Source organism: Hippichthys cyanospilos, chromosome 8, assembly GCF_059441005.1.
Source record: "Hippichthys cyanospilos isolate Australia breed blue-spotted pipefish chromosome 8, RoL_Hcya_1.0, whole genome shotgun sequence".
In the NCBI taxonomy this organism is placed as follows: Eukaryota; Metazoa; Chordata; class Actinopteri; order Syngnathiformes; family Syngnathidae; genus Hippichthys; species Hippichthys cyanospilos.
Genome location: NC_142376.1, coordinates 15,508,291 through 15,652,469, shown reverse-complemented (window position 1 = coordinate 15,652,469; position 144,179 = coordinate 15,508,291). Strand labels below are relative to the sequence as shown.

General features: G+C 39.7%; 6 protein-coding genes and 1 long non-coding RNA gene across 11 annotated transcripts in view; 5 read left to right on the top strand and 2 right to left on the bottom strand.

Annotated features, from left to right (window-relative positions):
* The window catches only part of micu1 (mitochondrial calcium uptake 1), a 32,051-nt gene extending 9,218 nt beyond the window's left edge, over positions 1-22,833 (top strand). The window contains exons 5-13 of one of the 3 annotated variants that reach the window (XM_088421778.1): positions 683-726; positions 9,317-9,409; positions 10,137-10,251; positions 10,982-11,064; positions 13,582-13,782; positions 15,218-15,355; positions 18,682-18,790; positions 21,776-21,865; positions 21,945-22,833. In XM_088421778.1, coding sequence (XP_088277904.1) covers positions 683-726; positions 9,317-9,409; positions 10,137-10,251; positions 10,982-11,064; positions 13,582-13,782; positions 15,218-15,355; positions 18,682-18,790; positions 21,776-21,865; positions 21,945-22,105 — 1,034 coding nt within the window. In that variant the 3' untranslated portion in view covers positions 22,106-22,833. Of the gene's footprint in view, positions 1-682; positions 727-9,316; positions 9,410-10,133; positions 10,252-10,981; positions 11,065-13,581; positions 13,783-15,217; positions 15,356-18,681; positions 18,791-21,775; positions 21,866-21,944 lie in introns of all 3 variants that reach the window. The other 2 variants (XM_088421777.1, XM_088421776.1) reach the window with 2 other exon arrangements.
* Positions 22,834-25,257: 2,424 nt separating this feature from the next.
* nolc1 (nucleolar and coiled-body phosphoprotein 1) lies at positions 25,258-31,931 on the bottom strand. Its single transcript, XM_088421993.1, has 14 exons — positions 31,805-31,931; positions 31,514-31,569; positions 30,876-31,009; positions 30,691-30,800; positions 30,510-30,618; positions 30,304-30,413; positions 30,020-30,128; positions 29,067-29,201; positions 28,896-28,985; positions 28,679-28,819; positions 26,912-28,537; positions 26,693-26,826; positions 26,383-26,463; positions 25,258-26,311 (listed from the first exon to the last, which is right to left on the bottom strand). Exons 1-14 carry the CDS (start codon positions 31,913-31,915, stop codon positions 26,153-26,155), a joined length of 3,105 nt encoding a protein of 1,034 aa, XP_088278119.1. The 5' UTR covers positions 31,916-31,931; the 3' UTR covers positions 25,258-26,152.
* A 403-nt stretch (positions 31,932-32,334) lies between these two features.
* Positions 32,335-33,240, top strand: mrps6 (mitochondrial ribosomal protein S6). The gene is made up of 2 exons (XM_088421994.1): positions 32,335-32,809; positions 33,142-33,240. The coding sequence occupies exon 1, from the start codon at positions 32,471-32,473 to the stop codon at positions 32,801-32,803; it is 333 nt and encodes a 110-aa protein (XP_088278120.1). The 5' UTR covers positions 32,335-32,470; the 3' UTR covers positions 32,804-32,809; positions 33,142-33,240.
* A 3,992-nt stretch (positions 33,241-37,232) lies between these two features.
* psap (prosaposin) lies at positions 37,233-46,117 on the top strand. Of its 3 annotated transcripts, none has more exons than XM_088421767.1 (15): positions 37,233-37,376; positions 39,709-39,842; positions 40,007-40,081; positions 40,166-40,291; positions 40,551-40,745; positions 40,817-40,960; positions 42,038-42,094; positions 42,249-42,263; positions 42,812-42,973; positions 43,062-43,154; positions 43,242-43,425; positions 44,327-44,490; positions 44,571-44,651; positions 44,754-44,861; positions 45,454-46,117. In XM_088421767.1, the coding sequence occupies exons 1-15, from the start codon at positions 37,304-37,306 to the stop codon at positions 45,487-45,489; spliced, it is 1,647 nt and encodes a 548-aa protein (XP_088277893.1). In that variant the 5' UTR covers positions 37,233-37,303; the 3' UTR covers positions 45,490-46,117. The 3 variants fall into 3 exon arrangements, with proteins under 3 accessions (XP_088277893.1, XP_088277894.1, XP_088277892.1); XM_088421766.1 differs by having other exon boundaries at positions 37,328-37,376; positions 42,249-42,254; XM_088421768.1 differs by lacking the exon at positions 42,249-42,263.
* A 2,104-nt stretch (positions 46,118-48,221) lies between these two features.
* On the top strand, positions 48,222-59,068 carry slc29a3 (solute carrier family 29 member 3). Its single transcript, XM_088422252.1, has 7 exons — positions 48,222-48,305; positions 51,782-51,858; positions 52,404-52,722; positions 53,517-53,599; positions 53,712-53,938; positions 54,851-55,013; positions 56,036-59,068. Exons 3-7 carry the CDS (start codon positions 52,438-52,440, stop codon positions 56,652-56,654), a joined length of 1,377 nt encoding a protein of 458 aa, XP_088278378.1. The 5' UTR covers positions 48,222-48,305; positions 51,782-51,858; positions 52,404-52,437; the 3' UTR covers positions 56,655-59,068.
* A 1,046-nt stretch (positions 59,069-60,114) lies between these two features.
* unc5b (unc-5 netrin receptor B) lies at positions 60,115-120,025 on the bottom strand. The gene is made up of 17 exons (XM_088421781.1): positions 119,493-120,025; positions 80,716-80,946; positions 80,369-80,512; positions 80,026-80,129; positions 79,373-79,553; positions 78,980-79,147; positions 78,257-78,421; positions 75,393-75,425; positions 71,139-71,333; positions 70,403-70,771; positions 69,242-69,329; positions 68,867-69,041; positions 68,552-68,791; positions 66,038-66,187; positions 65,755-65,919; positions 65,492-65,670; positions 60,115-64,127 (listed from the first exon to the last, which is right to left on the bottom strand). The coding sequence occupies exons 1-17, from the start codon at positions 119,581-119,583 to the stop codon at positions 63,962-63,964; spliced, it is 2,844 nt and encodes a 947-aa protein (XP_088277907.1). The 5' UTR covers positions 119,584-120,025; the 3' UTR covers positions 60,115-63,961.
* Positions 110,565-115,713, top strand: LOC148420302 (uncharacterized). The gene is made up of 2 exons (XR_015866455.1): positions 110,565-110,703; positions 115,581-115,713. It is a non-coding gene; the product is annotated as an uncharacterized LOC148420302 (long non-coding RNA).
* Positions 120,026-144,179: the final 24,154 nt, after the last annotated feature.

Sequence of the window (144,179 nt, the reverse complement as noted above, 5' to 3'; positions counted from 1 at the left end):
TTGCTTTTTATGCATCAGGCAGTCTACGCTTTGTTACAAAATGTCAGATGCGCTGCCTCTCTATGTACCGCTATGCCCAGAAATGCGCACTGCGGTCTACCAAATTCCCAAAACGCAGCAAACTAGATTTGCTCCTGCACGGAATTGAAGATGTGTCGATATGACACGTGCCAGTCTACCAAATCACAGGCCATGACAGTGTCAGTTGTATTCATATATCACATTTATCTTTTCAAGCAAATGCTCTGCTTCTCTGTGATGGAATTATGATTTACCACTCCAAGCCTTATATAATAGCAAAGTGAAATGGAAGTGTTCTATGTGGTGGAAACGTGGCTTGAGTGACATGACAATTAAAAAAAAAAAACTTTCTTTTGATTACATTTTTTAACTTTCCATATGATTACCGGTATATATTTATGTTATTTTACAGTCCTTGCGGTCTAGAAATGTTTTCAGAGAGAAGTGTTGATGATTAATCACAGGTCTTAAATTAAAAATAATTACTCTTGTGGAAATGGTTTGTTGATGAACATTATTATTCCCTTGCGCATGTCAGGGATCTCTCGAGCTAAAATAATGTTATTGCCATTTGCTGTATGTCACAGTGTAATGCATCATGTTTTGTAACTAGAGTGTCTCTTCTCATGTGGCAGTGTATTTGTTTTCTTTTTTCTTTTAGATCTTGGGCTCGACCAGTTTATTGTGAAACGCTATGATGGAAAGGTAAGATTGGGGTTCATTAGTCATAAAGAGACGGGTTAAATGTAGCTTTGAAAGTTGTAGGGGTTGTTTTTTTTTTTTTGGTCATGGTATGGGTCTTTCATTTTTGTTTTAATATAAATCTTTAGTAGCAGTGGTGCCTTCACTTCAGGGTTTAATAAAAAAAAAATATATTTTAAAATTTAATTTGGCACTAAGTTGGCTATCTCTACAAACAGCAATTTTTTTTTGCTATGTTTTTCATCATCCAACCATCCATTTTCGACAGCCACTTATCCTCACAAGGGTTGCAGGCTTGCTGGTGCCTATCAAAGCTGGTTTCGGGCTGTAGGTAGGAGCCCTGAACCCGTTTCCAGCCAATTGCCGGGCACACAGATACAAAAAATCATTCGCACACCCAATCACACTTAGTATTGGGTATTATGGGGTGGCATGACTTGATGGTAGAGTGGTCGTCTCCCAGCTGAGAGGCTGTGGGTTAAATCCTCCGACCAACAAGACCATGTCGAAGTGTCTTTGAGCAAGACACTGAACCCCCAATTGCTCCTGATGCTGCATACTTGAGTACCCAAGATAGAAAAGTGCTATATAAGTGAAAGTCCATTTACTATTTAGTATGTACAATTTAGTTTGTCCAATACCTACGCCATGCATGTTTTTGGAGTGTGGGTGGAAGCCGAAGTGCCCAGAGAGAACCCATCCGGGCGCGGGTAAAACATGCAAATTGCACACAGGAAGGCCGGTGGATTTGAACTCAGGTCCCTTTAACTCTGAGGCGGATGTGCAATACACCGCTCCACCGAGCCGCCCTTTGCTATGTTTTAAATGAAGAAAAATAGCGTTGTTGTAAAATGTAAAAACAGCAGGAAAACACGTAAGCAAATTTCTAAAAAAAAAGTTTTTTTTTTTCTTGAAGGTTTAATTAGCCGAAAGCCACAAACATTACTTGATTTGTGTCTTGTGCCATAAAGGAGCATTATCTTTCTACTTTAGTACCTCCCTCTGTCCTCTGCACCACAAACGTTGGCAGCAGGGAATTAAGAGGGCTTTTCTAACCTGCAGGAGCTGATCACACACTTTCAAGGGTCTCATAATATGTCAAACAAACTCGCCTGTGAAGGACTGTTTTACAGAAAGAAAAAAAAAAAAAAAAATATATATATATATATATATATATATATATATATATATATATATATACACACACACACACACACACACACACACACACACACACACCTTAAATTTGCTCCCTTTTTTCCACTGGAGCTTTAGAAAGTCTTGTCAGTTGGTCAGTCAATGGCTCAAAAATGTAAGCACTTATAAGTCAATGTACCACTGTTCTTAAAGTTAAAAATTCAACATCTTTAAATCCCTACCTGTTATTTTCTTGTTTCATGTGTTTTTAAGTCAATCTTTTTTTCCTGGTAAATACCTAAAAGAGTCAGTGATATTCTTAACTGTAAAGGAAAGTTCTGTAGTTTGTGCAACACTCAGCATATACACTATGCTCATTGTTTTGCCTCTTTTGTTCCTTTTTGCAGGCCATGCGTTGCTTGTATTTGCTAGACAAATTTCTGTCCACATGGATTTGTTTGATACAGCATTTAGCTTTTGTCTCCCCCTCCAGTGTGGCCAAAGAGCTGGCAGAGCCAACAGCCAAATTAAGCGTAGATGAAACGGCCATGGCCTTGAGTCCTGAAGCATTGTAACTCAAGGGTATAGGGAAATTTTTAGCTGGGATTTGGCTGTTTTGATGGAAGCTTTTGTCATTGGCAGAGGAGTGAATTTGGAAATGTTGCTCCTTATCAATTTCCATTAGATATAAAATATAATAAAAACAAGTACAAGATTTGCCGTAGTAAGCATGGGTGTAATGTGCACCTCAAAAGGTCCCTCCGTTTATTGCTCATTTGCTTTAGCCCACATTCAAGCCAAACACAACACACCCAGTGTGACTGCGACTGAACAATTAATGTGTATACTGACTCACTGTTTGTTTTTTTTCCTGCTCGAAGAGAGGTGCTATTCTAAAAGTATTAACAGGATTTTATGTATTTGCGTAACAGTCACGCTTCGTCATTGTGTCCATCGTCTTCTCCACCCAGCGTGTTGATGTGGGTGACTTTGCCACCAGTTTAAAATTGTAATCTGCTGCTACCGTTTTTATTACTGTTGTTGACTTGATCATGCTTTTGTCTACGTCTCGTTCTCATAACAAGTAATCCGTCCATTTTCTCTCTTCCCCTCTTTGTGAATAATTATCTTCCTCAAACCCCTCCACCTTGTCTGTCTTGCCCTCCACCCCGCCCCCCCCCAATAAATCCATCTGCTGCTCCTCATTTTCCACTCAAAACCTCCCCGTCCTTTTCACCTTGCTTCTTTTGTCGCCCTTGCCCCAACCCTGCTTCTGCTCCTCCCCCACTTCAGGACTTCTGGCAGGTATGGGGTGTGTGCTCAGTGGCATGCGTGCACCTGAATGAATCGCTGCACTTAGTATTTATTAGCTAATCCTCTTGGTTTTGTTAGTCCACATATGCCTCTCCTTTTTTTTTTTTTTTTGAGAATACTTTCTTTCCTCCTAATGTGGACAGCCTATATAGTCACTGTTGTTAGTGCAGGGGAATAGCTAACCTATTTGTTCTTATTCAATATTTCCATATCATCAGCATGAATAGAAGATCTATTAAAATCTTTTTTTAAGAAAGATCTTCAAATCAGGGAAAAACAGTATAACTTCAATATTGCAGAATTCCATTTTGATTTTTTTTTTTTTTTTTTACAAATATGCTCATTTTAAAGGAAGTTATCACATTATAACAAGACACATACTGTAACATTTTCAAAATTATGGAACAATTCAGAATGTTGAATTATGCAATTTTAATAATAATAATTTCTAAAGAGCTTACCCCAGTCAGCAATGAATGTTCGAGTGTCGGAGAAGGTGACGGCTCTTGTTCTTGATCTTGTTAGGTTTTGTTCACGGTTGCAATTGGTCTTAATGTGCTCTTAAGATATTCTGAAACAAACGTAGTTGTTCTGAAATAGTCCTGTTTTTCACGTCAAGAATTTTTTTTAACATGTTTAAAATTTACTCGTGACATGAAACAATCCTTCAAATCAAAAATCAATCATTAAAAAGACTGTTTCAGAATGTCTTAACATCATCAAGAACAGTTGCAACCTTGGACAAACCCTGTCAAATAACTGATGTGAACATTCATTTGTTACAATCATCAACACTTGCAAATGCTCACATCTCAGTGGGATAGGGGCTTAAGGAACTACTCAATATATTTGGAAGAAATTTAAAATCCAACTATCTATAATGTTATTGTGTGCAAGTTTGGAGGTAAATAGTTAATTTTACTTGATGCTTGTGATGGTTGAAGTTGTGAGACTGCACTACTGTGAGTCTTCTGTAACCTCAACAATAATAGCAATAGAAATTGGCATGACAAATGATAGGAGATTCTTGTCTCTTTGAAGGTACATTGGTACAATATGCATTACTCAAAAATACACAGTTTTTACTGTAACAACTAATCTAGCACATTATTTTTTGTTCAAATAATCTGACTGCAGTTGCGTAACAAAGTCACTATTCATTCGTGCATGTGTAATATAATTTGTCCATTACCAAATGTTGCATCTGTTCATTTAAGGTGGCGGGTGCACGGTTGCTTATCGGAACAGGAATAGGATATAATGTACTTCCAAATGCCTTTGGAAAACATGACTAGATAATGCAGTGTTAGCATATACAAGTACTGTAAAAGATCTGGATAAACTCTGTCATGCCTGGGGCATGTCAGTTAGGTTAAAATCTCTTTTATTAATGAAGTCGATGTGTATCACTCACTGATGAGGACACACAATGGCTGTCACTATCTCGTGTTTCAACATTATACTAACTGAAAGTGTTTGAGTTTGCCATTTATAATCTCCCCAGTGCTTTTTGTGTCAGTTGTCTGCTATACCAACCTCGATAAATTGTTTAAATCTAAAATTTTCACTTTATTTCTCTTAGAATTACTAAACTCTTTTGCTGCAGAATTGAGTGAGAAAAAATTGACCCTCACAAAAATCTGAATTTAAATCCTGTAGATAGATGCTGTAATGAATGACAAATGTTTACATTTTAACACTCATTTATAAATCCTAGCGTTGCAGCTGTTCCTCTGCACTCAATCTCCGTTTCTTGTTCTTTATCGATAAGTTTCTACTGCATCTCTTTTTATTTTAAGTTTTGAAGAGTTATGAGCACACGCTTTCTACGTGCTTTGGTTTCGCACCCATGCTCGTTTCCTCAGCATGCTCTGTTACCAGAAAGTAGTTGGTGGTGGCGCCCTCTTTCTGCGCATGGGGACAACACAGGTGCTTTCGGACCCAGGAAATGGCTCTGTTGGCTATCACTGAGGCTGAATTGATGTGCTTGGTAGCCTCCACCAGTTCACCTTTTGGATTGGTCAGATGTCACTACTGCATGTTGCCTGAAGAGCATGGTTTAAGTCACTAAAGTCAGGAATTACAATATGTACAATTACTTTTCAAAGTGTTCCATATGTAGCCCTCTGAATGAAAATACACATCCTCTGGTAGTGGACACTTGTTACTCGAAGTATGTATGTACAGTATCTGTGTGTGCTGTTCTTGTGTTCACTTGTTCTGATTTTGCAGGAAGTTCCAGCGGGCCTCCACTTGGGCTTAATTTAAACAGCTATTCCTATCTCCATGTTTTCACTGTTTTCCACTCCTTGTTTGTCTATGAATATCACTTAAAAATGGTTACATTTCTAATTTTTTCATCCTCTATGTATGCCCTTCCTGATGTATATAAGGTTTTTGGTCACTTGATCATTTGAGGGCTTTCCTTTGTCTTGTGAGGCAGCTGCTATTTCTCAGCAACCGACATTTGTTGGCTGAACAGTCTGCATCAGGAGCAATTCTTCAATTGTGTTCCAAAAATAATCAAGAGCTATTAACAGTACGCCTGTTCTGTAAGTTCTCTGAGGACATGATTCAGACAGTTAATGTTCTCTAGCTACACATACACCTTCATGGAGTCCGTCCCATGCAACCATTTATTCTGGATAATTGTCAAGGTCAGCGAAGAGATAGATTCTACTTGTATAGGTTTGAGGTCAAAGCTTATCTTTTCAGATATAATCATGTCATGTTAGCGTGTTCTTGAGTGCTTGGATGGAGAGCTTTGTTTAGGTGGACACACACCTTAGTATAGCTTCTACTCACATTAATAACACTCGAAGTTCTACAGAAAAAAAACGTAAACCCTTATTTACTACACTATAATAGATAAAGAGAGTTGGTTTGTCAAATTGTCCCCATCAAACCTTTTACGATACAGGCAAATGGAACGTGTCAATATCTACAAATGTAAATTTAAGAAAACAAAGCTAATTTAAATATAAATAAAATCAAACTACTTATTCCTAAAGGGCCCATGTCATGGAAATTCATCTTTTTGATGCCTTTAACTATATTACAGTTTCTCACCCTAAACACCCCCAAATTGTTATTTTAATTCTGGTGCATTTCTAAGAATTTCTTGCTTATTCTGCTCTCTCAGCGTCGCCCCACCCAAGCAGATAAACATAACTTGCAAGAGGCATTATGACAATAGCAGTCCCTCGTACCGCCTCTACACCACCTGCACAAGATTAAATACATGCCCCCCTTATTCAAGGAGCACTTTGTTTTTACGTTTGTTTTAATTCCAGGGTTGGAGGAGGAAACATTTTTGGATCGAGTTGGCCAAAATAAACAGCATCCCTTCAGTTACAAAGGTTTTAGTGTAGAAAAATTGAAGTGGCGAAAATGTGTGTTTGGGAGCATACAGCCAGACAATCAACGTTTGTAGTAAAGAAGTAACCCGTGAGCTGAACTGTTGTTTTGAGTAGTGGTTTCCCGATGCACCTGATTTAATTTTGTTATCAGTAAAACACCTATTTTTGGCTTCTTCATTCACTCCGCCTCTGACTCCTATTACTGATCCCTACAAGATTAGCTTTTTTTTGTTGTTGTTTTGTCATGGAAGTCTGCTTTAGAACAACTTCATGGAGTGGGCGCAACAATTACACAGTGAGAGGCTGGGTTTCAATGAATAAGCCATTTTACTCCCTGGTTAGAAATCCAGCCGCCCAAAAATTCATCTTTCATAAGAAATTGAATTTCCAATGCATCTAGGTAAGATTCTATCTTTTATTTGCACATATTTAACAGTGGGAAGCTTAAAATACCATGATATAGGCCCTTTAAAAGATACAGTAAAAATAGTACATATAGCTTTGTTAACTTGTTAAGATGGTTAAGATGTTAAGATTAAGACGTGTATTAAGATGGTACATATGAATTATTAGGGCTGCAATAACTGCTTCTCAATAAATATTTAAAAAAAGAAATGACATAAATATCCACCCCTCATTTCACTGTCATCAGTCTATTTTGTAAGATTAGCTCAAATGTTTTTAAATATGTCAGCAGACTTCAGAACATACACATTGACTATCCATGTTAACGGAATGCCAAAATGTCATTTCAAAAGAGTGTTCTTAGAAAGCATTCGAGTGGACTTGTGTAATGAGGGGAAAGAGACAATCGGCGTGAAAGCTACTGGCTATACAAGCGCTCCATGAATGATGAGTCAAATTTGTTGGACTTCTGAATTCAGTTCAAATATGTGCAGCACAGTGCTCAGGCTGCTAGGAAACAAGAAGAGATTAGCCTTGGCCAAGCTCTCGACCTTCTCTCAGAGTTGTATGGTTATATATAACTGTGATTCATTTGACAGCATCGTCAGCAGCTCTGCCACAGCTGTATTTGTGCCTTGACTAGTCGGTTGCTCTCATCATATTCTTGAAGCCATAATCTTAGTTTGATGCATAGAGATTGGTATGAACACACGACTGGCTTAGCACTGATATTTATTTGGAAAGCATGCTGAGTTTTACTCTGACAGCTGTGATGTTGACACCCATGAGTAGGCATGCTCTGTCAAATGAGGCGCTATCTGTTCATTACTGAGAATACTAGAATGAGGGTTTCATTTGCGAATCAGTAATTTGAGATTATGCTACAACTGCAGCTAACTATAGACCCTGCAATTTCTAAGTTACCGGAACTTTTAAAAAACTGGATTCAATTTTAAAACATTTTGGAGTTGTGAAAACATTATATGACTAAAGTTGTATTGTATTGTACTTCCAAAAAAAAAAAAATCAGTCATACCGAAAACCTTTCTTTAATCAGTGGAGCAGCATCAGCGTATCTCCTTCAACAATGTGCAATCTTGTAGACATGTGACCCAAAATCATCATCTCTATTTATTTTCTCAACTGACAGTAATGGTTAGGATTTTTTCTGACTGCATTTCCTTCTCTCTATCCTCTATCTCCACCTTAAATGTTGGTCAACCAATCTTAAAGATTGTTGTAGTCTGCATGTATGAAAGACAGAGATTTACATTATTTTTAGAAAGGCCTAGGTACAATAAATGCAGTGTGATCAACAGTCCTGCAGATCAAGTCTCGTCCATTTCCAGATCAAACCGTCGATTTCCATATATGAATTCAAGCCGCAGGCCTGCTGTATTGTAATGTGTTCATTGTGTCATGTCATACTGTTTTTTAAATTGTAAAAATTAGTTGGGAGTCAGTAATGTGAGAGATGGATCTGGTCGTGTTTTCTCACCCAAAGGAGAGCCCTAAAAATATGAATGTGTGTCTGTAAATTTGATACCATTTTTAAAATGTACAGTGGAATCTCAAAGACCCAACCTGTGATGTCGAGTTTTTTTTGTGTCAAAATTGATTTCTTATTGAAAATAATTATATTTTATAAAATCAGTTATTCAGTAAACTATCACATTTTCAAATGTTTTAAATAACATTTTGTGAACCCTTCAAAATGCATTCTAAACTCTTGCGGTACTTAACATGATGCAATCTTTTCATTGTCTTCCAAAATTTTGAAATGTTTTGTAATACCTTTTAATCACAAACGGAATAATATTGTCAGGAGTTTGTTGGCAGCTATGGTGAGATGCATATATATATATCAGTCTACCTCGTTAATCTCTTTGAGAAATAGTTTAAACAGATGCTCAGTCACAGAAGTTTGAAAGTCCACCCAGTCACAAATCAGAAAGTAAGACTCAACATTTGCAACTTGTCTAACGCTGAAGCTTTTTCTAATGCATAGTGATGTCTGGAAGATACTCTTTTTCTCTCATCACATTCTTCTTCTATTACCAGCTTGTCCTGCTGTCATTGCAAAAATGCTGCCACACATTCTCATCAAAGCATGTATGTCAAACTTCCAAGTTTTAGTAGATATAAATCATTTGATTTGAGGTTCCACTGTACATTGGACAATTTGATATTCGTGTCATGCAATAAGATTTGTGACTTTCCGTATGCCATGACCAAATGATAAACTTGTTGTATTTTGTGGCTCTAATTCTTATCGTTTTTATTCTATTTTTGCACCAAATGTTTTGTTTTTATTAGGTGTGTGTGCGTTCGTGTCTGTGTGTGTGTGTGTGTGTGTGTGTGTGTCTTTATCATTCAAGACCCTACTTAAGATAGCGGAGGCTGTGTCCTGTTTTCTAACAGTTCTTTCTCATCCTTCCTCTTCCTCTGAAATGGACCTCTTACAGACGGAGGTAACTCCACCAGGGCTTAGTGTGCAACCCCTGACCTCCCTCTTCCCGAGGCATGCGGTGTCTTTATGTCCACTCTTGTATCGTGGAGCCGTAAACTTAGTGGGGTTCCGGCTATTTAGCCTTTTATTCACCCGAGTGTGCATGTGATTAGTTCACACTCTCATGCAAGGCTGTAATTATACACATGCTAACAGAAAAAACATGAATTACCTTCTGTGTGTTTGTGTACGTGTGTTTGCGTGTGTGTGCGTGTGTGTGCGCGCCCTTGTATAAATATCTGTGTGCGCGAAACCAAAATCCCTTTGTTTGTGTAATAATACCCTTTTGATTTGTTTTCCAGATGTTTTTTTTTTTTTTTTTATCAATAGTTTTTATGTTTGTGCTGCGCTCTTGTGATGCTTCCTCTCTTGTTATGTCAATTTCACACTGTGAGTATGACCTGGTTTACAGTATAAAGTTTGTACACCCACTAATTATTTGCCACCACCAACCTCACCTGCCTGTCTAGCCTCATGTGTATGCAGCACTTGCATGACTTGATCACCATATCGTATTCAGTCCAGTGCACACTGATTCTCCTCTGTTCTGTAAAAAAAAAAGGATTCAGTTTCTTTTGAGGGTTGTTATGGGGGTAAATCTCATAGACACGCCAGTGAAAGCTGTCCCCTTCTGAATAAAATACACTTTTAATATGTTTTTCTTTGTTTGCCTGGCGTTACATAAGCAGAAGATCGCCCAGGAGAGGGAAAAGTTTGCAGATGAAGACAGCATATTTTACAGTCTGGGAGAATGTGGACTCATCTCCTTCTCTGATTACATCTTTCTTACCACCGTGCTGTCCAGTAAGTACACATTTGTTCATTTGACACAAGGTTCCTCAAAGCCTCCATACAGTTCACAGTTTAAACGCTATTTCTTTGATATCATAACTGTGAAATAATGGTTACTTGAAAGAACATTATTTTGCCCTCTCTCCCACCCACTTTCGAATAGGACTGAATTATATTGTACTACTCCTTATGATGTGCATACTCATTTACTCTAATAAATGTATTTCATTGTTAGTACTCTGTTTTTATCAAATAAAATCTGGACCATGTCTCATTTTAAAAAACATTTTAAGGTTCTGAAACATTTTAATGGCACTCATCCTTTTCAATAGGGAAAGATGATTTCAAAAATGATTGTTATGAATTTTCAGCAAGGTCACAACAAAAAAGTTCATATCTCATAACACCACTGTACTAACTAATGATGTGAAATAAGATAGAATGGGAAATATTTCTGTTGCTTGTGTACTTTAATGTAGGACACGACATGCAGTATTCATTTACTTTTTTAAATTATTGCACATAGATGATAGTTGACTCAAGAGGCTAGGGATTATCTGTTAAAGAATCATTGAGGTAATTTGAAGGATGATTTAAATATGAAGCAGTTGATGTGTACCGCGATGCAAGTCTGTATTGGACTATTTTGTCATCTTCTGGGTTGCTTAAGTGTGATGTCACTTGTTTATTACTTTATCAGTTTCAGAACACATTTCCTTTTGTGTGTGTTTGTGGTCTCCAGCTCCCCAGAGGAACTTTGAGATCGCTTTTAAGATGTTTGATCTCAACGGTGATGGAGAGGTAGACCTGGAGGAGTTTGAACAGGTTGGTCCGGGATCAGCATCAGCAACATTCATTGTATAAGCTTGTCTCACACTAACACATAAAAGATAAGAGCAGTCTGCAAGCTCACAAGTTTGTCCCAAGAAAACATAATGAGGTCATTTTCGATCTTTACAGCTTGAAGGAAATAACATTTTATTTAGAGGATATTCTAAATTCAAATGAACAAAAAAATATAAAATTCATATTTGAAATATGTCAACCCGTTTTGATGCATTTTACAGCAATGCTAAAAGGGCTTCTGACTATAGAGGAGCAGAGGACAGATGGATGCAGTGGTCTTTTTTTGTACAATAAATTGTGTGTATACAAATAAGGTGAATTTGTAAAGTATTTACAGCGTTTCACTTGGTGACGTTTTGTCAACTGCAAGGGCACTCAAATTTTTTAATGGGGTTATCCCCGAGACCTGCCTTTCCATCAGCCAATGGTCTGCAATCTCTTGGGGGATGGGAGTCGATGAGACACCTGCATATCTGTAAGGAGCCGTTGTTGATATCCTAACAACCAGTGATGGGTGGCAAATATAGCTCAGCACCAATATGATAAATTAGTAGTTCCTCTTTTGCAGGGATATCTGTTTAGTAAACACCAGATGGATTAAAATACACATCTGGGCTTTGCCACGAATCTTGTTCAACTGCAGTGAGAGAGTCTGACTCTCTTAGCTTTATAAGGGCTTTCAGTCCTCATCGCTTTTCATTTCAGACAGTGAAGATAAAAATGACCCAGGCTGAATAGAAGACACGTTTACCGGGCAGTAACTATGGGACAAGATCTGCTTTTCATTTTTATTTTATTTTGTTTTGAGCCAAATATGTAATAAGACATAAATGTGAATGCACTGCCTGTCAAGCCACTGTATTATAATAAAGCAGCCAAACGTTGTGAAAGCTTCAAAATACTGTTAAACTAACCCATAACAGGTAATGTATGACATGAATGGCCTTCATGCACTATTATTATGAAGTGTCTCTTGGTAGCATGGTCATGACGATTATCTACTTTATAATCTTTTGCTCCTATAGAGTGTGAGCAGCTCTCAATGTAAAACAACATAGTGAGGTTATTTTTTAAGTTCTTTTATTTTATTACCAGCTAAATACCAAAAAACATAAGGCGGTTGATTCAGGTCAACACATTGAGCACTCTTTCTTATAGCCTCATTCCAAATTGTTTTAAATTAATCCCTTGCTTCCCTTCCATGTAAATTACCCCTATATGACAATGAAAAAAGTTAGTTTTTTTTTTCCCTTCCCCAAATTTGGTATTAACAGCTTTTACCATAAAGCTCAACATTGAACTCATGTGCATCATATGTATTTCCTTGAGATGTTTCTACAATTTAATTGGAGTCCACCTGCAGTAAATTCAGTGGATAGGAGAAGATTTGGAAAGGCACACGCCTGCCTTAAGTCCCACAGTTGACCTTTTCCTGTCAGTGTACTAACACCAAGTATGAAGTCAAAGGACTTGACTATAGACCTGCAAGACAAGATTTTCTTGAGGCGCTCATCTGGGGAAGGATACAGAAAATTTTCCGCTGCTTTGAAGGTCCCGATGAGCACAATGGCCTCCCATCCTTTGTAAATTGAAGACGTTTGGAACCAGCAGAGCTATTCCTAGAGCTGACAAGCTGTCAAAACTGAGCTATCAGGGCACAAGGGCCTTAGACAGGGAGGTCTTCAAGAACCTGATTTTCACTTTGTCAGAGCTCCAACATACCTCTGTGGGGAGAAGAGACCCTTCCAGAAGAACAAAAATCTTTGCAGCAATCCACCAGTCAGGTCCAAATGGTAAGGTTGCCAAATAAAAGCCACTTCTTAATTAAAGGAACTTGGCAGACCATCAGGAATTTGCTTAAAGGCACCTACCTGAATGACTATCAGATACGGCGATATCCTGGATGAAAATCTCCTCCAGAGTGCTCTTGACCTTTTACTTGAGCAGAGGTTGATTTTTTTCAGTAGGACAATGGCCCGAAATGGCCAAAATCTCAAAAGATTGGCTTTGGAACCACTCTGTGAAGGGCCCAGCCCAATTGAACATCTCTGGCGAGACCTAAAAATGGCTGTGCACAAATGTCTTCCATCCAACATGATAAAGCTTGAGAATTACTGCAAAGAAAAATGGCCAGAACTTTCGAAAGATAGGTGTGCCAAATTTGGGGCATCTTATTCAAAAAGACTTGAGGACTGCAGCCAAAGGTGGATCAACAAAGTATTAACCAAAGTCTGTGAATACTTATGTACAGTAAATGTAAAAAAAAAGGCCATTATGAGGTATTGTGTGTAGAATTTAAGAATTTAATTTAATACAGTGTGGAATAAGACTCTAACAAGACAAAATGTGAAAAAAGTGAAAAATTTTATGTGTATTTCTGTTTTTGCTAACTCCAGACACTGACGGTTAGACTAATTGCATGGCAGAAAGCGACTTCAGTGTTCTCATTTGTCCTTCAGTGTTATCATTTGGCCTCATCCATTCACAATCTTCTAGGTCCAGAGCATTATTCGCTCTCAAACAAGCATGGGCATGAGACATCGCGATCGCTCCACCACAGGAAACACTCTAAAGACAGCTGGCTGCAGCTCAGCACTCACCACTTATTTCTTTGGAGAAGACCTGAAGGGAAAACTTACCATCGGCAGCTTCCTGGAGTTTCAGAGAAAGCTGCAGCATGACGTGCTTAAGCTGGAGGTAACATGATTACTCTGAGGCAGTTTATTAGATGGCTTAAGAGGGAAAAATGGAGATGTCTATCCAAACAATCTAAAGCTGGCTGCTCCTTTCATAGTCGCTGCCACAACTTGATGTTGTCAACATGATTTTATCAGCATGGGTTGTGCCTAAGTAACAAGTAGACCTGTCAATATGAAACTGACCACTTCAGAATCTGTTATTATATATTGAGTAATTGGATGCATGTATTACGAAATGTTTTTTATTACTGTTTGTAAACCTATCATTGTGTATTTGGTATTTAGAGACCCTCCCCAGAAAACAATTTTTTTCCTGCACTTTTGCAGGAAATCAGTCAACAAGATATTGTGAAGTGTTATTTAGCTGACAGCCGCTCTCAACTTTCAAGGTTTTTGTGGCACTTGTCATGGGTTTTCCTTTTTATTGTGTGTATGTATGTATGTATTTATTTATTATATATTTATTTAGTTGTTTGTTTATTTATTTTAAGCCTTCCAGTGAGTAACTGTGGGTATCCGGGGAGATCTCTTCTGAGATAATGTAGAATTCATGACAGCAAAAATACAGTACCAGCTCCTGGTCGAGGCTGTGTGACTGAGCTAACACCAGCACATTTATGACGTCCTATCCGCCGACAGGTCGGGAAATTCTAACCAAAATCCAGTCTAGGCTATTTGCCAGAAGCTAGCAGGACTACCCATTGTGAACAGCCAAAGTCTGCTAGGTCTGAGATGTTTGAGTCAAAAATGGTCAAATACGGCTTTTATGAAGATATTTTGATCAAAATCCTGCATAGTGCAGCATTAATCAATATCATACACAAGGGGTTGACTGACTCACCATCCTTTTTTGAACCTCGTTCAGTTATTGGTTTCGGAATTGTTTTCCCTAGTAAAAGTCGGTGTGCATTATGGAATTTCTAATTCCTATGTTGAGTCTTTTTAGTCTTGTATAAATGATCCTAAATTATATTTTCCTGTCAAGAGAGGCTACTTTTGGACTCTAGCCTAACAAAAAGCAGATGCTCCATTTAGGTTTGAATGATCAGCCCTTCCAGTATTGCTGTCTGTCTTATCGTTTGCGTAATAACAAGCTGCCCCTTATGTAGTGAATTAGCATTTTGAGAGGTCGGCACATTCTGAGGCAAAGAAAGAAGGCTGCCGTGTGGCTGTCAACCTGCCACAGATATAAATCGCCAGGATTGACCTGACAGAGCCAAGGTCCACTATTGCTAAGACACGCTTCGCTGGAACTTTGTGAAAAACGCGCACCGAGATTTAATGTCACCGTTCCATATCCGGGCCTGATTCAACTTGAAGTCTGACACCAGAATTTACAGTTTACCATCATTCTGTGCCAGCCTGTTAATTTGTTTGTTCTCGTGCACCGCACACTCGGTTCTCATCAGTCTCTCTTGCGCTCCCCCCTCCAGTTTGAGCGAAATGATCCAGTGGATGGACGGATCTCTGAGAGACAGTTTGGTGGTATGCTGCTAGCTTACAGCGGCGTTCAGTCTCGTAAACTCAAGCAGATGCAGAAGGGATTGAAGAAGATGTTTAAGGATGCACAGGTAGCGTTCATGTGTGAGTGTGTGTGTGTGTTTTTTAATTGATGTCTTCATCTTAAGTGAATAGCCCTTAAGCTTGTGTTTTCAATAATTGCCCCACATGGAAGCTAATGTGACAGCCTATGGGGCATTCTTATATATATATACACCGTATATATATATATATATATATATATATATATATATATATATATATATATATATATATATATATATATATATATATATATATATACAGTCGGCCCCCGGCTTATTTACGAACAATTCGCCTTACGAGCGTGGATCAGGGAGATTTTTGTCCTCCGCTTACGAACGAACCTCTCGCCTTACGAGCAATTCGACATGCCGGCCATTGAGTATGTGGAAATGTTCTCGTTTAATTGTGTCAATAAAATCAATAGTAGCGACATCATCAATCATCAGTAGATACTTGTGGCAGTAACGTGAACGCTATTGGTCTTACAACGTCACACTGACTGTCTCACTCACGGTGTCTAAATATATTACCATTTAAGTGTAGTGTTTGTACAGCTAAAGGGAAAAACAGCTGACATGAAATTAAATGTGCCGATTGCAGGACAAAGAATTGTCATTGGTTTAAATGTGTGTTTTTTTTTAAATTAATTGTCAATACATTCCAACCGTTTAAAAAAAAGTGCGAATAATTATCAGCCAGTCAAGGAGACGCCAATATGCTATTGGTCGATTAAGGTCACCCGGTCTCACTCACGGAGATGCTATTGGCCGGCGTCACACGTCAATCACAGAAATGCCGATATGCTATTGGCCGAACGCCTTTATCTAGCTTGATGGGACAGGATGGAAGGAAGTAGAGAAAATGTGTGAAAAACGGAATGTTTTGAAGACTTTGCAAACTTTATCTGTTAGACATAGCTTCTAAAATTACTAGCAGCGGTAAAGGAAGAAATAAGAGGATGATGTTTTAGTATCTCCGTGATTTGCACCATGACTGAAAAAGTTACTGTAACACTGTAAGACCAATAGCCTAATTGCGTTGCCGTGTTGGCATTGAGCGTTAATCACTGCATCCTTTTACGGGTGGAATTTCAGTGCTGTTTAATGGTCGTTCTACATAACTGCATGTCATGTTAGACGGCAACCTCCCGACATGCTTTGGGACAGCGCCCTTGTTGCAATACTGTGAGTTGAAACCAACATTGAGCTAATGTTCGAATAAGCTATAAGTATGGTGCCTAGTTAATACAACACACACACCCTCCCCTCCGCCTCCACTCAGCTCAATTCACGTCGGGAAAAACAGCTGACATGAAATTAAGTGTGCCGATTGCAGGACAAATAATCGTCACAGGTTTAAATGTGTTTTAATCAATTAGATGTCAATACATTCCAACCGTTTAAAAAAAACGTGCCAATAAGTATCAGTCAGTATCAGTCAGACGCCAATATGCTATTGGTCGATTAAGGTCACCTGGTCTCACTCACGGAGATGCTATTGGCCGGCATCACACGTCAATCACAGAAGTGCCGATATGCTATTGGCCGAACGCCTTTATCTAGCTTGATGGCACAGCTGGTTGGGATGGAAGGAAGTAGAGAAAACCCTGACTGAAAAAGTTACTGTGACACTGTAAGACCAATAGCATGTCTGGTTTATAGTGTTGACTTCTGCTTATCTCAGCTCAAGTCACATCTTTCCAAAGGTAAAAGTAGTTATTCCTTTGTATTTGTTATTTAATGAAACTGTACAGTAGATTATGTGATTCAATATTAATATATGTATACAGCGTGATGTTCTTACCTAAGGCTTCTGCGCGCGTTGCACGCATTCACGAATTAACATGGGTTTGGATTGCCCGCTATACGAGCAATCCGAGATACGAGCGTAGCCGCTGAACGGATTAAGTTCGTAACCCGGGGGCCCACTGTATATATATATATATATATATATATATATATATATATATATATATATATATATATATATATATATATATATATATATATATATATATATATATATATATATATAATGTATATATATATGTAATGTATATATATATGTATATATATATATAATGTATATATGTATATATATATGTATATATATATATATATATGTATATATATATATATATATATGTATATATATATATATATGTATATATATATATATATATATGTATATATATATATATGTATATATATATATGTATATATATATATATGTATATATATATATATATATATATATGTATATATATATATGTATATATATATATATATGTATATATGTATATATATATATGTATATGTATATATATATATATATATATATATATATATATATATATATATGTATATATATGTATATATATATATATATATATATATATATATATATATATATATATATGAGCATAGGAAATCATAGCAAGTGCTAATAAACATCAAGGTTTTCTACCTGGCCTTCCACTAGTTTCTTATCGTTGTCATCCTGTTTCTCAATTTCTTAGGACCATCAACAAAACATTAGTACTCAGCACAGGCTCAAGCTTGTTCTCCCACCATAATTTATTTAACGGTCTTTATTCTGTTCCACGCAACTACCAAACTGACTTGATGAGAGTAATTGCGTAAGGGGCAATTTACCTACTTCTGTGAGCCATTCTCGCACGGAGATAATCTTAAAGTTTAAAGTGCATGAATCGACTTTGCTGAGAGAAAAGGGAGAAGATAAAATGATTCTAAATGTTTCAGGACAATTCTGAATGTGCACATTGCCTCAACATTGCCAACTTGTTCCATGTAGTACAATAATTTCATGTTGGCTGTACCTGACTGTAAATCGGGATATGGAGTGCTGTGCTTAAGGATTTGATATCCCCACCGGTGTTGCAATAAAAAATATCCCATCACTTCCTATTTAAATATGTCATACATCACATGATAACAGCATTTAGGATTCTATGCTATTGTGCAACAGATAATAAGATGAGTGGGATTGGTAAACGCACCAAAGATCTTGACCTAACCTATAGTAGGTTCATTAAAAAAAAGTTTTTCTTTCCTTTGTCAATGAGCACTTGAGCAATGTGGCAGTCGCATTGTATTATGCATGTGGGCCTGTTCTGCTGACACTCCTCAGCACACTGCTCATCCATGCATGCCCAATGCCTCTGCCCATTTGTGTCAAACAGCTCAACGGCATCATCCTCACAGCTTTCGGCAATATTTGGATGACCTTTGTGTTATTTTGCTGTGACCTGGTCATGCCTGGTTACATGTTGTGTTAGTTTTCAGTTATTTTACCTTTATTTCAGCCTTGTTTTTTTTTCCTTTTGCTACAGGGCATCACATTTGAGGAGGTGGAGAATTTCTTCACGTTCCTGAAGAATGTCAACGATGTGGACACTGCGCTGAGTTTCTACCACATGGCCGGAGCGTCCATAGATAAAGGTAAAGCCGCTTTCAATTTGCCCTTGTCCCCACAACACTTGAGCTGCTTTCACTTCCTTCGTCTCTTAAAGCTGTAAACTCTCAAGCACAATGTAGTGGGAGTCAACGTAAGATAAGACAAAATCTGCTCTTAGCAAGTTTTGATTATACTGTGAAAAGGTATTACAGTGATTCCTCTTCTTAAGAACGCCTCTTGTTATGAAAAAATCAGTTGTTGGTATTTCATATGAGACACGAGACACCAGCGCTTGCGCCAATATGACTGTAAGGTAATATGTTATCACAACTCGTGATGGCTACCATATTTTTTACGGTTTGTGATGCATTTTTATCATTTATGAATATGCCTGCTCGCCCACAAACGAGACGGTAGTTTTTGCATTGATGTTCATTATGATCTTACACTTTTCATCTTTCCTCATTTCATCCACACTTCCACCAACAATTTACACCTTAGAACTAACAAACATAATATTGGCATGAACGGCTAACATTGTACATTTTCACATAAAAGCACGCATGTAACATACAACTTTGGGCTATCATGTCTGACGTTAGCGTTGTTAGCACAGTTAGAACTTTAGCAATGACATCACACATGGAGCACTTTGCATGACCCCTAATTGAATCTACGTAAACTTACATGCTCAAATAATCCAAAAACGAAATATTATTTCCCCTGTGGACTTGTAAATGAGTGAATGAAATGCAAAATAGTAACGTACTAATTAAATGTCCTCAAAAGGTGTCTCTCTCTGCACTCATCACACCAGCACAACACACCAGCACCATCGAGGCAAACGTGAACTGCATTCATACAGTCAACTGCTACAATGAATATGATTAATTTCAAGAGTTTAGGGGCAATTTATTCTTTACATGATATTTTTTGATTATTATGCACTAATGAAATTTATTATGGGTTTGTTACCGTTTTTGATGCATTTTTATCATTTAATATCCATTTCAAGGGATTAGGGAGCATTTTGGGGGGCTGGGAACAGATTAGGCTATTTCCATGTAAAAAGCAGCTCTACTTATGAAAGATTCACTTTACAAAATTGCTTCCGGAATGAATCAATGTTGCCACAACCATCAATAAACTTGTTTGAATTTATAGCTGATAATTAATTATTTTTTTATTATCATTATTTTTGTAATATAGCCCTTAAACTTACTTACTGTAGAGTTCATTAGATTGTCCTGGTTATTTTTGTGGTCAGTGTACATGCACACAGTTTTTTTTTTCGACTCACAAGCAAAGTGTATGTTCCAAAGTACCTTAAAGGGGATCTGAATTTTTTTGTTTTATGTATTTGAAACTGCTGTCCCACCTAATTTCAATCAATAAAAGATATGTGCTCATAGGCAGCCTTTCGGCTGTTTATGTACACGTAAACTGATTTGGGAAACCCATCACACCAACTTTTGAAAATGAATGTGTGCAAAATTAATACATGTGTTTTTTCTATGAGACATTCAAGAACACGTGTCATAGGAGTTAGGGTGTTCCTTCTTGAGGAAAAGAAATGAATGTGCTTCTGCATTTTTTTAATAGAATTTTATTACCAGCTTTTGCCTCAGCTGGGTTATTAAAGTTTCAATAGTTTTTTAGTGTATCAACAAAGAAATGTAGTGCTTATATCATCTTCTCAATGAGTCAGCATTTCCACCATTAAGTACAGTGATTCAGCTTTTTAGTTCTATTTGCATGTTTATTGGCTGTTATTCACTTTGAGAACAGCTACTAATCGAATACTTTTAGTAATATTAGATCTCAAATTGATTATTCAAATATGAATAGAAATGATGTATTCCACTTAAACTGAAAAAGCAGAAAATCAGTTTCTTTTTAATGAATGCAATGCACCATGTAATATATTGCTTTTCTGCCTGGGACATGAGCGCACACGTTTACGAACTAGAACATGGAGAAAGAAAGTAACGTTGTGTGTCGGACAAAGGCAGACGCTATTCCCTCTTTTTCCGTCAACGATTGCCTAAAGCCTTGAAAAGACCATCCAGTGAAGCAATAGCTAAAAGGTAAAGTTAGGTTGTGTTAGCTCAGTCCTTCGCAATCATCTTTTGCAAAGGAAAAAGAATCCCCCACAGACACACTCATTGCAGTTTCTAGAAATCAGATCCTTATCTATGAAAATTGTATACATACATTTGTAACTTTTTTTAAATTCTCAAAAGAGAAAAGTCATTTAAATCATTGTTTATCAAATGTTAACTTTACTATGTACTGGGGTTTATACAGGTTAAAGTGCTTATCCTGGGTGAGAAAAGCAGAGACTTTTGTCATACTAACATATGGGAAACAAATGCTTCTGGTGATAGAATGACAAAGTGCTTGATTTGACATATATAGCCAACTTTTTAAATGTTAATATCACAGAGGATCGCTCAATTAATTGTGGCAGCCAATCGTGATTGCGATTAAAATTTGATTAGCGTAATTGTGCAGCCCTACCCCTTTGTTAGATTCAGCAAAAATGAAAAGCACTCATTACCGCTGAAAGAGAGTATTAACGGTGATTGAAACCTTGACTTTAACACCTCTGCAAACCATCAAAACGGTTATGGGCCCATACCTAATTGCAACAGTGCTACAAAACGCGTAACTCGTCTATGTTGGATTCTTGAAATCATTTTCATTCATTTCATGGCAAACTTTTATACTCCTCCATCTTTTCTGCTATCCCATTTGATGCGCTTTTTGAGGTGTTCCCATCAATATCATGGATGAGATGAAATAGATTTTCAACATTTTATCATCTGCCTGAGGCTTTCCTCCCCCCCACCTCCTTGGTTTGTGTCTTCATATCCCCCTCAATCATCCTCTCAGTCAGTGGATCTCACTTGCACACGCCAACGTTTGTCAGCCTTTCTTTCTCATTACCATATCTATCGGACTGTGTTCACTCAATGGTAGCCTTCTCCGCTAATGAGTTTTCCTCATCTGTGGTCTCCTTTTCCCAGTTACCATGAAACAGGTGGCCCGCACCGTAGCCAAGGTTGAACTGTCAGATCACGTGTGCGATGTGGTCTTCGCCCTGTTCGACTGTGACGGTAGGTAACTTTTGTGTAAGGAGTCATCTTGTTATTTTTCGTCTTCTCGAGCTCCCCCCTCCCTCCCACTTCTCTTCAGGGAACGGCGAGCTCAGTAATAAGGAGTTCATCGCCATTATGAAGCAACGGCTCATGCGTGGGCTGGAGAAACCCAAAGACATGGGCTTCACTCGCTTGGTGCGCGCCATGTGGAAGTGCGCTCAGGATACCGCCTGGGACTTTGCCATGCCAAAGACTTAATGGAGACCAAAGGTGACGCGGGAGTGGGAATAACGACGCCATTAAGAGACATTTTTGTTTAACACTTTGAAGGACATTCTGGTGTCACGAAGCATGCAGAGTGTGCCTGTAAGGATTGCCATGAATGCATTACACACATTTGTATAATGGGAAATATATAGGCATATATTTATTGCTGCCATACTCAGTGCAGCATGTGACCATTTGTTAAAAACCTTGTCCAATTTGACCCATCTGAAATATTTTGCTGCGGATTAATAGCCAAGGCTGTTAGCATCCCTATAGTTAGCCCCGAGCTTCTTTTGACATTTTTTTAGGCTGACATTTGTCACCCTAATATGTATTTTTGTGTAACCTTACGAAAAATATATTGCTCACTGAAACACTTTAAGATGTTATGCAAATCAAACATTTGTTTTGATAACTTGGTATTCTTTTGCATGTGCTTTTTCACTGTGTTTTCTATAAAGCACTGAGAATTAGTGAGGGTGTGAGAGTCCACTTCTCATGACCATTTGCCGCTGCTGTTTTTCTTTTAAAAAGCTTGTCACCAATTTGAGTTGATAATCGGATTCTCTTTCCTGGCTGCAATTGTGCACTGTATGTATTTTGTCTCTGTGCATGCATGGCTGCCAGCACTTATTTTCAACCAGGGGTTTCCTAACTTCCATCAAGGGCCAAAAAATAGGTATGTGTGGGTATAAATAAAGATGTATTGTTTTATATTATTTGGTATTCTATCCCTTTTATTAAATATTAAAAAAAAAACTGAACTGTTAATTGTTTACCTTCTTTGTTGTAAAGGGAACATGCAGAAATGAGGCAGTTTCCAAATGCAGGAGTTTTATCATTGATGATATACTGAATGCACGAGAGAACAATGGCAAATGATGGCTCTGGAGAGGAAACAAAATGACCCGGATTTTCATTTAGACTGCAGTTGGAATATACAGTTCCGTGCTAGACTTAGGCCACAATTATATTTTGCTGTTTTAGCAATGCCATATAGTATGTAATTACAAACCCAATTTTAATTTAATTTGGACGGTGTGTAAATCATGAATACATTTTAAAAAAATACAATGAATTGAAAGTTCTTTTTCAACCTATATTCAATTAAATACACTACAACGGCGATGCGTAATGTACAAGCTGGGAACCTTTGTTAGTTTTTGCAATTATCAGCTCACATGGAATTTGATGCCTGTAAAATGTCCCCCAAAATCTGTGACAGTTGGCAAAACAGAAGTTGCTCATCGCCTGTTTGCTGCCATGATAGGATATAAAAGGCAGTTGTGGGCCATCAGGGCCAACAAGGCCTTCTCTACTGGCCTAACATAACCTGACCTCATTATCATAATAAACTATAATAATTATAATAACTATAATGAAAGTCAATTTCATTTCAAATTCATTTTTACTAAATATATATAAATATACATTTTTTTTATTTATAAAATTAATCTCCATTTTCTGTTCTTTTCGTGTCATATCCATTTGGTTACGCTCCTTCTAGTGTTGTAGTTTTAAGTTGGAGTTTTTAGCCAATTACAATTCAGCTAACTTGTGCCGCTATGCTGTGTAAAATCTGCCTTTGCCAGAAGCCAGGGCGTTCGCATCAACACGGCGCGGGCTTCTGTGCAAGCGCAGATGGATATGTGAGCGGCCAGTATTACTGGATAGACAGCTGTAATAGCCAACCGAGTCATAAGATCGCCATCTAGAGGCCTCACGTTGAATGTGACGAGAGTGGATGCTCACTGCAGGAAAGCGGTGCAATGCTCAACAAGCAAGCTACACGGTGTTGGCTTTGCCTGATTGCTTTAGGGGCGTAGCGTAGCTATTAGCTGACCTGTCCCGACTTGGTGTTTTTTCTGACTGGGCTACCAGGGGCATAAGCTAACCCTGGCAGATAGTTCTGCTGGGAAATCCTTTTGTTTGCAAAGGATCTATTTGGTGTTTGTAGTGGATTTGCAAAGTTCAATTGTTTAACCAAGGCAGCAACGAGACACCAAAGCACGTCTTGACACAGCCCCTACGGTGCTTTTAAAAACTTAGGGGGACACCCGGCTGGATATACAGTATTGTACATCTCAGTTCGAAGGTGAAGAGAGCTCCTCAATACGCTACGGTGCTTTTAAAAATTTTTGGAACACCCGATACACTGTACCTCTCGGTGCCAAGAAAAAGAGACCTCCATAATGAAAAGGTGAAGAAAAATCAGGAGATATTGAAAAGACTGATCGATTGTGACTGCTGTTTGTTTTGGTGAATGCAAGCCTTTTCTTTCTTTGTCGTTTCAGTTTTGATATGTGTTATTTTATTTCGTTCATATTCCATTAACAGTAAAGAAATAAAATGACGTTCTTCTTATATTAAACTGCGATTTGTAATCTGGATTTCATAAAATCTCGTGGATGTTTATTTTGAATTATTTTTTTTACAGCATCACGTATAATGACAACTTTCAATGGCTGATGCGGTTCTTATTGACGTTTAAAAGCTCCGGAATAAAAAGCCTGTGTAGCCCAATAATGCGTACGTGTTCGCATTTGGGGGTATTTATTCCAGAGTCTGACATCACAGAAGGCGTTCTTGTGAAAGTCACGGCCCCCCACTGATAAAATGAGCTTTCTTGAGTTGCCATCCACAACTAAAAGCAGGTGAGGTCCACCACTGTCATCAGGTGCGTGAGAAAATAGTCCTCAATGTACATTTGCAAGGACTTTAAGGATTTCATTATATCTGTCCATAATCTCATTAAAAAGGTTCAGAGAATGGTAGCGCTGCATAAAGAACTAACATTGCATTCTGTTTTTATAGACTGCATTTTTAAAGTCTGTACAACGTCCAGATTTTATTGGAATTGGGTTTGTAGAAGGCTACCAAAGAGCGCTCGTAACAGCAAAGAATGAAAATTAAGTTCCCTATAAATGGTTCGTCTCTGTGTGGCCTGCAATTGGCTGACAACCACGAAGTCCCGCTGTTTCATTCATTTCAGAGGGCGGTTATTTAGCCACTTGGCGTCGACTGGGAAAAAAACATTACGTTTCTGACTTTTGTCACGCGACGTTAATAAGATGCTTCTGATCTGCGACACCTTTTCAAGGGTCCATATCAAAATTAACGACAGTATAGCATTATACCAAGAATTATTTGCGTTCTTGCTTTAATCTGGCAATTTTGACGGAATTTACAAATCAACCAATTTCGATGACTGCATATTCTCATACTGTGTTATCATTTAGATCCTGAAATTTGCCTGCATCAGTGTCCCATACGTAATTCTTCATTCATAAGGGAATGACTTATTTACTCAAATTTATTATTCAGAGAAAATAAGACTATCTTGAAATGCCACAGAAGTGCCACTCAAGTGAAATTTGATTTCCAACTGAGTAGTGTTACTGTGCCCCCTAGTGGCAACTGTATACCCCACAATTGTGCTGATTTGGATATTTTTGATCTTTTAATTAACGTTGGGGTTCATGACAAAAAAGTATGTATTCACAACAGGAAAAAAGGTCAACTGCAAGTTAAGTAACGCATTTCTAGAAAACAGGAGAAATTAGGCGAAATACACTTTCAGCAGAATGGCTTGTAAGGAAGTGAACTTACACACGAGGTCCAAGTGAAATGAACTAAAACACAATAAATACACAAAACATACTAGACCGTGAGTTGACACGATGTTAAAAAGTACAAACCCTCTCCAGTATTCACAGTATAGACTGATGAATGTGTACAACAGTTAATCTGCAACAAATCTTAAAATCAACATAGAAGGGGATGGCTATATGAAAAACTTCATAAAGAAAAGAACAAGTTGTATTTGGAAACATAGTGTCCTTTGTTATTTAGTATGGATTGAGGGCCTTTGCCACTTTGTGGCTATAAATGATCATTAGGTGTGTCTTTCACCACGAATTCCCTCGAGTAGATGACTTTTGAACGGTATCTGTCAAAGTACCAAATGTTTCAGGGCGAACTGAGACACACAGGCGATGTACTGTAGAGTTCAAGTGGGCTCGGCAAAGAGCAAGCTCCTCAGTCACTGTCAAACTTAATGGAGTTGACCGAGGTGTTGATTGTGCCGCCTCGGTAGCTTCCCCTCTTCTTCTTCGTCTTTTCGTGGCGAAACGTTTTGCCTTTAGTGAAGCGGAGAACGTCGTTTGCTTTCTGGCCCCAGTCACCGTTGGAGCCCATCTGAAAATGAGGATTACGTCCATGTTACTGGCGAAGGCGTTGGCCACGCTTGAAATAGTTCGTCAGCTTACCTTAGCGTCAAAAGAATTGTCTGCGAGGCGGGGGTCCACCTTGATATCCTCCTCGTTGATTCTTCGGAAAGGTACGTTAGACTGCGCGCACAACAAGTAAAAATGTCAAAACCGGTGTGTTCCCTTATTGGACATTTAAAGACTGAAGAGGAAGATTAGTGTATACACTAGCAGTCATAACACTTGATCACTTATCACTTGATTGAAGTGATCTCATTACATGGCAAGTGTAACAATAGGTCAAATGTAAGATTTTTTTGGTGTGTGTAGCAATTAAAAACAAATACTTTTTTCTTTTAAATGTGACTACCTTGTTGGCTTTGGGAAACGTTTGTGGTGTGGTAGTTTCTTTTTTCCTTTTTGGGGTCTTAGAGGTGGCTTTGGTTTGATTCTGCTCTTCCTCACTTCCCAATGATTTTTCAGTCTTTTGCTTGCCATTGGTGCCTGCATCAATTTGGAAGGAAATAGTTTCTTTCGTTAACGTTTTCATTTGCCAGTCGCTACTTAGTTTACCTCAATCTTGCCTTACCGTTGGCCTTGGGGGTGGCGGCGGCTTTTTGCGACGCCTCATCATCTGAGCTGTCTGAGGAGCTGCTGTCGCCTTTAGCTTGAGCGGCCTTGGCCGATTTAGCGGGGGTAGGAGTTTTAACCGTACTTTTTCCAGAGGTTTCCTCCTCTGAACTGCTCTCACTGGATGAAGACTCCGCAGGCTTAGCCGACCCGGCTTTTGGAGCTTTGCCGTTGGCGACAGCAGCCTTGCCAGGGGCGCTCTTGGTCCGCGCCTCGGAGTCTGAGCTGTCGGACGAGTCGGAGCTACTCTCCTCCGCCTTCTTCGCTTGAGCCGCTTTCGAAGCTGCGGGTTGAGCGACCGCTGCAGGCTTCTTGGCTGCAGGTTTAGCATTGACTGGGGTTTCCTCTTCAGAAGAGTCTGAGTCTGAACTGCTCTCTGCCTGAGCTGCTGCAGTCTTCGCTGCGGGGGTAGCTGCTTTTACGGGAGCCGGCTTGGCTTCGGGGGCTTCGTCCTCTTCCTCGGATGAAGAGTCAGATTCCGAGCTGCTTTTTCCCGCAGGGGCGGCAACCTTGGGAGCGGCAACCTTGGGAGCGGCAACCTTGGGAGCGGCAACCTTGGGAGCGGCAACCTTGGGAGCGGCAACCTTGGGAGCGGCAACCTTGGGAGCGCCAACCTTGGGAGCGGCAACCTTGGGAGCGGGAGCGGCAGGCTTTGAAGCAGGGGTGGCAGCCTTGGCAGTCGCTGGCTTGGCCTTCTCCGTCTCATCTTCAGATGAAGAGTCAGAGTCTGAACTGCTTTCTGCAGCAGCAGCCTTTGTGACAGGAACAGCGGCTACAGCCGCCTTTGTGACAGGAACAGCGGCAACAGTAGGCTTGGCAGGTTTACCCGTAGCCGATTTAGCTTTAGCCGGTTCTTCATCTTCGGATGAAGAGTCTGACTCAGAGCTGCTTGTTTCCGCTGCTTTTGCTTTTGCCACTGGAGTGGGAGCTTTAGCAGGTGTTGATTTTGCTTTGCTTGGTTCCTCATCTTCAGATGAGCCCTCAGAGTCGGAGCTGCTTTCCGCTGCGGCGGCTTTTGCAGGGGTTGCAGCCTTTGCGGTAGGCGTGGCAGGTTTAGGTGTAGGTGCTTTGGCTTTTGCAGGTTCTTCATCTTCAGATGAGGAGTCTGACTCGGAGCTACTTTTTGTAGCTGCCTTTGTTTTAGCGCCGTTTGCTACTGGAGTAGCAGACTTTGAAGCTGGCTTTGCAGGTTTTGCAGGTGGCAGCTTGGCCTTCACTGGTTCCTCCTCTTCAGATGAAGAGTCAGAGTCTGAACTGCTCTGAGCTGCTGCCGCTGCAGCGGACTTTCCTGCGGGAGTTGCAGGCTTGGGAGTTGCAGGCTTAGAAGTCGGGGTGGAAGGTTTGGCTGGTGTAGGCTTTTGAACTGGTTCCTCATCAGATGAGGACTCAGAGTCTGAGCTGCTTTCTGCTGCCGCAGCAGCACCGGTTTTAGCAGCGGGAATGGAAGCTTTTGCTGCAACTGGCTTGGCTTTGACTGCTTCTTCTTCAGACGACGAGTCAGAGCTACTCTCGGCTGGCCCTTTTGAGGCAGGAGGGGCAGGTTTAGCAACAGGCTTTGCTGGAGCTTCATCTTCTGAGCTGCTATCTGAACGTACAGGGACAAACAATATTGTTGAAATGCTGAATTTACAAATGTATTTCAACAGTTGTGAAGTAATATAACCATTTTGACAGGCCAAATTCACACATAACACACAAAAGCAAGTCCAAATCTGCTGCCCCTTGCCTGAGCTTGAGGAATCTGCTTTTTTCGCGAGGGTCTGTTTGAGTGGGGCTTTTTTTGCCGGGGTCTGTTTGAGTGGGGCTGCTTTTGCTGGCGTGACCTTGACCGCAGGCTTCTTGGGCTCCTCTTCACCTGAGCTCGACTCTAAGAGGAAACCATGTTAGACAACAATACAGTACATACTGTCCATGAGAGACAGACCAAGTATAATGTTTGTTACCTGAACTCTCAGAACTGGATTGTTTTTTAACAGCGGGTTTCTTCAAGACAGGTTTTCTAAGCGGAGTCTTTTTTACGGGTGCAGGTTTAACTGCACGGAGCACAACATTGTTGGACAAATGACAAAAAAACTCCCAACTCCCTAGTTAATCCAAAATGGGAGAAATCTTACCAGCTACTTTCTTCCCTTCATCCTCATCACTGCTCTCATCACTGCTGTCAGAGGCGTCGTCCTTGGCCTTACTGGCTGCTGCTGGAGCTGCCATTTTCGTTCCTGAACCTGGAGGTGGGACTGCACTGTACAGTCCTGTTGGGGTAAAAGTCAAAAGATTTAAATTGACAACACACAGATGCACAGGCCAGGGACTATGGCAGGAAAACAAGCAAAGGTGGGGATTAAAGAGGTGTCGAGGAGTTAGCGTTTCGCCAAACGCATAGGCCAAATGTATTAATAGTTATCTGACATAAATAATCCACATGACATTATCTCCATATTGCCCAGCTCTAACAACATTTAGCAAGTCTCACAATTATACCACAGGCTTCTCAAATAGTGGGGCGGGCCACCTGGGGTCACAAGGTGATGCTAGGGTTTTGTTTGTGAAGTGTAATTGAAATAAAATATGAATTATTTTGTTTGTTTTTGTTTCAGGCACTTTGATGCACTTGGTTGTTTTTTGCTGTTTTAGACGAAGCTGTAACCCGTATAAATGCTGTAAAAAATAACAGTGCTTTTTTGTTAGTGTTAAAAAGGATACAGGTTTAGGTACACTTATACAATTTTGATAGATAATAAACCATATCATTTTCAGCACTAACTAGATAAAAAAAAAATATAAACCAACTTTCAACAGGTGTTAACATGACTTTTTTTTTAACCAGGGTACACTCGCACCACTGTCTGAGGACTGACTTAACTCAATCGTAATATGAAAATGAACTTTGACAAACTAAGAATGCTGCGCCAAAGTGGCTAAAATTCATAGAACAATTTAAGTCCATTTTGACTTGGCGTCCAGTCGCACATTAGTAATAGGAGGTCTGTTACCTACTGCAAAGGGTAGACACGTTTTAGTCACTAACAAGTCAAATAGTTCATGCGACATTATCAAAATGAAAACAAACCAGATTTTTGTTTCTTGTTGGGCGGAGACTCATCTTCAGAGGATGAGTCTTCACTGCTTGAGTCTGCAGCTGCAGCAGCACTTTTCACTTGAGCAGGTTTGACTGGAGCCTAGAATAAAATCCACAAAGAAACGTAAGCCCTACAATTTGGTAGTCTGTGCAGGCAGGTTAGTTAAATACATCAGTAAATGTAAAAATTTGATCTATCTTCCATAAGTAATTGGTAATTTTGCAAGACATGCATAAATTTGAATCTGCATCATAATAGATGGCAGGTTGCTCACCTTGACTGATTCCTCTTCTTCTGAAGAACTTTCTTCACTGCTACTTTCCTGTTCCTTAGCTGCTCCACTTGCAGGAATGGGAACTTTGGGCTTAGCTGCGGCCACTGGCTCTGTTATTTGACATTAAATTTGGTATGGAGAAACATGCAGTTCAACATTTTTGTACTGCATGGTTTTTGTGAATGCAGAAGAAGTGCAGCACTCACTTGATGGAGCTTTTGTGTCTTGCTCCTCTTCAGAGTCAGATTCCTCACTGCTAGAGCTGCTGTCTTTCTTTCTTGTTCCACTTGCAGTTACTATAGGCTTAATGGGAGTCTAGATGAGGAAAAAAAAGACATTCAATGATTTTAAAAAACAAAACAAGTTAATTACAGGAGTGACTGCTACCTTGACAGGAGCCTTCTCTTCTTCAGAGTCACTTGATTCTTCACTGCTACTGGATGCAGCTTTTGCAGCCGCAGGTTTTGGAGCTGCTGCCTTAATAGAGTCTGCTTTGGCTTTTGAAAAGGAATTAGTCAGAGAATGGTTTTAAAATACATGGACGATAACTCAAAATAGTACTGGAATATTACCAGCAGGAGTAGCCTTTTGGGCTTTGCCACTGGATGCATCCTTGCTCTCTTGACTGGTTTTGGACTTCTTGGCAGCTGAGACAGCGGCTTCAGCACCGTCAGTAACCACTTTGCGTTTCCGAGCTTGAGGCGATCTAAGGGCATGCAAATTAAGTGTCATAAATCTTACAGGCTGTTGTACATGAGCAACACTGTTACATTTCAGATAAGTGCAATGGTTAAAGCAGCAGGGTGGCAGACAACACATCCTGTATTTACTTCCAGCTCTTCCTGTGTGGACTTTACAATACATTATTCCTTGAGAGTGACTGAAAATCTAGTTATTTATGATGAACCAGCTCTCATTAAAAAAAAGAAAAAGGTTGACTTTTGATTGTATCAAGATACATTCAAAGTGTGTTTACAAATCGCGGAATCTCAAACACAGACGGAAAAACACCATCAATTGATTGAACCTAAAATTTAACTGCTCAGGCCGGGGCACAAAAGGAGTGAATATCCTAGAGTTTCAGGGAATAATTGAGGACAGGGGTAGGTTCATTAGATAGTAGATCATGCGCACTTGAAATGTTAGTTGTTACTCAAATGAACATCACATCACTTCCAAAATCGCAAAACTTTGAATGCAGACAACTCACTTCACCCAGAAGTCGTAGATGTTGAGAAGACTCTCTTCATTTGGATCCTGTGGACTCTAGTTAAGGAAATACACATAAACACAAGCGAGTGAATTCCCTGAATTTGGTGCACAAATCGGTTTTTGCAGAAAATGAAGTACACGCGTTCAGACCACACAAACGAGGTGCTGAGGGTAGGTTAGGGTTGCACTCGGTAATCCACGTGCTAACTTCCTACATTAGCACTGGTGTCTAAATACACTTTATCATGGCACAAAACTGTCCTACTGGATGACACTGGGACATACTTACCACCTTAATCTGCTTGACAAAAGTTTGAGCGGCCTTGGTGAATTTGTTCTCCAGCAGGAACGAGTACACATATTTGTACAAATCGCTGGGAACCGACTTGCGCTCCGCCATCTTCACCACGCTAGAACTGAAAGGAAATGACGCAAGAGCTTTCAACGCATGCGCATTCCAAAAACAACAAACTGCTCACACACCTGAATAACTATTCAAATCGAATTTTTACGATGGAGGCATAGTCTTAACCACAATTTTCTATTAATTGTCAATATGTAGAAATATGTGTTCAAAAGTACGCTTATTTTAGGGAAACACATTGGGTTGTGTATCATAAAAAGCAAATCACGTCTAGATTTCTGTTCTTGCTTATTCTTCATGTAGCGTAGAATTTTCTGATAAAATACTTTTGTTTTCAAACCAGAATTATATTTCTTAAAATAAACAAAAATAAAAATGAGAACAACCGTCAACACAGTACTCTACTGCCCATCTGATGCGTTCTTATCAATGAGGCTGAAATTGCACTTGCGGGCGCAGAATTAATACGTCATCACGAAAGACCTTGCTTCCTCGTGTCGTAACATGGTCGACTTTGTTGAAGGAATCTGGAAATGACAGCTACCAATTGACTATTTGCGTCAAATATTCACACCCTAACCCATCGAAACAATGCCACGCTACGAGCTGGCCCTTATCCTAAAGGCGATGCAGCGACCGGAGACGGCAGCAGCTCTTCGGCGCACAGTGGAGACTTTAATGGAGCGTGGCGCTGTGGTGCGAGACATGGAAAATCTTGGAGAGAGATCCTTGCCCTTTGTGATAAACAAACACAACCAGCGACACCGCCGAGGATCATACTTTTTGATTGACTTTTACGCTGCACCCAGCATCCTCACGAAACTCGTTGATCACTTACATCGTGATGTGGACGTGGTGAGGCCCACGGTGCTGAAGAAGGAAAAGCAGAATTCTCAACAAACATGCTGTGGTCTTCAGCAGTGATTGAACGTGCGTATATTGTATTATATAATACACACAAACAATCCAATAGTAATTATGCTACATTTCCTCTCCGACATATACTCACCATCTCTGTGTGAAGTTGTATAAAAAATAACCTTGTAATTGAAGTGAACACAATATACATTGATTTTCAGATTACTTGAATGTTTAAAATAGCATTATTATTTCCGCATATTGAAGTAAGAGTAAGTAAGTAAGTAAGACCTGTGTAACAGTATTCTTTACTTTAAAAACAGGTCAACATCCTTTCTGCTTTTTAGGGATCATGTTTTGCTAATTGGTTAGGCTGTAACCCAACTTTTGTTTTCTGTTGGCAGGTGCAGTTCATATCTAGGGCATGCCTATGCTTTGACCTCATCCATTACTGTTGATTGAATTTCACTGTTTTGTGATGGTAATAAACGTGCTTTTTGTTATGTGGGAGTCTGTGTTCACTATCAGGCATAAGCAGTGTAATTTAAATGTATGTATACATTCATACATACATACTCATTCCTACATCCAATTTCTCAACCACTTACTCTTAATTCCCACTTTGAGTCGTAGGTGTGCTGGACCTTATTCCAGCTGTCTTTGGGCAGTAGGTGGGGGTATAGCAAATCGCAGTGCACACATACACAGAACAACCATTCACATTCCCAAGCACACCCAAGGGCAATTTGGAATTTTCCGATATACATGCATTTTTTTGGAGGATGTGGGAAGTAGCCGAAACAGAGAAAACCCATGCAGGGGATAACATGCAAACTCCAGAGCTGGAATTGAACCCACGACCTCTGTACTGTGAGTCAGATATGATAACCACTCCTTCACTGTTCCACAGTGATATATTTATACTCACTTGGGTCACAGGCCTGCTGGTGCCTATCCCGGCTGTCTTTTGGGCAGTAGGCCCAAACTGGTTGCCAGCCAATCGCAGGATACATGAAGACAAAAGAACTATTCATGCACCCAAGCACACCTAAGATCAATTTAGAATGTCCCATACACCTGCATATTTTTTAAGTGCGGGAGGCAGCCAGAGAGAACCCATGTGGGCTCAGGGAGAACATGAAAACTCCACACAGGAAGGCTGGAGCAAGCTAGATTTGAACTCCCGACTGAGCTGTGAGGTGTGCGTGGTAGCCACTCTTCATCACTTATAACAGAAAGCTTTGATGTTATTTCAAAACACAAAACATATTGCTTGATAAAATAATTGCAGCTTGTTCAGAATTTTATTTTTTTCTGTAGGAAAAAAAAATGTGTATGTGACTTGTGTAAAAAATGTTGAGCTTTATTTTCTTTGTTACTTGGTAGAGTCTTTCTGGTGACGTCCTTCATCCAAATACTCTGTCCTCCCTTTGTTTGACTTCCTGCATTCTTTGTTACTTTGTTTACATTTATTTTTTTCAATGATATTTGTTAAACTTTAAATTAGTGTTATACTGTCATTTTGTGTTGGTACTTTGTATCTGTTTGAATCTCCCACACTTGTTCCTGCATTTTTCAAATTTTAATTGTATTATCCGATGCCTCTCTGTAGCATTCAGTCTGCTTTGGGGTCCTTTTAGACTCAAGTAACCGTTACATACTGTAGAAGGATTTGTTTTGCGTGGTTAAATTCTTCTATGTAAAACTTTGTCAAGTTGTTGTAAAAAAGAACCCAGTTAGTGACACTCTTCAGTTGTTGCCCCATGCGATAACAGAATGCATTCGGTCAAGCACTGCTATAGGCCAAAATTCCCACCGGCTTACTCTTTTGCATGAAAGGATTGATTTAATAATTGATACTCTGTTCCTTTTTTCTTCCATCTCAAAGACGCAACACACTTATGACAGAGTAAAAAGAGAAACAAACGTTTAACTCAATGGAATAGAAAGCCTTTATTATCATTATATATCTGGTATACAACGAAAGTGAGAGCACTGATCTGATTGGTGTGTATGAATAATATGAACAATAAATGGAACAAATACAATAATATATAAATAAGTATTATTAGAAATCTGTTTCACAGGAGTTCACTTGTTATTTCCAGTGTGCTTTTGTTATTCAGTCCCTCCCTCCTCCTCTGAAATCAACAATCGTCCCGGTCCCGAAGAAACCATCTTCTAATAGACTAACAGATTTCAGACCCGTGGGCCGCACAGGTCTCATAATGAAGTGGTTTGAACAACCGATGCTAAAACACATTAAAAATTCCTTCACACCATCACCGGACCATCATTACATTGCTTACAGAACCAACAGGTCCACAGATGATGACATCTCCCATCATTCTCCACACTGCCCTGCAGCATCTTGAACAGAGGCACAGCTACGTCAGGTTGCTTTATGTGCGCTTATCGTTCATAAACTGCTGGGCCTCAGTCTACCACCGCCCACCAGCAGCTGGATTAAAGACTTCCTGACTAATTGTCCTCACTCCATCAGAGTAGGTCCTGATCTTTCCTCTACTATTGAGCTCAGCACCGGGTCACCTCAAGGCTGTGTGCTCAGCCCACTCTTCTACTTACTATACGCCATTTGCTTCCACTTTCATCATCAAATTTGCGGACTATACCGCTGCGGTTGGACTTGTATCAGGCGGCAATGAGTCTGCTTACATGCAATAGGTCCACGACCTGTCCGAGTGGTACACTGCCAACAACCTCATTCTCAACACCTCCAAAACAAAAGAAGTGATGACTGTAGGAAACCTGACACAAACCACCAGCCTCTCTTCATCAACAATGTCTCATTGAAATTCTTGTGCATACACGGCACTGACAACATCACTTGGACAATTAACACGCAGGCAGCTGTGAAGAAAACACAACAGCGCCTCCACTTCCTGAGAGTCGTCAGGAAATCTTATCTTTCTGAGAAGCTCCCGGTGTTCTTCTACAGGTCAACTATTGAGAGCATCATAACAAACTGCATCTCTGTGTGGTTTGCTGAATGGTCTGCTGCGGACAAGAAATCATTACAAAGAATAATTAACATAGCAGATAAAAAATCGGTTGCCCCCTCCCCTCTCTGTCAGACATTGTGAATGACCGCATCCTTTCAAGAGCCAACAGCATCATTAAGGACAATTCACACCTAAGTCATCATCTGTTAATTCTTGCTGTCTGGCAGGCGTTACAGGTCCATCAAATCTCAAACAACCACTCGCACTTGACTACCTGCACTGCTGCACTTTACATCTTTACATCCCCGACTGCATAAATGAGTTGCCATTTCTGTGTACTGATTGTGTATTTATCATTTATACAATTTTACTCTTTTTTTAATCTTATTTCATCCTTTTTATATTGTGTGCCAGTGGAGTAGCAGTCATAATCTCATTGTACTGTGTATAATGACAATAAAGACGTTCTATTCTATTCTATTCTATTCTATTCTATTCTATTCTATTCTATTCTATTCTATTCTATTCTATTCTAAATGTTTTAAAGTGAACCAATCACAAGTTGACCTTAGCAAGATTCTTTCAATTAATGACTTATTTACAGACTCAAGGTCCAGGTACATTATAAATCCACTGAACATGAAAAAATATAGATACACAAATAAAAGTATGTCAAAACCTCCCCTCCCCACAAAAACAATAAATGGATGGATAATTTAACCAGATAGGAAACAGACAAATGGCCATTTCAACAGTATCTCTGCAATAATTAACATTTTCAATTGGTTTTGATGATTTCTACAACATTCCTAGGAAATCACAATTTATGCCATCTGGTGACGTACTGCTGAACAGGAACCTGACTACTTCTCAAATAGTTGGATGCACCCTGATGTGACGCGAGGGGGGTGGTGCGTATATCAGGTACTTTGAGTTTTTTTTCTCCTGTGTTAGGCTAACCTGTAACCTAGAGCATGTTTTTGATATTACTATTCTACAAGACACCCGATTCAAATAATCAGGATCGTCATCAGACTTCTGCTGAGATTGCTGATGAGCTGATCATTTGGCTCGGTGTGTTGAAGATCAGAAAACTCATAAACATGCAGCATAGCAGCCCTCGAAGACTGATTTGGCACAACCTTGCTGTAACTTGTACGACATCTGTAAAAGTAAACATTTGTTGAAAATTGCATTATATTGCTTTTTCTTTTTTTTATGTAGAAAGGGAGACCATTTTAGGTATACTGTACAGTACTTAGGGAGGCTTTGCAAAAAAATAACTGCTAAGTACTGATTTATCTGGACATTGATTCATTGACCTGAAATAAAATTAACAAAACATTTTTTTTTCCAAACACATCTTTTAAAACTCAAATTTGAAAGTGCACACCTCTCCTAACAATAATTAGTCGACTACGTACTGTACTGTCCACTGTACTTGGAACAGTCTTGCTAAAAGAGGCCCAAACGCCTACTTGGCGGAGGTCACGAGTCAAATGACAGTGATGAGTCACATGTTTATGCGGAGTCGTCAGCTGACTTGCAGCCATAAAGGCTTGAACGCAAGCTGCAGTTCGCGATTGTGCTTGGAGCGCCCAGTATGAACTACATAGCCCACAAGCCTGAAAACAGCCGAGTCATGCTGCTTCTAAGTCTTCTGTTCGTGTCTTCAGGTATTGTCCAAATACACAAGGAAAAATCAAGATCGATATATTATGTACATAAGATAGCGTGAAGAGCGTTTTGGTTGTCCAACTAGTTAGTGAAAGGCGGAAGCGACACAAAGTAACCTTGCTAAACTGTAAACAGCAGTACGATACAGTACAAGACATACGATCGCTAGCAGCTGCTCGCACAAACATGTTCGTCTAATAACCTCGTTTTGTATTTCCGCAAGACTGTGAATGATTTACGTGAATTTATCGAGGTAAAACAACTACCTGTGCTTCCTATTAAGCTACCGTTGTTAGCGTCGAAGCTAATGGCTGGTTAGGAGACGAGCCGTGCACCAAAAAACTCAGTTTTCAAAAATAATTGTCATGATACTGTTATAAGGAGAAAATACGTTTTGTTAACATGTTTATTTTGTGATTTTTGTTGTTGTTCCGCGAGATTGTATTTATTTAGGTCAAGGATTCTTGGTTACATGGTGTTCAATTCATGCGACTGCCTTTAGATATAAATTGTTGTACTGTAAAGGGAAGTTCGTTTCAGATCATCAACCACGGACTTTCTATTCTAATATTGTGTTGTGTTCTGTTCGTTCCCGTTTCGATATGCGCAGTTCGGTATTTGACTTCCATTTTTTTGTTTTAGCTTCACTGCAAGATCAAAGAATCATAACTTATAAAGGGCAAATACATACTTTGGTTGAGTGGCACTTTGAAAAACTAGAGTTTAGAAGATATTGCTTATTCAATGTGTTTTATTCTGTGCTCATCTTTTATCCTCAGTGTTGAGACTTTCACTTAAACACTTATTTACTATGTGCACTTTGACTTTAAATATCCTCGGATTGTATTGTAGTGATATAAACAAATGGCTCTGTTCAGAAGCCGAGGCCCCCTAATAAATTCCTTTTTGCGCAAAATCCTGCTGGGCTTAATCCAAAGCCTTCTAAATAGGTAACGTTCTTTTTGATTTTGGACAGTCAGTCCTTTTTATTGTGTCAGGATCAGTGAAGTTTTGCCTGGAAAAATTTTTTAGACTTTATGGTCACATGATTCAAGCGAATGGCGATGAGGATTCATCTGTTTTGCCAAGTCATTATCTGTCCCCACTCACTTTCGCTTGTTGATATCTTTAGAATCATGTATACATAATCTTACATTTTTTTGTGTTTGTGTTTTAAACACAAAAAACTTCCATAACTGAGTGAAGAGATGATAATTATCTAATTACTGTGTTTGCGCTTATTTTTTCCCAATCATAAGACATTTACCTGTACATTCATTAAGTAGTAATAGTTTACTGCGGATTAACTGTGGCAAATGGAAAGTTAAATTGTCACAAAAACACATTTGTAATATTTTTAACATTTTACTTTGACAAAGATAATGACCCCACATACAGTAGATAAGTGGCAAAATTGCAACTTGAAAGATAAGTCGGTTGTTATGGAAACTTGATTTTTTTTTTTAACCTTGATGTTTTTAGATGATTAACTTTTCTTACAGTTTATTGTCTGACAACAATAATAATAATAATAATAACTGCATGTTTTCCAGTGTACATGTTTTGACCCTCTCCAGGCAGGCGTTGCAAATTTGCAACAATAATATGAGAGTCCCCTAGGTATTCCACATTAATATTGTTTGAGGCTTTTTTTTTTAGATGTTTGAAAATTTTTTTAGCCTGAGTTAATCATTGTCATGGCTCCCCTGTTTTCCGGGCTTGGTCACATCCGTCCGCAAGCTGAGCCCTTGGCCTAGCAATGTGGCAAGATTTCCCACAAATAAGTCTGTCGAAAGTGTAGTTAGAATATTTTTGAATCATCTACTCAGTAGAATTTTTCTGATTGGTTGACAGGTTTTCAGTTCCTGCAATTTCAGTTAAAAACATGCAAAAAATTGCATTACAAAAATGCAAATCAAATTTTAAGATTCCGCTTGAAAAAAAACAAACATGTTTTTTGCATGTGATGCATGACATTTTCCGAGATAGTCTAATCCTTTAAATTTGTGATACTTAATCTTTCGGCTCTGACTTATTGACTTGGTGATAGGAGATGTATTGCGGTGTTGGTCTTGTTTTTTTTTTTTCATTTTACTCAGCTGACAGATTGTTGAATGTTTGCTTGCCCTTTCACTTGTCAATTACTTGCTCATGATCATGTGTTTCTTAACCTGGAACTATATTAAACTGCTCATTTTTAAACTGGGAGTCCCAAATGGTTGCATTATTATTATGTGAAGCAGGTAAAAGTCAAACAGGTGAAAAACAAATTTTCTTCTTTTTCTACTAAAGCTACGGTCTCTAAACTATGGTCCTTTGACTATTTTGCAGCTGTGGCCAGCCCTTTGCTGGGCACAGAGCAGTGTGCTCGTGGACCCCCTTACTGGTGTCAGAATGTGAAGACTGCCTCTCTGTGTGGAGCAGTAACTCACTGCCAGCAGAACGTCTGGAACAAACCCCAAATGGTGAGACTCTTCCTGCCTTGTGCATAATTACTTCAATTTTCCCTTCCGTCTGAAAAACATTGCTTTCATTTTGTATTTTTAAGAGTGATATGAGACCTCTGTAACACTTCCAGATCTGTCTTCTCCTAATGACACTTTTTTTTTTTTTTTAAATCTTGTTCCAGAAAACCGTGCCATGCGACTTGTGTAAAGAGGTGATTATGGTCATCTTGGAGATTTTGAAGAGCAATACCACAGAGGTATAAATAAATACTTTAGAAATAACTTTCTATACTTTTATTTACATTTTTATCCCAAATGTTAAGTTAATGTCGTGATTGCAGGCTGAAATTCTCGGATACCTTGAGAAAGCTTGTCAGCTCATTCCTGACCAACAAATGAGTTCAGAGTGCAAGGAGATGGTTGATAATTACTACCAGATTGTCATGTCAGTCATCATTGGAGAGTTGGTGAGTGACCTCCTTTCAAATGCTAGGGCATACTATATCTTTAAGCACAATGATATACAGTAAATAAATGTCTCAGCCCATATGAACATCAAAAGAAAAAAAAGTTGTGTAAGTGTATGTAAAATGCTGATTCAGACTTATTGATAGGGAAGTGAGTCCAGGTTGATGTGGAAACGAAGAAGTCATTATGCAAGTCAGAACCTTGTGACCAACAGCATTGTATGACCTCATCTGCTTCAATCATCTTTCACTTTTTAAGGATAATCCCGGTGTGGCTTGTGGCGCCATTGGCCTGTGTAGCTCCCAGCAGAAGGTCCTGGCTGAGCTTCAGGACCAGCTGATGTCCAATGAGATCCCAAAGGTTGACCTCGCCAAGTCAGCTTCACCATTTCTTCTCAATGTGCCTGGACTCTTGTACCCACAGGAAACCCCCAAACCAGCGACTCCCGTCAAAGTATGCTCTCAGTGCTGCTGGGAAGTTTGTTCCACACTGGCCATTTCACATGTCCTGCTTCCTCTTCATAGGAAAATAGTGAGGTGTGCCAGGACTGCATTAAGTTCTTGACTGATGCACAAGCAGAAGAAAAGGCAAATGGTACATTTGTAAGCGCTCTTCTTGTGAAGTTTGAGGAAAGTTGTGAGAAGATGGGACCTGGTTTGGCAGACATTGTGAGTGACGTCAAATGTTTTCATAGTTTTCCAGATTTTACACCTTCACCAAATATTGGAACTTGGGTCCAACGCAACCACTGTCAGCTAACAGGTCAAGATCATACATAAAAATAGTATATACTGTACTGTAAATATATACATTTTTGTGAGGTTAGTACAGTCATTGCCATCAATGCAACTATCCTAATTGTTTTTAGTTTTACCTTTTCATCAAAACAATGACTAGGAGATGAAAGTTCCTTGCAACTGACTTAGAATGAAAGTTAGCATTGTCTACGGCACTTGTAAAACTTACACAATTGATTAACAGCAATAATGATGCTAAAATTACTTTTTACCAGTTCAAAAAAGCCACGACAAGTTGGAACAAAAAAACAGCTAGCATCAACCTACTGTTAAATACTAGTTACTGTAGTAAACGTTGTTTACTTGAAAGAATACTTGTACTAAATTCTTCACAGGGATTTTTGAGTCACATACCAATTATCTGTATCTGGTATCAGCGTCTGTCTTGTGCAGCTTTGCGATCATGAAGTAGAAAAAAAAAAGATATTTGCCATTGCTTTCATGATATTGTATGAGTAAATCATAGGCCTTGTTTTGCAACTATGTCATTGTGGTTTGGGGGTATATCAAAACTATTAGTAGTATCAGTACTTGGTATCAGTATCAAGGGCTATTCAAGAGTTGAGTACTGGTATCTGTCTTTGGGGGGGGGGGGGGGGGGGGGGGGGGGGGTACTGTTGAAACAGTTTTAGAAGAGATTTCACCAATACAGTTGGATGCAGTTTTACCTGTATTCCACACAAGTATATGTTTTCCTTAATTACTGTGTAGAACTGCTCTTTTTAGAAGTATTAATGTGTTAAAAATGCATGTTTTAGTGGAATGGAATAAAAGGTTTCAGAGGGGTAACATCCTTTTAACTTGACCCCCTAATTACAGCCATGCAGTATGAAAATAAGTTGACCTCTAATTTTGAAATATTCCACTAGAGTGTTGTGGGATGCGCAGAAAAAAATGAATTTGGTAGCACATTTCTCACTGACTTACTTGTTGCTCTCCCTCTTACAGTGTAAGCAGTACATCAGCATGTATGGCAGCGTTATTCTTCAGGAAATCCTTTCCCAGGTGAGTCCCCGCATATCATATACCTAAAAATGTGTAATAGAGCGTATCTACTTGAAAAACATAAAGATTGGTGATATTTTCACATCTCCGCCCTCTTCGGCCCTTTGTTTACATATGTCTTTTCTTCCTTTTTGGCTCTTATGCTGCTCCCCAGGATCAGGTAGGACTTGTATGTCTGCACCGTAGCTTTTTAACAATTTTATCTTTTTAGCATTTGCAGCTCATATTGACTTGTTGCTCGTGTTTCTTACCAAACACTGTTGAGATGCAAATTGGGCATGTGGTTGCACTGTCATAACACACTAAAACATTTTGCTTCTTTAAATAACCTGCACATGGATCACTTTTATCCCACATATAATGAGCATATATATGTGTGATGTGTTCTTGAGCTTTGTGACCCATTGTGAGAAAATTAGTCCGCTATGAATTGCATAGCGTCTGGAATTTAAATCCACATGTTTGTTGCGATTTGGGGCAGATTTCATCTTAATACCTCACTCACGACTGCATAAATGTACACTAGCTAAGAGTGTATACGTTTATATTATGGTAATTTCCAGCAAGTTATATTTTTTGTTCGCGAAACCTATGACTTTTTTTTTTAAACCGTGGAATGGTGTCATGCTTGGTGTCATGCTTGCTTGATAGTATCACAAGCTTGATCTACTTTAATTTGAACCTAGTGCCTTTTTCTGAACTTTACTCTCCCCATAGGATCCCGAGGAAATTTGTTCCATTTCGGGTTTCTGTAGCGCTGCCAAAAAGTCCACTCCAATGTTAAATCTGCAACCTGCTCAAGTTCTCCCTGCTGCTAAGACATTGCCTGCCCTCAATCTTGTTCCTGCCACCAAGACGGAACCTGCTAAATTGACTAAAGTAACTCTTCAAACCAGACACGTTTTTATGCTTTCACATAGATTTGTTTGTATAAGATAATTTCACGATAAATCCCTCTGTGTTCCAGCCTATGGTGCGTGTTCGGGATTCCCCTCAATGTGCAATCTGTGAATTTGTGATGAAGCAGTTGGAAGACATGTTGGATGATCAAAAAACTGAGGTAGGACTGGGACCACATTAAGCAAATTGTGAAGCTGTGTAGTTGTTTTTACAAAGTACATGGGTCCATTTTCTACATTTGTCCCAGGAGGAAGTGATTGCAACTGTGGAGAAGGTTTGTGCATATCTGCCCACCACCCTGTCTACTCAGTGTAAGGACCTGATCGAGACCTACGGCGCAGCCATCATTGAGCTGCTAGTTCAGCAGGCTGACCCAAAGACAGTTTGCACCGTTTTGGGACTCTGCAATGATGCCAAAAATGCTTATGTCCGTAAGTTCTCCTTTACATTGAAGGGATAAAATAACATCCATATCCACAAACTGTTCCATGATGCTAGCTGAGTTTTAGTTGGATCAGCTTTCAATTTACAATTGTGATAAATTCTTATCCCACTGTTAAAAAAAAAAAAATATGGATTTATGGTTATCCATAAAAAAGTTAACTTGTCCATGAAAATGCTTTTATGAATATAAATATATGTTTTTAAATCTTTAACTGTTGAAGCAACTGCATTATGTCTCTTGGGGATGTGTTGTAGTTGCTTAGAACATACTGAAAATTATTTTAATTTGGCCTATTGAACATAAAACACGTTACAAAATTAAAAAACAAAATGGAAAGAAAAGGAAAAGCAACAAATATCATAATTCAGTACGGTTTACATGCTCAAAGGGAGTAGGAAGTACGTAAACTTGTTTAGTCCTACTCCTAGTTTTCTATATGTAGGTTATAGACTATATAGGTTGTTCGTCTTTATAGCTGATAATTTTTTTTTTGTTGTACATGGTTACTATTATGGATAATTTTGCAAGTTTTTTTGTTGTTGTACATGTTTACTATTATGGATAATTTTGCAGTCTTTGGTCCCACATCGGGAAAAAAAAAACTGTGCAAAGGCAGGTGTTTAGTAAGTAAAAATGTTCATATTTTATCTACTGTCTGTAAATGTATTTTTAAAACAATAGGTCTAACCCAAAAAATGTTGGTTTCCCAAACACCTAATTTTCAAAACTTTCAGTAGTCAAATAAACATGGACAAAAGGTAAAAGTAGCTAATACTGACACCCTCGCAATGTTTTGTGGACATTTTATGGATATCATTTCAAGTTTTAAAACTTGAAAATTATTTAGTTGTACTGTATAGGTGATCTAAAACTAAGACTTATTCCAGCTGCCATTGATGATGCTACCTTCAAAAACGGTGGCTACTGCAAGGTGTGCAAGATGGCCGTCACCTATATTGACGGAATCCTTGAAAAGAATGCAACTGAAGCTCAGATTGAACAGGCAGTGAGGAAAGTTTGCAGATTCCTGCCTGAATCCTTCCAGACAGAGGTGACAATATTAACTAAGAACTCGTAGCTATTTTTCTGATCGGCATATTATTATTGTGACTTGTTTGTGTTTGTCGACAGTGTGACCAGTTGGTTGAACAGTATGAGCCTATGCTTGTGCAACTTCTCCTTCAGATGCTCGACCCAGACTTTGTGTGCTTGGTGGGTTTATCTTCATTGTCGCTATATTGTGTAGGTTATCGAAGTCTTGAGTGGGCAAGCTAAATAGTTTGTGTTGGTGTGTGTGTGTGTGTGTGTTAATAGCAAGCGGGAGCCTGTATTGAGGCTTTGCGCAGACTGCTGGGAACAGAGCAGTGCACGTTGGGACCTTCTTTCTGGTGCAAGAACATGGAAACAGCAACCCAATGTGATGTATGTCACTTACACATACATTACTCTTTTGGGTGGGACTTTAGGATAAAGCTAAAAATGCACCCTAACCTTTAAATGTGAACAGAATTTTCCTTTTGTTATTTTTTTTTAAATGTGGATATCTAAAAGGTTCAGCACTTTTTGCACAATTTTCTGTTTTTAATGCGCTACCAGGTTCAATTAAATTTTCTATTTTACCCGTTGACATCATGAGACAAGACTGTGACCTTTCAACTGATGAACAGGTTTTTGTTATTTGAGTCCTCAGACGATTCTCTGAGCAGTTGGACATCCCCACAAATGTTTTGCTCATGGATTCAACAAATGTTGTGAGAATGTTACCATTATACTTGTGAAACAACTGTTGGTTGTGCAAAAATTTAATATAAGCATAGAATGTTGGGACATGTTATGTTAAAGTTCACCTTTAGAGGTAGCAGTGTATTTTAGGTTCTTTTAGAAATTTCAACCTTCAAAAAATAATCTTAACTTTTTGTGAGTGTGTTTATTCGGATTAAGCTCATTTGTTTATATGAATGCAGTTTTGAGGAACAACCTGAAGTGATCTTCACTTTAAGCTCTTGTCTTTCAGGCTGTGGCTCATTGCAAGCGCCACATGTGGGCATAGAAGAAGATCAGCATCTACTGAAACGTTTTAGGGAATTGACGGCATTGCTGCTTCCTACTTCAACTGTTTTATTCTTTTCTCAACTAGACTAAGTGACTGTGTTTAATTTGTTGCGATTTGTGGAAAGGGACTGGACCTTTTTCCCTTCTGAGGCAGGGTTGGGGGTTAATTAAATGTACACAGGCCTGCTTCTCAAAACAGGCCAATAAACCACTGTAAAATTTCTTAGTTTGACATATTGGAATTGTATTACTGTGCTTGCTCCATCTGATTATATGTATTAATAAAAGTTATTTTTCACATGTGGTAACATGTCAAGAGCAACAGGTCATTGTTAAAACCTCCATGCTGGAGTAAACGGATTTGTGAAAAATGACTGACAGATTTAACCCTCGAGCAGCATGTCTGGTTCCAAACAAAACATTTATTTTTGTTTGTCATATGTTTTATTTCAATGTATTTTTAGAAGGTAATAATGTGGTCTGGAGTGTTCCTTCCATTGTTTGCACTTTCACAGCTGTTTGTACCCTAATACATAGCAAGCATCTTCTGTTCTGCTTCATATCCTGAGCCAGCTGTAAGTTGATTTGACAAGTTTAACTTTATTAAATTGATCCAAATCACTGGAGATGAATGTATCATTTTAACTTCTGGTAAGGATTTGGTTAGATCTTTTCAGAATTTGTATGTACGTTGTGCTTTTAACAAAATCCTTCCCCAAATGTAAACCGATGACCAATGAGATTTACAACTTTTTTTTTTTTTAACTCTATTACAGTCCAAAGCAATTAAATTGGAACAAAGCTACAGGTGAGGACATTACACTTTTGTTTTGCACTTGGCACAGATTATTTTTCTTTTCCACTAAAAGGAAGTATATTCTGAGTTGTCAGTGAAGCTTTATCCCTTGCAAGGCTTATTATTATTATGAGTGTCAGGAAGCATCCATCCAACCCTGCAGGATACAAAACCTAGGTGGGGAAAAAAACACTTTTCCCGGGAAACTACACTAGGCGTTATAGCTTCTTAAAGTGCAGATGGGTGTCTTACTCCACGTTTTTACCTGTATCATTTGCAGGTAGGAGGTTTTGTTTTTTGGCTATGGATGCGCAATCTCCGCAAATTGTCGAGAGATTCTTCCAAGTGGAAATGCTATTGAGATGAGAGCGGGCATCATTGCTAGAATAGTTTTAAAAAATCGTATAAGGGGAACAAGTGAAATGCAATCATTGCTCAACTCTCCTTATAATCAAAATAACCCAGCATACGGCTGAGCTGGGCAACTAGGAGATCGGAGTTGAAATCTTGAGTGCGTGTTATTTTCGTGTGTAGTGCGTGCAAAGTAATCTTTCGTTATATATAGGCATAAATACGATCGTTATATAGTGTAAAACGTTGCGATTCGCGTTGTAATTAGTAATTTATAATTCAAGAAGCACGATACATACTGGCCACTCAGTAATCCAGATGTGTACGAGAACCAGAACGCTAAGCAAATGCATCGACAAGGTCATGGTCATATTACATATTTGCATGAAAACAATTCCTGCCCGAAACAATGTTGCTCAAACGAAAATCGGTAAAATGGAAGAAAACTGATGAAGAAGCATGCCTTCCGTGTCACGTGACGACGTTTTCCAATTCCATCGGTCGTCGTGATTTAACAACTACGCACTACTGGCGGAGCCTCGCCCATGACTATGAAAGTATGACAAGAATGGACCAAAATCATATTTGCAAATGAGTTATATCAGATAATAAAAAGGGTTGATAATATCTAACAAAAGCAGACAGAAACCGTGAGTAATGCTTGTCGTTCCTGTAAAGTAACTGCAGGTCCATTTGTAACTTTACTTTGAAACATTGCCACAAGATATCGTCGAGTGTGACTTCCCGCATTCTGTATTTATCAAACTAATAGTATAGATATTTAGAAAGCCAACAATTACATTGGATTGAGCGTAACTTTGCGCTCTTGCATTTATCAGTTGGACTAACCAAAGAGTTCCAATATTGTTGAGTTGACAATTTAAGCGTTTTAGAAAGTGTAGCATCTTCAGTATGTAATATTGCTGAAAAACTGTCACCGGAAATGCGGTAGTTGTTACTCGTAACGAAATAAGTGCGTGTTTGTAGCAATGATTTATATACGAATGGCTTTCAATGACGCTCGCCCGCCGTCGCGAGAAGCGAAGCCATCGGTGGCCATGTTCCATTGCCTCGAACTACGTTCGTGCAAAGTCAATACATTGATATCTCCACGGGATTTTCACGGTATGATTTACTCTTTCTATGCAGAAAATAACAGTGTACATTTCATTGATAATAATGTGATTATAAATGTTCTTTTAAGATGCATCCACATGCCCATCTAAAGATTCATTATTATAATTTCAGAACCACTAACATTAATATGAAATCAAAACCTTTTTGGCACAAATTTTATTGCAAAATGTAAAACCAACCTCCGTCTCGTCACGATTCAGAATGCAGAGAATGTATAAAGCGATTACATATGGAGAGATTAACGTGAAATCGATGCAGGCAATGAACGTTGCTCTTTGAGTGACTGTCAGTTTTCCATACAGGGAAAAATACGCAATGACAATAACTTTTTGCCGAAAGAGTTCACAGAAATGAGAAACAGTGACAACGTAAGATGGCGACCCTTCGACGACACACCCGCGGGGCCATCTTGCTAGTCCATTTTCATATAGGTCAGTGGTTTGTGGCTGGATGTTTATTAGCACTCAACACCAGAACGAGAATGATGCATGATGAACACAAGTCGCAGGTTGTGAACTAGTTATATTAAGGTATGTTATGATATTTGTGAATTTACCAATTGGCATTTGTTGTATTAAACGACTTGCAAATTTGTGTGTACTGCACGGGAGTGTAATGGTAAACGGAGTGAACTTGCATACGGCACTTTCTGCTTGGTTCCTTTACAAGCAGTTGTGTAGATGTTACCGTTGACTACGCTGACATGTATTATGTTGTCATACTACTTAAAAGGACATAGCAACGTTTCCCTGAATCGTGGACTCAGTAGTGTTCCCTGAGAAGTGAAAAGACTTCATCTTACTTCCTAACTTGAATGTGCCTATTTTGCAGTCTCGTGTTGAGCTTGTCATTGCATTTTCCAGGCTCGTGTCATGTGAACAAATTGGTTCCTCATTGGTTCGCGATATATACTACACGTGGGTTCATTTGTGCTGACTTGTCGCTTTCCACGAGTGATTTTTCTAGAATCCAGAAATATTTTTCTATTTTTTTCCTGTAGAATCTGCAGCTGTCTTGCAGGTGTCTGCGACCTTTCAGGCGTGTTGGCCATACATATATAGCAATTCAAATTACTCGGCATGCAAAGCAAGCACGACAGGAACTATTACAATACATTCAAGTGCAAAACGTCTGGGGATGCAGTATGATGTTATCAACATCCCCAGCCGGTCTCCCAGGCCTTATCAACTGTGCCACATTGGATTTGGTTCCCTTTCCCAAACATTACATGTTATTACTGTCATGTAGCTTGGGGTTTGTCTTTCACTGGTGGTACTAGACTAGACAAGAGCCCCCAAAAGTTAAGGTCACATTCCACATTGTCTACATTACGAGTGGGCTACTGTATATCCTCAAATGTTAATGCAAAGTAAATAATCATAAACTCTAGAAGCAGCAACTCTTAATACCTCAACTTAATATTTGAGGGTTCTATAATACTACTCCATAATAATACATACGTTGGCCTCTGAGTAATACTCGTATCTGTGTATTGTAAAGCATAGAATAAATAGATGCTCTTTAGAATCGAGTATCGAATTACAAACGGCAAATTAGAATTTTCCCATTCGACTCAAATGCGTCATAGCATATTCTCGTCAGATTGGAAGAGTTTGCACATGATTTAGCCTATATTATATTATATTATATTATATTATATTATATTATATTATATTATATTATATTATATTATATTATATTATATTATATTATATTATATTAATTCGTTAAGCAGTCCATCAATGAAGGCCATCCAGCCAGACAGTGTATCACCATTATTGTCATTACTTCCTTACTGGCCTCTTCGATGCATTAGGGAGGACTTTTTCAAGAACAAAGTGTCTGCTTTTGGCCACCTTGTTAAGCACATTGGCTTGTTCCTCCCGGAGCGCCGAGTGGGCTACCTTGGCCATTCTGCTGATTGGGTATTTAGGGACTGGGAGGTATAAAATTTTTGGCCACAAATGCCATCCTGTTCTTACCGGATCACGGAGCAGACATCCAGAGGCACCGGGGGGACTTTTTTAAACCCCTAGCAGTCATCTCATCTGTGGCCACAACGCTGGACATGCCAGCTTGCCACCTTTGGACCTCCAGGCAGGTTATCAGCAATGCCGTGATACACGAAAGGATTTTGCAAAGTCAGATGCTAGACTGTAGAATCCCACTTTGTTATTTTAGCGCTAATGTAGCTAGTATGTCAGACTGGATGGGTTTAGAAGTTTACTTAATGCAAACAAAACAAAACAAACAAACACAAACTAACAAACAAACAACCACCCTGTGTTCTGATGTTGGCGTGTGTATGGTGGGGCCATTGGTTGATGTTCTTATGGGCTTTGTTTTTATTTTACATTTATGTACAAAACCTTGGTGCCCAATTACCTCAAAAATTACCTCAATGCCATCAATAACAACTGCATCTCCACAAAACTACATTTGCTAGACATCAAATGCTGCTTCTCCTAAAAACATTCAACTGATTTATAACCCTTTATCTAATGTCTAACATTTATTTAATGTTTTTTTTTAAACAGTTGCTTTTCTGTTAAACTGCAACATCCATAAAATGGAAAGATTTAATTTATTTGTACGTGAGCAAAATCAGCAGGGGATCAAATAACTATTTCCGCCACTGTATGTATTGTAGCTAAGATAATTGCTCTCAGTGTGTTGCCGGAGAATAAAATGCTACAGCGATGCAGACTATAAACACGCATTAAAGATCATGTTAAATTGGTACCCCAGTCAAAGCTCAGTGTGTCAAAATAACATAGTTAAAGAGTTATGTTTGTTTTTGTTTTGCCTCATTCACTGCCATAGATCGTCAAAGATATCCTTCTGTGTGGGCACTGGGCAGTGACTGAGTTATTCACTTGAATCTATATTTTAACCCCTATCTTTCTGCTTTCTGTGACTGAGTAGGTCTTTTATGCATTGGGATTGTTGTGTTTCTTTTTTTGGGGGTTGGAAAACCAATATTGATCAAACCCATGGACACTGATTGGCTGTCATTGTGTTTGGGATACACTGATAGGCTCCCGTCGTGTGTGGGAGGGCAGATAGAAGACATGAAAATGGAAGAGCATGTAAGACTTGTCGGAAAATTTAACTCAAAGAAAAAACACCCTGACCTCACCTTTGATAGAGGTTGAGTGATGTACATCCTTTGGAAGAAGTAGCTTTCTTACCACCGAAGCAGGTCAGGTTTGGCCTCACACATAAATGCAAAGCACTCAGCTGGGATGGCAGCCACAGCTAACGATAGCAGCAGACGTGAATGCAGCGAGCCATAGCAGAGCTCTTTGCCAAACTAAACACGAGAACATACCATGTTTGAGCAAGTCTGCAATGGACGTAATGGGCACTGCATTTTTTGAATGTTAGTTTCTAATTATTTGACAATTTCTCTTGATCGTTCAAACAGCCGGCACTTGGGGCTGGTTTCAAGTACTGTACAGCAGAAGGTAAAGCGGGGTTACAGCTGCTCTAATTTAAGAGAATAAATGACTGAATCTACTTTTTGTTTTCTTATCAATCTTTTAATCTGCTTTAATAACACAACAGATATACAATAAATAACAAAAAAAGCTGTGGCTGTGTGATTTTCACAAGAATTTTTCGGTGAGACTGAAAGGAGATTAATCAATTGTATTGATCAAATATAGGGCACCACGGTGAAATGATGTGTAGCACACCTGCCTCAAAGTTCAGAGGTCACTCTGAAGATCACTCAGAGGTCCTATGTGAAGTTTGCATCCTTTTCCCATGCCTGCCTGGGTTTTCTCTGGGTACTTACGGTTTCCTCCTACATTCCACTCCAAAACATGTATTGTAGGTAAATTGGATACCTTATAAATTGTTCGTTGGTGCGTTTGTGAGGGTGAATATTTGTTTGTCTTTGTGTTTTAAAAGCTGGATTCATGATACTGTTCTCAAATCAGATCTCATCGGTTAGACATTTTGACATCAAGTCACATCTAACGTCTTGCATTTTTCACTACAGGTGCTACATGTTGAAAAAATCTGTCCGAGATCATGCTCCTACATTTTATATTTGGGCTTCTGGACAAGCAAGATACAGTAAGCTTCTTTATCATGTGTTGGCACTTCTCAAGTTGAACACAGTGCGTGTGTTTGGTTGACTTGGAAAAAAAAAAAAAAATCAGGCTCAAATATCTGTTTGATTGGTTATTGAGAGGCAATAATGATTGCACATCGGTTTGTTTACTCTGTAAACACATTATGTGGAGCTCATCTTTTGGCATCATGCCTCACAATCCACTTTTGGCATTAAAATAAAATTCCTTCGTTTAAAAATCAAACACACTATGTGTTTTCACAGTGTTTAACAAATTCTTTATTGTTCCTAACATCCACATACGTGGGGCGTGACTGCAACATAATGCAGAACTTGTGGAATAGAACTTGTGGGTCTCAGAGTGGCAACAATTGCGAACTGACTTAGTCAGAGGGGTATTTTTTTAGCATCTGGTGATTGGTGAAATTAGTGTATATGATATTAATAATGTGGAATGTTACTCATATTCCAGTATAGTAAACAGGTTTGTAGGTTTACACGTTTACAAAAGATCTTTCCTTTAACAAGACTTTCATCCATTTGTCAGATTTCTATTTAACACTGTACACTGCGACTTGCAAATGGACGTAACAGCACCTGCACACCCTAGCCTCAATTCTTCCTACATCCCCGTCGCCCTTGACAACTCCGTTTCATCAGAGGATGAGGAGAGCGAGGATCAGACTCCTTCATCGGTGTCTCTGGCCATACGCTATACCCCAGAAGATCGCTACTCTTTGGTTTACATCATCTTCTTCCTCATGGGCATCGGCTCGCTTCTTCCTTGGAACTTTTTCGTCACGGCCAAAAGCTACTGGCTCTACAAAATGAGCAACAGCACAGAGGATCAGCGGTCTGGCCTAAGTGTGAGTATGACTTATGAGAAGGCTTCTACATTTAGTCTATGTTGTAACTTATGCACAGTAGAGTTGTTGTGTGTGTGTCAAAGATGCATGTGACTTTGTGGTTGAAAACTCACTAATGACATTATAAGCTCCTCAAAAACTTTCTAAGGACAGTTTGGTCACTGTTATAAAAGCTAGCTTGCAGTAAACTCTCTGAAGAAAAATGGTTAGCCTGAATTACATGTAATTCATCAATTTATTAATTTGCCTTCTTTATTTACAGCTCATTCAAAATTTACACAGAATATAGCAAAGCAGAATGTTTCTACAACTCTGCCCTTTGACACAGTAAAGCTGCATTGCCAAGTCAGCTTATTGGACATCATGCGTGATGACATCAGCGTCGGGTTAGACGTACAATGTTTTGGGCACACCACCCATGCATTAACATACACAGATGTCATTCTGTTATGGCTCTAATCCTACTCCTGAAAAATGTTAAATCAATGGGTTGACACTGTCCTGTCATTTGGAGAAAATGAGCTTGTAGAGGCCATATAAAGAAACAAAACGTCTTGAAGACTCCTCACCTCTCCTTCTTATTTTCCATTCACACCACAACCTGTTGTAACATGACAGCCCAAGTTTTCCATTTCAAATCCCAGTTGTCGGCATGGTGTCATCTGAGGGCACGTCAGACATTAAATAGCAGGATGCAATTATAGGGAACTCAAACTGGATAATGCCACTTTTTATTTGTGTATGCATATTGTCAGTAACTCCTTGAACAAATGCCTTTCTTCTGCTATTCACAGGACTACTTTGAAAGTTACCTGACATTTGCCTCTACAGTGCCGTCGGTGCTTTGTTTGATTCTCAACTACATTCTCGTGAACAGGTTACTTGCATCAACATCATACGTGCTGAATTAACAACACAAACACCTTCAAAGAAGGCGGGATTGTATATCACTCGTTATTCACAGTGTTGCGCTCCCTTGTGCTTTCCAGGCTGTCTCCAAATGTGCGCATCTTGTCGTCTCTCATTGTCATCTTGCTGGTGTTTGTGGGGACCACCATACTGGTCAAGGTGGATGTGTCCCACTGCCAAGTGGAATTTTTTGCGGGCACCTTGGCCAGCATAGCCATCATCAGTGGAGCTTCGAACATCTTTTGTGGCAGTTTGTTTGGCATCAGTGGACACTTTCCTATGAGGATCTCTCAAGCCCTCATATCAGGTGCAGTTTTGGGGCTCCACTTATTCAAGTTATGTGCAAAAACATGTGCAAGTTTGGAAATGTGGAAGCTGAGCTAAGTGTGTGCATGGTAGATTGTGTCTTGTAGATGGGCAACATTGCTGCACAGTTTTACATGTTCTTGGAGGGTTAATATTCACCCATATAAATTTAGCACATGCGTTTGATGATTCATCAAATTATTTAGGAAACTGAGAGCCATTTCTGGGGTACTGATTGTGAAAGACGACTACCATTTGGATCCATACTTGGAAGGTAGAAATTAGGTCATTATTTGAAATAGATTGACGTCTTTATTTTTTATAATAATTGTCAACACTGATTCACCAGAGTATGAAACCGATAAATATCAACATGCAGAATTTCTGCCAGTCGTTTTGGGCTTTGCTTTGGGAAAATGCCTACACTTACAATTTTGAGTCAATTTAAAAATATTGCAGCTCATCGCATCAAGTTGTTCAAACATATTCTTTAAGACACCATCCAAATAGAATATGTTTGTTCCAACTACTTGATAATTTGCCAAAACTAATGGCAATACTTTTTTTTTCACTGTAAGAAATCAGTCTCATCACTGATGAGCGCGTTTTAGGACAGGACAAGATTCATTCGATCTTTATATCGACCTTTTGCACACTGTTAGGATCTTGGTAAAGCCTTCTTCACACAAACTCTGGCTGATTGCGTATCTTCAAGTACAGATTTTGAAATACAGGTGAAAACCAGCAAGCTGGAGGGTTCAAGACCTGGACCTCAGAACTCAGTTGTAGCACTGGTCAATGAAGGTCAATAAAGACAAGACTCAATCATTCTAAGTTAGGAACTGTACAATTCTTACTGTGTAAGTTTGCAAATAATTGTGAGTGACTAAGCATGTAATCCACTGTCACACAGGCCAAGCTATGGGAGGCACACTAAGTGCTGTGGCATCAATAGCAGACCTAGCACTGGCAGAAGATGTGACACAAAGTGCCCTGGCGTACTTCCTGACCGCAGACATCTTCATCCTGCTCTGCATCGTTGCATACCTTATGCTCCCCAAGCTGGCCTTCTCAAGGTGCTCAGACACTCCATGTAGTTCCATACATGAGCTTTATCTTTCATTTCCTTAAATTAATACATACTGTGTTTTCTGAAGAAGAAATATAGACACGGATAGCATAGTAACTGCCAAAATCAGCTGGTGATCATATACAGTCGGCCCCCGGTTTACGAACACCCTGTTTTATGAACATTTCGACTTACGAGCGTGGACCACGGAGATTTTTGTCCCCCACTTACGAGCAAACCTTTCGACTTACGAACAATCCGACATGCCGGCCATTGTATATGCAAATATATTTTCGCTTAGCTGCGTCAACAAAGTCAGCAGTTAACGCCTGTGACAGTTATGTGAACACTATTGCTCTTACAACGTCACAGTCACTGTCTAAGTCACGGTGTCAGTCACGGAGATGCCAATATGCTATTGGTCGATTAAGGTCACCCGGTCTCACTCACGGAGATGCTATTGGCCGGCGTCACGTCAATCACAGAAATGCCGATATGCTATTGGCCGAACGCCTTTATCTAGCTTGATGGGACAGGATGGAAGGAAGGAGAGAAAATGAGTGAAACGGAAGGAAGGAATGTTGTGAATGTTTGCAAACTTTATCTGTTAGACATAGCTTCTAAAATTGCTAGTAGCAGTAAAGGAAGAAGTAAGAGGATGATATGTTTTAGCATCTCCGTGACTGACACCGTGACTGAAACAGTGACTGTGACATTGTAAGAGCAATAGCATATCAGCATAACAGTGTCAACTTTGCGGGTTGGTCTCTGCTCCCCTCTGCCTCCACCTAGCTCAAGTCACGCCGCTCCAAAGTCGTGACTTTAAGTCTGGAATGTATATTTTGGAGTTATTAATTTTTTTTTTAATGTTATTTGTTTTTCCTTTTTTTTTTTCAAGATGTTTACAGGCAGTTTACTTTTGATCAATATTTTTTTTCAGCATGAATTTTGAAAATGAATTCATAAAAAAGCACATGACGATCAATGAGATATTTATGATTATGCACGTTGTTTTTTTCCTTCATACAGGTACTACATGATGGCTACCGCGATCACCTTTGCAGGAGAGGGCGGTGCAGAAGGAGGAGCGGCAGCCTCCGAAACACCTCCATTGTGGCCCATTCTCAAGAAGATATGGGTTCTGGGCATGAGTGTCTTTTGTGTATTCTGTGTCACCATCATGGTTTTCCCTGCGGTGGTATCTGGCATCCAGTCTGTGGACAAGGACAGTGGAAGTCCTTGGACCAACACCTACTTTGTTCCCCTGGCCGGCTTCCTCCTGTACAACGTAGCGGACTTCTGCGGCAGGCAGTCCACCGCCTGGCTGCAGGTACCGGGCCCCGCCAGCAGACTCCTCCCCGCGCTGGTTGTGTGCCGCTCCGTCTTGGTACCTCTCATCATCTTCTGTAACTACCAGCCCAGAGATCACCTCCCCGTCGTCCTTTTTCCTCACGATGTGTATCCTATTGTCTTCAACTGCCTGTTAGGCTTCTCTAACGGCTACCTGGGGACTCTGCCGATGATCTACGGGCCCAAGATTGTGCCCCGGGAGCTGGCCGAGGCCACCGGAGTGGTCATGTCCTTCTTTCTCACTTTGGGGCTCACAGTTGGATCTGCTCTGTCCCTCATTATTGTACACACTATCTGATCTCACTATCTGTTGGGGTTTTGCCATACACACTACTTCTTGAAAACCAGTACAGTGAATCTTTAATAGGCGCTGGGCCCTGCCGCAAATGGTGAAAATGTCGGTCGCCCTATTAAGGGTTATAATTGCCTTTGATGATGGTCCGATCCAATCTACTGGATCATTTATTGAGGTCGATCCAGGCCAAGGTGGCTGGATCGGCATGTGATTGTTTTTATCGGAACTGGTCCGATCCACTTCCTTTGGGTAACATGTCATTGGATAGACAAGCTGTCCCCATACAGTAGTCTCCACATGGTGTTTTTAGATGTCATTATTAATAAAATGAGTCTTCTTCCTTTGGGGACTACAAAGACGATAGCATTTATTGTTGAGAAGCTGAAATTCCCAGCATTTGGACAGTATTACATGAAGAAAGGTATCAGAACATGAATCTATTTAGCAAATATTTATCAATTAATTTGATAATTTAGTGTGTATCTTTTAATCATTGCACATTTCAAAAGAATAATCATAATCATATAGCATCATACTGGCCAATCCTCGAGGCTGCGGCAGTGATAACGTATATGATAAAGAGGTATCGAGCCATCCATATTTTAGATACCATAGCATAATGGCAAAACAGCAAGTAAAGTGCCTAAAATCACTCAGCCTAGGTCCGTGGTACCAACATACCACCGTGCTTCTATTGCTTTGGCCTGAACACAAAAACAGTAACCGAGGTCATAATGTAGGATAGGTTACAAAAATCTGTGATTGCCAAATGTTAACTGTACATCCTTCACATTTTGATAAATATTTTATCTTTTTTTTCGCAATAGATTTTTGGTACTTAATAAAAAAATGAAAGTCAGTGTACAACTTGTGTTACGTGCAAACGTCCACAATAAAGTCTTTGCTTTGTTACCACTAAGAACAAAAATGAGCTGGCACCCATGTAAATATGCAAACTGGACCAAATTTCCTTCTGATGTCATGTCTTAGTGAATGTCAAACTCCAGTCCTCGAGGGCCGGTATCCTGCATGTTTTTAATGTTTCTAGCCCAAACACACCTGATTCAACTTACTGATGAGCTAATTTTTTGAAGTGTGACGGGCGGATTCATTTGGGACACTGTAAACATGAGGAGAAAGTACGTACACATTTGTGAGATCTATAATTGACTCAGATTGCAAAAATCTCAATACAAGCAACATCCGCAATAGTACTAAACACAGTTCAATGAAAATCTCTCTCTGTCAGTGTCAAAAAGAACAGTATTATTTATTTGTCAAGCACCATATTTGATCCTGTTCCTGCTCTTTGTCAAATAGTGCTGTCTTCTGTGGTTATGAAGTTGTGGCTGGTTGTTTACCTGTTGCAAACAACACAATGTTTTATCTTTTTAAGATATCTTGAACTTCATAAAAAATATTCAAGATGTACACTCAGTATTTTTTACCTGAATGATTACCCCCTCCAATAGACTTGATTCTGTTTTCTTGTCATCCATCCGTCCACTTTATGAACCACTTATGCTCACTAGGGTCACAGGAGTTTATCTGATCTGGATGAAGATGGCCTCCCACACAATTTGGAGGAAAGAGTGTTGAGTTTATGCTTTTATCTGTGCTGGTTTATGTTTAAAAAACTGCTTTTTGGATGGATCAGGATATAGCCAGGTTTTATTGTTTACGTTTATGATCAGGTTTTAAAAGAATAAACAAAAAAAGCGATTAAGTAAGTTGAAAACATTACCTCTGTAAGGTGGTTGATTGAAGACACCAGGACATTTGAAAAAAACATGCCTTACTACATAGAGTAGTTTAAAAACGGCTTACTATACGCGGTCGTGTGTGTTTTTTCCTTCAAAAACATTTCTCACGAAGCGTGGTCCTTTTTTCTCCTCAAAAATTAAGTGCCTTATTGTGCATGATTGTTTAAAAAAAAAAACGCCATACCGCCTAACCGTGTTTTTTTTTGTTTTTGTTTTTACAGGAGAAACTCTACTATGCATACTATTTTTAAGGCATTGCGTCTATTCCACTCGTTTCTTCATTGTTGATTGATATGGTCATTGTTTTATTTAAAAAATAGCTTTAACTCCTAAGTAAGGCCAACAGAGGGCAGCAAATTGCAACATTGGGATCACTTGTCTGTTACGCGCTATTATACTAAACACAGATTTACAGTAACTCCCGGTAATAATTGTAAAATTTTACATAAGCATTTTTTTTTAAATCAACGGTCAAATGGTCCATTAAAATATAGAAGTCGACGCAACTGACCAAAGTCTACCTCAGAAATATTTAAAAACAGCAGTGTCAAATGGCATTATTGAGTATGTGTGTATTATTTGATTACAACTGCCGCCAATCAAGCTTTTGATGATTAGACATTTCATTTAAATAAACATATTTTTTTTCCCCCAGTGTTGAACCTTTTTGCACATTGTCTGCAAATTAATAAACAGGAATAATGTATTTCTCTCATTGCCATTGTCCTACGTCCAAGCTGCATTTACTTGTACTGTAAAGTTGACTTAACACTGCCTCTTTCGTCATGACAAAAATAGTTTTTTGGAAAGGTTAAAAAAAAAGGCCCAATATATAGAGAGCAGCATTAAAAAAAGGCCCAATATATAGAGAGCAGCATTAATCAGTATACAATATAGACATCAATATTGGACTGATTGGGACTGATGTCTGACTGCAAATTTGATTTGAATCTGTCTTTAGAATGTTTGATTATTGCAATCAAAATAAATCATTTTATTTTACTGTAGCAAGCAAATGTCATGGCTGAGAAGTTTATCACAGGCATGGTTTCAAATATGTGGACCAATAATTGCCGCATACAAAGCAGTAAACTCAGATTTACTGTTACTTATAGTGAGTGCACATCAGTGCATGAACTAGAAGCACACTACTATTAGTGAAGCAAGTTCACAAAGCTTTATCTAGTAAAAGAACTTGTTTTGTTTTTTTTACTTAGCACATTGTGCCTGTGTTGAACATTTGTCTCAATTATATATATTTGCATTTTATATTACAAAACTTGTTGATGGAAAGACAAACTAACCTGTATGATGGTTCAGTCACCTCCAAAATATTGCTTAGCACTTCAAGTATCAACGACCAACAGAATTTTAGTGATAATTAGTGTTTGTAAAAAAAATGTCACATGCTCAAGTTGATTGAAAATTGCTTTTCAAATAAAAAAAAGACCTCACAAATGATTCATTACATTACATAACGTATATTACACATACATTGGAAATTAAATATCCGAGTAAATGTTTTTTGAATAAACAAAGTGTTATTGCAATTGTAGTGCACTTAAAAGTCAGAAAGAACTTTTCTATTCTAGAAAAGTAATGTAGTGTATTGATTGAAAAACTTAAAATAAAGGTGTGCGCACATAGAAAGTTATTATTATTAAGGTGAATCATTGAAATAAAAAACACACAGAGGCTGCTTTTAAACTAAGAAATATAATTTATTGCATAAAAATTATATTTAGTTACAGGTAAGAAGGCTAGATGTTTATTTACAATTGATACTTTACAGAGATAGAATGTCACTGAAATGCATTTTTTAATATTTTTTTGTAAAAATTCCTTTGTGTTTTACCTTTTAAAGAAAGTCTTTCGAACAGGAACAAAGAGAAGTTGAGTCCATTTGCAGCAACAGGTACCAGAGCTACACCGAACATTTCAAAAAGATCTGAGAGAAGAAACACTGGTCTACATTAGCCAGTTTCTGCAACAAGAAAACCACTAATAGCATCCATGTCCTTAATCCAATTATACAATCCAGAAAGTTATACCTCAGAAAACAAAACAAAACAAAAACTCTTTTAACATTCCTGCACCACTTTTTCTTTGATACAAAATCAAAAACCCTGTCTGTGTTATGCTCTTATTTGAAAAAATAGAATTATTCTTCCGGGAGGCAAAAGTAGTCAAGATGCGTTTCTTTTGCGCTTGCATAGCACTGAGAAATGTGCACCCCGCCTAACACACAAACACACACACACACACAACACAGACGCACACGCAAGCATTCTAGCATTGGATTGAGCAGCTAAAATGTCCGCACAAATACATGTACACACAATAAAGGTGGGTGGTAAAAGTTTGTGCCGCACACAGATTTAACAGCAAACACACATGCGCGTATGTCCACTCACATCAATTCATTCAAGCAGTGAAATGACTCACTGCATAAGGAGGAATACTTTCGGTGTTTTGGTTTTGAGATTTAAAGATATAAACACTTCCTGTTCTTTTTTTTTTTTTTTTTTTGCACACATTACAATTTCAGCTAACCGACATCAGTATTTCCCTCCTAACAATAGCTGAAAACATGGATGGTATCTAACACTGATGATGAAAATAGCTTGAGGGTTCTGGCCACAAAATAAGCAGCTTTAAAACATTATGAGCTACATTGAAGAGTTTTTAACATTGTAGAACAAGTGTTGAGGTAAAAGTCATACATTCTAGCCTACCTTGGTTCGTTATGCCTTGAGTAAATCAAGGCATTACTAGTCAATTCTGTCAAGTTCATCTGCAAACCCCCAACCTCACATTTAAGCACCTCTTAAGATGTCTAGTGGAACCCCCAAAGTTGGACACCTTAAAAGTGATACAATTTCAACTGAGATTCTCTTGAGAAAAACAAATTTGGAGTAATTGACTTTGAGAGGATCTCAAAAGAGCATACGCTAACCTTAATAGGATATAGCTGAAGGCAGAAGGGCTAATGAATAGCATTAAAGTGACCAGAGAAGTTTGCCAACAAATGGCACATTCATGAGGGCGAATGAAAGCGATGCAGCGGAGGAAGAAAACCAGGCAGGCGGTCCCAATCAGGTTCCATTACAAGCCGTCTTGCTCATGGAGCACAGAAAATAATCTATGACTTTGTGTATTGCGGGTGAGTCTGGAATGTGCTGGAAATATGGAAAATTTGGGTTTACTTTTGGAATATCTCCGTTTACACAATATAGCAAAGAGGGTTGTGTTAATTTTGCTATAGTGATGTGACCAAGTCTTTTGAATGGCTCTTCACGGTGAACCATGGGACTCAAGTTTTTTTAAGGAGCCGTTCATCCCCAAACCCCAGGGGTTCAATGGAACCCATGTTAGGAAAGACAGACTAAAAAGTGTGACATGAATTACATTTGATCACTAATCCCAATCTTTATTTTAACAGTAAACATAGATGTTTTAAAACAAAATAAAAAACGTAAAAGAGTCAGTCTTAGTGAACATTTCATAAATAAACGGTTCCGTTTAAAGAGCCAAAAGTCCCATCACTATTGTGTTACTTTGACTGAAAGTGCGACGTATGACTAATGCCACGATTAAAATAGATATAATTTTTGCTTCTTTTTAACTTTTTTTTTAACTTCTTTTTATCATTAAAAACTCTTTTTTCTTGTCACTCAGTGATAAATCTGACTTTCGGATGATTACTTGTAGGCTCAAAAATTCAGATTCAAAGCAGGCACCCAAAAGTGTTTATGTGACCACATATTCGGGTGAGAAAATGGGTAATCATGTGTCATCTTTGAGGTTTTTAAAATGCGCCTGTTTATATGTCATTTAAAAACCTGAATATTGTCAATATTTGGGTTTTAAAAGAGTTATTGACTGCATGGAAGCGCAGTCAATGTTGAACGGCACATTTCCATACTGACACCTGCCATACATACGTGCCTTTGGTCTTCATTTTGCTTAATGTTCTTGACTTTTTTGCTGCATTTCTATGTATGCATACTTGTCTTTGAATACATAATGAGATATTTTTTTCTTTATGCTACCTGCACAATCTTTTGAATGATAATATCAATATTGTTGCATTGTGCAAATAAGTCAATAAAAGCAACATCAAAACACAGGTTGTGTTCTTATGCACCTTAGATGAGCCTCTCTAAAAGTATCATTTTGCAAATACCTTCTTCCTTTGAAGACTTCAATTTATTTCAGCTTCTTTAATGTAGTGTTATCCTGCAATGCGCAAGGAATGGGGATGCAAATCGTGAAAATCACTCATTCACATCTCCTCAATAGATGCCACAACATAGCAGCCAAGAACCACTTTTGTTTTAGACAAGGTTTCGGCCTGAGACACAAAGAGAGGTGAGTTCTTCAGCAAATTACAGGAAATTGGTTCTTCTCCCGAAAAGTCATTGAGTAAGTCTTGTACGCCACTTAAGAATGCTAAGTTGCATAATGGTGAAAGTTTGACCGGATCAATTCAATTATATATATTTCGAATGGTAAAATCGGTGTCGGATTCAATTTTGATCGTGAAACTGACTGTGTCCGACTTTGAAGGCTCCTCTGTCCCACACTGGAATGAAAACATTTAAATTACACAATCGTGTCGTTCTCAATGACCAAGTAGCGTGCCGCGTGGTGAAATCGACTCCGCGGTCTGCTATTCCTTAGTAGACTTAGTACACAGAGAAGAAGGGAACAGCAATGACAAAGAATCCCAAAAAAGGATGGTAACTTCAAGAATGAAAACTTTTTAAAAAATGACCAGAAAACCCTTACAATTTATTCTTCAGTGCGGCAAAGTGGGAGGAGAGATTACACGCAAGCACCCCCTGCCAGCTGCAGTGATATAGTGCGTACGCCAAGGCTTTGAGGCATTTTGTTAGTACAATAGAAAGAGTCCCTCGTTCTACTCGACGAGATAAGAAGAGCCCGAAGCCAGACGCCGAAGCCCGAACGCTTCCTTACGTCCTCGTTTGATTCCTCCGCAACCAAAAAGCGAGACATGCCGAGCAGTCTTGAGCGGGAGCCGATTAATGACCGCTTTATGTTGGTTCCGAGCGCGCCCGCGGCCCGAGATGCTCGCGCGCATGACAATGGAGATTTGCATTGGTGACAAAACAATCCGGCGACTGGCCCGAGGTGCGACGCCGTTCAATCATGCACTTCCATGCTGCTACTCAAACACGGGTAATCCCACGCCTGCTTTTGTGATATTGTTCATACTTCAGGGGACTGAACACGTTCCTTTTTCTTTTGTTTTTTTTCTTCCTACCCTGATAGCAGCTCTATTTATATACAGTACATGAACCAAACAATCTTCAGACTATTTAGCGGAATCATCTGAAAACTGCTTTTACATCTCGGCATCGATTCGGAGGATTCAGGCTGAGTGGCTAAAGAAACGAAGACTTGACGAAGAGGTAATAGAGTACATGGAAAAGGAAATTAAACGCTTTAACACCTGTGTCGCAGTAGACGTATTCGTAGGCATGTTCATGATCAGTCGCGCGTATTTTCTCGTTCGTTGGCCGATCAACAATCCCCATCTGTCGTCATGACGACAAGCACCTCGCTCTTGCCCATCTCTTCGAGCGCTGTCGCCAGAGAGACCAGGTCTTCGTCGCCTTGGTGACAAGCTTCCCATAAGTCCAGGAGAACTCCTGTGGGGCTGGGCTTTGTTGCAAAGTAGTTCAAGTACCTGAGGGGGTGAAATTATGCGACAAGTCAGTGGAAACTCCATCACGAACGATTCAAGTCACAGTTCTCGTCCGTGGATATTAATTCATATTTTTTATACTACCTCACGCTGGGCAAACTTCAGGCAAAGTTTGGTGAATTTGTTTTTCAATGCAAACTTTGTGTTCAGGCTTAGTAGAAGTTGGGAAATTGGCGTACATGTACCCTGGGGGTAACATGAGGGCCCTTTAGGCCCTAAAGGGCCCTCATGTTACCCCCAGGGTACATGTACGCCAATTTCCCAACTTCTACTAAGCCTGAACACAAAGTTTGCATTGAAAAACAAATTCACCAAACTTTGCCTGAAGTTTGCCCAGCGTGAGGTAGGTGCTGGTACCAGCAATTCTCATTGATTATTTTTAATGCTGTGACAGTAACAGTACATTTTTAAGAGCTAATTGAAAGTTGTGTCTGCAAAACGTTGAGTACGTCGTAACATGGATGCATATTGTTAAGAAATAGCCACAAATAAAACAAATGATATTACATAATCCATCTCATAGAGTTTCTGAATAAAATGTGCCAAGAGACACCACCACAAATGTAGTTCCAAAGTTAAACACCTCACGGATGGCACAGCACTAGGTTTAGTCTTTTTTTCAACCAAAATTGTAATTTTGATTGGAGTTTTGATTTAATGAACATATAAAGACATTGTAAGATTGAAAAATAAATTAGGAGGAGAGAGAGAAAAAAAATAATCTCATAGTGCAGTACATGCACATATTCAAAGGGAGTAGAAAAAAGTAAAAAAAAACAAAAAAACAACTTAATCCTACCTGATTCATATAGTAATGAATAATTTTGTTACGAGAGAGACTAATAGAGCATTTTCAGATACACTGTAAACATAGATATGTGAAGAAAGAAAAATAAATAAACCTTTTTGTGTGTACAGATAATCTTATTTATGTTATCTTATCTTACTTATGTATATAATTTCTTCCACTATATCTACTCCATAATATGTTCAGAATGTGAGTCTATTCTTTTATTTGTGCTTAATTATCACTGCCTTTATTGCCCTATTACTATGTTTGTTTATTGCCTACTTTATTATTATGTCTATTGTGTGGAATGTAAGTCTGCTCGGGGAAGCGAACTGAATAAGATTGTCATTGTGTAGTGTTACTATGCATATGACAATGAATCTTGAATATTATGTTAATTTTTTATATATTTTTTAAACACTATATTTTAAAATCTTTTTTTTTAAAGATGGTTAGGGCTGAAAAAAGTATTTCACAGGTGGTATACGTCAAGAAAAAAAGTTTGCCAAGCAAGGCACTAAAAGTTGTTTTTGACAGAATTAAGCACAAGTGTGACCTGTCAAATCCTAAACTGCGTGCCAGTAGTCTCCAGTCACACCCTCGGGCGCTCGGCGCATCCAAGCTGGCGCAGATCTTCTGGCGGATGGAGCAAGGCAAGCGGAAGGCATACGGTCCTACTTGAGAAGCGGGCAGACAAGAGCCCGCAGAAGGGAGCGGCGAGTGAGGAGGTAGAGTCTGCATCGGCGAGAAGAAAATGCAAAAAAAGGGTTGAGAAAAACGGAGAGGATCTTGTGGTGAGTAAGCGATGGCTTACATTACCTCCTGTATGTCGGTATGCAGTTGAAATATTTGTCCCTCCCCTTCCACTTGCCGCACACAGATTTTACAGGAGAGTTGCGACACGACCAAGCTGCTCCTCTCTAGGCTGAAGGTGCAGTGCAGAGGTCTCTGACTGCCACACCAAATGTGATAGAATGGGATCTCCTGATAGAAAGGTTGACACAAGTGAATCTTAACACGTAGGAGATGTCGGCTTTGTCTTTGTAGAAGAGTCGGTGTCACATTTTATGCAATTAACAGATGTCAGGCCGAGGGGACTCACTTGGTACTTGGCCAGAAGTTTGCTTCTCCAGTGCATGTGAGGGATGTCGTGGATAGACAAACGCAGGTTGTGGTAGCTGTCTTTAAACAGCAGCGGCTTGGGATCTTCCAGTAAGACCCCACCCAGACTACGCTCCAGATCCAGCACTTCCTGCATGGGCAGAGGACTTGAGGGTTTACCTCCTGCATTGATTTGGTTGGGATTTGAACATAAACTACAGCGGCACATCTGATGTGAGGTACTCATATTACAATAATTGCACTGAAATGTGCAATTGTGTTGCTACTGACATTTTCATTTTGTCGGACCGCACACGATTTGGTCGCACATTTTTCAAGGCATGCCCATATTTGCTGATGTATGGTGGTCTCACTTTGTAGCATAAAGATTGACAGTGACTCAAGATATGATAGCTACAAAATATTTTACTGTAATAAGAACAATCTGCAAGCAGCAGCGGCACGCAAAGCAGGTCAATTTAAAAAATATATCATTTTAAACGATGGCATGAGAAAAAAAAGTTGTGCCATGATGTGATTATTATTTTTTTTCAACACAAAAGGGCCAGCTTTTATTGTGCGATGGTCCTCCAATGCAGTCTTTCCAAACTAGGGGTGCACGAACACATTGCAGGGGATATGTATAACTTATTGTAGTTTGAATGACTGATGGAAATAAAATACATTAAAATGGCATACCGTGGCTCTGAAAATTGTTCTTATCCAGTGTTTCAACACCTGTTTAAAGTGGACTAATTTAAAAGTGCTCCTTTTTTTTTGGTAGTAAATTCTATGAGAATTAAACGTGTCAAAAGCAGGGTTAGTCCTATTTCATTATTATTTCAGTAAATATTGTAAACATAAGTAACTAGATGGACCACACATTGTAATCAAGTAAAATATCAAGGTAATTTTTTGGATATAGGCCATATCATATCATATCATATCATATCATATATTTTAATTAAAATGTACTCACACCATGCATTCATCACATTTTTACTAGCTCACACTGTAAAATTGGACACTTTTAGCAAGTGAATTGTCAGTGTCGAACCCAGAAAGATATTGGAAGGAGCGGCAGCTAGGATTTAGAGGTTGCCGTCACTCCTAAAGGAATGTAGAGGAAACACTGTAAGTGCAGTGTTATAATGTGCCATCATTTTTTACATCTAGCCATGCCAAGGCTATTACAGCTACCTATTCAGACCAGCAATTTTTGCAGATGTTTACACCTTTCATTTAAGCATGCAAGATTTTCCAGCATATTACATTGTGAAGCCTAATTTCCGCCTGCCTCTGGCACTAAAACCTATGACACCATGAAAACTGTCATTACATGACCAGCATTGCATTAGTTAGCCGGTGACATTTTAACTGTAATTGTGCTATTACGCTGCATCAGAAACCGTTGCAGGTCAACCCTGAACCGTCAAGAAAGACAAGAGCTGTAAATGTTTGTGTCTTTTTATCTACTGAATACGTAGTGGATGCTTTTGTAGAATTTCCTGTGCTTCTTTTCTTATTAAGCACAATATTATTTGGGCATTTCAGAGATGCTTCATCAAATATTCTGTATTATTCAAGGCGAACTGGTGATGAAAGTCAGGAGTGCAAAGTTAAACTGTGCAGACAATAACAGGCAGTTGAAAAGTTAGAATTTGTGTTGGTAATGAAATGTGGTCAGGTCTGAAAGGACACTTCACAGAAAATGTGTTTATTTGAGACAGTGGGAGGTGCAGCCCTAATTAAGCAAGAGGAATGTATTCATACGGCACCATTGGCAGAGTAAATCACAAAGTTGTCTCTTGCACTGTGGAACGGCAAACTAATTGAGGCTCGGGGCTCTACAGTATTTTAAGAAGTGACACAGAGCATGTGAGCTCACTTGTTTCAAAAAAAAGATTAAGAAATAAAAATGAAAAATCTTCGGCACTCTTGTGATTTTTGTGTCGTAGCCAGCCTATTTTAACTTGTTTGGGAATTTAGGGATTGCTGGGGGTTTTGTTTACTTTTTACCATCCCTCTCCCTGCACCTGACAATATGAAAATCGACAATTTGACAAAACTTGTGGCTATGGTAGTAGAAAGCAATTCTGGTGAATTTGATCAAGGTGTAGGTTGACGCATTTGGCACATTTGAGGAGAATGCCATTTCACAAACGTAGAAACTACATGCATTGAACACTGCAGAACACCCCCCCCCCCGCTGTTAAGGGTGAGGTATCTCATACAAGCGATCAGGGAGGACGGCTTTCGCACACATCCCAGCTGTTACGCGTGGTTGCATTGGCCATCTTTACATCATCCACAAGTGAAGCTCTACTTGCAGTTTCTTATAAATGTACTCCGTGTGCATTGCTTTGCAACATGGACAATTAGACCATGTTTTGGGCAACACACAAAAATAGCTCTAAGAAAACTGACACATTACATAATAGTAATTCAATAAAGTTAGATCAAATCAAAAAAAAGGAACATTGACAGAAAAGAGAAACAAGATCTCATCTCCTACCTTGAGCGCGTGAGGAGTGTCATGGATGCAGTAAACGCGAAGGCTGTAGTCCAGGGATAGGCAGGGGGCTCGGGGTGCGAACAAAGCCAGCTGAAGGCGCTTGCAGGCTGGTTGCGGGGGGCAGGACTGACCCACCAGGCCGTACGTACCCAGCTGTTCCATGAGAACGTGACAGCACTCCTCCTCCAACTGCAGATAGCACGGAGAGGACAAACTTTCCTCTCCCACTGTCAGGACCTCCTGGGTGGGGAAAAAAAGGGAGTGAAATGGGTCTTAATCGAGATATTGTCTCATTCATACGAGAAGCATTCTCACCTCCCACGCTCCCTGGTGGGTCTGGGTCTTTAGTGTTAGTGTCCAGTCGGGAGTTGGTGTGTCCAGCTGGGCACAGTGTGGCAAGGTGAGGACAACAGGGCGATTGAGCAGCAAAGCAGACGGACCGCAGCTCACTGCGGGGCTCAGCACAGTTTGACTGCCCTCAGATGGCAACCTGTGAGCACCATAAAAGAAAGATTGGATAAAAAGCTACCAAAATATCACGCTCAACTTCAAAGAGTACAGGCGCACTTTTGTTGTTGAAACCTCGCGCATCTGATGTTCACCATCAGATGAGTCATAGCAAAATATTTTTGCGTGAAGAAAGATCGAGGAGCATTGTTACAAGCGGCTTGCGAGATTGCGGACACTTACGTCGTTTTGTCCCATTTGCTGATAATGAGGTACATTTCATAGAACTTCCCCTGCGGGATGGTGCCGGGTGGGACCAGCAGACTCACACCTACAGAAAAAAGTGTCTTTTGTGTGATCTGGGACAGACTTTTTCACAAAGACATTTTTAATCATTTTCAGGTGTGAGTACAGTAATGAGACACATTTGAACCCTTGTGCCATATTTTGATCATTTTTAGGTCATTTGCTAACACATCTTCTCACAGTATTTTAGTCAAGGGATCGGCACACTCCAGATAGTGTGATAACCAAGTGGTCATGCCATGTTGAACTCTGACATGTTGTTACCAATCTGGATGAAATTTCGGCTCCCTAAAGTGTTATTTCAACGATTTCCCTTTGATGTGAAATGCCTTTGATGTAAAGATGGACTGCACAAAGGTTAAAACTGAACTGCGCAATCTCATGATTTGGCGCTTAAAGACACAAAATTGCTTTCACAAAAATAAAACCATTTGATAGACAAGAGCAATATGTTAAATATACAGTAAATGTGGATTATAATCATATTTGGTAGCATTTGGTTTTGTATTCCACACGTAGTTAGGGTAATGTTAGTACGTCGAATGTCACCATGATGCAAAACAATTTAACAGTCCTGTAAAAAAAAATTATACAGAATTGTTCAAGGGGCAGTCAAGTCAAAAATTCTTTGCACCCCTACTAGGTTAAACATGGCATTCTGATTAATATTGCATTTGTGGAATTATGAATTATGCAATAAAATCCACCAGCTTTTATCCATCCGATGGGGCTTCAATTTTACCACTTGCTGTCACCTGAAAACGACATCACAGTTTGTCAGGGCTCAGGTAGCAACCAATCTCATGACTGGAACTTCTGGACTTCACAAAATGAAATCAAAGAATGTATGAAGAACTCTGCGGCTGAAATTGAACATGAAATCTTCCATTTTTATTTGTAGCAACCGTTTTTGGCACTTTACCACACTGATTAAATTTTGAAAAAGGAATTTGCCCTTTTAGTCTAATGGGAACCAGATGGACAACGCTGATTTTTTTTCCCCCTTTTGCCTGAACATTGAACCCGTGATCAGACATCCATTGTCTCGTGACTTGAAGACCCTGCTCCTGCTACAATATCCGTGCTCGCGGTAACTACCTGTGTTAGGGATGGTGAGGCGCCCCCCCAGGTGGCCCAAGGTGGCGCTGGTGCTTAGCCCAGGCTCTCTGGACAGCGTGTGGCTGGGGAACTGTCGCTCCCTTCCACCAGTGCCCACTGACTTTAGGCTGAGGATCTCGCCATCTCCCGAGCACATGTCTGCGGGGATCTCCAGCGACGAAAGCGTAGAGGAGTTATACACCTTGATTTTGAGACTGGGCAGGGGGTCCAACAATGGGGACGTGGTCATGGGGATTTTGTGGTGGCTTTCGTTAACACCCTGCTGTAAGGAGTAGAGCGGGCCGCGGAATGCCCCCGCTGTGGCCGTCAGGTCGGGAGGAGCGGATGGATGCAGGGAGTGGAGGTTATCTGTGGACACACACACACACACAAGATAGAGAGACGCTCTTTCCTTATCTGCAAAAATGAAGCGGCCCAGCTGAGAGTGCAAAAAGTGATGCAAGTGAAATGGATTAATGTTGCTAATTAATATTTGATGGCCAGAACAAGAGAAGAGCTACTGTGACAAATGCTTTGAACTCTAAAAATTGAATGTGGTAAAGAAGGGAGAACTGTCTATGTTAGAGATAATGGTGTTACGGTATATAGGGCATTCTTGATAAAAATAGAATGCAATGTTGAAAATGGGATAAAAATGTGGACATGCTTCTATGAGCAGGAGTAAAAAGAGCAAAAATAAAAGCAGGAAAAAACCTGTTTGTTTGTGTCAACTTACCTTGTCTGGGAGGCTTGTAGTTGCCAGGGTGAAAGGCAGCGGCGAGGGCAGAAGAAGAGTCTGTGATGTCTCCATGGAGGTGGCTGCATCTGCGGCGGTACGCCAGAACGCCTACACACAGCACCAGGATCACGCACAGTAGGAGCGCCCCTACCAGACCAGCGTAGACTGCTACACCCATCTCTGGTGCCAGAGCTGAGAGGGAAAAAAAAATTCAAGAAAAAGTCAGCACAAAAAGTTGCACGAGAAAAGATAACAAAGGGGGAAAGCAACAAGGGTTAGTCATGTGAGTACAGAAAACAGAACTACAAACACTTGGTTTCTCGAATGAACATTCATTTTCACATTTCTGTGCTTTGTTTTGCAATCCATATTTTGATAAGCTTTAAATTTCACACCATGTACCAATACATTTCCTTTGACCATTTTTGGATATTTAAATCGCAAAGAATTTGCATGAAGCTAAAGAATAGTTGTCACCCGCACGGATTTGCACGAGGTGTTCTCGAATTTAGTTTGGCAAAGAGCTTTGATGGGGCCGGCTAAATTGTCAACTTTGTTGATATCGTTAGCTCTGGCTGCAGTCGCAGCTGGGTGCTTTGCATTGATGTGGTAGGCTAAACTTGAGCTGCTTCTGTGGTAAGCAAACTCCTTAAAAAGAATGGATTTACACCTTGCCTTCATCAAAGGTGCCGTTGGCGCATTTTTTAAATTCACGAGTCACTGGACCGACAACTCTTACGCATTCTTGCATTTTCATGTGTTCCTTGGAGGGCAATTTCAGCCAATAAGAGTTCATTTTAGGGGGTGATTCACCTTTCGTTTCACCCCCAAGAACAAAATAACACATTAACTATAACCATAATAATTTCTTGTATTTAATATGGCACCCCTAATAAGAAATTAAATGACTTTTAATTGAAACAATGTCTCATATTTTATAGACTTCAATACCTATTATTCCACAAAGTTATTTTCTGTGCAAACATTAAACTCAAGTTACTAAAGCAGCGCTTTCAGGCAGTTGATTTGGTCCACACTGGAGTTTGAATCTGTCGACTCCTGACCAAGCACAATAACTCAAAGGGGGAAACAAAGTAGAGTCTGATTAAAAGAGCCCAAAGGTGCTCGTGTGAAAGCACGCTACTTAAATCTTCTTTCATTAACCAGAAAAAGAGCACTGCTTGGTAAATATTAGATGTCCTGATTAGTGTCTGATTCACTTATTAAGAACCTGGATATGCACTAAAAGTGAGACGATCGCTAAATGAGGTGGAGCCAAGTATACTTTTGTGTTAACGTTGGAAATGTAAAATGAGGACAGAGGATTTCCTCCTCCATCTGCTTCTTTGGAATAACACTGAATAGTTTTTCACTTTACAGTCCGGAGGTAGAGGGGAAGAGGCGGGGCAATTCCAGTGACCCGAACCACTTCTCGTTTGGACACAAGCATGTGATTTCATGGATCTGCCAATACTCCTGCTGGGATGTTTCCAGTATCCAATTGGATTTGTGTTTAAAAGGATCATCCAGTAAAGCAACAATGACAATAAGTCGAAGACGAAAAAAACAACATGGTTGCAGTTGGCCTTATGTTCACCTGCTCCCCACTGGGCTACATCTCCTTCCTCTCCTGCTGACTGATTGCTAGTTGGGATTAGACGGCTCAAAAGAGCCTCCTCAACCCTGACTACTAAAGGCAGCAATTAGGAATGATTGCACTCTTTTTATTTGTTCCTTGGCTCCCCTTACAGTAGCTAATTGTAACTTATTTTAAAACCTCAGTGATAAAAAATAATTTGTTGACAATCGGCAGATATCGAGAGAGTTGCCGTGTATGTAGGCCTTTTCTAATTTTGTTTCTCATTGTTCTTTGTGTAATGTAATAATGCGCGATGGGGTGTTGAAGTTGCAGAGTCAGAAGGGAGGTGTAATGCCCTCAGCAATGAGCAAAAGGCAAATTTAAACACACATAGGCCACATAGGACCACGCATATCCTTACCAGATGCGTGACAAAAATGCTATGTCTGATGGGAACAAAATATGTGGGTAGCATGCTCTTAATATATTTGGTTTTTCGTTGAACATTTCTCAATACATTTAGAAAAGATCCACAATTATACCCCAAAACCAAGGATTTGAAGCAAACAACACAATAATAATATTTTTTTCCCAGTGCAAAGGACTTTCTTGCATGAAAATTAAAAGGACATCACAAAACTGTTAAACAGGAAAACAACAACCCACTTTGTGAATTTTTGTTTGATTTTATTTTTATGAAAATCAACTCACTCAAAATTGCAACATTGTTGGTAGTATGCAAACACTTGTTCAGGCCTCTTCATGGTGTAGTATAGCGCAAACTTCTCAGTGTAACGGTAACTAAGTCATGTCTGCTATCTCAAAGTGAATGGTGACATTACAAGTTAAAATTGCTGTCATTGCATATTTGCAGTTTGGCACCCGGGAACTTGTATGTTCATGTATTTTTTTTTCCCTCCCAATGTTTTTGTTCAATGTTTAAATATTATTGTTTTCACCGTTTACCCCATTTTTCATGAAGACCTTCTTTTAATTAAATGAATATCAGCTTTAAATAATCAATTTTATCGTTTCAGATTTGATTGGAGGGATTGGTTTATTTTAATATATCAAGATGCCGACCAAGGGGTGGACGGTCACCAGTTGCCCATCCCCAATTTAGATTATCTCTATATGTGAAGCACAGCATCTGTGTGTAATTTTTGTACTTTGATGATTTTGAAAGGGCCTGGTAAATACTGGTCCAACTAAATCATGTGCATCTATCAATCAATTTGCCAGGAAAGCAGTGTGTAAAGTGCTTCCGTACTAAAAAGCAACTGTAACCTGTCAGTTCCAGTTTTCTAGAAAACTCCTTACAGACGGCTCTACCCCTCAAACTGCTTGATAATGTTTTATTAATTCATAGTTCAGTTGTTAGCAAGCATGGCTCAATATTTAATTATTTAGCAATGTAATTGAAGTAAAGATGAGGCCTAGTTAGACGCAGAGCATTTCTGTTGTAAAAGTGTGAATGTACTGGATGATTCACCACATAAGATGGCAATCATTACAAGGTCAGAGCCAGAACAAGTCAGATGACTGTTACCCTGCTATGATTATGATTGTTCTTGTGAAACTTTTTTTTCCAGAGTTACTTTATTGCAATAGGAATCAAAGCTGACAAAGGGACACAAATACACATCATTGAAGAGGAGGGGGTCAATTAGATTATAAAATATGGAGATATGATTGTTATTCTTTGATAGGGCAGAGGAGGAGCCAATGAAGAACAAGAAGGAGCTCAAGTTAAAGGAGATGAAGGAAATGAGCAGTGTGAGGGAAAAAATAGGATTGGAAAGCCAGAGGCTGACTTGCTGGAAAATGAGCACCTCCGTGCTCATGTGGCACAATGGAACCAAATCCGACAGCCGTCCGCACTTATTACCAGAAACGGAACAATAGGGAATTAGGTGCATTACTAAGGCTGCGCTCCCCTGAGCCCATGTCACATTGCGCTAAAGGAATTAGCATCACTTTAACTTGAAATCAAATCACAGATTATCGGAAGAAATCAACTGTGCTGTCTTTCCACCTCACAGCTTGGAAGACATCGTGCCATTTGAAACAGTTGACTTTGTTTCATTTTCCATCCATCCTTTCTCCAGAGCAGCTCATCCTCACTAGGGTGGCAGGCTTGCTGGTGCCTATCCCAGCTGACTTCTGGCAGTAGGCAAGGGACAACCTGAACCGGTTGCTAGCCAATTGCACGGCTCACAGAAACGAACAACCATTAACGCACCCAATCACACCGAAGGACAATTTAGTATGTCCAATACACATGTCTGTGTATGTTTTTGGAGTGTGGGAGGAAGCTGGAGTGCCCGGAGAGAACACAGGCTCGGGGGAGAACATGCAAACCCCAAATAGGAAGGCCGGAGCCAGCGGGAAATGCTCGGGTCCCTTTAATTGTGAGGCGAACGTGCTATTCATTGCGCCGCGGGCCGCTTTGTTTTATTTTATTTTGTCAAAAATTGGTTTTTGATTAATTCTCAATTGCAGCAACGGGATGGGAAGATTAAAAGGAAGAAGAGACATCATTTTTTGTGTGAACGTGGGATAAAGACAACAACGTGCACAACGCAGATGTTAGGACCATAAGGACATCAGACAAAACATCGAGCATGAAAACAACAACAACAAAAAAGAGCCGTGATGGTGGGCAAACTTACAATGGCTTGCGTGTTCAATAGAAATCTTTTTATCTGAAGAAAAAAACAGAAAGCAAAAAATATGACAGGAATGTACGACATGTTATGCAAATCAAACAGCAAACAAAATACACACAAAGCAAAATGCCTCATCCAACTGAAGAAAAAAAACTAATAGAGCTAAATTAAAAAAAAAAAAAATTGTTAGCACTTCAAAATGTGTGAACAGACCTATTCCAAGGCCAGGGCCATTGTTTTTCAGTTTATTTATTTATTTTTTGAAAATGGCAATTAAAACAGGTTAAAATGATTATCCGGGTTGCTGGGATCAGATGTGATGTTCGAAAGAGAAGAATCATGCTGTCAAAACGTGTAACAACTAACCCTTCACCATGCAAAATGTGGTATTACCGGTATAAGCAGCTCATGATTACAACACCAACATCAATAAACATCAGTACACTCAGTACCCCAGGAAATATCAAAGAATTATTCAGAGAAGGAGTGGCGATATAATTTCAGGCATGTGAGAACTTTGGGGTCAAATTATGGAATAAAGTAGGCCTAAATTTGAAACAATGTTCAAAGATTCACCAATTTAAATCATGGTTAAAAAAAAAAAAAAAAAAAAAAGATAATGTCACAGTAGAAGATACTGGTTTGACGGGTGTTTTCAGGGATCCGTATTAGTCAATATACAGTAACATATGATACACAGTAAGGTGTATAATTGTAGTTGATTTGTAGGAATGTATTGTACAGTACAGTGGGCCCCCGGTTTACGAACCCCCTGTCTTACGTATTTTTCATCTTACGATGTGGCCCGCGGCGTTTTTTTGTCCCCCTCTTACGCAAAAACCTTTCGTCTTAGAACCATCCAACATGCCGGTCAGTGTGTCAGCACTATTTTTTTCGCTTTGCTGCATCAACAAAAATAACTATTCTCGTATGTCACGGAAATGCCGATATGCCATTGGTCGATTAAGACAGTCACGGAGATGCGGATATGCTATTGGCAGGCGTCACGTCAAACACAGAAATGCCGATATGCTATTGGCCGAACTCCCTCCTCTTGCTTGATGGCACGAGCTGGTCGGTGTGTTGTGAAGACTTTGCAAACTTTTATCTGTTAGACATGGCTTCTAAAATTGGAAGTGGCGGTAAAGGAAGAAGTAAGAGGATGATGACAATAGAAACGAAGCAGGAGATAATAAAAAATTACGAAGGAGGCACACGCATAGTTAACCTTGCTAGTGAGTATGGCCGTAACCGCTCGGCAATCTTCTAAGGGCAAGACTTTCCTTGCTAGGGGACGGACCTCGGTCAACAACAAAATGGAGAGACTTCTTCTATTATGGATTAAAGAGAAGAAAATCGCCGGTGATAGGTTCTCCTTTGAGAAAAGTTCCCGTTTAAGAAACTAAATCAATAAATTCTGTGGGTTGGTCTCTGCTCCAAAAGGTAAATGTCATTTTTCCTTTGTATATTTATGTTATTTAATTTAACTGTACAGTAGATTGTTACTAATTTTTAATATGTGTATAAAGTCGTTATGTTTTTACCTAAGGTTTTTGCACGCATTCACGAATGAACAAGGTCTGGATTGCCCATCATACGAGCAATTCGAGTTACGAGACTAGCCGCCGAACGGATTAAGTTCGGGGGCCCACTGTATCTTTTTTTTTGTTCTGTGAAGGTCTTTGCTCTGATTTTCTTGTGCATTTGAATACTGTATAATATAGAGACCAGACTGACTTAAAACAATGCAGGTTTACCCAATCAAGTGACAAAGCGCCTAAAGCTTTGCTGGGTGGTTGCCTAAATCAGTGATGACACCAACTAAAAAGTGACAGTTATGACAGCCGAATTTGTGTATGCTCCAAGGAACCACAAATGAGACACAAGAGAGCCAAATAATAACATTTGAAACACTAAAAACAAGTCAATCAGCGATCTCTAGTATGCCATGTGACACAGTCACAGAACGTCTACAGCGGAATGCTTCTCATCTTCCCTCTGTGTCACAAAAACCCGAGTGCATTTTTTTCTGGCAACCTTCGGAGAGTTGTGTTGCGTTAGATCACAAAGTAGATTTGTCTAATATGCTGCTCTATGCAAGAAGTGTCGGCAATGGCGTGTATTTCAGAGAGAAAGTATAGCTCATTCTTTCCTCAGAAGATGCATCCATTACCCAAGTTGCATTTAGGGAGTTCGTCCGAATGCTCGGGTGTGTTGCGTTTGTGTCTTTTTGCGTGTGCGTCAAGTGTGTGCCGCTTTGTGGATGCGTGTCTTTAATGCGCTGTCAGCTGAATCTCTCCTTGCTCATCACGGGGCGCACACTCTGTCGTGGCGAGTCTGACTCATTCTCATATGCTTTACACCGTGCTAATTTTTTGACTGATATGTCATGCTTATTGCTCTCACGGTCTCTCACTCTCCATCTGTACTTTTTCGATGTGGCTCGCCTGCCTTCTCACTTTGCGAACTAACATGCTCCTTCTTGTAACATCTGTTTTCTTCTTATCACTCTCTGCAGGATTCGTGTTCTTCTTCTTCATGTTCCAGCTACTGTGAGAGATTTCACACCTTGAGGAACACATTTCTGTACAAAATCACTTTGGCATGCACTGCACCCTATAAAACGGTCTGAAGGCGCAAAGAAATCACTTTCTGAAAGATGTCGTATTATCATTTGAATGACCACCTGGGGCAACAAAGATAATCGAAGGGGATTTGTCCTGATGGAGGCCTTAGAAAATCTATATTCCCTCAGATATCAAGCAATTGAAAGCCTGGCACCGATTTTGTGTGTATTCATGGTCCAGTGGACGAGTTAAAGTTGAAAGACGAGGTCAACATTTACCCAATCCTTTCTGGTTACTTACTGCGTGCACAGAGCCCCTCGGTACAGTTTTTGCTCTCCATCATGCTCCCGCTGCAGTGCTTGCCTCCGTTCCTGGGTGGGGGGGCTTGGCATTCGCGGCTTCTCCAGTGGGTGCACTCTGTGCCGCAGGCAGACCACTTTGCCCATTCGGTCCAGCCTCCATCCACTGGAATGATACAAGATATGTAGGGGAATTATCGGAACAGCACATTGTCATACTCTATTAGCCTTGAATTAAGCATGACTTTATGACATAATGAAGATAATATATAGTAGAGGATCATCTAGCAATTTGCAGATGCCTTTTATGGTTTCATTCCTGAGTGACGGTGGTATGGCAGGCACAGCAACAAGTGCCACAATGGTATGCCAAACTGATTTAATGCACTGGTCGTGATGTGAATGACAAAAGGGAGCAAGTACATGATATGGATGATGACCCAATGTTCTTGCTGATAATCCAAACTAGGCTTTTCATGTTTCATTCATTCTACTGTAGAATTCACCCAGAGATTCCTATTGATCACCCCGAAATCCCTGGACAAGGCAGGGCCAAATAACACATTATAATCTGTTATTATTACTGTAAATTACAATTATATATTAACAAAATAAGAAATGGCAGGCATATAACATGACCAAAAAATTGATGGCTGAATGAAGTTGGAAGCAACGGCACACACGTGACCACAGGTGACTGGAAAGAAGACATAGTCGTGCTAACCTGGACAGAGTGTGGTGCAAGTCACTCTCTGGAATGGTGGGCCTTCACAGAAGGCTCCTCCATTGAGGGGGGCGGGGTTGGTGCAGCTACGTGTTCGGCGCTGCCAGCCCCGCCCACACTTTGTGTTACATTCGGACCATTCTGTCCACGAAGACCATCCGCCACTCACTTAACATACAAAGACATACAACAAGGGACGGCGTAAGCGTTCCATAACTGACACAAACAATGTCAACAAAAGCAGTGTGAACCCAACATTTCATATAATTTCAAATCATTATACATGGGTATTACACTTACACACAATAATACAGACTCTTGAAGCATCTTTCAAAACTTTTTTTTTGTACTACGCATAATACAAAACGAAGAAGAGGGGAAACTTGAAGTTACCATAAACGATAAGAGTTGCTGTGCTGCTACGTCTTTTGGCCACCACATTGCGAGCCAAGCACGTATAGTTGGCCGTGTCGGAGAGTCTGGCCTGTTTGATTATTAGATTGTGATCAATGGTGATCATAAAGTTGGAGTCTTGAGACGGATCAATTACATCTTCGTTCTTCAGCCAGTCCACCTTAAAGGAGACATAAAGGAGATCTTCTTTATTCAAACTTGATACTTTATGTAAAACAAACTCCCTGGTACTGTGTATTGCATGTCCCAATTACTCCAAACACGCATAACTTTCTCGCAACATTGACGATTTGTCCATTTATTCCCAACTAGCCCCCCAGCATCCTACACAGGATCCTACACACATCCTATTCATACATTTCTGACTTTTCAGAGAAACCCAGTTCAAATATGGGTCTAAAAGAGATATTACCGTATGAAATTCCTCATTCTTACTCAAAATGTGTACACATTATTGAGAGCTCACCGAACTCGATGATTGTTACCTGAATGTTTTCCAAACAACTATGTGACCAATTTTCTGCACACGCAAGATCCCCATGGAGACGGAAAGAAGACTCTGAATTGAATGTACCCCTGTTTTCCAATAATCCAAGAACACCATATGAAAACAGGGGTGATGTAAGTTATACCTCAGCGGTGGGCATGCCTTCTGGTGGACGACACTGCAACAGGACTTCCTGCTCAAGTCGCACCTCTCGCCCTAGGGGCTCCTGCTCAAAGTTTTTCCTCAAGTCTGGAGGGCACAAACAGATCTGCCGTGAGTGACAGTTAAATGAGATTTAGCTCAATCCTGACATGTACAGTATGTACAGTACAAAGTTTCATGCTGTCAATTTTTTCTCCACCATTTTAGTAGGTTCACAAAAGGACTGTCAATCACAAGGCAACTCACACGGTCATGTTGGATGACAGCATATTAGTTTGACAGACGACATTGAAAAATAAATAAATAAAATGCTGCCAAAAACTGACATGCAATGCGGACGTAGGCGCGGTTGCTCTTGGTGGTGCCGGCTGAGCTCCAGGCTACACACTGGCACCAGTAGTCCTCCAATCCAAACAGCTCCTCAACTTGGGTCCTCGACACTGAGATGTCCACCTCCCTCACCACCAGGCCTGTGGGGAGACAGCGATAGAGAGCGATAATGCACATGAACAACGAGCTGGCGGCTGGCCAAAAGCAGTTATCTTGCACATAAAACCTTGAAGGAACTAATGGGACATGTTGAAAATGCTGGTTGTTATTGAGTATGCTGTTTAGGTGCGTAAAGTACAAGGTGACATTACAATGTGTTCACTCGGGCATCTTTGATCTTCACCTGTGACCTGGTCCAAACTCTCTCTTGTGACATGGTCGTTTTGATTGACCCACTCCCCGTTGCACTTGAAGTAAATCTGCGTGGCCGGGGATGCCCTGCAACGAAGTTGAACGGGCCGGTTCTTCACAATGAAAGCGTCTTCCGGCTCCAGTAAGAATTCCGGGAGAGGTTCTGCCGGTGCTGATGGATACGAGTCCGGGAGAACCTCGGAATCACTGTAGTCGCTGCTTTCTGCAAACATTGACATAGATAGGGCTGATTGAAATGATTGTTCCGCCTCGACATCTTCATGGACGGCGAATCTGTGGTTCAGCCACAAAAATGTGGTCTATACAGGCCACAGACCACAGCAGTCTACCTTTCCAAATAAGAGGAGAGTAAATGACCTTCAACGGACAAGGAATCGCTGACACTACCCGGCGACAGGCTCAATATGACCTATAACCACTGACGCTTTTGTTTCCGCAGAGGTTTTTCATGAAGAAAGAGCACCATTTTCTATTTTTATTTTAATTTGTTTTTCAAATGGTTCATCTTATCTGTTATACGTTCTGGTTGTTGTTAATTAGGGATGGACTGAAACAAAAATGTTTGGCCAAACAAGACCTAACTAAAACTAAAAAAAAAAAAAAAAAACGAAAATTAACTGTAAACTCGCAAGCATACTGTACAGGTCTCAAATGATTGATGAAAATGAAATAAGACTGCTTACTATGGCGTATAATTTTCTTGATCTTAATGTCTGTTTAAAGGTTGCTCATTTGAATGTGCTAATTTTTTTTGTGGTAAAAGTTATGATATTTATATATAACAAAGACAGGTTTAGTCTTTATTTTGATTCACTGAAGACAGAATCCTAGTTAATTGATTAGATATTATAAACGTAAGTGACAAGATGGACCGTTTATTGTATTCAAGTGAAATATCTAAATGATTTCACCCTCATCATTCTTCTTGATATGTCAGGTTTTATAGCTTGATAGAAAGCCATTTAGACACTTGTGATTATTAACATTTATTACACTTTTTTTCTTTCTGAGCTTAAAATGTCAAACTGGATTTGAATGCAGCATATACATAGTTATTGGCTAAAAACTGAGACAATAGCAGCATAATTGATGAGCAGTTTCTAAGTGGCCTTAATCAGCAACTAAAGATGATTTTTTATTTTTTATTTTTAATTGCGATGTGTTAATGTTGGTGGAGCTTGCTTTACCAAGCCCCATCCCTCCCTTTCTCCTGTGTGCTCATGGGAAACTAAGACAAATGCCTGCTGGCAGGGTTTTTTACCTCATCACAATATCATTTTCAGATGTACTGGTACAGTTTCAATTGTCTTTTGCCGAAAACTGAAGATGCATTTTCATTGCCATCCTCGTTGGCAGAAAATTCAGCACATACCTAACGTTAACATAAGCACGGTCCAAAACAATCACACTGATGGTGTGAATTTGAATATCTTCTTATGATATTTGGAAGCTACTAATAATCTGTGTTTCTTGTTGACAGGTATTTTCACTGGTAGCAGCGGCAGCAATTTAGTTATTCATCTAAGTAGCCATTGTCTCTCTGGAATTGGAAGATGTTAACTTTTCATGGCATTGATGTGAAAATCGCCATTCAACCAAGATCAACATTACAGCTTGGTGGTAGCTAGGAAGGGAGGAATAATGGTGGTGGTGTTACCATTTTGCATTCCAAAAAGAGACCTTAAGGCAGACTACAACAGCTGTGCAGGAATCACAGTGGACGCTTCTGCGTTTTAGCAAATGACATTTTTTTCCACACAGCTCCAGTGGCGCATAAACACATTCCATCAGTCTGTCCAATTCATCGTTCCGTCAAGCTTTTCAAATTCAAACATGGCAATTTTACAATGCTACGGCTCTCCAACCTCAATTTTGGATCACTGTTCGATAAAATAAAAAATGTGCGGAGGCGGATATTTGGAGGCTTTCAACAATGAGACTCTGGGCTGGTACATTTTGATGGTGCTATAAATGTATCAGGCTCAACATGATCAGTTATTCCACAACCTTAGAACAAGGGAATCTACTTAGAGAGTTACAATCGTCTATTTTAGGAACATGAAGAGTTCTCCACCAACCAGTCCCTAGCCCACTTTTCCCCTTGACAGAATCTTTGCTCAGACATGAGAGCAAAGCAAAGCGGAACACAGAATATGGCGGTAAGCAGGAGTGCAGGTTTGCAAGGCTCTTGAGCCAAGATCAGTCGGATTCTAATGAATGGTGGAGGAGGAATGGTTGAAGTGCGCTCCCTAAACCCTGTCGGCCATTAGTTAGTCATCCTTACAGAGCATCTGAAGTGATCCAGTTATCCATAGAATTTATAAACAAAGACTCTGTTTTGACAAAATGTTTTCACTAATCTGTAAGCGCAACCTTAACATGAAGTTGATAATCAAGAAGGTGACTGAAAGGGACAATATTTAGACTTTTATTTTCAAAAACCCACTATGAATTTCAAAAGGTGTAAATAAACGTGTTCGATCAAATCAACATATTTTTTAAATATATGATCATAGGTCTAGTAATCGCTCTATTACACCGCTCAGATGGAAGGTGTCATGTTTCTTTTATCTCTGGTAAGCGAAGGAGGAAAACTTTTGCCAACGCAATTTAAATCTCGTTATGATTTGTGTCTTGTGTGCAGCAGAGTGAGTTTCTGGTTTGTATGCCAATCGCGAATATAAACGAGGAAAAAAAGGAACCAGAAGGTTTGCCAGTTGTAAATAAACGGAGAAGGAAGAAAAGGGGGGTTCGCTTGACGCAGCACAAGTGTCACGACGGTGCACAACGATCAGTTTGGGAGTTAGGATGACTAGTTATTCTACGCATTTGAGTTTACCCACCAAACACAAAAGAAAACATCAGCAAAGAAATTGCGATACAACAATAATTTCCCTTTGAAAGAACAGCCAAAAATATGGATTTTTGCTATGGAGTCCATACTGTGCAGCGCTCGTGTCATTTGTCATGTGTCAGTGCTGATGGACTTCCCACCCCTGGATGTGGCCTCCGTGTTTATGTCTGCGGAAGCCTGGGGTAACTAACCGGTCTTGACATATTTGTCCAAGTTTTGTAGCTTCCGTGCTACTGTGCACTGAAACCAATGGTGAATTGTATCCCTCGCTTGCTGTATGCGTCCAAAGTATGGTCTCTATGAGACACCGTAGTGCACGTGCTGCATTCATGTAACACCAGTAAACGGCATTTTTTAATTCTACACAATGCTGCTTTAAGCCGTCTTGCGCAAAAACACCATGCGTGGGGATCAAGCTGTTGACTTCAGATGCCCATGATATGTCAACTCCTTTTTGAATCACACATATAGTAGAGCAGTCATTAGCATCCACCACATCCAAACATGTTCAGCAAAAATGATGCCTGGGTCTTAAAAGCTCTCTGCAAACAACCATTTGCATTGTGCAAAGCATAAGGTTAGAAAAATGTCTAAAGCAATGAGTGGGCTAGTGAAAAGAAATGTTGTACGGCTCCAGGTCAGCCAAAAAGCCTAAATAACAACACCGTTTAGTGATTATAGCACTGCTACCTCTTCAATGATCCTGAGGTTATTCACTTTGTCATTTCAGTGGTTGAAAAACAAGTCTGAACAAATTCGAGCTCAGCTTTCATCCGAATGGCCTTGCACATTCCATTGTAGTTTATTTAATTACATTCCAATTAGTAGATTTTGTAGATGAACATTTTAAGTGTACATTTTGTGAACTGACACTAGTGCTGGGAAAACTAAGGTACAAGGGCTGGGGAAAAAAGTCCACCAACTTGGTTGAGTTCAAAATAGGTGAACTGAAAATATATATCTCGAACCTCCGCCGGAACAATTTTTGCACCATCAATTTGTAGCCTACATGGACATCTCTTGCGGACGTACGTAGTGTTGCAATCGCAGCAAGAAAAATAGACTCCTTCAAAAAGTCAGGGGATATCAGAAGTTTGAGATAATTTGCAATTAAAACATACATGGCAAAAAAAAAGTTCTACTATTGCAAAGTGGGAAAAGTAACTCTCAAGTTTTCTCATGGATTATTGTTGAAGCGTATCTGTAAGTGACTTGCACATGTACTGTAAATACGAGGGTTGTATGAAAAGTTTTAAGCATAGAAAAATAAATAAATAAATAAATAAAAGAGATAAAACATTGAACAATCACTGAACACCTGCTCGAATTTTGCTCAAGCGCTTGAATTCCAACATTGAATTCTGTTTGGGACATGCATCATGGCTTCTTTTATACAATGCTTAAAACTTTTCTTACACCCCTCATATAAAATTTCTATGTGTGAACTAAATGGTGGTTAGTGTTGAACTTAAATGGTAAGTGCGGTTATCAACTTATGTTCAACCTTAGTAGGTCATTAAAAATGTTGTTGATAAACCGTTGTCATTTTTCATGATGAAGTTCACTCATCAGTAGTGCGGATGACATGACCAGGAAGTCCATTGTGCCCTCCAGTCAGCTAAAAATAACTTTGTCTCATTGAGACAAGTTACAGAAAGTTGTTCAATGCATAACCTTGATCAAAGTTACATGCCAAACAGCAAATGGCTACACGTGCAGGTGGACACAAGCGTCCACAAAACGCTAACACATCTCAACATGGACCGCAATTGTCATGGTGCTTCTCTCGTGCCCTCTCTCTGTTTGTTCTCTCCTTCTGTCCTCTTGCTAGAATGTCGCCTCCAGCCTTTCAGACTTTGAATTCTCTGTCAATAACCAATTGTGTTGCTCCTCCCCACCCTTCACCCACGCTCTTTCTCTTTGCCCAGCATTGATTGTTCGGTGTTCAAACATCAGCTGAAAAAAAACACAGCCTGTCACTCTTCAGGCACGGGCAGAGACGGTGAGGTGCGGGGGGGGGGCATCAGAGTCAGCCCGATAGAGCGAGATGGTGGTTCGCATTAGGAATGAGAAAGGGGCCCTGCAAATTTAGATGAACCTTTTACTTGATCCGTGAGCGTGGGTGTGTGTTCTGGGGCCAGCACACTTTAATTAAAACACTTCTAGATGATGGAGGTAAGAGAGCAACAGACAGCTTCTTTCTCAGGCCCAGTCTCTTTCAGGGATAATGGAGCTGGGAGGTTTTAAGTGGAATCTGTGTTTTTGGGCCAGTGTACAAACATCCATCAGAGCTCAACAGCCAGCAATTTGTGCAGATAGGAGGAGCCTTCACTACAAGCACTCCTTGCAGGGCTCCGCAACAAGACTTTTATTCCTCTAATGGCAGACAAGAGACAGTTGGAAAGCACAAGGTTCTGGACAGTCTTTTCCACAAACACGTACACAGCATGGTAACCTGTGTTTATGAAGTCGTTTCTCTACTTTTTTTGTAAACAGGACCATTTTCAAGGTGTAAAATTAATTTCAGCTTGATATTCTTTTGTATAACCGTATACTATTCATTTATTATTGTTAATAATCATCACCAAGAAATTTTACTGCAAATAGGCTCAGGATGAGAGAACAGATTTAAGGGGCCCCCATCGAAGAAAATGTTATAATGTTAATATCTGACCCTAAGCACCCCCAAAGTCGTTTTCCTTCAATGATGCATTTCTAAGAATTCCTTGCTTATTCTGCAGTCTCAGCACCGGATCCGGCTGAGCAGATAAAAATGGCTTCTGAGTGGTACGATGACATCCTAGAGCCCAGGAATGCCCTTGTGCCGCCTCCGTACTGCTCAGGCAAGAGTAAATACACGCCCACATTATCTGAAGAGATGTGGACTGTTTTACTTTTGCTTTCACTCCAAAGTTGTGGAGAAGAAATTTCGCAGAGATTTTTAGACAAGCAATGTTTCATTGAATAATTACAAAGTTTTATTGTAGAAAAAGTTGAAGTGACGAAAATGTGTGTTTGGGAGCAAAGGGCCAGACAATCAACGTAGGTGGAGTGTCCAAATGTCACAGAGCACTGTTTCTCCATTACATGAGTGGATTTTTTGTAAAATTACAAATGGAATTTGCAGCCGGGGACTGGTCATAGATGTAAAGTACTGTACATGTAAAGAACAGAAATTAACAATGTGTATTAGATGATTTGCAAATTCGGGGGGGGGGGTTTAAAGACTGCAATGGGGCATTTTCCTTCTGCTACTAATCTCTTAAGTTTCATGATGTGAAGTACTGTTTGCATCTCTCTTTGAGTGTGTTGATATTGTAAAATCACACTTGCGCACAGATGCAACAAGTCAAGGTTTTTCGGACTAAATGTGTACCATTTGATGAAAATGCATGCGATGTGATTGTGTGGCACAAAGAAAGGCTTAACAGTGTGCAATTTACAGTAAAGGAACATGGACACACAAGAAGGCGGGTCAGGGCACTGAACCAAAGTCACAAGCTGGGTATACGAGACAGCTTGGCCAGTCAAAGCCAAGAGCCACTACGTGACAAGTAGAGTGGAAAGAGGAAGTGCATATAAATAACCGAAATCAAATTGAAGCCTGCATATCTCAACATGAGGGGAAAAAGGCCTCTTCAAGCCCGTACCTTGGCAAGCTTTGTGAACACACACTCATATTTGCCCAAATCTCAGTATGTGGACTTCAGTGAGGATTCACAAGAATGTGCTTTTCTTTACAATTTCACACTGCGCTCAAATGTGCTGTAGTTGTTAAACTACAGTACTGGGAGAAGTCACAATAAAGAGCATGTAGGCCTGTGCAGGCTTCCCCTGTTCAGTATAATTCAGGTATCCAACCAGGTCGAAAAAACAACAACAAGCAGCAAATCATTCCTCTTTCCTCCTCTCCAGTTGGGTGTCTGACATAAAGATGCTTCTTGTCTTTATCCCTCAACTCCAGTTCTGCCTGATGGATTCAAATAGCTTTGGTAAATGCACAAATAGATACAACAGCCTACAGCTACGAAGCACAAGTGACTCACTGAGGAGAAAAAGCTATGTGAACGGAAAGCTAAAAGCTGTGTTCCGATCAAGCGGTTCTGTATCAATCAGATCAATATAAAATACATGGTGTACTTTCAAGAAAAAGTGTTTAAGACTAATCTTTACCATTAAACGCAGAGGTGAGTATTTTACTATTTTTTGGGGGGTTCCATCATTCATCATTTGTCAATGCCCTGGGCCCCATTCGGTCACCGACATTTTTTCAAACTGTATTCGTCAGTCTGTTGGTACGTCTTCTTACATTGCCCACACTTCCATTGTCAGTTTGTCACAACAATTTTGACATTTACACATTATGCTGGCCTGTCATTCATTTTTCATCCGAAATACAGGCGTCTTCCAGTGATGGAACGACGGATAGTCCTTTGGTCCCCAGAGGACTGCCCACCTCTGTCGGTGAGTGACAAATGTCAGATGAAAACCTCCTCTCCATCACTGCTTAGTTTGTCTTTTTTAGTTTTTTCGACAATACTGCCACTTATACAGCCTAGGGATGCATCCAAATGAGAACACTTGACTCAAAACCGAAACACAGAGAACAAAAAAAACAAAAAACAAACTTTTTTCACGCATCGCTTTGCAGCACCCAAGCAACTTTGGGAATGAATTGTAACCTTATAAGACGCGTCCTGCACAGTTTGATAAATGATTAATGAGAATGGAATAAAACTGCTCTAAATATTATTCTTGACCAGTTTGAAGGGAACTAATCTTTTTATCGTGATTTCACCCCATCATGCTTCTTAATATGCCGTATTCCAGCATTTATATCTTAATAGTAGGCCAACATTATTAAGGCATTTGCAGTTATTAACATTTAATGCGTTGACAGACGTTTTTCTTTCTGAGTTCGAGATGTCCAACTGCGTTTCAATGCACAACATGAAACAAGTAGGTAGTGGCTAGCGGTAAGCTGGAGACTTGTGCTGTATCATACAATGACAGTGTAATTGTTTAGCAGTTTCTTGGTGTCCTTAATCAGCAATTGAATATTATTATCATGTTATTTTTTTTTTATTATTATTATTTTAAGAATGGGCTGGGCAGGTGCTGTTCATAGAGAAGTAAAAATGGAGTCACGAGGAGGAGTTAAGGCAACAACCACCACTGTGAAGGCTAACTTCAAAATAAAAATGTTCTATAGCCATTGCATTGGCGTCCATGTACTATTTGGTGTGTTGGCCTTCGAAACACGCCATTGGCTTGCTACGTGATTTTGTTCATCCTCTTTAGTAAGACTTTTCTTTGGCTTGCCGTTCATCTCAGGAAATAAGTCGAAGCTTGGCAGTGCTCTTTTCTGAAATTACGTAAATGGTTTACAATCGTCTACCAAGCGGCACCCCTCTCCTTCTCCTGTGTGCTCGTGCGAAATTCAGACATGCTTGGCTGACAGCGTTTTTGGATGATCACACCATCCTTTACCAGACTTATTGTTCTGGTTTTAATTATATTTTGGCTGAAAACTCTTTTTTTGTGCCATATTCTGTGGCCAAAAACATCCCTGATACAGGCCCGACAAAGCCGATGTAAAGCCTGCTAGAAATCATTATGTAACAATGACTGAGGTCATTGTCATCAAATCCTTCTCATGATCATACTTATAAAGAAACAACTGCCACAGTCCTCCACCACACACACCTTTGTAGATACACACCAACGTGCGCACAGGGACAAACACACACACACAATAGCAGCGAGGATGAATGGACTTAGACCATCTCTCCTTGACTTCCTTAAAGGACAATTACATTGAGTGATTTATGGGCCAATGGACTTCATTGGCAGCAGTCCAAACAGCAATTAAAGAAAAGCATAACATTAAAGATATGGTTATGTTTTTGATGATATTTTGTTAGAAGATTACAAAATGTGTACGTTGGTATGCAGGTTGTACACCACATCTCTTCTCTCATGTCAACAAAGGCTGACCAAGTGTGAAGATACATACTGCTTGCCCATCTGACTTAGCAGCTCCCCCGCCACACACACAGACATTTGCACAACCAATTACACTTTAAGCAGCCTCCTTCAACTCTGCCAGTGAGACACACGCAAGTCATTTTTTAATAGGGAACTCCCTAGTAAACAAACACAATTCATTGTGTTTCCCTTGACAGCGGGAGGTAGGAAGCAGAATTTGACATCCCGCTAAGAGTGCGGAGATCCAACACTGAGAGTCCCTGTGGCTTTGACATGATGGCCCTGTGAATTTTTTGTTTGGGTATTTTCATAAATGTCACCAGCATGAGAACCACATGTCTCTGACACCTTGCACAATCTACCAGGGCTCCATCAGACCAATCTTTGACAGAGGCGGGCACACGGATGAAAATGCTTTGGCTCTTCCAACTCGTTTCTGCCTAAAACTACTGGAGCATTTAATAGAGATAAAAATTTCAATGGAGATTTATAGTTGTAATAACTTTGTTAGCCAGAGTTTAAAAAAGACGACAGTTTAAACCAAATAACCTTTAAGTGTATGCTAAATTGTAAACATTAATATATACATGAAGCTCTGATGGGTCACGCTTTTCCCACAAATATTTTTCCAGTAATTCAAATAATAAAGTGCCTACTGTAAATGTATGTTGATTGAATTTGTTGTTTCTTTAGAATGCTTATATTGTATTATATATTATAGAGCCATTATAGAGCTCAAACAATGCGTTGATGTGTACAAAGAGCCCTAATATAGTCCCGGCAACAACTGTAATAAGCCTATTTAGACACTTACAAGAGTTCTAACTCGGGTTGCAGACTCAAATGCTACATTGGAAGAAAGTGGGAAGCTGGATTTATCTCCCTCCGATTTCCACCTAATAGGCGTCCGTCAACAATAAAGATAGTGATACATTTTTCTTTGCTCCTCAAAACACATTTTGATCTCTGGCAAATTTCTTGCAAGAAAGAAAGTAGAGGCATTTCATATATTTCACTGAATTATTTCCTGCGGGGAGATTCTGAAGTGTCTTACTGTCATGTAGTCAGTGAAAATCAAATTGACTTACGTGACGTTATGTCGACACTTTAATTTCATAATAAATTGAGTGACATATAGCTTTATAGGCTAGTGTTTTGCCGTTAACGATGTGTGTTTCTATGGAGGTCGGCATTGTACGTAGAGTGACGTCAACTGGAAGCCATTGGGTTTTCGCAACACAGATCTCCGCTTCAAATGGGCGTTCGAGTGCACATTCTCCAGAGCCGCTTATTCTCACGAGGGTCGCAGGCTTGTTGGTGCCTATCCGAGCAGGCTTCGGCCAGTAGGCGGGGGACACCCTGAAATGGTTGCTAGCCAATCGCAGGACATACAGAGATGAACAACCATTCACGCACTCAATCACACCTAATTGAGTATGTCCAATTCTCCTGCCATACATGTTTTTCATTTACATTTAAATCATGAACATGTTGCCATAAACATTGTAACAACATTGCGAGGTGGAGTTTGCATTTCTTTTTTTCTTTTTAATTTGACACCAATATTTGTTTTTCTTCAATTATCAGTTGTCGGCCGCTTTCACTGGTAATATTCAGTATCAGCCCTAAAAAACACATTGATCAAACTCTAGTATACACAATATAAATAGGCAGACACTAGTAGTTGTGTATTTGTGAGAGAGCGAGAGAGAGAGGTAGCGAACGAGAGCGGGGGGACTGAGAAATTGAGGTGACAAGAAGCTTCCAAGCAGATTGGCAGCAGAGGAAGGCTGAGCAGACGATAGAAATGCAAAGTGACAGAAACGCTTCACTTGTCCGTCCAGCATGCCTGGGCAGTGGGAGTGGGACAGACCGGGCTTGATGACATGACACCCACCCGCACAGACACACACACACACATATTAAACAATCAGGAGCCCATTCAAAGATCTGTTGACTGCAAGCTGTCTTACCCTATAGCATTCCAGCCTGCTCTTCAAGCACAAACCCAGTCAACCAGAAGGAAAACATACCAGTGGACAGTTTGTAATTGTATCCCACCACACTGCCCTGGCTCAAGCTGTGTGTGTTAGCCTCCACACACATTTTACATCTTGGCATCATGTCTCACAAAATTTGTGCAATAAATGAGTTTTTGAAATTTTGAAAATATATATTGATTTAAGCCAACCATTTTTTAGATGCTTGTTTGATGTGATGATGGATGAAAAAAGACCATTTTTACTATCCCGCTGGACACGTTCCAATTGAAATATGGCTGCCATAGTCAAAACACCTCAAATGAAATCATTAAAGGGCCTGTATCTCGCAATCTTAACCTTTCAACAGTTACTGTAACTATATATATATATATATATATATATATATATATATATATATATATATATATATATATATATATATATATATATATATATATATATAATTATAAATACATACAGACAATGGCTATTCAAGGGAGGCTCAATTAGTGATGACAAATTGAAGACTCCAGAGTGATTGAGTGGAGCTGTTACCCGGAATGTTTAGAGATGCATGAATGGAGGAAAACACCGCTTAAAGGGACACTGTGTAAGATTTGACAGCGGGAGGTGCAGCATTTAGCATTGTCCGTAGCTATAACAAACATGGCAGCCTCCGGAGAAGTGCCACCCCTATGTAATACAATTTAATGATAACCAGACCTACGATTATATTTAAAACATACTGTTGGTCATTAAGAACAGATTTATTTGCATGTTTTTTACATTTATAATCATTTCATTTATTCTTTTTTTAATGAAACATGGTCTAAATCTTACACAATGTCTTTTTAAGAGGTGGTTTTCGTGAGAAAATAATGTTTTAACATGGCTAAAAGCATAAATATGGAAAAAAGAAAACATCCAAAATGGAGAAAAAGATCCTATTTTGGCCGATGCTAGCATCTGGTGTAGAATTACTACTACTGCATATGAAAAGATTTCACAATTCATAGTGCGGCCGTGATGGGAATTGATTTTATATACTGTGCTGTCTGCTTTATATTTATCCCTGTGTGCAAGACAAGGGCCAGCCTACTCAAAATGAGACTGTGTGAGTGCATTTTTAAATGTGCGGCTAAGTGTGACTGCAAGATTGGGAGCGCTAAGAGGATTTGTGGTTGTGATGTAGCAGGCAACCCACTGGTGCTACCAGGACCGTCGAGTGGACTGGACAGGGGGGGGGGGGGGGGGGGGGGGGGGGGGGCTCCGTTTTGGCTGGAAATGTATGCTGTCACAGCTAGAGGGCGCCACCCCCGCGGAGCTCATTAATCATAGCCCATCAAAAAGTGGCCCTGTACCGTTTGTGTGTGCCCCTGAGACCTCCCGCTGCATGGGAACACGGGAGTAGGCAAGTAGCACAATCAATCACTATCAAAGGTGCAAGGAGAGGGAAGAGGAGAGGGAGGAGGAGGAGGCACTGTGGGTGAGACAATGTTGTTTTCCTATTATCCTCTCCAAATTACAGAGCAATGTCGCACTTGGAGGTCAAACTACCACGTTGGATGCACCCGCCCGCGAGCGTGTGTGTCTAGTCATAACAGTACAGTAAGTGTTTTGTATAAGGCGCCACTGCTTGTCTGCCTCACCGCCGTGCAGCTGCCTGATGAACATTACGCAGATCAACCCGGTGTGGCTGGTTGCCATGGTTGGCATTCACTTGGAGCCCGGGCCTCTAGAGGCCTGCAGTCTAAGTAGACATTAGCTAGAGTCCACACACTTGTATTTATTTGATTTTGCTTTGCCTGCTTTCCTTGCAGGAGCTGGTTGGGGACTATCGGTCCCTCTGTCATATATAGACAGAGGGCATTGCATGGCACAACGCATTTATTTAATTAAGTTATAAGGACATTAATCCTCGTCGTGAGGGTTAGGGTTACCTTGCTAGTGTTACCTATCGTTGAATGTGTGTCATTTATGTTCGGTTTAGGTTGCGCCAAGTTTGTAATCGATACTGTAGATTTAGGTGTGATAAATAATGACCCATGTGCAACTGTTGTCAACTGTTAGAATAAAGATAAAAGGTTAACCTGCCAATTAATTTTGCAGCTGTTTAATATATAGTATCCATTTGTGTTTGTGTATACAATGTTTGTGTGTGTGTGCACGTAAACATTGTGAAAAGGTGAGCAGTACACTGGAAGTTGGGGCCTTTTTAATGGGAGCAATTACACGAGAAGATGAGCTGCATTCCTTCCTGAGGGCAAGCTGATTATAGGCCTCTCTTCTTTGGGCCCCTGTAATTACACACAATCTACCCCCCCAATGCTCACCCAATATCCCTCTGTATTCATCAAAGACTTTGCTGCAAAGTCATCTGCCTCATAATGTGATCTTTAAAAAAACAAACAAACACTAGCTTACCTTCTTTTCCAGTAGTACATAAGAAGAAAACAACTTGATCTTAACAAGATTATGCAGTTTATATTGATTTGCCAAACCCCATAAATACAGCTCGCACTAATGCATCAGACTTGCTTTGTTTGTTCGTGTGTTGACAAATGCCAAGCAGTCTTCATGACCACTCCTTGCTGACAGCTTTTGCCTTGCAGGTAAGTCCGTACTGCTTTTAACCCCACTTTGGCGTCTCTTGGCGGTGCTTGCACAAAGGAAGGCGGACATGTCCACATGACCTCACACTTTATAGACATTGTCAAAACCAGTCAGTCCACCCCAGATGGGGATTCCAGTCGGATTGGAGACACACAGACTGGTAAATTACACATTCATCACTCTTGACACCCAAAATGGTTGCAAACAACTAACAGTTAGAGGTCCTGCTCCTCTTTAATTTATTCTCCAACATAAAGTCTGAGTGGGACAACAAGGAGACAGTTTGCGTGTTTCTCAGGATACGTCTACTTACTAAAATTACAATACCACCCTTACAAGCTTTACTTATATGTTTACCATGATTTTAAATTGATATGCAACAAGACAATTTTGGACAATACTGAGCTTTGTGGAAACACTTTTGTGTTAGCCCGTTACTTGTTTAGGCAGATTCCATAAAGACATGCTTGGATTAGTGTTGTGTTAAGAGCTTAAAAACGCTACCTTCAACCCAGTTAAAAACATTTTCAGTGAACTTCATCAGTCTTTGGGGAAGAGAGGAAGCATACAACCGGAAAAAAAGCATATATATTTCCACATCTCTTCTAATTTCACTTTTTTTTTTTTAATACTGTAGTCATAGGCAGTCAAATGACTTGATTTAAAAATAGAAATACCAAGCTTGGTTTTCACGAATACGATAATAAACACAATCTCTCACTCAGTCTTTTGACACTTGAATCATAGCTTTTGTTCCACACTCAGACAATCAGTCAACCTTTGAAATTAAACTTGTTTAAAAAACACTTTTCCTGTAAGTCAAGTGGCTTCATACAGACGTACGCCTAGGGTCAATGGTGGCAACCGAAGGAATGAAGGCGGCACGGTGACCAAGTGGCTACCACATATGCTTTTGATTAGGTATAGGCTGATAAGTAGCTGGATGATTATCGCCGACGGTATTTGGCATTTTGATGAATGTCAAGATTGCCTTTTTTAAGAGTCTGGTGGCTGATAACATTGACTTTAAAAAAGGTGTTAACTTCAAGTTCGATAACTACATTTGAATTCCGCTAGTTTTTCTGAGAGATACTCCTGACTGACTGCACCTTATATTTTTTGGTTTGAAATTAAAGATGAATGAATGAAATTTCTGTTACTTAAACATTTTAGAGAACTTCATCGACTATAATGATCTAATTTTTTAATTTTTAACTGAACTTTTTAAGACATGGCGATGACACTGGCAGTGAGAACTCCCTGAACATTGTTGTTTTCAAACAAAAGTGACTTCTGTTTGAAATGACAACAACAACAACAACAAAAACACACAAAATAACCCAAAACCTACAATGTTCAACACATTTTCTTAAATGCATTTCAACAAAGTTATGAGGTGGAGTTCATATGTATTTTTTAAATTTTTACACCAGTATTTTCTCATTCAATATTCTATCAATATTTTACTGAAAACATATATCAGCTTCAACAATTGGTTATCAGCCCCCCTAAACAAAAGTAAATGGTATCAGTGTCGGCCTTGAAGAATTCAGATTGGTCTAGCTCTAGGTGTTCTGATGTTCAGGAGCCTCCAGCATTTCTGTGTAGAGTTTTTATGTTTCCCTTAGTAACTTTGAGTGCAACCCAAGTGTTGAAGTTGATTTTTCTGAACGACAATATTTTTGACAAATTTCTGATTGCTGTATGACCAGTCAGAAGCTAACGATTGGTCCTTGCGTCCTCTTGCACACTGCATGAGAAATGACAATTATAAGTAACTTGGAATCAATCTATATCATCACAGTACATGCTCAGCCTTAGAAAAAGGCTATCGACAAGTTAGAAAAATGGTAAGACAAATGCTGTTTGCCAAAGTGCGGCTACTATAACAAGATGCAACAACCATGATTGTGAAAAGGTTTGGCAGAAGGCGTCACAACATGTGTGCTGTTGATTATTTGATACGACAACTGTGCATGCCCGAGAGACAGGAAGTCGCCCGGCTCCGTACAAATGAAATCAGACACTCAGATCAGGTGATAATTAAGAGAGAGGGGAATTTCGGGGGCTTGGTGAGACACTGGTGAGAAGACAGATGGATTAAAAATGAGAGGTTTCCATTTCTGGGAACTTTGTAATGACTGAGAGCAAAGCGTGAGGGAGACAGAAATAGAGATATGGTAGTCGAGGAAATAACTTGAGCAAAAGGACAGGGAAACGGGAGCGATGGAGAGGCAAGTACAAGGAAGCCGGTAGACGGGAACTGAGGATGTAAGTGGGTAGCTGCGCCAGGAGATGTGTGAGGAAAGAGGGAAGGTACGTTGATGGAAAGAGTGAGAGAGAAAGAAATGGAGAGAGACACAGAAATACTCCCTGGGTGCAGTTCAAGTGCAACTCTTGATAACTCTGAGTGAGCGGGTGTGCTTGTATGTGCGTGTGTATGGCTATGGTTGCCACAGTATCTGCTTCTACTGGCGAAGCCCGCTGCTGTAATGCGTTGTGACAGGGCCTGATTCTTGTGACTAACTGCTTTGGCAGGAGAGCTTCTCTGTCATGCTAATGAACAGGCGAGCAGATGAGCCGGATTGACAGCGGATCGACTTGCAATGTGTGTGTGAGACGACCCTCACAGAAACACATGTGTATAAATACCGCGGAAGAGCGGGTTAGGCAAGATGTGCCAAGCCCAGGGCAGAGCCAACAAATGACAGCGCATGGACCGAAAAGTGAGGAATAACAAAGCACACAAACATAGTAGCGTTTGCGTCACTCTGCTCCTTCATTACGTCCCATTGCATCGGAGAAATCCCACGACACATTATCCATACCCTCAGTGAATGTGTGTGCGGCTGGTGGGTTACAGGTAAAATTAGTCCTGAAAGAAAGGAATACTAAGAGTGAGAGCTTATACAAACCGATGCAAAATTATTGTACCAACTTCCAAAATGTATCTCCATCCAAAATGATCCGTGCGAGTTTTCCAAACTTGAAAAGTTTTTTCAATTTAAAGGCATTAACCGTTCCCCCCGGTGTAATGAGTCAGCATTCATATGTCAATCAGTCATGAGGCTTTGCTCCTCACTGACATTCTTGGCTGCTCTGTCTTGCAGCCAAATAACGTGCCCGTGACCTGTAGACCAGAGTGGTAGGGAAAAGAAGTTAAGATCACTCCCATAATTGGGACAACTCTGATGAAGGCAGATATGCAAGATCTGTAGATAAGAAATACTAAAAAAAAAAAAAAAAAAAAATGAAGATCGTATGTGTTTAAGTAGGGCTGGTTGAAAATGCTACTTAGGTAAGATGAATGAAAAAAAAAGGTTATCTAAAACAGGTCTGCCTCAATGTTCCATTGTCAACAATTTTGCGCCAGTTTTCTCCAGTAGTACACTGCAGTACTACACAAAGTCAAGACATTAGACAAGAAAATAATGAAGAGGAAGAGGAAGAAAAACAAGAATCTATTGATCTCATTGTAGCTAACAGGCCGTTCCACTCTCAATTTTAATTTATGGAGTATTGTTGAAGTTGTGTAAGGACAATGTGTCATGTACACGTAACATAATGTAGGTGTAAACTAAATGGTAGTTATGTGACCTTAAATGGTAATCACTAGCATGCTAATGATAATTGTGATTGCAATCTAGTTAGCAAATGTTGTTAGTGTCTAAAATTAAAAGAGAGAAAATAAATAAAGAGTAGTTATATACAAGGCGGCTTGGTGGCGCACTGGTTAGCACGTCCGCCTCACAGTTCAGGGACCCGAGTCCAAATCACGTTCGCTCTGGCCTTCGTGTGCGGAGTTTGCATGTTCTTCCCAAGCCCGCGTGGGCTGTCTCCGAGCACTCTCCTCCCACACTCCAAAAACATGCATGGCAGGTGCATTGAACATGCTAAATTGCCCTTAGTTGTGAGTTGTTGTTTGTCTTTGTGTGCCCTGTCTTGCTAGTCACTGGTGCGATCACAGTAGTGTGTTAGAGAGATCATTTTTGGTTTTTGTTTTGGTATGTAGAAATCAATAATGACTGGCCAGACCTGTGGAGTGCTAAACAAATTGACAAATTCCAAAAAATGTCTAAAAAGTAACCAAAACATATTTGCCTCATGGTGAATATATTTTATATTCAACCATTCTGCTTGTGTGACCAGTGATACTGCACAAACTGCTCCGAATTAAGTCATGAGAATTTTATAATAGTAGAAATGACAGATTTTTGGTTAGAGTTGTCTTATATGTCACCGGTTCTAAAACTGTCCTTTTTATTCCTTTAGTACTTAAAAAAAGGGTGAAATTCGGCGAACATCCACTTCTCAAGGGACCACTACACCACTGATTATACACAACTAATGACAGATTTTTACATTTTCATTCCTAGGTGTTTTTATTCATATATATTTTTAATTATTTCTAGAGGGCAGAAAATGGCAGGTATTGAATGAAGTCAAAATTTCAGCACAATCCCAACAAACTGTCCCTTTTTTAACTGCACATAGTGAACAGAAAAAGCCAAAACGTTTTTTCGGCCATGGCCAATCACATTTATCACACAGTTGGAAAAATTAAAGCTTTTTAAAATGAAGAAAAAATAAACACCTGAGATGTGGTTGCACTATGGCTTCTTCCCGAAAGCAAAATGTTAGGAAAAGCCTTCTAGAGCTAAACTTTTGAGTATAATGAGCAAAAGATTAGATAGTGGCATGGTAGGCTGTCCACCCTTTTACATGCGGTATTAGTTAATTCTATACACAGCTGCATTCCCAGTTAAGATACATTCATTATTTTTTCTTTCCCTCTTGAATATATTTAATTTTCAGTTGAGTTGATTCTGGATGGGATAATGTGAACATAATTCAGGTTGGTCTCTTTTCTTTATATCACTTACACCTGTCATTTGAACAAGGATGCCAATAGTAGTTTTTACAGTGGACATAAAAAAGGTATAGGATAGACGCTACACTGTTTTTTATGTCCACCATATGTAAGACAATATTTGGTTAGTGTATTTGTTGCATACAGACAGTAAAATGCCTTAAACACATGTAGACTAAATCAGTTTGTGTGTGTGCTAATGTGTGTGCGCGCGTCATTGCTTACAAGGTCTGTACTGGGTGGCTTATTACACACTTCTTGTTCATCATGAATTGGTGTACTCCTGTAATCTGAAAAAGTAATTATTTGAAAGGCTCTGATCCACCAAGCCTCTCTCAAAGTACAGGCGGCCCAGGGTCAGAAAGACAGTGACTCCCAACAGCATCGTTTTGTTTTGTTTACACAGCACAATTTTTTAGTAGTGTTTTTTTTTTTTTGTATTGGTGCATGTGGATTCACTCCCTCTCTTCTTGTCCCACTCTCATTGCTGGCAAAGAGGTTTGTGTAACCCATTAGGATGATGAAGAGGCCTTTCATCAGTACACCCCCCCAGGCCAGGCGCTGACAGGAGCTTTACCTCGACAAGCCTCTCAAACGCAGCGCTCGACATGAGACAGCACCTAGTGAAGAGGTCCGCAGGCGATCGCCACTCACAGGCAGTCAAACACACTCATACAAAGTAACGAAGCGCAACCTTTTTGTTGCTAACTTTCCAATTCAGCTGTTACACACTGGGACAGTTCCCTAAAAGAAAATGGCTTTTCTTTTATGCAGTGATAATTACACAATAAAAAAAAAGAGTTAGATGATTAAAGACATACCCTCCAAAGTATTTTAAGTGAATCCAGGATTTTTAAATGCTACTGTAAAATCATCCTTCTTATGCTAATGCCGAAGCTGTCTCATTAGTATAAGTAAGCTAAGCGTTACACCGCAACTTTTAACTGCCACAGCAGATTACCAGCTTGATTTCCTGCACTTAAATGACCTCTTCAAAAGAAGTTCAACAGTGTTTTTCGACAGCAAGGATTTCAAGTTCTGTTCGCGCGGCTCGTGGTGCTCCAAGCAACGCAGCCGAATACGACTGTAGTGGACCGTGGAGAAAACTGACAGTTTGTGACACACTCAATTGAGTAACGCAAAGCCACCGATGGACTACAACAGAAACGGGCGATATTACAACTGAAACGAGTACCTGAATAATTTGAGTTCCTCAGTTTAAAAAAAAACAGCTGTAGGCTTTTTTTTTCTTGCCTCGAATACTTGTTTGTTAATGTACATACACTTCAGGAAAAATGTCTAGCAAGTTGCACCGAGGCTTGTTAATGCTCTGTATCATGAATCTGCTCATGAATCTGTAAATCATGCCGGAAATGTAGTGAAAAAGCCAACTTCAAAATACACCGTAATTTACCAAATAATATACACATGGATGCTTAAGATTGCTTTTATTTTTAAGTTATTCCTGGCAATGTGTGTATGCCTTAACAACTAGATTTTGACACCCGTTACAAAATACTCAATATTTTGAAATCATCAATTCACGGTGCTAACAAACGACTTACTGTAATTACGTGGACGTTCACATATGGCACCTGTTGCCAGTATATACTGATGACTGGGACTCCAATATAGTAGCGTCTAGCATAAATTAGCCACGAGCAAGAAGCAGGTCAAGTGCTCAATATAGGTTGGCGAGAGAGATGTAAATGTCTGCAAACTTTTATGTTGACTGTGTGGCACAGCTGTTCATTTCTAACAAATCTAAGTGAAAAAAAAACATGTGATCATCATAAATTTATAAAAATTGTCATACATAATTAGGGAAAATGGGTTATTTGTTGTATGTTTATAAATACAACTAAAATACTCAATAGCTGCAGCCCTAATTTACATTTTTTATTGGTAAATTCATTGAATTTATTGAGGATAAACCCCTTGAGACAAACCATTTCGTTTTCATTTTCTGATCCCGCTCGTAACTCAAAACACTACTGTATTTGAAATAACTTGTTCGTGAACCTTTTACGCCAAGTACCAGCTTGAAATATACTGAGGATTGCAAGTACTACTATAATTAGAAACATTAAAATACTTGAGCATAGTAAAGAGGCTCTCAAATGGCAGCATGATTACCCCTTAGTGGTATATGAAGGCTCTACACAGGGTACGTGAGATTTCAACAGTGGATCTGTTGTTAGTGGTTCTTATTTTGTGTGTGTGTGTGTGTGTGTGTGTGTGGTTTTTTTTTAATGCTGTGGCGAGAACAACTATTTTTCTTTACAAATTAAAAGCAAATTTATTGAAACATGAAATACTTATTGTTATTATGTGTTACACAATATTGTATGAACATGCTTCATGCTGGTTAGGAGGTAATTGGTTGAGGAAAATATTTCACAGGCGGCTAAATAACTGAAAAAAAGTTTGAGAACCACAGGCATTGCGGGTGTAAAGCTCCTCTCCCACCGAGGGGTGAACGTAGGCGGGCGTCAGTATGGTGGTTTTTTGATCTCGTTGGGGTGTGTTCGGGGATGCCGGCTTTCGCCTGACGATAGCCAGTCATCGCCACCTGTACTGCTGTTGCCGCAAGAAAATTTTGAACGTGCAGCAGTGGGCTAGGCGCATATTAATAATATTCTCGAAAGTCAGTGTAACATGCACAGTTTGAATGTTGCCTAAATACATGAAAAAACATGACAAACAATTGTATTGTGTTTCTTAGCATACTTCGGCTGCATTGCTCATTGTGTGACAAATTTGGGATGTAAATAAAGGATACGATATAAGATAACAATGATAGACTAAAGACTAGGCCAGGGTGTACACCGTCTCGCGCCCAAAGTCAACTGGGACGGGCACCCACTTATGCATGCCTCTAATGAGACAAGCCAATTTGGAAAATGGATGGACATTGAAACAGTCTCTTAAATGTGTTATTACATAGGTACTTTGATAGAAGTACATGTTCACCACAGTACAGTAATGTCAGCCAATACTGTTCCGTTTAGAGAGAAAAGGAACGTGTGTGGATACTCAAGGGGAAAAACGTCTTGACTAATTTCTCACTCAGTATCCTGATCTATTTTTAATCATTGGTGCACATTGCCTAATAGCGTAACAGGCATGCGGGGCTTGGTCCTGATGGCCAAAGTCATTCATCAACAGAGTAGCGAGAGAGGAAGACAGAGCAATAGACAGGAAAGGAAAGCAGACAGGTTTAGGGGGTGGGAAGAGACAAAGATAAAGTGAGAGTACAAGCGACAAGTGGAAAAGAATGAGGGAGTGAGACAGAAATTGATAAAGACAGGGAGCAAAAAGGGAACATGAGCCAGAGGAGCCACAGGAGGCAAGACGACCTGCTTTCATAGAAGCACTATTGATTACTTAAAGATGAAAAGCAAAAGAAAGGGCTCTGCTTAGAGAGTAGATAAATGAACACCCTAAAGTAGGCTTGCAAACACAAAACTGGGCTAGAATAACAAACACAATTGCGCAATCTTTCTTTAAATCGACTGAGGTGGAAGCAAGTCAAGAAACTGGTGGCAGCTGCTTAATCCTTGGCTCGGATGACTAATAAAGTCTGATGGATAAAAGGTATGACGGGTCGGGAGTTGGACTGCCGAGCTAAATATATACACAAAGAGCATTACCACACAGCATATGGGGACTGATTTGCCTTGATTAAATGTTACTCCATGCTGGATTTATGAGAAAGTCTAAAGATTAAACTGTATTTGGATGGTTTAGTAGACGCATACGCACACTTTTGCCATTTATGGAGACATTACATTACAATGCTTTCCAGAGGTTATATTCCAAAATTAATCGTAACTACGGCCTATTCAAAACCCCCAAACATGTCTCATTTGGGGACAAACTGCAGTAAACATAGAAATAAAATGCCATTTGCCGAACTATATGAGTTAACAAACTGAAAAAAATGATTACAATATGCAATCAAAACAAGAAAACCACAAAGTTACTTAAATTATTGCCATTTGTTCATAGACAGACGCTAAATAACTTATAATAATTCATGCATCTATTTAAGTTCACTACAGCTTGTCCTACATAGTTTCACATAAATTTAAATGCAGTAAATACTAAACATCAATAAAATTGAAAATATAAATATAACTACATAATGATATATAATTCTATGAATTTAATTCAGCAGCATCTTTGACCATTTTAATGATCATTTTACCTAGTGCATTTTGTGGGTCAGGGGTTGCGCTGTTATGTTAACACCCTTACATTTCCCACTTCAACATTATAAGGATGCGTTTCACGGTTCAGCTCCCAGCACAACAATAAAACATGTATAGACAATCACTGACCGTACAGGTTTTGAGGACTATGGCATGACCTAAGGTGTCTGGGATTCTTGACCACCTCTCATTTGCACACGAGCTCTATAGCAATGATCTTTCTCCATGTAAAACGACAAAATAAAACAACCTTTAGTTATTTATCAAGCAAAGAGGGTTGAGTAGTTGCTTCTGCGATTTCTCCTCATTAAATATTATTCAGTGCCGAATGAAATGACAAAGACATTAATATGCATTACATATTGTAGTCTCCAATCACTTTAATGGCAGCGGAGACAATGAACACAATCAGCGAGGCAAATAAAAAGAAAGGAAAAAGGGGACTGGAAGGCTGGTAAATGGAGAGAAGAGGTGAAGCTATAACGAGTACATGGAAGGTGTGGCGAGCAGAGCACACACACACACACACACACACACACACACACACACACACACACACACACACACACACACCTGGGCCTCTCGAGAGTACAAAGTAATGAAAAGTACACTGCAGTATGCTCTACCTTTGAGTCCCCAACAGCTAGCACAAACAGAGGAAGACATCTCCCCTACCTAACTCCCTTTATCTCCTCCATGACCACATATGAGCAATAATTCCAATCTTTGCCTGCCCTTCCACTTTCCATCTTCCCTCCCACTTGCACAGGCGCTGGCTAAAGTTGCATATCATGTGGTCCATTAAGAATCCAGGGGGTGTGAAGCACTGAGACCAAAATATCCACAGCGCACTCTGTTTCTCTCACCAACTCATAGACGGAACGCCTCAGGGTAATATCACAATAAGCTCTCCTTGTCCCTGTCCCCCCATGCACTTCTATAATTCATCTTAATTGAGAAAAACAAGCAAGTAAAGGGGTGCACTAGAAGGATGTAAAGTGCAGGTCACATGTCTCTGGGAATAGGGGAATTTATATATGTTTTACCTGGAAAGGGAAATGATGAGAGTTTACGGTTTCCTGATGAAATGACCTTTCAGCGTATAGTTTTTTACTCAATTTCCCCACATGGGCAAAACTTTGAGCTCACCCAGACAGACGTTTAAACAGATGAGGTTTAAATATGCTCTTGAAAGTATACCAAACCAAATCTGTGGAGGAGAGATGCTGTCATAGCAACAGTTTCAAAAGAACTGCAATGAGTCTAGTCATTAAAAGAAGAGCAAAAAACAGAACGTCATAACAACCAGCAGCCACTATAGGCCACCTTTAGGTCTCTTGCACATTGCTTCAGAGCAAACCATTCTGGGATGTCGTTTTTTTTTTTTTTTTTTACCACAGCCCTATCATGGATGAATTGCTATTGATGTTGATCATCATCTTGAATTAATATGGCATTTTCAGACTATTTTAAGGACTTGCAGCAGTTAATCAGTTTGAAGGAATCCACCCATACACATATGTCCAATTTTTCAGCAGAGAACAATCGGCCAAGTTTGTATTGCTCCAGAATTAATAATTAGCTGCTGTTGGCAACATGCACAATGACACACCACCAGATGAAAGTTTACAATATAGTAAAGGCTGACAACCATTTTCTTAATGGATGGATACAGAGTGTAGACTTCAAAATCTTCTCCAAAGAAGCAGTTTCAGTTGCACCGTACTCTACGTAATTCGTGGATTGGGTTAGTACTTGGGTTGTACTGGTACTGGTAATGTTTGGAGCTATGTAAGTCAAAACGGTGTTGTGCTTTTGCAGTGTTCATCTGTGCATTGTTGTGCATAATGATCTGGAGATGAAGTTGTATATTGGTTAACTTTTTCAAGTGTTGTCAATTTTCAGTAAAAGACGGATTGACAAATGGGAAGCCGTATTGATTATTCAAATGGCGCTTCATTGCAAAACATTTCAGCAGCATTCACTTATAAACATCAAATAAACAGGGTTCTTTTTTATCTTTTGGAATTGTTATAACTCCTAATGACACATAAAGTGCACACAATTTTAATGCATGCGTGTAATCCAAATTTAAAAGATGCCAATGTAAACCACTCTAAAATGGCGAGTGAAAAAAACAAAAACAAAGTGGAAATGACGACATAATGCATGCGACCCATGGAAATGATGCTATGTAATTTCCTCATCCTTGTTGATTTGATTGGCCTCTAATGAATGTGAAATTCAGAATGGCTACAAAAGTTTTTAAGCGTCCTCCTCTTCTCAAATTAGTTTCTGTCAGTTCTTTTGAGATGTGATTTAAAAAAAAAAAAATCTGCCGTGTCAGGTTTCAACTTTTCGATAAGAAATAAGTCACTGGATCGATCGCTGCTCAATTGAGGCCTATCTTATATGTCAGCATACTGTTGAACATTTGTGACTACATTTGTGATGTTCAATCAATACAGAAGAAATGCATGAGGAGCAAGCAAGATTTCCACACTGACTGCTGCTGTGCTGAGCATCTGCCACAGTTCCATAAGTGGGTTCGTGTTCTTCAAAAATACAGCACAGTAGCATTTTTGTTTGCTTGTTTTTATTTTTTTCCATCCACGCTTCAAAGCTTGTACTATCTAGGGCATTGGTCAGCAGTTTTAATCAATTTTCAAAACACAGGAGTACTAAGGCAGCCAGGATTTCCCAGCAGGACTGTGGAGAGTGGACATAGCAATAATAATAACAACACAAAATCTAATCTGAATTATGCTCTAAAGAGATTAGTTCAGAATAATCCCCAGAATAAACACAAAAGGGGAGGGGGGTTGCCATTCCAAATACAGAGGCGAGCCACACTGCTTTACGTGCGTCTCCATTCCATACTCCATTTTGTAGCATTAGAGTTTGATTATAAATGAGAAGACATGGTGATGCTTACTGCGCAACGGAAGGCAAGAAACCACACCAAGTATTCTTGTGGAGATTAATATAGTAGACAATAGCTCTTCATTGAAATTGAATTGGGCATTGGGTGTTATTAATGTAGCCTACAAGTACGTACAGTATAGCAAAACAAAAACAGTGTGACAGTGTGATAACGAGTGTTATGATATCAGTTGCAGTACAATTGCCAAACGGTTATGAATTTTTAATTGTGGCCTTTTGTCATTTCTATGCAGTTATTGTCTTTGCCATATTAGGTCCTGTTGTGATTGGTTTCTTCCATGATGTACCCGTTTCTATGCAGTTGCTTTGGTTCTTTAGTCTGCTTTAAAATGTAGAATAGGATCAATGTCTGGCAGAATTGAAGTTCTCAGTGACACATTGTCAGAACATAACTCAAGTCAAGCTCTCAAAGTTTCATGTTAAGCTTTCTTACGAGTTTCTGTCCCGGTCTGTAGTTTCTGAGATTAGATTTTCAAGTCAGTTTCTGTGTAGTGCTCAAAGATCTCTTTCTTTACTTCTGTGTCCTATCAGCCTTTGTCCAGATTTTCCTCCGCACATGGCATGAATGTATAAAATATATATAATCCTGGATCAATGCTTTAAAATAATATAGGTATACCATGGCAAAGTGTCTTTAAGAATTGGGGTAAAAAAATGGTACAGAATGGGTGACCAAAAAAAAAAAGAAAAAAAAAAATCGCTGTTCTAAAAGAGTGAGTAAAAAAATTCCTGAATTACATTTTAGATATATGTGGTCTTTATAGCATTGTTAAAGAGTAAATGTATCTTAAGACCTTTGCATAGTTGCTGAACATAGTGTATAATTAAGACTTGTCAACTATGCCTATAATGATTGCTGCTCCAAGCCAAATGACATTACCATGTTAAACAATTGCAACTTGCTGGGTTTGATTGATTTAGTAGATGTGGCTCTGCTGGTGCTGACGTTGTGTGGCCGGAGTTCAGGGATCAGTACGCACAAGGCCCGAGGAGACCTTGAGGTCATTGACTGCCTTTCTGCTGAGTCAGCAATTGTTCGGCATGCATGGCTGCAACACTTCATGTCTATTCAGAGTCTGTTCAGCAGCATCAGCTAAGTGTAATAGAAGAACCTGCTCCATTGTCTGACACAAAGTCTGTTTGGGCTGGGCTCGCTTCATCTCCCAGTGAGTTCAGAGAAACCGATAAGTCTCAAAGAATAGGGGCGGATTTACACGAGAAGGAAAAAAAAAAAGACACATTCAACACATTCAAGTCAATTCCAACTCTTAACAAAAACCTGCTTGACCTCATCTTTGTAAAATGCCTCAAAAGAGAAGAAAAAAAATAGACTTCTCATCCCATAGACAGCCTGGTTCTCTAGAAGCAGGTCATGTTAACAGTTGATTTCAACTCCTTCTCAGTTTGAAAGGGTACAATTAGATATGATAAAATATTCCAATCCACAAATGGCTGACGAGATCAGCGACACTGCTAATAGGTCCACACTTCCCTAAGTGTTGTGTAAGTATATGATCGTGCACACAAAATGGCTATATTGCTCTAAAAACAAGCAGTCTCGAGGCATCAGCACTACTGTGAGCACAACTAAGTCGGAGTGCTATGGCTTTCTCGTTTAAAGTGCCTCCAAAGAGCCCCATTATTACCTTCCCAGAATGCAAATGTGCTTTGGGGCAATTAGAGGTTGAGCCAATACCAGTGTTAGCCCATAAAAATCTGCCCTTCCATGATCATTCAGCGACATGACTCGTGGGTAAGACTGGAACACCGGCCTTTAAATGTGTCATAATAATGAGTCTATGCTTCAAATTAATAGTGGCACTTTGTATTTCTTTCCCACAGGGCTGGATTCAAGCCACGCATATGTTACTGTCAGCGCTGCTAATGAACTAAATAAACTTGCAATCCTACTTGTTAGGCCGCCATAAGTGGCAGGTAAAGACAAGGGGCCTGCGGGGATAGATGTCTTTTTTTTTTTCCAGATCTTACCCCATCAAGAGGTATTTAAGGAGGTTAGAGGGGGCTGCTGTTTTGTTTGTAGAGACAGACGCCCTCATCCAGGATGTCTCAGTGTAATTACACGCTACAGAAGACCTTCATTCCTGTCCTCTTCACAGAGAGAGATGAAAGGCAAGAGACGTAGGCATGCAATCACTCCTTTTTTTGAAAGACGGGTAAAGGGAGATAATAGAAGGACAAAAGGTTGGAGAGTGTATGTGGGAACTTAAACCTCCTCTGTCCCTTGTTTACTCCTGCCTACTGTCTTTTATTCTCTCCCGTTGTCTGCCTCACGATGTCTAAAATGGACATAGTAAAAATAGTTTGGTCAAACATAACCCAATCATGTGTCAAAAAGGGACCAACCATAATACTTTTTTGTGCAGAAGAAAAAAGTTTGATCAAAATAGCGGTCGTATTCCGTTTGACCCATAATTGGGTTATATTTCAGCCCAACTGTTTAGAGAGTGCACAAAATTTAAATATATTGGAGAAAAAAAAAAACTATAGAAGGAAACAATGTTTATGTTTATAGGTTTCATTTGTATATGAATTTCAAAGTTGCATTAATTGATTACATTAATAAATTTTCTAAACATGCAAGAATTAACTACACTGACTCACACTGTGCCACACTTTTTGTGCCACCTTAAATGAAAAAAACCTTCTCGGTTCTTCATTTGCAAAATAAACTCTTGGTCAAACTTGGGTCAAACGGGACAATATGCTTGCTGTATCAGGTGACGGACACTTATCAGCTGAAGGACACTTATAACACACACATACTACATAGATACCACATTAACACAACCCTACCTCAACACCTCTGTTGGCCCTGAATTTCTGCCCATGGGATGTGACTTGCTGCAGATGCGCCTGGATCTGGCTGCTAGCCAGCAAGGTTGTGTCATTACCCCCTCCAATTTCCATCATGTATGTCCCAAGATTTGTGGTGATGTTTCTTTTGTTTATGCATGTACAAGGATTTGTTTTTCAGGGTTGTGTTATAGCCCTTCCTGGGGATATTGCCAAAGGCTCTTTTTTTCCTACGTCTTTCACCCCTTGCATTTTTTTTTCTTAATGAAGATCTTGGACAGTGCTCTTGCGGGTCTTGCAACCTGTATCCCTCTGTTGGTCAGAGTATATTTCTTGGTCTGTTAGAGACTTTAGGATATATATTTTTATGAGCAATTTTATATAGCAATTTCACTGATTTCAGTTTCTTTTTAAATGCAATCATTTTTAGTATCCTTATTTGAAACAATACTTTCCTCCATGGTTATCCAATTACACACTTGAAACTTCTGACCAAAGGCAAGAAAGCTTTTAAGTCAATGGCCTCTTCTGACTGAAGCACTCTGCCTGTTGACATTGGCTCATTTTCCTTGCTCCGTATCTTTACTAGATTAGTTTAATTATTAAAAACCCAATCGTCAATTTTTGCAATCATACAGTATGTTAATGTACTGTCAAGTTAAAATTTCTTACGAAAATATTTGGTTTGGTTTGTTTCACTCCATAGAGATTAAGGTGATATGTGTTTATGTGATATATGATGTCTTTGTTGTTTTATTTATTGTATCTTTTGGGAAAAGAGATGTTGCACCTCAAGGGGTTCATCCCACAAAAAAAACAAACAAACAAACTTAACGTCAAAACAAGGCCATCCCTTTTAATATTTTGTTCGTAGAAAATGAATTAAGCAGCTGATCTACCTGTTTTTATCCATCTGATGGGACATTCATTTTGGCACCTGCTGTCAACTGAAAATGACATCATGGTGCCTAAGGGCTCACCCGCTCAGGCTGTAACCAATCAAGGCTCACCTGCTTGCTGAGTCGGGTCATGTGCCGTTTCCAGGATTGGTCGTTAACTGAGCATTTAGCAACTGTGATGTCATTTTCAGTCAGATGTTGGATTTTCCTGCCTTATTCACATTCCACAAACACAAAATAAGAGTAGGACCGCATAAAGCATTTTTGACCTGACTTCCCCTTTAATGGAGGTTGTACACTATATAATGGACTTTTTATTGGCAGGGTGTGGCAGCATCCTGGAGCCTTCGACCATCTCTTTTCCTGTGTGGCATCTGAGTCTAGAACCCCCCCCCCCCAAAAAAAAAAAAAAAAAAAAAAAAACATCCCGAAGCTTCGCTGTCACTGTGATGCTCTGCCAAGAAACCTTTATAGACTTCAGGAGGATCCTGTGTCAGACTAAGAAATAGCTTATCAGCATTGATGCTTTAATTTTAGTGGGACAAAAGAAGCCAGCTACTGTATGGGTCTATACAATTTACTGATAGAGAACAAATTATTGGTGAATCTCTCTATTCCTTTTGGTCTTTCTTCCACTGGTTTTACTGCAGATCCTGTTGGCGCCAACCCTGCAGGACACTGTGTTCGCCTGTCTAACCGTGGTACAAAGGCCTCCAGGGAGAGGGCTACAAACGACCCATCTGCCAAGGAATCTGCCAGTCCGTCTGTCTGGCTCTCCACAGGTATGTCTGTCCCTGCACAAATCCATGTTGCACTTATTAAGTCGTGGAAGAGGATGGCTGGTGTTGGCAGCAGCGTGAAGGTTGAATCCATAGACAGGCATTGCTCAGTGTTTAATGACCCAATATAACTATACCTATTCATCTCCCGCATCATAGCACCGAAATGCTCTGGAAATGGGCCTCTGCCGAACATATTGCGTCATATTCAATCATAAGACTTCAGTGATGCCTTCCCAAGGGCCTTCCATGAATAATCTTGCCACCTACCCCTTTAAAAATGCAAGAAACGACACAAACTTTAACTCATATGACTACTACTTAATGCCATTAGAATGAAAAAAGAAAAGTGATAACCACTGAGTGGCCTCCGAGGAACCAATCAAGCACAAATAAGACTGTATTCATCCCTGATTTATCAAGATCAGTACTACATTCATTAGTGATATGTGCAATCTCTATTTACCTCTCTCTCACACACACACATGCACACACGCGCGCACACGCACGCACACACACACACCTATACACACACACACCTTAGCGGCTCTCAACAGAAGCAGCCATCAGAGCAGAAACACACAAAGTTAATGAACCCTCACCAGTCAGCATGGCTGTCCATCTGCTTTCATAATCCCCATTAACTGCTGGTTGTGGGTGCAACCCAATCAGCCATATGAAACACACACACTCGCACATTTAGAAACAGTCATTTTCAATATCTCCTATAGAGAAGGGGCTGACTTTGTTTTAGAGCACAGGGATGGTTGCTATGGGGGGCGAGAGCTGTCTGCTGATTTATCTATCATAATGCCTGGATGCTTTAGCTCAACTCACTAGCTAATCTAGGCAGAGTGGCAGAGGGAGGTGAGCGTGAGGTCGGCTGCTGAGCCCATCTGGTCAGCAGCAGGTAAGAAGCTTGAAAAACACACACACAAACACACACACACTGACACATTTGATGCACACTTAAATCTAACCTTAATTACATGCACATACACCTGCCACATCAGGCCGGACCTTGTCCTCCTGCTTAACACGCGGCCCTCATTTTAAAACAATCCCTTAAACCATCAATCAGGTGAATGTTTGTAGCGTGCGCCATGCTCACCTGGCATGCGGGTGAAGCAGATGGATAAACAAGGTGGCCTCCTGAAAACATGACAAAGCAAGAAAAACATGCGTGTGTGTATCTGATTGAAATTGGGATTGTGACCCAACTTTAACCTAATGCAGAAAAAAAGTAATTCCTACATAATATGGCTGGCTTCCCATCAGCGTGCAGTCACTGCAAAGACTCATACACCCCCACAAATCAGGCCAAGACGAGCCTGTCAGATTGCGATTAAGACCTACATCCAAGGAAAGAAGAGAGTGCTTCTAATGGCTCACAGTCCAAAAAAAAAACTTGGAAAAGTACAAAGATTTAAGCCTTGGAAGTGATGATGGAAAAGGAATTAATGGGTAAGGACGGGAAGAGCTTGTTTTTATTTAATTTCTTTCACTAGGTGATGCTCCAAGAAACATTGGATGATTGACCCAAGAGTTTGAAAGTTTGTGAATAAATAAATACATAATTAACAAAGTACCAAGGATATGCAGGCAGTGCTCCATAAATATATTTTATGTGTTTATTTATTCATTTGAGTTTGTAATCTATGAAGTTTGGACATGAGTTGAACTGAGTGGATGTAAACACCCATTGTTTATTAATCATTCAATTATTGGTTTGTTTCGCTAAAATATCGATAACGGTTTTCCCAAAGTGAATGCAGATGTTTGCAAATATTTTATTCTAATTTAACAGACATACTCTTTTGGTCTTTCATATGACGCCTTTTTGAAATGGATTTTTCTATTGATTATTCCGTTGAATAATTGAGTAACTGACCCTCCAGGACTCCTCCTGACATGCACGTGTGTCATTATGCTTTAATACAACCTTTGCCAAACCTGAGATTTAGGTGCATCCGTGTGACCTCTGAATAAGTGGCTAATCGACGCTCCATTATCGACAGGCCCACTGAGCAATGGAGCAACACGGTGCTTTAACTCCACCTCAATCACCACACTAAATATCACCACAGCGCACCGTTGACATGAAGCCAATCAGGGACGCCCACTGTCAAACGTAAAGTATCATTCGCTTTGATTTAAAAACACAAGAGGAGGGAGGGGAGGCATTGGTGGGAACTACAAGTTATTGGAAAGTCATCCTGTTGCTGCTAAGGATCATTCGTGTCCTTTCAGCTGAAGATATGCAGTCATACGCTCAGTGTGGCCACCACTCCAGGGAGGTCTGTGTGTCATTGCGCTGCTTTGGACATACCAGCTGCTCAGTATGCGCTGGCAGTGTTAGAAGCCCCTTCCCACCTCACAGGGGGGTGTCAGCCACATCCACTTCCATACATGACAAAGCTTTCCCCTAACATCCGTGTCTTACCGACCCCATGGCAACTCAACCACCCCCCGCTTTCAGCAGCACCCTGAGGGCAGCTGGGACCCTAATATGCGCTACACTCACAGAAATGGGATTCTTCATGGTGCTTTTTAAAGAGCCGTTCCCAAACTCTGAGAGAGCTGACTGGGTAAAAAGAATGATAGCGTGGCACTGATATGGATGACAGAGATTGTTATATGTGGGACCATAAAGCTATAAATATGCCTGATGAGAGAAGGAAGAGGAAGAGGAAATGGGGATGTGAGGAGGCAATTTATTAATGTGGAGGTAGTGAAATGTAGCTCAGAGTGTTAACATTCAAAAGATGGGAGTTTAAAAAAAATACATCAGCATGCCTGTGTGACTCCCATCTGCGTTTCTAATGCAGCACATTTGCTATCCTACTGCGGTATCTTATTAACATGCTTTAAGCAGAGTTTTCCTCTGGTTAAGCCAAGGCTCCAAACACACTCGCATACAAACAGGCACAAACATCAGCATTAACAGATTGACTTTGGTCTAAGCTCACTGCGAACTTGGCTCCGACTGCTTCTTGAAGACAAAAAAGCTTCGGCTAAGAAGATAAGGAGAAATCTGCATGGCCTGAAAGAACTTCTCGGGCAGGGACACATGCCGAGTGCTGGACCTCAGGGCCAGCCAATCAAGTGCTGACAGAGCCTCTGATCTATGGATCCCACCAAGGCCGCGCGTGTGTGTCCATCTCTACGAAGGGGGTTGCTCAGGATCAGGCATGGCCCCCCGCAGTGAGTCCTTATCCTATTGGTCACGATGCTCTGAGTGCTGCTGAGATCTCAAATGAAAATTCCTGCACTCACTCCAATGCACCAGCAGGTATGCCCCATTATTATATACAAATCTGACTTCTTCAAAAGAGGCTCCCTTTTACATGGGAAAGTCATAACTCACATTTTAAACAGCAGGAGGATACTCTATTTTAGCTAAGGCGTGCTGGTGTGGTGAGATCCCGCGCCTGGGCGGGTTATCATCAAAAATCTTGTACACATTTTCGTTGGCATTGCTCTTGGGGAACTTTTGAATGAGTTTGAGTGTGTGTGTTCTCCAGTCGCCCCTTCACCCCACACAAAGGGGCATAAAAAGCCCTATGGAGTCTCCTATTCATCCAAAGTACAATGGACCCCCACGGAGGTTTTCTTCCCATTTCCCCGCCTGCCCCACCCATCTCCCCCCAAAGGCAGGATAGAGGGGCAGTGGGGGATCCAGTCATGCCGGCCCAGCAGCCACTCAGCTCCCATCTGCCACCCAAACTTCCCGCTAAACATTCACTCACCCCACTCTACTCAACTCAATGGCTTTCTGAGAATTAAATCAAACTTTTTTCTAACTTCTCCAAGATAATGAGTGTTATTAAAAATATTTCAGCAAATGAAACATCGATGCACTTGAGTCAGTGGAAAAAATTAACACATTTCGGCACTGTGTTAACGTTTTACCTGAAAGCGCTCAGGTATACAAGGAACCATGTGGTATGAAACAAAGATGCTTTCAAATAAATGTCTCTAAATTTCTGTTTTAATTAAGAAAAAAATACTAGAACGTATTTACCAAAATAAATATATTAGAGATCGACCAATATGGGTTTTTCTGGACTGATACTGATATCGATTGTTAGTAGTAGAAGAGGCTGATAACCGATATTATGAGCTGATATTCACTTCCAGTAAAAGTGTAAAAATTGCCATAAAAAATTAATAATGCAAACACTTCCTTGATATGCCTAAAGCATGTTAATTGAATCACACAAATAGAAAATAATAGCTCAAACCCGGAAACGGAAATGCGACATCGGCAAAAATGGAAGCGCTATCAGCAAAACGACAAAAATTTACATCAATATTTGTGCTTAAAATATAATAAAATGAAACTTACGGCATTCCAGCCTGATAATTCACCGAGGATGACGTCAGATAGCATTCTGTTCGATTAGCGCGGCCGTCTGCAAACCCTTAAACGGAAATGCGTCATCGTCGAAACCGGAAGTACTTCTATCGCGAAAACCTTTCCTTTACACAAACAAAACAATAATCCTTCATCAAAACGCAAAAATCATATAACAATATAGAAACACTTTTCTTAGGATTATTTAAAACAAAAAAACATCCACTTGAATCAGCCTTAAATGCAACACATTTACTGTACATTGAATATCTTCATATCGGCTCGTTGGACTAAAAAAAAAAGGCCGATATCAATATGCGTCAAATTTCCAAATAAAGAATCGGCTGATAATTGTCAATCTCTAAAATATCGATATGGCATTTCGTGGAAATAAATAATAATTAATATTTATGTCCAGCGAGTCCAGCTCTATGAAATGCTCGTTTGCCACTCACTCTACTTTCAATTCTTTTTGTTGTCACTTTCCGACTCCATTTACCTCACTGTTGTGTTCTTTCTACAGAGTCTTCGCTATTTGCGGCAGATTTATGGTCCAGCCTAACATGCACAATATTGGCAAAGCATTAAACATGTCTACTCTTATACTGTGAGCTCTCTCCATCGATAAGAGCCTTAATAAAAACATCTCCCTGGTGGATTTGTGTATATGTCTTTTTCTCTCCACACTTGCTACCCCCCCAAACTGATTACAACCTCCTTGAGGCTAAACTTGGGGTTCTTCTGCTGCTTTCTAAGCTCTAATACTGCTCTTTTTCACCTTCTCGCAGGCTTATTCTTCAGTCTGTGCCAGAGGTTTAATGATGCTTGAATGGCACTGCTATGGTATTTTCTCCTTCTCTTATGAAGGATATTTAAAAGCCAAGCCCTGAGATATGAATCTATCTTTCTGTGGCTCTCATATCCATCCATTATCCATCAGCTCATTCTGGTTCTTTCCATTCCACTGGATGGCCGCACATCTTTTATGCGGTGGAACCCGCATAATAAAATCTCCTATAGGTGAAACAATTTAGAAAACACATTTCTAGGAAAAATATGCTAAAGTTGTAAAAATCAAATCGTGGCTGAAGTTTAAAATCCATGACCTTGTTCGTGCATATGTGAAAACACTCTAATCCACAGGTGTCAAACTCACGGCCCGGGGCCCACCATATCATTTTATGTGGCCCACGAAATGTTAATTATGACTTCAAGTTTCCGGCTAAAATACCCAATTTACAAATTATCTTCAATTTTTACACATTTTTCTTGTTAGTAATACCCCTTTTGTCCAGTTTTAGCAGCCTCTGATTTCAAGATGTGTAAATGTGTGATAATCACTTAAAATTTGATTCACTTCACAGTCACAATAGCCCTCCGACAGAAACTATAACTAAAATGTGGCCCATGATAGGAATGAGTTTGGCACCGCAGCTCCAATCTGAAATCATATTCACTCCATGAAAGGGGGAAAAAACAAAACAACAACTTTATTTTTAACCTTGAAAGGTTGCACTCAAGCAACTGTATGTACTGCATGCACACATTGGAATAACATCTACTAGCCGCATAACCTAAAAGGAAGCAAACAAATAAAAAAGGAACAAAGCAAGCCTACAACTACCGATTACTTATCATTGACAAATCAACTGATATTGTCGCAAGGAAATCTCTGTGAATCGAAGGTGAATGTTGAATGTTGTGCGGTGTGTTGCTGCATGGGCATCTGAAGCACACTTGTATCTCAATGAGATTTTTTTTAAATAACGACTTATAACTAAAAAAAACAACAAAAAACATCATGTCAAAGCACTCTTATCTCAGGGCAACAGTGTACTGCAAGTACAATTCAGCCAGTCCTGCCAATTCAGTCAACGAGAAGTTCCTGGCTACCATTTTATGAAGCCAGGGTATTGTGATTTATCTATTGTAACATTTTCTGTTACTTTTTACACTTGTGTGGCAGATAATTAATGAAGACATTGGTTGTACACTTACTTTGGGTTTTATGATGGCGACAGACTCTGGCAGTGATCATTTTTTATTTTCACTCTTTCCTGTGGTATACAGTAAATACTTTCCAAACGCAAGCGTATTGGAAGTAGACCAGCTTCCTGAAATGGATTATCTTCAACCTTGGAGTTCTATTGTAGCATGCTCACATCCTCTGGGTGCAATTGGCACACTTGTTAGAACAGCCACTCTTTCATCTTGTCTTTAAAAGCCTTTCGGTACCCTAAAATCCTTCACAAACCCCCGTAGCCCCCCAGGTCAGTTACGCCGATGAGAGCTAAGCAGCTGTTACCCTCCCACTTCTTGCTCCTTTGCTGTCCACAATGTGAGCATCATAAGCACATTTTTAAATATTAACAAAGACCACTTTGCACATATGAATAATACAGCAGAGAGGCCAGTGGCTGGCCAGCGATCCCATCCACTGCCGCCTGATGGCCATAAAACTAATGCATTGCTCCGGGACAGAACATGCCCGTGTCTCGCATGCTGACAGGATCAGACCGACAAACCATTCTGGTTTAAGCTCGGCCCAAACAGATCTTTCTCTTATTGTAGTCATCAAACTCCCCTCTCACCTGTTAAAGGGAATTTCACCTCCTCTCCAAATGCAGTACTTTTTCACAAGGACTTTAATATAGTTGGACATAACACTGATGTTACTGTCAAATTTGAGAAATTATAAGTGCAGGAATGAACTCTTATGGCAGAAAACCATTATACACAATCCATTTAAAAATCTATATTTACAGTCAATACTGATGGTGTTTATTCATTTAGAAATATTCAAATGACAATCACCTGAATCAAAACCAGTTAAAAAAAATTAGTAAGAATTTTCAAAAATGTCTAGCAAGGTTTAGTGTGTGCTTTGTTACATTCATCATACTTATTATTACTTTTATCAGTGATTTCTGACAAATAATTCAACTTGACCTTGTGGTTACTGGGATTGAATAAAGCCTTTTCAATTGCTGCTTTGTTGTTAAAAAAAAAAAAAAAAAAAAGAAGATGATCACACTTAACATCCAAAGCTTCAAGGGAGTGTCTGACATGTTACGCACACTAACTTTCAATACTCAACTGCTCTTCTGACACACTTGGCTTTTCAATACTTCTGTCTTGACCTCCCAGTCCAGACTGGTCTGCTGGCATTCCTCCCACCCCCACCCTTTGGGACATCTCCACTTTTAATCAGGGTGAGTTGCAAACATTGAAAAACACACCTCCCACATGGCAGATCAGTAAATCTAATGAAATCAGCAATAATGACGCCAGAGAAGTTACTCCAGACAAGCGTTGTAGGTAATTCATGAGTATGTCAACAGTGAGAGCTTATTGCAGTAATGTGAGCACATCCAGCCAGAGAGCGACACAGGAGGCAGGAGTAATATACACAAATGTGTCCCATTGCACATTTCACTAAATATATCTCTGGCTCGCTCTCTCCTAGACACAAACTGAGCTATTGTCCTCGCCTGCTGGCACTTCTCCCCTTATAGGACCTCAGTGCAATACTCTACAGAGTTAATATAACATTTCTCAAGCACACATTTGTGAGCAGTCTCCAGTTTTAATAATCATAAAACGCTTTTCTACTCTGCCTGTTCAGGGAATAATATGCATACGTGTGTATTGTGCATTACAGGGATAGATCAGTCAGGAAAATAATCACAATCCTAAAGAGACAGTGTTTTCTATTCTGTCACTGATGCCAAAAGTAAACTTCTTTAATCACTGAAGTGGTCTTTCAACAAATTTTCGGCATTTATTCTTTATTTATTATGATTATTTTTGTTGTTGTAAACAAGATTAATCCAAGCCTCTATTTCAAGATGAGAAAGGCAAGGGAAGACTATCCAGGCTTCCAAATTGGACTGACACGGCCATTGTCACCTCAGTGTCCAAGTCCCATTAGCTCACCCACAGTGACCTGGTCTTTGTGCCAAGTGAAGCAACGCCATGTGAGCTGGCTGCTGTGTGGAATGATCCAAAAGCCTGCAACTCTTACTTCAACTAATGCAACTAGAATGACGTATAAGCAGCATGCGTGAATTAAAAGCTACTTAACCCACTCATACAACCAAGATTTTATTTTCAAATGGCAGCTATGAATATGAAAAACAAAACAATTGCTCTTTCTTTTACAACGCACCTCAATTAATCTATTTAATCAAAGGGAGTTTGTTTCTATTATGGTGGAAGGGAAAAAAAACAAAAACAAAGGGCTCTTAACAAGTACGAGGCTTTTAAGTCAATCACGCGCAAATGCAGTCCAAAAAAAAGTCTTGAAACGTGTATTCTGTTGCATTATCCAACTTATTATGCACCTAATGTGAAAATGTTTCCGTGTGCCATTGCATGTAAGTCTTAAATGTAAGGGCATTGAATACTGTAGACCAAATGTGAATTTGTGACTTACCGGTATCACACACAACATATCCTCCGACCAGGAGCAAAAGCACAATCGGACCGTAAGCTTGTCCACGCTGCGTCCGAAAAGAGAGCATCATTTCCGATTACCCTGCTGAACACACGCGCGGTTTGGCCACACCAGGTGTCTTGTCTCTTGTCCCAAAAAAAAAAGTGATGTTGGGGAATATCAAACACAGAATTCCACCGTGAAGTGACAATAATCGTATCCGCTTCAAAAAGTACAATAAGCGAAGTGTACTTTTCCTCCAATATCAAACTTGAGCGAAAAAAGCGATCAACACGAAATGACAATATTCCCAACAGCGTTGACGTTTGGCTGACTGACTGCCACAAAAAGACGCCTTGAAGAAAGTCACGAAAAAGTTTGGACACAACTGATGCTGAACAGCCAGTGTCCCGGACAAAAGCAACACCTTCGTTTTACATAAAGAAAGAAAGAAAGAAAGAAAAAAAACCCTCGCTCCGACAATATAGAGGTGCTGTCAGATAGCCCTGTTCAACGCAGACTGGACTTCCAAGTCTGCTGGAGGCACTCTGGACTTGTTTCCGGTCGGCCAGGTGTAAACAAGAAGACACAAGGACCAACACAAGCCGGACTAGCAGCCTCCGCCTGGCCAATCACGTTGCAACAACCCCCTCCTTCTTCTCCTCCTCCTCGTCGTCGTTCTCTTCATCGCACTGATGACTGAACAAGTGAATGGAAGTTCAGAGCAAGCGACGAGGAAATTGATTGCAGAGGAGCGAGAGAGAAAACCCGGATGCTCTCTTGGTTCTCTATCTATCTATCTATCTATCTATCTATCTATCTATCTATCTATCTATCTATCTATCTATCTATCTATCTATCTATCTATCTATCTATCTATCTATCTATCCATCCATCCATCCATCCATCCATCCATCCATCCATCTATCCATAAATTATGAGCAGCTTTATTAAATTCTGTCAATCCACTATTCTCCATCATAAATGTACCCCAAGCGACCACAAGGGAGCACCCTTTCATTAATGAGCTTCGTGTATTGCAAGTCAGTGCCGCTCATATATGATGGTAGTTCGTGGAATAATTAACGATTGGACACCACTTCGATATTGAATTTGAAAACAATTAAATTCGCACTTCAGGGTAGAAGTGACTGAATGCGTTTGAGAGGGATTTGTTTCAGACTGGAGTATCGTGATTGTACAACTAAGAAACTAATAAAGAGTGTAGTGGAAATTTTGCTTGACTTCAGTACAGAAACAACGACGTAGTTCCCCCACTGCGATGAAATGTAAATATGAGGAAATGGTTGTCTATAAGCCCCTCATCTCTCACTGGCGAGTGAGGCTTTATTCCATGAGCTTTAATAAACCTGCAAACAATATATAAAAGTACAGGGACACCCTTCCCTTCATGTTCAGGAAGGCGACAATGAGCTAAAAAGCAATTTCTTTATTTATTAAAAATCCCAATTTCAATACAATAGTATTACACAAATTCAAAATATTTCTTTGTAAATATAATTGAGATTTAAGTTTCTTACACGTCATGGACTATAATATTATAGAAGAATTATTTTGTGTTAAATAATGTGCTGTTTTTCAGTGCAGTAGTAGTGTGCAAAATAAAAATGCATCGCATGTACGTGTATAAAATTGATAAAAGATTCTTGTAAGGTTAAGGTTTAAATATTAAGGGGAAATACTGTCAACTGTTGGCAGCAAATTCCGCCTTACTGCACACTGAGAAGCTTTTTACATCACCATTACAAGATTAGTCTGACTATACAGTATTTTTCAAATATGCTAACAATACTTAAAAAAACAAAAAAAACTCTGAACTGGGTCAGCACTAAAATGTCCTGATTTCTCTCAGAGCTCATGTTCCACCCAGAACTGTGAAAAACATTTATTTGTTTTTCCCTTAATCTTGATAATGAATGAACTGCAATTAATATTGAGTAAACAGTCTGCCATTTAAAAACACACCAAGGTTTGTGCATCTGTACAAATTGGATTTGTAAAGTCTCACTGTCTTTGATGAGTTTAGTGTTGGACTGTAGCGGAACATAATAAACATGCGACGTCTGTGTTCACATTTACCTTCCTATGCCATACTTCAGCATAGTAATTCAAATGTGTTCACCAGCATAGACACTGATGCACTCAAATGAAAATCCTGTTGAACGCACAGTCAAAAAACTGCAAAATGCTGACCACCCTTCATTAAGTTGTGTTCGACACTTGTGCTCGAAGCTGATGTGTTAAGTTCAGGGAATTTGCCACCACCAGAAGCCATGGTTGTTCATCAGACTGACACCCCAGGGGCGGAAGTAATAACAAACACGAATGTTGGAAGGACATTGCTCATAACTGACCTGCTTCTATTGTGCTGGAGTCTTCATTGTGGTTTTCTTTCTCTCTCTCTTTCTCTCGCGCTCTCTCTTTTTTTTTTTTTTTAACAAGAGTCGGTAGCACCGACTGCCCTGCACGTGAAATGTGTGATGTTAGTCCTTCATTTTCAATCAAAACTGTAAGTTTTTTTTTTTTTTTTTTTTTTTTTTTGTAAAACCTATTATTAAGATTGAAACCTTCGACAGTGAAGTCATGCCAAATTCATAATAAAAAAAAAAAAATCAATGGCTCTATCTCCTAAGTTGTCCGTATGGGAATGCAAATGTTGAGGAGGAAGTTAGGGAAATTACCTTTTGTCCATGTTGGAAAACCAAGATCTACAAAATTGGGCTTGGATGACTTTGGCAAAGAAGATCCTAACCTTCACCCCATTAAACATATTTGAAATGAGCAAAAATGCGTATTTGAAAGGACAAGCGAGGCTGGACTTACTTTTAACTGTCGCGGCTGGTGGTTATACTTTTTCTAATTAAAACAGTCAAGGACACCCAGTGTTTAGAGCAGAATGGGAGAGCAAAGGTATAGAGGGGGATGTAACCAATGTGGAGAGAGCCTTAAAGACTACATGGAAAACAGCTATTATTAAGAAGATAATGGGTCATAATAGAGGGCTGCTCGGTATTACAGACCCTCAAGTGCATCGTATTGTAGGCTTGACATAAAAGACTGCAAACTGCATATCTCTGAAAAGCAGAGGGGCTCTAAAAATAGAAGAGGTGTTCCAGAAGATGCGATAATTGAATATTATTTTCAGGAATGATTAAGTTGACCTATTCGGTAGACTAATTATATTTTTGCAGCCCAGAGGAGGACTTGTTTAATAGATTGTGGTTGAGGTGAATAAGACAAAAAATAAATAAAGGCACCAGCACGAAGACTTTCAGCACACCACAAAGACTTTATAACCTTTTCAAAAATGAATGGTATCATAGACAATAAGATGTCTTTCTCATTTGATGAGAAAGTTTAAGGTCACTCTTTTAGTTTCAGTTTTGTTTCACTTTTTACTGATGGATAGTGGTGGTGAATATGTGCATGCATACATAAACATTGTGTACATTGACCACAACATCAGAATACAAGCATAATCTCATATTCAAAATAAAGTGCCCATCAAAATGAGAATTCCTGTTAATTCTGTCGAGTAGTTTTTTTTAAAAATATAGAGCAGTAATTGTGAAATGATTCCTGGAGTGAATGTAAATGATCTAAGCATTTTTCCCTGCCCCAGATACCAGTTTATCACTCCTCAGAAAAAATGTCAAGCTTATTGCAGCAACAATTATTTATGCTCTGCATGACACGTGGGAAACGTGGTGAGAAGGCCAACTTCAAAATAAACCTTTAGGCACCGAATAATATATGGACATAAATGCTTTGGTGAGCTTTTATTTTGAAGGTGTTCCTGGCAGCGTGACACACTGTAACAGCTTGAATATTCTTTTTAGGGCAACAAGACCAACAACACAACATTGTTATTTAATCATGTTTAATCGTCAAGTCAGGGCGCTGACAAATGACTTATTTACGCTGACACTGACATTGACATACGACACCAGTTGTCAGTGTTTACCAATGGCTCCATTATAGTTGCGTTTAACGTGAATGAGCTGCTAGCTAGCCGATTGATAGACTTGATAGAGGCTGCCGTGATAGATGTAAAGGGTTCTGCACACTTTGATGCTGACAGCCTGACACATTTGCTGTTCCTACTGATCACATTTGAACAAAGCATGCTGACTAAACCGTGCTTCTTTAACCATCAAATTCATGCTCCGCACACACGCACATGGGATCTGCTATAGTGTAGCAGATGACAGTCAATTTCTATAAAAGTCAAAATCTTTTTTTCTAACATGAAGCTCAACAAGTTAGGCACCACTTACTTTATTAAAATGTGAAAAAAGCATAATAATTCTTATTTATTTATTTATTTATTTATTTATTTATTTATTTTTTTTTTTTATGTCAACCAATGAAACTGATGATAGTGTTAAGATAGTGGAACTAGCTCTGCCCATTTTAATGTTGATAATATTTATTCCATGACTGGATAGTAGTGTCTTATGTTGTCTGTGTGTGCATTTTTTGGAAGTGTGCGTTCGTGTGTATGTGCATGTGTCTCCCTGTCACTTTTCATTGACTTCACCTGTCCTCCACCTGTGTAATCCCTGGACACACCTGGGCTGGTTGGCTTCAGGGCTTTTAGCAGATTGCATGTGTCACACTTAGGACAATTACGCTGATTGTTGCCCTAGAAACTGTGCTGACTTCTTGCCTCACAGTGGAGGCATGCACTGTCATACAGATGTTTTACAAAATTTGCTGTTTTTCCCTACACGATAAAGAAATAAAAACAAGGTGATAGCTGGCTATGTATTTCAACAGACAGGGACTCAAACTTTCATCAAAAACTACTGATGACAATGGGGAGTCCCAGCTGTCATGTAGGACTCACAGAGAAGTCATTAATAAACAACACCACAGTGCCACAAAGGATTATCGTCATTGTCACTGATGGAAAGTAATTGGCCAGGAACTGGAGAACTGTTTTGTTAATGGGCATTAATGTACAAAGTGACTCATACTGTAATGTTAAAATATGAAAAGTTGTCATGGTAAATAATGAAAAGTGGTACTAAATATCTTAAAGCCTGTTAATTCATATATTTAAAACAATGTCAATGTTTTTTAATTCTGTCAATGTTGAACAACATTAACATACTACATTTCATTTAAGAACAGCTGCCTTTGAATAAATATTGTTTAAAAACTATAATACTGCTTATATTTTGTGTTTCATTCTTTTTCAGTTCGGTTTGTATGGATTACAGAGCAGATCTAATTTCTCATTATTTTACTTTCAGCTTGATAACTTTTTTTTGGAGTTATTGTGGATTATGTTACTCGTAGCTGTTTATCAATGAATGTGTAGTTTGGGTTTTGCGAGTGGAGTGCCCGATGAGCTTACTGAAAAGCTAATTGGATTTTGCTTTGGCTTACTTTAATAATTGTTTTTCAAAACAGTTTTTATATTGTGAAGTATTTTGAATTACACTGATTGGAGTTGATGAATAGAGGTGTTGTTAGACAGGGGAGCATTAGGCTGATTATAAAGACTAATTAGGCCTACATTTGCAAGAAAAACAAAGCAGAGATTGGCATTCAAAAATCACCAAAAAAAGACAAAGGTAAAACACGATACACTCTTCTCGACTTTTAAAATGTGAAAGATATCCAAAATGAGAACCACATCAGCATGCATGTTCTGGTATTATATGGCTTCTTTAGGCGCATAAGTCCGTTTTTATGTGCGTAGACTTGCACACTTTTCATTTATGCATGGTCTTTCATACAGACTATTGGCCCCCGCATAACCTGCAAAAGAGTAAACAAATCAAGTACTAATGAAGTGTGATTCATGCAATTCTGAGGATGCTGTAAATAATAGAACATGCAGTTTTCCTGAGATGTATGAACGTCATAGGACACCATGAGAGAAATAAACCGTACTTCATGTATGAGATGTGTCACGAACACTAACATTCTGGAGAAGAGTTTATTTATTTCTTTAACAAATAAAACCAGTACAACTATTTTAATCCAAATACACTGCTTGTGACTGAGTGTATATTTGGATTACTTGGATATTTGTTAAAGCTTGCCTGCTCTTAGTGGACTTCAAAAAACTTTATGGACAATTAATTTTAAATTATTATGAATTATTTTAAGTTTTGATAGTACACATATACCTGTATACCTGTAAAGATAAGTTTAAATTTCTGATGCGGGTTTATTGATGCTTAAATGTTCCAGAAAATACAGTAGCATGTGTAATAGTAATGCGTATGTGTGCTTCTGAGGGGTATCTCTTTGAGTCACATATATATATATATATATATATATATATATATATATATATATATATATATATATATATATATATATATATATATATATGGACAAAAAAACACAATAAAATAACCAATTCACTTTTGTGCCATGACTAGTCATAATGGGAGACATGCACTTAAAAAACACACACACACACACACACACGCACCTTAAAGGTTTTATGCTTATGTCGATCACCGGCACTAGATCTGCTCACTCCTTGTAGTTATAAATGAAAAAAAAAATGTGGGTAGGCGCCAGTATAGTTCAAAAATAAATATCACAGGCTAACGCTGTAATATTATATCATAGCACCTCTTTGACGAGCTTTCAGTGTTTCTCACACATTTAGCAGCTCACAGGTCAATTGCAATATGCGGCAGCATTTATCTTAACTAAATCCAAACTTCAATAATGATATTTTGCCATCATGGGATGCTGGTCTACAAGTGCTTCTTCACATTTATAATTGTCTACCCTGGCTGTTTTATAGAGGGATGAAAACCCACTAACTCACCGGAAATTACAGGAAAATCAGCTCAAGATCATCTTTCAGAGACATGCGAGAATGTTGAGCCTTGCTGACTTTGATCGCAAGGGAGGGAAAAATGCTTAAATTTGGCCCTGTTGTCAGTATACTGTTTGTGTGATGAATCGTATTTCCGATATGATTTGCTTGTGGGAGTATATGCCACCCTCTGTGGGCCTGTGTCAGATAATGTCTCAGTCTATTAGCCCTGATATGAACTATAAACCTACATTTTGTTTATTATGAAGGGCATCGGAGCATTGTTGAGTGATGATATTTCATAAGGGAAGCATTATGTACACTTCGTAATATTGGCTGCTCAGCACATTTGCTCTGCTTGTCCAGTCTTTTTTATGGTTGTGGAGGGCTTTAGGACACTGTAAGTCAGTGCTTCATCAGAGTGAGTAACATTATGGTTTCATTTCTTTATGTATGTGTGTGATTCAAGACAAAAAGCATGAAATGTGCCATCAACTGCGTTTTACTTTTTTTGTGATATAGGGGGAACACCCGCGAGTGGAAACATACTGTTTTATATCCTCTGCTTCACCTCTCGTCATCATTCATCTGTGCTGTTCCACTGTACTTTCTCCCTTATGAGAACTCAGTGGCTGTGAGTGCCCATATATGATTTGCCATTAGCTTTAGAGTGGGCACAGGAGAAAAGAGAGTACAACTGTTTATCTCCTACAAGAGGTTGGAAAGAAAGCTAGAGTAAGAATGAGGACAGTAGACAGAGGCATTCACACTCAAGGATGCAACCACATGCTCCAAAAGCAGGATAAAGTTGTAAAGGGAGAAAGTCTGGATCGGCCGGAGGTGGACCAGGAGGCCGGTTTTATTAATCACAGTCTTGAACTAGAGGGAATACCGATAAGCCTGAACAAAAAAATATATCCTTGTTGCCACTGGTTCACTTCAGCCTGCAAGCCACAGAAAACCTTTATTGTGAATGATAAACAATTTTGAATTCAATTTAAATTATTAAAAGGACACTTGATTGAGTTGAACATTCGCAGTTGTACATAACGATTCATGGCTTGGCCTGTCATGTTCAGTTATTATTTAAACAATTGCCATCAAAATCCATTTGCACATTCCTACTCTTATCTACTTCAACCTGTGATCAATATTAAAATGATGAACACAATAGTATGGTTTCATTTTGGTCGTAGTTTTCAGACTTTTAGGACGCTAAAGTTTTTATTATAGTCATTAGAACTTCAGCCTACTTCCTGTAGATAATTAGCCAGCACAGCTAACCAGCAAGGGGCAACAGCCGTTATGGCCCCATCAACATTCAGATGTTGATACAGCCAAGGTTAGCACAAAGTAAATAAATAAATTCTCTTTTTGTCATCTATTGTAAAGCAAGGACAGGTGCTGTAGCAAACACTGGCTTGTGTCTGATAAAAAGTGAAGCTGGAGAGTGAAGCTGGCGTGGTGGTGAGTCGCTGAGATCCCTTGAAGGAATTAGCTTGAGTTGGGCAGGAGTAGAGATGTTCACATTTTGTTTTGGGCCCAATTTTTGTCATTATTAGTGATGCATGTACAATGATTTTAAATGGACATTTTTGCCCGGTCCGTTTGACACGTCATGGGAAAAGGGAGGAGGGCATTGACATATTACTCATTTTGTAGGGATCATTTTGAAAGTGTTATTTTAGTTACTTTAGTTTTCCGAGCCCAAGTTTAGTCATTGAATACAACATTTTTACCCAAATAACATTTATCATCGCGAGACGAGTTGTTGTTCCTCGTTGTTATATGGTACTCGTGGCTCACTACCTGGACACTGCTAAAATGCTGTCTGTGTCCAAGCTACAGATCAAGAACAACACATAGTGAATATTTAGTTGTGGTTGTAACTTGTGTTTGTATTGGAGGCAAGTAAAGTGCACAAAGGAAGAACTTTTGTCGGGTGACACTGTCCACCCATGCTTCGCCATCACACTGGAAGCATGTATTTATTGCAAGGGCCAGTGACTAGCACACCAGCCTCACAACTGAAGAGACCCGAGTTGAAATCCACCTCGCTCCAGCCTTCCTGTGTGGAGTTTGCATGTTCTCTCCGAGCGCTGCGGCTTCCTCCCAAACTCCAAAACCATGCATGGCAGGTGTATTGGACATACAAAATTGTCCCTCGATGTGATTGAGTGTGTGAATGGTTGTTTGTCTCTGTGTGCCCTGCAATTGGTTGCTAATCAGTTCAGGGTGTCTCCTGCCCACTGCCTGAAGCCAGCTGGGATAGGCACCAGCAAGCCTGCAGCCCTTGTGAGGATACGTGGCTTGAGAAAATGGATGGATAGAATGACGAATTTATATATTGCCATTTGCTTCTTCTTTCTATGTTCCAGTTGAGCAACTGAGTGCCAGTCTTTGCAGGATGTAACTAGCGTCAATTGGCAAGAATTGGTTCCCAAAAAACTTGCAGAAGATAACGCAGTGAGAAATTATCCTCATACCGAGGTTATGCCATGTAAGTATTTCCGATTTGCAGGAGTTGTTACACTCTCATGTCACTATTTAATACATTTTCAATTTGGCACAGGAGAGTTCACCCTGGGAAAGTGTATGATAATTGCATCCAAACTCATAAAGCTGCAGTATATTTGTCGATGTAATAAAACACAAAGTACTTTCTCAGCAGCTACAAAAACCACACCAAATAAAAACAGTGCTTTACAAAAACAACGTTGCAAAAGATTAACAAACGACATCAAAGTACTTTAATTGTTTTATATCTGATGAAAAGTTTGATTAACAACACCCATGCTTTTCTGATTAACCATCATCAAGAACTTTATGGATGTACTTTACGTATTTATTCATCTATTTACATTTTCTGATCTGTTACTAAGTCTGACTAGCTGTCAGACTAAATAGCCAATTAGAATGATAATAATAGTTTGGATGTCTGCTGGCTCGTCATGGAGAACGGGGGCTGACCTCAGTGTGCATCCAGTCAGCGGTCATCTTAATAGCTTGGAAAAGAGCTCAGGTGTGGGGGCGCATTTTGTTTGTCTTCACATGGTCTTGCATCGTCGCAATATCACCTCATTTCAGGGCGTGGATGCCAACAACAGCAGGGGAGAAAGAACACTGGAAGGAGAAAAACTTGAGTGAGGAGGAGGTGATGAGTCAGGAGGAGGATGTGAAAGTATAAAAGAGAAATATATATATATATATATATATATATATATATATAGATATACATGTGTGTGTATAGGTATATAGGTGAATCTACCTGTATAGTCACATGTTCTTTTCTAAGTTAAATTATACATTTCAAAGTCATCAGTGCATTTTAAAAGTAATCACAACTATGATCAGAAGTTGTTTTGGTCTGCCATTGAAGTGGTGTTATTTTTCATTGGATGCAAATTGGCATGATGGTTGCAAAACAAATCCATGCAAATAATGTGGTCAGCTTAGAATAGACCTGCAAATTAGGTGCTTGAAAATCTTCACATTCAGCATTGAATAAGGTCAAGAGTAAGGAAGAACGTTTTTTCTTTTTTTTTCTGTACACACATCAAACAAACAAAACGAGGTAAATTGGAAATATATTACATGTTTTCATAGAGCAATCATGATGAAAATTTGATATATTTTCCTCATAATTGCCATATACAGTACTCTACATTACCAGTCAAAGAATATGACACAATTTCTTATGCATTACAAAGCAGGGGTGTGACGAATATTTTAACGAGTACTGAATACATAAACATCGAAGGACGGAGCCAACAAGAATGGTGAATGTAAATCCTCTTTACTAAGAAATGCATGATCATTTCATTATCTTTATTCAAATAGCATAACTGAGGTGTTAACATTTTTTCTATTTGGGTCACATAGTGGTAGTTCATAACGGTGATAAAACCCATACATTTATTTTTCAGACTTTAGTTATGAAGTCCAGGTTTTAGTTGTCACTTACATTAGAGGAACAAAATCAAAACAAGCTGCTTATGTTTTGTGTCAACAAGAACACATATTGGCATTTACATTTGGAAGCAACAGCTTAAATCTTTTCTTTTGGAGGAAAGTGCAACATCAACAGTTTATCTTCCTTTTAGGAAATGGGGATGCTGACAGTAACAATTCAAACGGGATGAACAATTGTGCTGTTGGAAGTTAGCATTACTACATTGAACCCCCCCCCCCCCCCACCACCACACACACACACACACACACACACACACACACACACACGCACACACACACACACACACACACACACACGCACACATACGCATGCACACGCGCAAATACACTTTTTTCTTTTTTAAAAATCTGAATTGTGCTTGGAATTATGCTGTTTAAAATGAGCATAAATGTGTATTGCCAAAAACATATGTCAGCATCCGTGATGTCTACTGGGCAGAGGCTTAGCAACCACTTTTTGTTGTTATACTTGGCATATAGCGAGAGCAGGTACACTACTTTTCCACCACCAGACAAGGTATGTTAATTTTCTGATTCAGTTCGCATTTCGAGACCCATTGCTAATTTGTTAGGGCTATTCCAAACAAACAAATACAACGTGTCTTTGGTACTCCCAGTATGATAATAGTCCAGGAAATCTACCTTGTTCCCATCTGTCCTTTCCAGCTTCCATTCAACCATTAAAAAAAATATCTGCCAAACAGTGAACCAATGGCAATCTAATCAGAAGCTGAGATCAACCGAAAGAGCAAGAATCACACCTTTTTCTAGAGAGGAGGTTGAGGTCCAAAAGGTGACCATCTGATGCTCAGGGCACATCTGCTCCATTCGCTGGCTACATATTACTCCGAAAACATCACATCTATTGTCGTTGAGAATAAAAACAATGCCCGTGAGATGTGACGTTTTTTTGTCATGCAATCAAAGTTGAGCAATCTCTATAAAGAGTAATCCCCCGAGTTGAAGAAATCTGACGAATCTGACGATGAGAACTTCACAGCATTCCAACTAGTCTTTTTCAAGTCACAACTAAAGGCTGACGACATGACACAAAAGAACAAGCACACAGCTAAGTCTGTGTTAACATGCTCCCCGGCTGCCGCATTTCCCTTTGGAGGGCACATTGCGCTGTTTCATATGTGTATGCATCCTCTCATCTTTGTACTTTATGTCTGCCTTGTGAGCACGATTTGAACACTGGGGATCCGTTTAAATACTGAAGATTCCCACTGCAGCGCACCACTCCTGTGAAGTAGATCCTATAGAGAAATATAAAGAGTCTAGGCCTTTGCCAATACTTCCACTGTCTATGTGGCTCCATTGCATTTATGTGAATGGCCCCTTTTCTTTTAATTAAAGCAGATTGAGAGCTGTGTTGTTACACTGATCGTTAAGTTTAAAGTCTAGGCTATTAAGGACCACTAGAGGATGGATGCAGAAGGACACAAATGGCCAAAGCTTGAATATGATATACCAGCACTGTGTGATGCAGCTTTCCAAATGTATAAATCAATACACAGGGAAAAAGAGAAGCTAAATACATGACAGGAAAGAGAATGCACCATGGTCGATATTTGCAGGTGATTGAGAGCAAATACTGTAGGAGCCCTGCGTGTGTATTTGCATTGTGTGTATATTTGTGGTCATGCTTCAAACCCATATTGACCAGATGAGCACCAAGAAAGCATGTCTTGTTCTTGTGGTGTATCTTGTGGCTGCTGACCTGTGCCCTGCTATTGAATCTCCTTCTCTTCCAGTATTTGTCAGAAAGAGGCCTCTGGACCTTCAAGATAAGAGAGGTCTTAACACACGGGTGTACAGATGGGTTTACAGGTCTCCATTTATAAATGAATGCATGGTGTCGTTTTGAATCTTTACCTGTCAAAAGTGGAAGTCATTTATGACCTTCCTTAACCGCACATAACCCAGCATCTCAGAGGCTTCCTTGGGATAATGACCTTCTATGACAGATTCATCCGCCGGGTGGCGCTGTTCAAGCTCCCCTGGGTCAAGGTGTTTGAGGACACTAAAGCTGGGCCGCCATGTTGGAACATTCACACCCTAGCGCTCAGATTGCCCTCACAACTGATTCATCCAACCTTGCCGTTGGTGCAGTACTCGAGCAGTTGGTCAATGTCAATTGCGCTTGGCAAATTCTCACATTTTTCAGATGCCAACTGGTCCCAGCGAGCGTAAATACAACACTTTCGACAGAGAGCTACTTGCAGTATTGTTGATGGTCCATCACTTCCGTCGGACGTAAGCCAGGCATTCATTGGAACCGCTCATCATACAGAGGTGTGTAGTTTACCTTGGAGCTCTGAAACCCTTTCGTTGAGGGCCTCTGGGTCAAGCTGCATCGCACATCTGCACACCACCCACAAGCTAATGGGTGGTGCGAGAGATTCCATCGCTCATTGAAAGCCGCCTTATGCGCAGGTTTGACTGACAGTAACTGGGATGACAAACTTTCCTGGGTCATGCTGGACCTCGGGACTGCTCCTAAGGAGGATCTGCAGTGGTCGTCCGCTCAACTTTTCTACGGTCAGGTGTTGACGGTACCTGACGATCTAGTCCCGGAGGCTATGCATCCATGGTCTCCGTATACACAGAGGCTTTCTCTTATGAGCTGCTGACTCATTCATACCTGTCCCTACTTTGTAGCATGGTGCACTTGGGACCCATGTGCCTTACAGCCTGCACTCGGCTGAGTTTGTCTTCATCCGCCATGATAACCACCGGGGTCCACTGCGTCCCCTCTATGATGGGCCATTTAAAGTCATCCGGCATGGAGACAAATCGCTGGTCCTGGACATGGGCAGCAGGCCCAAGACTATTTCAATTGACAGAATAAAGCCTTCTAGGCCTGTGGATTTGGCTCAGAGGCTGCTACGAGGTCGCCCGTCGAACCCCTGATTTTCAAGCCCGACCGGACCCATTTTGGTTGTCTTCGGAGAAGATGATCCTTCTCATAACCAGGCCTAGTTGATACATCTCCATAGCAGCACTTCCGTGGAGACAACCTTCTGGTTGGTTGGTGCAAATCCTTACAAAGGCATCCAATTCGGTCATCACCATAAAAAAAAGAACGTTTTTCATCAGGTTTTAGACATTTCTATTGAGGCGCTGGCAGGATTTGTCTCTGTTTTCATGCTAGGCGAACCAGCATGGCGCAGCACCCAACAGCATTCACACACTGGACTACCAGCATCACATGTTGGATAACCATCACTGCCGTGCTGGTCTACCAGCACCAACAGCATGAGGCGAGTACAAATCAGCATTAACTATCTTACAACAGCAAAGATTCCATACTAATTTTTTTTAGATGGCGAGTGCATGTGCTGAGCAGGTATGATCAGTGCTATGTGGCTTGGTCCTCGCAGACTTGGAAATTTGTTCTTTAATCACTGTGGCCATCAGTTTGAACAAAACAAGCCTACTCAAATGAATTTATTCCTACTTTTTTCACTCATTAAAAAAATCTGGTATTCAAAACAAGTCTATAAATACATGGCATCGTTTTTTTTCCCAGAGAATGAGGAAATGAGTGGGCTTATTGCTTCTCAGCATTCAAAAGAGTTTACAGAACTGTTCTTACCACCAAACTGGTTCAATAATGTAATAGATTGAGTAAACATAACACATATAAGCAAAATGAATTGGGTTTCTCCTCTGTTTCTGACACCAATATGATGTTGTTTACATTTTTTGTTATTCCATTGTTTTACAAATCTGACTGGAATAGCGCCAGTGGTGGGCTGTCAGGGCCAGCAAGGCCTTCTCTGCTGGCCTAACATAACCTGACATCATTATCATAATAAATTATAATAATTATAATAACTGTAATGAAAGTTGATTTCATTTCAAATTCATTTTTACCAAATATATATATTTAATATATTTTTTTATTTATAAAATTATTCTTCATATTCTGTTCCTTTTGCATCACATTATATCCATTTTCTTACTCTCCTTCTTGTGTTGTAGTTTTAAGTTGGAGTTTTTAGCCAATTAGAATTCAGCTAACTTGAGCCGCTATGCTGTGTGAAATCTGCCTTAGCCAGAAGCCAGGGCATTCGCATCATCACGGTGTGGGCTTCTGCGCAAGCGTAGATGGATATGTGAGCGGCTAAACTAACTTAAAAGACAGCTGTAATTGCCAGCCGAGTCATAAGATCACCACCTAGAGGCCTCATGTTGTACGTGACGATAGTGGATGCTCATTGCAGGAAGGCGGTGGAATGCTCAACAAGGAAGCTACGCAGTGTTGGCTTTGCCTGATTGCTTTAGAGGCGTAGCGTAGCTATTAGCTAACCTGTCCCGACTTGGTGTTATTTCTGACTGGGTTACAAGGGGCGTGAGCTAACCCTGGCAAATAGTTCTGCTGGGGATGCCTTTTGTTTGTAAAGGATCAATTTGGTGTTTGGAGCTTCACAGGACCAGCAAACTTCAATTGTTTAACCAAGGCAGTAATGAGACACCAAAGCACAGCTGGAACCCGCGTTACGGTGCTTTTAAACATATTCGGACACCCGGGTGGATATACAAAATTGTACATCTCAGTTCGAAGGTAAAGAGAGCTCCTCAATGCTCTATGGTGCTTTTAAAAACTTTTGGGAACACCCGAGTGGAAACATTGTACATCGCAGTGCGAAGAGAAAGAGACCTCCATAATGAAAAGGTGAAGAAAAATTGTCAGATATTGAAAAGACTGATCAATTTTGACCGCTGTTTGTTTTGGTGAGTGCAAGCCTTTTCTTTATTTATTGTTTCATTTTTAATATGTTTGTGTTATTTTATTTCGTTCATATTCAATTAATAGTTAAGAAATAAAATGATTTTCTTCTTAAATTAAACTGCAATTTGTAATTTGGACTACATAAAATGTTGTGGATATTTATTTTAAATTAATGTTAATTTTTAAAAGTTTTGACAGCATCACGTATAATGACAAGTTTTAATGGCTGATTGATTGACGTTTAAAAGCTCGGAAAAATAGCGTGCGTAGCCCAGTAATGCGTAAGTGTGCGCATGGGGACTATTTATTCGAGGGTCTGACATCACAGAAGGCGTACGTGAGAAAGCCACGGCCCACCACTGAATAGCGCTAAGTGAATTACATACTTCCAAGAAGACTGAAAAATCCTATACAAACCAATGTGAAAGGCCACAGTTTCACTTTACCCTATAGGTAAATCAGCTCCAACTAAGTCTCTCTTGCACTAGGCGCCCATGCACCTGTTCACAACGCTTCTGGTATCCTTAACAAGTCCGCAATCACAGAGTTTTATTGAAATTGATTTTGCAGTTTTTACGAAATCCCACACAGAGGAAATAGTAATCTGTTGTTAAATCATCATTACTTTGATTAAGCCTCTAATACCTAATTTCAATTAACCTAATGCTCCTAATATTCATTCTATCAGCTTTGTGTGTTCTACCTGTGTGACAGGGTCATTGTGCCAGGAGAAATTAGATTACACAATCGCAAATGTCCCAGTCTTGGCTCATGCATATTTCATTCCCTGTCTGCTTTTCATAATTACTTAATTAATTCACAGCACTAAAAGATTGAGCACCACCAAAACCCATGCCCCCACCCCTTTTAGGAATCCCTGGAGGGTTATACAAGTTGTGGACCATCACCACAGACTTAAAAAATGTTTTGTCTCTGTTTTTTGTCCACTTCTCTGGTGTAGGTTGGGACTGAGGATGCAAACTCCCAGTTAAGCCCTCAGTTGTATAGGCAAAGTATTAACATCCCACTGTGAGTCTTATTCAACTCCATCACCTCTTGTATCGGCTCCCAGAGAAGAGAATGGATTACTTTTCTGATTGAGGTAAGCTGAGAGACGATACCTGCTTGCATAATTTGCAAGCCACGTGCGGCTTGGTTCCAGTACTCCCCCCCACTTTTTGCTTCTTCTTCTTTTGTTTTTCTCTTCCATGGAGTGGCAAGATGTTTCATGCACTCTGTTTGGCCTGCGGGCAGATTAGGATGTAGAAGGAAAGCTTTATATATGCACTCCCACGTTGTCATGCTATTGAATACTCGCAGCATGAGAACAATCATTGGGCAAGGCAAGACTGAAACAAACTTCATTTGTGTGAAGATACTAGCTTTCATTGTTGAGGTATTCATGACCCTTAAAAGAAATTATTTCACGGTGACGGTGTTATTAAATAGTTTTTTGTATATGTCATTTTTTTTTCAATAGTTTCTTTTCTTTCAGCATGAAGAACACCTGGTTGAAAGGTCACCATTTTCAGGTTCCAATTTTGCCTCTTACTCTGACTTCCTTCCACATTCCAAAAACATGCAAGTTAGGTGAAGTAGAATGAGACTCATGGAAAAAAGAAAAATGAATGGATGAATACGATTGAAGGAAACAACACATTAACAATACCGGCTGTTTTTAATCAACAAATTTATTGGATTTCATGTAAAAAAAAAAAAAAAAAGAAGACCACAGGCACCACTGAGGTCTTCATCTGCAAAGCCTTTTCAGTTCCTATCTGTTTCTCATGCTCCTTCTTATAGATGTTCCCGTTACTTGGTATTGTGATGTAAACCACATCGGCCTTCCTCTGTTGTTTGTTCACCACCACTGTGTCGCCATCACTTTTCTATCTGTCTGTACATGGAAATCCCACAATCTTAGCCTGCTCAGTTTCCACAATCTTTTATGGTGTTTTCCAAGTTCAATCTTGGGGATCTTGGGATTGAAGTCATTTCTTGGTGCAAGCAGTTCACCAAATCAAGTCATATGATTTTGCTCTCTCACAACAAATATTGCAGTGATTTAAAAAAAATAAAATAACCATTTTATTTACACATTTAAAAGGAACACAAGTTTTTGGCAAGCAAGTAGCACATTTTATAAATACTGCAGTAACTTGAGTGAGACTCAAGTCAAGTCATGAGACATGAGCACCTCATTTCTGTTGAGTATTAGTTTAGTAGGTTTTATAAGTGTAGCAGCACGCATTAAAAAAATGGTACAGTATGTTTTATTTCAAATTATTTTGTGGGCCCCAAGTTAGGATTCACAGACCCATTGAGGTCCCGGGGGACCCCATTTTGAAAATCATTGCTTTGAGGAGCTTGCAGGATGCCACACACTTTTTGCAAATCTTTAGGATAACTTGTATATTCAAGTTTACAGCTACACTATACTGTATATCGAGTTATCTGCAAACATCACAATGTTCAATGACTCCCCCAGAGGGGCAGTGGCATTGCCAAATAACATCAATTTTTTTGAATTATGTTGACCCAATTATTACCCCCTTCACCCCTTTTCCACCATTTGAGGGATGTTTTATGCTGTAGTCCACTAAGAATCTGCAGCTAGAGATCATTTATTCTGGTAATTATACGTCCACGGGGAGATGAAAGCTTCCCAGTTGCGACTGTGTAAACATCCTGCAAAGGAACTGGTCACCTACAGCTCTGAGTTCCCACACTGGGAATGGATTGAAGACCCCGAGCAGAGCAGAGAAAGGAGAATCCCCCAGAGACCAAACACTCCAATCACTTTGATTGTCTCTGGGCTAAATCCATGTTGATAATTATCACAACTGGTTGGGTGGTATAAGATTTCCAGTGCAGGTGCCCAGAGGCTCTTGGGGGACCTGCACCGTCTCTTCCCCTCATTAACTCCTGCCGTCGTCTCCCCTTGTCCGCCTGATCCTCCGAGCAGCCCGGCTGCTGGGTAATTCAGTCTCCAGACTCCGAGGTGAAGCGCTGCCGCGGGCTTGAGACACACTGATGTTTAACCTTTGTTACATGCAGTTTTTCAATGTTTCCAAGAACACTGCATGCTGTCAGTCGTTGCTTCTTACAGTGGAACCTTCAAAGTCAAACACAAGATGTAGTCAGAATTCAAAATATTCCTTTGGATCACAAATAATGGATTATAAAAAATCCGCTCCAGGAGAAAATTCTCTCCATTATAAAACATTTATTAACTGTATTTTTAATGGCATTGTCATTCATCTTCGTCTTAAAAAAATCTCTTTATGAGCTTTTTCTCCCAAGTTGACTGCAAATTTGATATACAAGGAATGCTGTTATGAACTCTGGATGTGAATGCAGGAGGCATATAAATGCTACTTCAGCCTCCCGTTTGCTCATTAGAATGTATTACGGTGCTTTTGTCTGAACATTGATTTTGCTTTTGTCTTCAATACTGCAGCTTTGAACCTCTCGGGGTGATCTTCATGATAGAGACAGAAAAAATAAAAATAACACAAAATCACATATTGAAATACACACACCACCCAAAAACATAAATCACAGAAGTCAGAAGGTCGAATAGATTGGGCGTTTAAAAACATGATTCGGTGCTGTCATAAATTTGATAAGGACTGTGCAGAGATGCTGGCATCACAAAAATTCAGCCATGCATGCACGCACACATGCACACAGTAATGAGTTAGATTTCACATTATGATTTTGCACATAGCCATTAAAGCTCGGCAACAATGTAATTATTGCCTGAGACAAATGAAGAGGTTATATTCCATCTATTAAACAGCTCATAGCTTTTGATGGAAGACATATATGATCAGCTAAAAGCGGTTCAGGCAGGAAAGTGTTTCAGTCAATTTTCGCCTTACTTTTGTTCTTGTCTCACTGTAAATGTAATGAGTAGATATTATATAATGTCAATATTATGGCATTAAATTACACAAAAATGTCGATTTTGACATATTATGCAAATAACAAGGCAAACAATAACAACTGACCTGTCACATATACTCACAATTTTACAACATTGTATTTACTGTGAGAACTAATACTTTGCCCGCGCAGCTCTCGGGTATGATGTAGCTCATTCTACAATGTATAAAAGTGCCAACTTTAATCAAAATAATAAACAACGACCATAAGAGTGTAAATGTGAACGACTGTGTGCACATACTGTACAAGGGTGAATTCTCAAACTATTATCAGTGCAAATCAATGGAAAAACAGGTAACCGATGATGACAGGTGCAATACACCTCAACGAGCTGCTTTGCTTTCTGACACACTGTGACAAGGTGAGCTGCTGTAAGCAAAGTGACGACTGTCACCGCTAATCTCCCCAATCCAATACATGCATGCACATGCTTACAAACGCAACCGCCACCATCGGTGCGGAAATATGTTTATGCTTTGCGCTCAGCGTGTCTCATGCAATCCTGAATCATCCAGCAGGGATTCAAAACATAAGACATTCCCCCAAGGCCTTATTCTTGCCCCTAGTGTGCACACACCCAAAGGACTGTTCTCTCTCATGCTGGCCAGGCTGAGGCAGGCTCCTGCAGGCCACACTTTGATGACTTCCTTCCGCTTGTTACCACTCTGCATTTAGGTGTGACTGCCATCAAAAAAGTGAGAAAGGGGGAGGTGGGAAGATTAGCATATCAGTGGTACAGATTAGTGATTTTGTGATGTATGCATGTACTGACAGAAGGTGGTAATGAGAAAAAAAATAAAAACTCCTCCCTCTGTAAACCTGATAACCCCCTATCCGCCTCCACCCGGTGTAAGCAAAGGAGTTCAGTTGGAACGACTGATAGAGAGGTGGAGGGGACCTCAGCTTCTTTATCTTCCCTTTTCAGGAAGACTGCCCTACTGTGTGTGTGTGTGTGTGTGTGTGTGTGTGTGTGTGTGTGTGTGTGTGTGTGTGTGTGTGTGCGTGCTGGGGGAGGTACTTTTTTAGTGGAGAAAGCAGTTATAATCCAAAGAAATGCCTTCAGAGGTCATGCAAGCACATCTGAGAGGGCCAAAATACATCTTTAATCAGAAATCTCATGCAGACCAACAAATAAATTATTTAATTCTAATGATGAGTACTATACTGTATATCCCTTGGTGAAAGCTGTTTGAAGATACTTTATAGGTTCGACTGTTTTTGGCCCATGTCCAATTGATCTGCTCTACGTCCTTTCGAGATTCCTGAGCCTGGTGCCATTTGTGATACAAGAGATATGACCACCGTTGCCCTCTTTACCACAAGGCAGATAAGATCTTAACCCAATGGATTTTTCATTTGTATATCTTACAGAATCAATGTGTGTTTTGACGATGGATTACAATATCCTTTCAGACACTTTTATATCCTCTGTTTTTCAAGTTGTTTTACAAAGAATACAACATAATTTAGATTATTATTATTAAGGATGTCAAAACTACAGATTGATTGAGATCATGTTTTTTTTTTCCCTCTAACTGTATGCTTATTCTATGATGGGCCTCCTGTGAGTCTTTGGGAGTTAGAAGAAAAAGGTCAATCACACCCTCAATTGGACAGTGATTGACTGTTATTGACTGCTAACCTGATAGGCTCAAGTTGTGGGTTGGCATTTTTGGTAATGGTAGTGATAGGAGTTCTTTGTAAGAAGGACCTTGCTTATCGCAGAAGCAGCTTTAACCAACCACATAAATGTAAAGCACCCAGCTACGACTGCAGCCACAGCTAATGAAAAAGGCGTTAATGTAGCAAGACATTGCTGGAGTTCTTTGTCAAATTAAACTGGAGAATAACACCGAGCAAGAAGGCGGTTAGCGATTGCCTCTCAGCTAGCTTGTTTGTTAACTATGAATTGTGTCACATTCATGTGCTCTTTTCATACTTGTCGAATAAAGGATGACTGAAAATGTTTGACTTTGTAAAAAACACACCTGTTTTGTCAAATAGCTGAGGACATCTTACACCACATTTAAGTGTGTGTCAAACCACGACACATTACGGAGCGTCTTTTAAGAAGAAAAAAAAACAACATTTGTTCAGCTCAGGCTTGGTTGTTATGGATACGCAAATGCATGAAGTGACTCACGAAACTTTACGAGATTTATGTTAAATATATGTATGTGTATATAAGTTGTTGCACACTGGTAGATTGCTGTGTTGTTTTTTAATGTAATAATAGTGAAGGTGAATGTCTACCCTGCCTCCCAGGTGCCCATTTTGTAGGTTGAGGGCTCCGACTCAATCCAACATGTGAGGGCTGTCAACCCTGGAGAGCAACTACACTCCTGGAAGAGGGACTTCACCCGTGTCCCCTCTCTATGGCCACAGAACGGGCAACAATACGATTTATGATATAAAAATAACATTTCCTTCGTTGAAGTTGTCCGCAGTAAGCTATTGAATGTGTTCCCATGAAGTGCAATAATATCCGAGCAGCCATATTAAATAGCAGTACAATCTCATGCTGCGTTTAATTCAAATGGGGAACTTTGAGATTTCAAGTTTTGTTTAGTTTTATTTGGTTTTGTATTCTTTTATATGCCAAGTAATTTTCATGATATGAAAGGGAAAAAATGTACAGAAGTGACCGTGATCTCGAGGTTTCATTGTATTTGATGAATTACAAAAAAAATTTTCGTCGTTATTTTTTACGAGAGTGATGTCACAGATCTGTTTCATTTACGGTTGAAAAACACTGTCACCAGAATCCTGTGCTGGAGCTTGTGGCAAAGTGCTACCTGTATATTCTTGCCACATGAGTGCCATCTGAAAGAGCATTCCCAACTGCTGGGGACATATTAACACAGTCAGGAGCATGCTTGAAATGAAAAACTGTTACATGCTTTTTTTGAAAAAGAATGTACAATGTGTGCTCAGACATGTCAATGATGTGTTGCTTCTGAAAAAGAAAAAATAGAATTTGTCTATTTAAATAGTTTCCAGTCTAATATATTGCAATATGTAACACAATACACTTTTGAGACCCAATACCCAGCTATATATATATATATATATATATATATATATATATATATATATATATATATATATATATATATATATATATATATATATGTGTGTGTGTGTGTGTGTGTGTGCGTGCATGCGTGCGTGTGTGTGTGCGTGTGAGAAACTCTAAGCTCAGGTCCTCAACCATGGGCCTGAGAGCTTCAGGGTTGTGCACAGTATCTTTGCTGGTCCAAGTATTGCACTTTTCTGGACTGAGATGTCTCATAATTAACTAATTCTAAAAAAAAAACACTGCCAGCCATTCAATGGATACAGTATATGTGTGTGTGTGTGCGTGCATGCGTGCGTGTGTGTGTGCGTGTGAGAAACTCTAAGCTCAGGTCCTCAACCATGGGCCTGAGAGCTTCAGGGTTGTGCACAGTATCTTTGCTGGTCCAAGTATTGCACTTTTCTGGACTGAGATGTCCCATAATTAACTAATTCTAAAAAAAACACTGCCAGCCATTCAATGGATACAGGATGAACAGATACCTGGGGTGTCAAAAAAACTATTTGAGGTTTGCATGTTCTATTTGTGCTTGGATTAGCTTTCTCAGGGTTTAGTTTCCATTCTCTTTTCTAGTTTCCATTCATACCCCAAAACTAATTTTAGTGGATGATTGAATTGCAGTGTCAGTGTGTATATGTGTGTGCGTGGGTGTGCCAGTGTACCCCACCTTTTGCCCACAGTCAGCAATGAACGTCTATGAAAAGGAATGGAGCCATCACAAAATGTGCAGTAGTTACAAAAAAAATAGGTCATGACATTTTCGTATTCTTGTTCACTTTAAAGATGTTATGTTCATAGTGCAAGTTTACAGACAAGCGAGTGCAGATGGCTTTCTCGTTTGATTTCCTTTGTGCAGACACTTTGTAAACTCAAATTTAATGGAAGCAGAGGTCAAAGGTTTACCTTGGCAGACACATCCAAGTAGTCGTCTCACACTCTCAGATGCCAACATTTGGGTCATTTATATAGATTTTCACTTCATCCTTCATCAAGTAGAGCATATTGTTTATGCCGGTTGCTGTTCCAACTGTGCTGCATTAAAAATTGGAAGCCTCCCATACTGCTCTAATTATCTTTCTCTACAAAGTTGAGGAAGTACAATGCGAACAGTGAATCAAAGTGAAGGATTTAATTGAACAATTATGGGAAGCATATGTTTGTTAGTTTGCTGGAATTAAACATTATAAGCTACTCACTGCAGGCAACTGAGGATGTTTTAAGTTTGCCCCCAAGCTTATCTTTTTGTCTCTGCAGTCAATTTGAAATCAGTATGAAGCATGGGAACAAAAAATAAAAGGTGAGAGCAAGTTCAAGTCAGTGTTCCCTTTAGCCGGTTAATGCTTAGTGACTTTTTTAGGCTTTCATAATGGAATACAAACATATTAAAGTCATGACAGAGCTATGTGCAACAAAATGAGGGAAAAACAAGAGCACCGTGATGGTTTAGCTTCTCCTTTATACAAGCTACAGTACCAAATTTGTTATTTCCCTGGTTGGGATAGCACATTTTTGTCTCTCCCACAGGTGTGGCTTCTCCATCACACCCATTCCGCTTTTCTCTCTAGATTATTTGCACTACTCCTGTGTCCTGTTTTTTTATGCAGCACTCTCATGTGCCAGCCGTTATGTGCTTGCAGCCAGATAGAATCAGTGACCAGCTTTATTTCCATGACTCCCTTCTCTGTAGCCAGGGGAAACGTTAAAAGCACAGGCAGGAAGTTATGCAGGTCTAGCTTCTCCTCATTCTGCCTCTTCCACCAGATATTAAAACCCACCCACACCCTTGGAAAGCAGAGCGGCTGTAAAAAAAAAAAAAAAAAAAAAAAAAAAGCACCGCAAGAGGAGGGAGGGAAGGAGGAATCATTACGTGCAATTTATAAACCATTAAAAGCCCTATTAAAAAGCCTGCAATCTAATTCATCCAGCAGTGGGCGCTGGCAATGATGGCGGGTTTGGGAGAGAGCGCAGTCCTTTATTTAAGCAGTGTTGCTCAGCCACTCATACAGAGTGTGTGATGACATCCATGGTGTCATTGTGACCAAGGGGAGCTGCTTGCCTCTGTCTGGATGCCCAAGTCAGCAGAGGGACATCATAAAACTTGACAGACAGCGCGAGATGGATGGAAACTCATAATAG

Excerpts from the sequence above, each read along its gene's own strand:
- nolc1 (XM_088421993.1), bottom strand. The coding sequence starts at position 31,915 with ATGGCGGAGCGCAAGTCGGTTCCCAGCGATTTGTACAAATATGTGTAC. Across the intron at positions 26,464-26,692 it reads CGTTTCCCAAAGCCAACAAG|TCTAACGTACCTTTCCGAAG; the intron begins GTAGTCACATTT and ends TTGTGCGCGCAG. Across the intron at positions 26,312-26,382 it reads ACAATTCTTTTGACGCTAAG|ATGGGCTCCAACGGTGACTG; the intron begins GTAAGCTGACGA and ends CCTCATTTTCAG.
- mrps6 (XM_088421994.1), top strand. The coding sequence starts at position 32,471 with ATGCCACGCTACGAGCTGGCCCTTATCCTAAAGGCGATGCAGCGACCG.
- psap (XM_088421767.1), top strand. The coding sequence starts at position 37,304 with ATGAACTACATAGCCCACAAGCCTGAAAACAGCCGAGTCATGCTGCTT. Across the intron at positions 43,426-44,326 it reads TGCCAAAAATGCTTATGTCC|CTGCCATTGATGATGCTACC; the intron begins GTAAGTTCTCCT and ends GACTTATTCCAG. Across the intron at positions 44,491-44,570 it reads CTGAATCCTTCCAGACAGAG|TGTGACCAGTTGGTTGAACA; the intron begins GTGACAATATTA and ends GTTTGTCGACAG.
- slc29a3 (XM_088422252.1), top strand. The coding sequence starts at position 52,438 with ATGGACGTAACAGCACCTGCACACCCTAGCCTCAATTCTTCCTACATC. Across the intron at positions 52,723-53,516 it reads ATCAGCGGTCTGGCCTAAGT|GACTACTTTGAAAGTTACCT; the intron begins GTGAGTATGACT and ends TGCTATTCACAG. Across the intron at positions 53,939-54,850 it reads CTCTCAAGCCCTCATATCAG|GCCAAGCTATGGGAGGCACA; the intron begins GTGCAGTTTTGG and ends ACTGTCACACAG.
- unc5b (XM_088421781.1), bottom strand. The coding sequence starts at position 119,583 with ATGATGCTCTCTTTTCGGACGCAGCGTGGACAAGCTTACGGTCCGATT. Across the intron at positions 66,188-68,551 it reads ACACTCCTCACGCGCTCAAG|GAAGTGCTGGATCTGGAGCG; the intron begins GTAGGAGATGAG and ends CTGCCCATGCAG. Across the intron at positions 65,671-65,754 it reads TGCATACCGACATACAGGAG|ACTCTACCTCCTCACTCGCC; the intron begins GTAATGTAAGCC and ends TCGCCGATGCAG.